Source organism: Podarcis cretensis (genome assembly GCF_951804945.1).
Source record: "Podarcis cretensis genome assembly, chromosome: 1".
Classification (NCBI taxonomy): Eukaryota; Metazoa; Chordata; class Lepidosauria; order Squamata; family Lacertidae; genus Podarcis; species Podarcis cretensis.
Window position 1 is genome coordinate 88371994 of NC_137170.1, and position 113142 is coordinate 88485135.

Genomic DNA, 113142 nt, shown 5'->3' on the forward strand with positions numbered 1-113142 from the left:
AATTTCGCGATGGAAAATTATAAGACTGGGCTGGAGGAGAAAAGTGGAATGTGAATTAAAATGCAACCCCCCCCCCCCCGGGAACCCCGGGAGCGATCCGTGAGAGCGCAGGGAGAGGAGAAATAGAGGTTTTGACAGCTGTCAAAGGAGCTGTCAAAGTGGAAGAACAAAAAGAGAACTTTGTTACGAGGACTTTGCCGGTTACATTTGTTACAAATTGGATATAAATTGTTTAAAACAAGGAATAACAAGTTACTTTGACTGTTGGGTGTGATCTGGAAGGAAACTGAGTTACTATAATCCCTCTAGAGGAGCTGTGGGACACTACAAGTATTGTTGCTATGGAATTTGAATAGGACTTTTTATCTCCTGGGAAACTGCAGAAGTGGAACACTATTTTGTCTACAGAGGTTTATACACTAAAGGAGACAATAGATTTATCTATTGAAGAATGGAAGGGACTTGACGTAATGTTTTGTTCCTGAATAACAAAGCCTCTGTAGAGGAATTAGAAGCTTTTGGAATTAGAACATTTGTGCAGAAGAACAGGGGGGGGGGAAGGAGGAGAGAGATCAACAAGAACAACAAGAATAACAAGAACTGGACAAAGGTGGAAGTGGGAACATTTGGGACATCCAGATTTGAAAGATCTAAAGGAATAAAATTGGAGGTTTTACTCTTAAATACAAAGATCTGGATGGAAAAAATGGACCTTTTTGAGACAGACTCCTTCCAAGATTGGACATTCGAAATTAAAGATGACCAAAAGACGGCAAAGACTATTAAAAAGATGGTAAAGCGGACTGGTGAAGGACTATGGCTTAGATGTGGGAGCTCCAGGACGACAGTAGACATTGATGGACATTGGGAACGCAACCGGGAAAGGGGGGAGGGAAATTTGGAATCCAAAGGGTGTTAAATTACATTTTATTCTTTTCTTTATTTTTTTTATTCAAATCTGTATTGTATATTAAAGAGGGGAACTCGTGGAAGGGAACAGGTCGATTTTAGGGGATGGGAAAATATTTTTAAATTGGGTCAATGATAATAAGTCTAAAACTTGGGGTAAGAATTTGTTGAATTTATTTGAAAGAATTGGAATACAAGAGGGGGAGGGGAGGGGAAGTCCTGGAAAGATGCCAATGAAAATAAGGTTCTAAATTTGGATGTTTTTCTTTTTCTGTTATATTTGAAAATCTTTAATAAATATTATTAAAAAAAAAATTTAACTTTGTGAACAGGAAAGGAGTGCAATTTTTTTTATTCATATCCAAATGAGACTGAAAAAAGAACAAAGTGGGGTAGGATCCCTCTAAGGGTTTCATTATGCTCACAAATTCCTCAGAAATCCAACTACTCAATTAATGTGGGGCAGCTGTTAGAGTTCAGCTTCATCTTTACCAAATCTGGGTATATGTGTGATTAAACCACATGTCACAAAATGCCAATGAGCTGCCAGTTACCTCATTCAAGGGAAACAAAACCCAACTATACACGGTGGTCCTCACTGCCCAGAGAACTGGGGTGCACGTAATATTTTCTAAAGGTGTGACTAGTGAGAATCTTTACATGCACACACCCTCAGGTTGCTTATGTGTAGCAGAGGGCCGACCCAGCCATTGCGGGGGAGGAGGAGTGCTGAGGCTGCCATCTTAGGCAGCAGAAGCTCCTAAGGCAGTGCCCTGCTTGCCCAACTGTCTCCACCCCCAGCCATGGGCATAGCCGAGGGAGGACAGGAGACAGCTGTCCCCCCAATCAAGTAAGACAATAACTGACCAATCATGTTAGTTCTGCCCCCCTTAAAAACTCCTGCCTCCCTCAACAAAAATCCTGGCTAAGTTCATGGGGTCAGCGAAGAAGCAGCACCAGCACTGGTGCCAATTTCTGGCAATATCTCAACGATTTTTGAAACTGCAGAAGATGTTGCAGAGCTGCTTCTGCAACAGTGGCAGAGGTGACGGGACAGGTGGCAGGGTGGGGCAGTACTTCCTGTTTCACCTTAAGTGGCAAAACAGATCATGCCACCCCTGGCAGTGCATCTCTATACTTCTGGAAGAGGGAGACACCAAAGGTCTATTATCTCCTTGACACAGAAAGCGGGTCATGGTCAGCTAAAGAATGGTAGCCTCCTTGAGGGATTCACGACAGCTCCCTCCCTCCCTCCTATGAAAGGAGGAGAGTCCCACTTTATTAAACTAAGAAATATACAGTACCCAACAGGAAACTGTAGCCCTGGGTTATAAAGTGTGTTAGGCAAGTTATTCACTTGGAATTGAGTTGGTGATACATTTAAAAACAAAAGGGCAGAAGTACAGAAAATATGTTCATCCTCTAGCTTCCCTGGGGCATGCTACAGTAATGCAGGCCTAGTTCTTGCATGCTGCTATGGGATAGTTTCATTCCCACACGCAGTGACATTAAATGGGAAGTCTTAATGCAAGTTGTCACAAAGGTATAGAGAAGAAATCCCAAAGGTGATGCTGCAGAAACCATTTTAGACTTGTAGAAGCATGCATGGTCTCCAGATTTGTTTCCATATTTGTCTGAAACCAGACTCCTCTGATGGATTTTCAAGTATCTGTCCTTGAATAATGTTTCTGTTTAGAGATCAGCATAGAGAGGTCATCTCATTAGCTGTTGGTCTGCCATATTTATGATTCTCCAAATTCCTTTGTGGAATGTTAGGCTCTTGGCACTGTCTCCAGCTCCAGTTCTGACTCCAGCACCACTGTTTCTGGTTTCAGCAGCAGATCTGTGGTTTGCTCTTCTGAATGCCGCAATTCTTCCAGGGGGTAAGTGTTCACAATCTCCACTTTGTTGTCCCCCAAGGGACAGAGGAAACAGAAAGGAAAGCCCTTACGCCATGAAGGTGTTGGATGCTTTTGTAGGACTAGAGGCAGCTGATTTCTTTGTGCAGAGCCATTTCTGCATTGCTGCAGGGAATTCTCTCTGGCCTCTGGTTTGCTTGCTGATGAGTAGTTGAGCAGCCCACGCTCTTGCAGGGTGCCTTGATAAGAACAATGACAGGACAACTTAGAAGAACTATGTATTGTGGAATATGGATTGCAGCCATTTAGTATCTCTGTCCAACCACCATAATTCTTTATTCATTATGTACATACCACCTCTCAGCCCCCAAAAGGGTCTCCCCAACACAGTCTGCAAAATTATGTAATTTATTTAAAGTAGATTGTTTTAAACTATCAAACCAGACAGCAGTAAAACAAGGCAATAATACCAAAATGTGAGCAGGAAGGAATTAAAATATATCAAAGGTCTAATGGAACAAATGCGGCATATTTCCCAATCTAACAATTCTTATTCATGGCTGTTATTTTTTCCCCATTTGTAAATTTAATGAAAAATGAAAGGAATAAAAACATAAAATAAATAAACAATCTAAACTCTAGTGGGTGAGAGTTCCATAGTTGGGGGCATCACAATCAAGAAGGCCTTGTTCCTCTCTTTAGATAAGCATACTTTATCTGGTGAGGGAATGAAACAACGTAATGCCCCCATATATCACTAGGATGTTGTAAGAAAACAATTTTGAGACTGAAATGTTTTAGGTTGGTATGTTCCTGTGCCAAAATGCTTACAGTCACCGTAGTAACAACTGCTACTACAAATCAGGCCATGTTTAAAGAATTCCCACCATAACCGTTGCCATCCCTTAAGGTTTCCCAGGTCTAAGTGGTATCTATGGTCAACATGTCAGCAAACATGGACACTACCAATTCTTATCTGCAGTGATTATTCTATAATAATACCATACAACTAATTAAAAGACCCACTGCAGACCTTCATCTGGAGTTGAGCACTGAGAGAGGGATAACAGTAAAAGTATCAAAACGAAGTAACTGGTGACTTCCTCCTTACCGGAAACTGTGTTCTCTAAGAAAAAGGATAGGAATCCAGTTATAAAGGCAGGAACCATCAACAAAGAAAGGAGGAAGAGGTCTACAGGGACACAACCTGCAGAGAGAGCATCACAGTTATCTTAGAAATGCCATAATGTGGTACCTTGCATTCAACATCCCTAAGTCGATCCAACAGAACCTCAGATAGTTATTCATTGTAACTAGAATGGGTCAGAAATAATTTTCTGTGGCAAAAAGGCTTCCACCCAAATGCTGAAAGTGTGGGATAACCATCATGCTTAAGTCTAATTAATGCACGAAGAGATTAAATAGAGTAAGATGTCCTGCCAGGCTTAGCTCACCTTGTGAGGAAATGAGTAATCGAGCATATTGTTCACCCCCAGTCTACTAGAGAAGCTCAACATGTGAGGAGGAAAATAGGGACACTTGGAGAGTCTGACATAGTCCTTCCTCTTTATGATTCTAAGTACTTCCTACATATCATGCAAATAAAAATATTTGGCTTAAAATGAAATAACATGTAGTGTAACATTGATGTACAACAAATAAGATTATTATTATCATTTCATTAATCAGTTTTAGATAATCAATAAATAGGGGATGCAAAGAACCAAAAGGGCACACTGCACAAAGTGCAAAAATGTCCAGATAGCTTTGGAAATTTAAATGTTTGTGAAAACTTTTAAAATGCCCCCCCCCCCCCCCGATCTAGCTGCTTTTTGCAAGACAGGGACATAACTTGAGGGTCCTGTTATGGTTCTGAATTTCCTGCAGAAGGCAGTCTCAAGCTTTTCTTCTCACCACAGCTCTGATCATGCCAGCCCCTGCCCCCCTCTTGGCACCTGTAGCTGTGGCCAGGGATCCTGGTGCCGTGAAGAGCCACTTCGGAACCAGCAGACCCATGAACATAGTGAAGCCCACAATGAAGATGTTCCTGCCCGAGTCAATGTTTGTGTACTGGAAGTAAGAGACACCAGTGCCCACAGCCATGCTGTATGTCACACACAGCACTCCTCCTGAGGATAACAAGGGAGAAAGAAGCATAACAAAGTAGCTGAACTGACTTTGGAAAAGGGAAAGGGCAAAGAATGGAGAGGGACTTAAATATGAGTAACCATAAGAATAGAGCAGGAGCCTTGAATTTGCCCATAAACAGCATCACCTGGTATCTCCCCCACTCTGGTAAGATGCAGGGTTTTTTAATTGAAATTATAGCTATTATTTCTAAATTTGTACACACACACACATCATCATCAACAACAACAACATCATCATCTTATGAAAATTGCTGTCCTTTTTAGCAATGCATAACTGGTAACCTAGCCAGGAAGTGCACCCACACTATAATAATATAATAATAATTTATTATTTATACCCCGCCCATCTGGCTGGGTTTCCCCAGCCACTCTGGGCGGCTTCCAAAAGAATATTAAAATACTGTGATACATCAAACATTAAAAGCTTCCCTAAACAGGGCTGCCTTCAGATGTCTTCTAAAAGTCTGGTAGTTGTTGTTCTCTTTGACATCTGGTGGGAGGGCATTCCACAGGAAGGGCGCCACTACCGAGAAGGCCCTCTGCCTGGTTCCCTGTAACTTGGCTTCTCGCAGTGAGGGAACCGCCAGAAGGCCCTCGGTGCTGGACCTCAGTGTCCGGGTAGAACAATGGGGATGGAGACGCTCCTTCAGGTATACTGGACCGAGGCCGTTTAGGGCTTTAAAGGTCAGCACCAACACTTTGAATTGTGCTCGGAAACATACTGGGAGCCAATGTAGGTCTTTCAAGGCTGGCTCTAGGTTATAGAATTTGTTGGCTGGCAATGGCACCCTTTAGGATTATAAAATATCATTTACAAGGATAACCTTGACTGAGAACTTAAACTCATTTAAAATTACGTCACCATGGAAAGAGCATAGGACCCTCATTTATGTCTAGGGTAGCCAATGCCTTACATAGTAGTGGAAGATAATGGTTGCTCCAACATACATTATAAAGAAGGCAGCAGTGAGAGATGCCCCAAACAGGGAGGGGGTGGGCTGGCTAGGTGGCACGGAGGTATAAGGAAAGGAAAGGAAGCGTTTATTACCATGAATTGCCAGAGGGATGGTGGTAAGAATTCCCATGAGCCGAGGAGACAGTCCCAACAGTACACATGCCAATGCACTGATCCACACTGCACGGCATGAGGGAGCCTGAATGTAGGAAACAGGGCATGAGACTGGAACCTTGAAAACCCATGACCTCAGGTCTCTCCAGGCATGGAACCCCACAGAGCATTCTGCATTCTACAGGATGACTAGTGGGCAGGGTGGGGGACTGTAGTGGATGGAAGAAAACAGGAGGAAAACCTATAGATGAGAAAAGACTATTCTTCATACTGCAGTCTCTGTGGGAAGACATTCACATGGTAACATTTCCCCCTCCTATTATCTCACAGCCTGTCCTGGGTCCTCTAAGATGCTATCCTATCCCCAGGGTTGAAGTAAGAGTCAATCGTCCATCCAGTTGGCTTCTGTATGTGCAGTGGAGGCTGGTCCATTAGGACACTTGGGGCACTGCCCCACCAAACTCAATCTGCCCTTAGCCAACCCTCATCCGCCTCCTTTCTTACAACCAGCCTAGGGGGTGGCACCATCTGCCCCCTCCCCCTCCCTAGTCTGTGCCTCTTGCAGAACTCAACAGGGAGCAAGATGGAGACAAAACAATAATTACCGTATTTTTCTGTCTATAAGACGCCCCCATGTATAAGACGCCCCCTATTTTTTGACCCCAGAATTAAGAAATAAGTATTTTAAACATTCTGCCTATAAGACGACACCACCACCCCCAATTTTAAACTTAAAAAATTTGGGGGGAAATATAGTCTTATACATGGGAAAATATGGTAGTTGTCACTTCCCATCGTTGGTTCTGGTTCCACTTGCTGTAGGTCTTCCTGTCTTACTTCACCATGCATTCTGTAGGGTAGAGCTTTCCAAACTTTTCATGTTGGTGACACACTTTTTAGACATGCATCATTTTGTGACACAGTAATTCAGTTTTTCTAGGAAACCAGTGGGCAGCCCACTCCCTTTCCAGCCCCGGGAGGAGCGCAGGGAGCGTTCGCACAACACACGTACACACAGCAGCCAATACTAATGTGTTGCGACACACAGTTTGGAAATCTCTGCTGTAGTGTGTGGTACAAATGGAATTTCTCCAGATAATTAATATTGCACGTCTATAACGTTGTTCGGGTTTTATATGTTAACAACAAGGCTTGAACAACAAGACCTTTAGAAGGACTGCTGCCACTACCAGCCAGAGAAAACAATACTGGGGTAGAAGGACCAATTGCCTCTGACTCAGCATCAGACAGCTTCAGATGTTAACGGGGAAAGGCAAGACTTAAGGCAATCTCTGAAACAGGAGCTCATGTACCAATTGTTGGAGGAGAGTGATCCATGGGACATCTCAGTGCCTACTCTGAACCTGCATAAAGGAATCCATGATCTCGACCCATGCTCTTACCTGGGTCAGTCTGCCGGCACAAGCATTGGGCATGCTGGATGCAGTTCCAGATACACTGCCCAGCACAGCTGCCAGGAGGGTGCCAAGGCCCTCAGTACAGAGCCCTCTGTTGCACAAATGCTGTGGTGGGGGTGGATCCCATAAGGACTTGCTGCACAGCAGATAGCAGCCCACAGAATTCACGCTTGCGGTAACACCCATAGCAGCACCAATGCCAATGGCACGGGTACTAAGTACTGGCCAGCCCTGTGCACCTGTGGGACAAAGAGATAGAAAAGACGAGAAGTGAAGTCCAGTCATTAAACCAATGAAAGGGCAAAGTGTAGTTAAGCCATTTATTACCTGGGTAAGGCAGCTTGAGCCATGGGGACTGCAGGGTGCTATTGGTGAGGGTTAAGTGGGGTGTGGAAGGATGCAACACATCCCAAGAGGTTGGAACAGGTCTCAGCATCCCACAGACAAGCCAGATCCCAGAGAAGGGCAGCAGAATCTATAGGAATGCAAGACTGAAAGTGAGAATTTGCCTACCTGCCCCTCTTGCTGTCCCTGGATCCATCTGCATAATGCCAAAGGACACAGGATTAAGCTGTGCCATATTTCTCAGCTCACGGCTTTGGAAATATTGGAGATTTGGGGAGTGGGAGATAACAGGGGAAGGGGAAGAGGAAAGTGGAGAAGGGAGCCAAGTTTGGCTGTACCGTTAGTTCATTAATTCATACCGAAAAAAAGTGCAGGGCTGGGCTGCCCGATTTTATAGTGAGCCCTCTTGCTTGGCTCCACTGGCAAATGGGCAGTCGGCAGGAAGCCAGGTGCTGGGATAGCAAAACGCACAGCAACACAAGCCTAAAAAGAGATCATGAGTGATATTCAGCAAAGCACTGCCCTAGGAATATAGGTTGCTTGGTCCTAACACAGAGAATATGTAAATCCCAAGAGCTGCCATGAGAACAGCTCGGCTCCAAGAGATTTATCAGTTGAGTAGCTACTCCTTTCCCCAATACTAACCAGTGTTCTATTTCCATTCCCTAATGCAGGCATCCCCAAACTCGGCCCTCCAGCTGTTTTGGGACTACAACTCACATCATCCCTAGCTAACAGGGACTATGACCGGGGAGCCCAGGGTTAGAATCCCTATTCACCCATGAAGTTCACTGGGTGACCTTGGACCAGCCACCATCTTTTAGCCTAACCTACCTCACAGGGTTTTTGTGAGGAGAAAATAACCATGTACACCACCTTGAGTAGCTTGGAGAAAAAGGTGGTATATAAATGTAATAAATAAATAAAATAAATATTGTTGGGAAAACTCTGGGAATGAACAGTGTTTTCTAGGATTCTCATCCCAGCACTAATGTTAGAGCAGAAACAAATATTAAACAAATTACTCCAGAATCTCAAACATGCTACACAGCTCGAGTCACATCCGCACCAGACATTTAAAGCACATTGCTTCCCCCAGGGACTCCTGGGAACTGTGGTCTGTTAAAGGTGTTGGGAGCAGTATATCTGTGCAGTGTAAAATGCACTTCACAGGATTCTTATGGTGCTTTATGGAATGGATGTGACCTTATCCCATAAGGAGGACCTCAAGTTTTGAAACCCTATACTTTTTATCATTGGGGAATGGCTCCTGAATGGGGTGGGGAGTGAAAGGAGAAGATAGAAAAGCCACCTTTCCCCCACCCCCTTCAGCTGACATGTCTCTGGTTTGAACCTTAGGTTTTGTGGGATTTAAGACTTTTGGCTTAGATTTGAATTTGAATCTGGCAGTTTTAGTGTGAGAAAGTTGGTGACTGTCTGAATTTCAATTCCAGCCCAATATGCCTCATTCATTCCCTTCACAACCTCCTTTTGAGAGGGCATGAAGCACAGTTACTGGAGCTGGCTGGTCTTTTGAAGAGAGCTAGCAGTCAGCAATCTGAACTTACAGCAGGGCGACTCCCCAGTTTTCAGAGCAGAGAAGAGCAGCAGGTCTGTATGCTGAAAGTCCAATGACAGAAAGGCTTGGGGCCAGAACCATGGGTCCGCAGCGATGGGTAATCCACCCACAGACACCTGACATCCCCAATGCCACCTGCACCAGAGCAGAAATCAGCACTGCACCTGAAACCTGGAAGGGGAAAAACAGGCAGAACAGGGTCAAGTTACAAAACAGGGATGTGGAATTTTAGGACTGGGGGCCAGATGTGGGCCTCCAAGCATCTCTATCTGATGCTCAGGACTCTTGCCACACCACACACCATCCCTCTTCTCAGGTGACACCCCTCATTGGCCCTGCTTTACCCTTTCCTGGAGTGTTCTTGTCGGGCTGAAAAGTGGTTAGAGTGATCGACTAGGCCCAGCACCAGGGTTCGAATTCCCACTCAGTCATTAAGCTTACTGGGTGACCTTGGGCCATTTACAGTCTAACTTACCTCACAGGGGATAAAAGGGGGAGGGGAAAATGTACATTCCCTTAAGTCCCTTGGAGGAAAGTGGGCGGGCAGGTGTTAAATGTAAAAATAAACAAATTCTCACAATGCCTCTTGCTTGCCTTGATGGACAAGAGAGGGTTGTGTGAGAGTGTGTAGAAACCAGCTGCCTTACAAAGGTAAAATTTGCATTTGTTCCTCTATCCACTTTTGCCTCTGACTTCACTGACCACTAGCATGTGACCACCCCACCCATAGGGGCATGTGTCCCCCAGGTTGAAACAGGTCCCCCATCTCTGTTACTATAGGCCTCCATTACATGCTTCCTCGGGGATATTTTTTTTCATGCAGGCAAGGTGGTGTGAGAGGCACAGGCAGAGCTGGTGGGACAGCTATGGTAGGATTGGGAGACACCCCAAAGCAATTGAGAGCAGAGTCCAGCAGCATGGTGGTGAATTACTTTCCATCTTTCATGGTGGCAACAGAACATGCCATGTGCTGCCATGACTTTGGTACACCCACCAAGCTGGTATCTTATGTCCAAAGGGATCCAAGAGACCTTGTCTTCCTGGTGTCTAACCCCAACCCCACCACCACTATGCCAGCCTCTCCGTATTGGGTTTAACCAATCAAAGCTGCCAACCTCATGGAGTAACTGGTCCCAGTTTCTTGAGTTTTCACAATCTGGCCCAGCACATATGTCAGGGGCCTCAGTGCCTGAAAGGGAAGCAGGGACAGATAAATGAGTTGGGAATACAGTGAAATGAAGAACACAATGAGGAGAAGAGGAAGATCCCAGAATTCAAATTAGTGTTAAGCAGATTTCATATTTTTAAAAACTGATCTGCAGAAGTCATTGCTTCTGAATGGAATGCTGATGTGAGGGATAAGCAAGGATTCTCAAGGAATATGTAGTGGAGGAAAACAAGGATAAAGGGCTGAAACCAGTCACTGGCGTCAAACACTGACAATTGCATCCCTTTGACTACCTACTGTATACAAGGGGATGAGACTGAAAGGTGTTTTTCCCATTTAGAAAGACAGACAACTGAGGGAGAACATGGCAAAGAATTGTAAAAGAACTGGAGAGGATGTGTAGAGAAATTTATTTCACACAATACTGGTCACCAACAGACAAAAGGAAGTACTTCATGTAATATACAAGGTTCATGGCTAAATGATGTGGTGGTGGCCACACTGACATGGGGAGAGGCTTCTAAATCTGTGGAAGCATGGACTTGTAAATGACCGCTAGCCATGACAGTGAAATTAAATCTATAAGATCTGAGGCAGTACACCTTTAATTGTCAAAAAAAAAAAAAAAAGCTAATGACAAAAAAGCAACAGAGAATAGCTTGTGAGCTTTTCAAGAAGCATGTGATCAACTACTGTTGGACAGAAGGCTGGACTTGACAGCAATTGTTCTGATCCAGAAAGGCAAATTACACACCTAAGTCTGCCCAATCAAACAAGAGATGGTTGTGCTTATTTTTGGAACATAGGATTCAGCACTAAGACATGAGTATTCACTGTGCAACAAAACAGCAGCCACCAATGGCTGGTTACCATTCTTGCTGGATCCAAAACTTCTCAAAAGAGATGGCATTTGGAAACCTTGCCATCATTGCCCTGTGATTGCAGTGTCCTGTGCTGGTGGCTGAGTATTTGGAAGAGGACTGGGTACTTTTGCCTATAACTCACTATTTCCATTTGACTGGAGAATGGGAGCCACATGTTGGGTCTGTATCATGGCTGGGATAAGGAACTCAAAAGATGGAGCCTGAACCAGCGGCAACCTGCAGGGAAGACAAAGGGGAGATCCTGCTACAAGTAATGGACAAAGCCTAAGGGAAGGAGCTGCTAACTAGAAGCTGTGTAGAACTAGGCATTTTCCAGAATACTAGTCCCTGCTTAGACTTCTAGTAATAGAAGGCCACACCCAACTCCCCAACCAAGAAGGCAGCAAGGCTATGGGATTCCAATAGGTCAAGGGTTGCCTAGAGCCAGCTTACCTGGTTCCCAATCCACACTGAAAGGCTGTGGCTATGCCGCAGGCAAAAAGGTTGCATGCTAGAAGTTCATTCCAACATGGAGTACCATTCAGCATCTTGCCGGGGAGGGTGGCGATGAAGAAAAAGTGAAAGATGCAGAGAAAAGATACCTGGACCAGGAGATGCTAGGAAGGAACAACAAGTTGGTCTGAGCCATGGCCTTGTGAGCACCTTCACCCTTCCCTAGAAGATGGCACAACACACTTAAGCCCAATAGTGTGTCTCAGTCACTCCCAACGCTTCAGATGCTGGCTTTGCTGCCACTCATACATTGCCACTTTCTTTAATGAGACCCACATCAAAGTACAGTCGCTAACACCAATTTCTGCCTCATCAGCAGTTCCAAACTTCACCTAGTATCTGCAGGTCAGGATTTAAAGAAAAACAGCCCAAACCCTGGAATCACATTCCTGCATATATTGCATCAGAGATGACCACTGGTTCATCACTGCTCTTTTTTTCACAAGATGCTCCTCACTTTTTGCAATTCTCCAGTTGCAATGTTTGTCTGCATTGCAGCAAACACAACACAGAGCCTTGTGACACCCTCTTTGCGGAATATGTTTCCTCTTGGGTGTTGTGCTACACCCGCCCACTCCAAGCAACCCAACTCACCTGCAAGGCCAACAAGCAGATCAGGGGCCAGGGAGGAAATTTTGGCCCTTTACGAGCATGGGGAAGGATGCTTTTAGAAGCCCTGTTGACTTTGTTCATGATGTCTGTCTTTTTCCTTTGTGCTGGAAAGTGACCTAGCAACTGAGTATATCTCCAATTCCTCCCCTTCTTTTATTTACAGCCTTCACTAGCCATATGCATCTGAACTTCCACCTTTGACCCTTCCAGGCCACAGTTGCTCAGCCTGTTAGCTATTAACTTGGCTTGCCCAGTAACTCACCACTAGTGCTGAGAGGTAAAAGGCATGACTGAGCAGGGGTTAAACTACAGCAAGCTGGTTTTATGTGGACCACCCCTGACCTATTGGACAGTATCAGCAAGGGATAGTGCTGTGGTTGGCCATCTATAACCAAGGGGCAGTGTGCATATGATAAACATGCCTAGGCACTTGCTTATTTGCATAAAAGGGACCTATTACATGTTATTATTTCTCACAGAGACCATACTTAAAACAATTAAGAGAAAGAACTATCTGGGTGGGAAAGAGCTTAGACTAGTCAGTTTAAAGCTGGCCTGGGGACATTCTTGGGGCATCATGTGAAGGCACTGAATATTACCACCTTGCAGGTATGTTTTGTCAGCATTTGAACTTGTTTACTTAATAAAATCCTAAAAGAAAAACAAAAGATTACTTTGCTGAAACCAAGTAGGTCTGGTCAGTGTATGGATGAATGACCATCTGGGAACTGCAAGTACACTGTACTGGGTTCCACAAGAGATGAAAGTTAGAATATAAATTTAAGGGAATTGTATGGCCTTTTTAGCACAATTCTTCTTCTCTCAATGCTGGTGGCAAGAATCGGTGCTTCATCCCTCTTACAATTCAAAAGCCATTTTGGACAGCTACAAATGCCAGGATTGCTACTGTGTGTGTTTGTGTATACACACACAAGCTACGGAAACCCCTGCCCGAGTGTACCTGCATAATACCTAGCACATGCATTTCTTGCTCACACTTTACATTTTTAGATGGACGATGGAAGCATCTTAGGCATACACCTAACACTGTAATGTTTGAAGTGGCTCCAACACTCCCACTCCAAGAAGTTTTCAGTTCTCTTTGTATTATTGTTACATTTTAATCTTGGGGTTTTTTTTCAAAGAGCTCACAGTGACATACAAGGTTCTCCCCACGCACCTCTACCATTTTATCCTCAGAACAATCGTGAGGTGGGTTAGGCTGAGGGATTAGGTCACGGCTACCCACCCAGCTCCTATTTGCAGTCCTGGCTCAACCGCAAGAGCACTTCACCCCTTTCCCCAAACATTTCATACACTGTAAAACTTTTGCAAGTTGTGCTCACTGTGACTCTGCAGGTTTTTCTGTTTCCAAAGAAAGTGAAGCTAGTAGGGAACTGGCAGCACTTGGCTTGGGGTTTAATACAAAAAAGAAAAGGCAAGACAGTTGCACATCAACAGCTATATTTATTAGAAGAAATCCCATCTACAAGAAATAGTGAAAAAACTACAGCAAAAATGTGCTGGTAGGAACAGGGCGTAAGAAGTGGTCGCCATCCCTCCACCCCCTCCCAGCCCAAGAAATGGAGAGGGCAGTCAAGCACTCACAAGCAGAGATCCCCAAACACTGACCTGACCTGATGGATCATGAGCCTCCCCCTGCAAATTGGTGCCCTTTTCTTCTCAGACTTATGGCTAAGAAAACTCCAGGCTAGTCCTGCATGGCTCTTAGAAAGCACACTGTCTTCATAAAGGAAAGCAAGGTAGGCAGGCACAGGCCAAAGTAATGTTAATTGTGTGGCAATCACTTGCTGGCCTGAATGTGTAGAATTGCTGGTATTTTCCACCATGATAGGGAGTCACCACAGACGATTACTTCCAAGTGCCCCTGGCAAATTCCCACACAATAAGAGCCAAGCTAGAGGGCCATTCATGGTGCCCTATACTAGCTCTCCCAAGGTGTGTGAATTCACCCCAAGTTTTACTCAATATTGCCAGGCAAAAATAGAGTCAGGCCTTTCAGGCAGGTAAATGGCTCAGCTGTAGCAGAAGACTGGTTCCAACAGGCCCAGGCCTCGCTGATTCAGTCCTTCATCCTACCCAGCCTTACACAGCTAAGATGGGATGCATCATTCTAGAAGACTCATTGTGGCCCCTAGGCAAAGTGACCATTTTGGAGGGCAGAGAAGTCCTGCAGTCAGAAAGGGAAGTTGACATCCAGTGGGGAACAGACTGATAGGTACCTCCTTTCCCACTCTTTCCTGCCTTGTGCCCTACACTTTCCAGACACCCAAAGCATTTCCCATCAAGGTGCCCCCACCCCAGCCCCAAGCCCAAACTACATCCCCTCCCCTGCAGCCCTAGCTAGGGAACATGAAAGCCTTGACCCTCCCAAGCTCCAAGGCAGCCTGTGAGGAGCACTGCTTCAATGCCAGAGGTTCAGGCCAGTCTTTGCAGTTAGAGGACACAGGAAGAGGCCAACCCCAGCATGAGCAGCTGGTGCAGTGGGCAGAAAGTCCAAAGGGGGCCAACTGTGGAGCAGGGTGGGTGCAAACTGTGAGGTTGGCTGCCATGCAGGTGGTGGATTGACTGCAGTGTGGACAAAGCAAGGGACTGGTGGGCGCTGGTGGCTGATAAGGTAACACATTAAGGACGCTGCCCCACAGGTAGAGCGCTGTAGCCATTACACCATTGCTTCCTGGTTGCTGCCGCTGTTGCTGCTTCTCTCCTTGAATGGTTCTGTTCTCTGCTCCTGTGCACGGAGAGCTGTTAGGTAGCACTAAGCCATGATCCAGATGCTGGGCTGAAGAGGGGAGAGGCAGGTATGCAGCTAGAGCATCCCTGGTGCTGGCAAACTCAGTAGGACTGGCCCTTTTCACATGTATAGTGTGATGAACCACTGCAGTAGAAGCAAGGACAGCAGCAACACCTGTCAGGTACATCACACCTAGAATGCAAGCCAGCTGTGAAAAGAGATGACAAATGTCAATATGCAGCATGTCTTCTGCCCCACCTGGAACAATCCACCTGAGATCACGTATAGATGAACTCAAGGAGATTCCTGTGAGAGCCATTCAAAGGCCCACCCAACCCAGTGTCCCACTTTCTCACAGCAGCAACCAGATATACACTGGTAAGAACACTGCCCTGGACACTGTCCTTTTCAAAGGCAGAGGTTTGGTTTACCTCGCACATGTGTGGATAGGAGGGTACAAGTTAGCAGAAGAATATGTTTTCATCCAGATTCCATCATTTGGTGAGACCAGATTGGCTGAACCTTTTTAAAATAAAAAATAGTGGCACCCTGGGTTGTGGAATCTCAACCCTGGGAGGACTGGCACACCTGTTTGCTTTTTCTATTCAATGAATACCTTAAAAAACTTTGATTCACTGATGTGTTAGGCTAGATGAATAAATGCTGCTAGCTCTGATGCTTATCTTTGGGATTTTTATATTTAGCCATGCTATGGTTAGTTTAGTTGCTTTGTATGTCTCCAGCAGATTTTTTGTTTGACTGAGCTACTTAAAGGGCCTATATTGAAAAGCAGCCTAGAAGGGAAAGGGTAAATTTGTTATTTACTAATTATCAGCCAACAGTATAACACTGCACAGAGGCATATCCGGTCCTATCTAGTAAGTCTCAGTCTGTCCTCTCTCTCACACACACACATGCACAAACCCCATGCCCTGGCATCAAGAGTCTATTCATTTCCAGCATCACTGCACCCACATAGGACAGCTGCTCTCTGTCCCCCAGCCCCCATCCCATCCAATAAGATGGGCCTAGCTTGGCCTGCCTTACCTTTGCCACCTGCTGGTAGAAATGCCCCAGTGCCTGCTGCCACAGTGTTTGCTCCATTAAGACACACAGATCAGTGTAAGTGAACCAGCCACGCCAGATGCCCTGCCTCTCAGCCACACTGCAGGAAAGGAAATAAGGAAATAAAGTTCTTTTCTCAAGAATTTGTATCCTGGCAGCATTCTGCACCATGAACAGGAAGCATTTCCCTGGTTTTTTTTTGTCCCCCCCACCCTTATAATGTATTTTTATTAAAGATTTTCTTGATTTACAAAAGTATGTGCAATGTCTCTCTCTCGTCCCCCCCCCCATGTAACATTTTTACAAATCAGTTTCATTTGTTGAGACATTAGGAGGAAAAGGGGGAGAGAGGTGGGGGGGAGAGGATGGGTGGGGGGTCGGGTGATGATGTTTCTATTTTACTTAATATATGTAGGGTTTGGTGTCAGCATTGCTTGTGTAGGTTCTTTGCAGTTCACTTGTTTTCCTTTGGTGGTGAGAGAGGTTGGGGTTGGCTGAGGGTGTGGTTGTTCATTTGTGGTTGGCTGTGGTGGTCTTTGTTTTCATGTGTGAGTGGGGTGGGTGGGTGTTTTGGATAAGGTTAGCCATATTGATTTGTATGCTGTTGGTGGATTATTGTCATTGTCTTGTTGGGCTGTGTATGTGATAAAGGGGAGCTATACCAGGGTCAAGGTGTCTTCTTTTATTTGTCCCCATGTCAGTTTCAGTTTATTGGTTAGTTTTTCTAGTAAGGCTGTTTCCCATTCTATTTGGTACCCTTGGTCCATGCTTACTCCTGACAGGCAGCATTTCCCTGTTTAAGAACTCACACAGATGCCCATTACTGCTATCCCCTATGCTGCAAAGCCACATAAAGAAGACAGCAAGCAGGATGGTATGTTGAATAGCCCACTGCCCTGCAGCAGGGGTAGCTAAATGTGTTGTGTTCCAGAAGCTGCTCAATTCCAAACTCCCATGAGCCCCTGCCAGTGATCAGGTACTATGGGACCATTCCTGCCCTGAGGAACATTGTTAACATTAATGAAGCCAATCCAGGTATTTGAGAGGCATGCTGAAAGGGACTCTGAGGCCATGTTCAGCCTATTCATAATGGACAGCAGCAACTGCATATACCCAGAAAGAACAGAGAACCCGAAAGACTCCTTCTATGCCAGCTGCAGAAGGACAATGCCATCCTGAAAAAGCAAAAGTACTTACCATCCCTCCAGCCAGCTGAGCATTTCAAAAAGCTCCTTGGGATCTGTATAGAGGCTCCAATCCTATAGAAAGTAACAGGAATTATTAAACCAGGGAGCTAGAATTCTCTTCCTATGCACTCACTTGCAAGGTAACAAATCTTACTTGAATGATGCATGGAATACACAATTACCCTGTTGGGAGGGCAGATCCCTCTACAAGAAGATTAGGAGTGGGAAGGGTCAGAGAAGCCATTATCACCACGCTATCCACGTCTAATAGAAGAAGCTTCCCAAGCTTCCCAAGAAAAGTTGTTAGGGTAAGTTCACCCCTATGAATATTTTTTCACTCAGCCCCCCTGCCCCAATTTGGCAACATTTCTACAACAGTGACAATACTCAATGCCCACCCTGGTCAACTGACAGAAATATTCAGGCACCAGGTTAAAACCAGTATTTTCTACACAAATTGTTTTAGTGGATGCTTTTGATCTGGTGTAACTGCTTTTTTAAATAGTACTGTACTGATCGTTTCATCACTGCTCTCTCTTATTGCTTGTACTAGTAAATTTAGAATTTTTTTGGACATTTTAAAGAGTTTTATGATTTAATTGTTTAATGAATTTATTGTTGTGAACCATTCTGTAGGCTGCGAAGAAAAGCAGTATATAAATTATAACCAACATGCACTCACACCCTTCTAAACACAGTGACTGGTCTACATTCTGCTGAACTTCAGCTGAAAATTCCCCAGCAGCCCTCCCTTCCTGACATGGTAGATGTAGCAGACTTACAATGGCACTGAGGAAATTCATCTCCAGTGTGTTCATGGTCTGTACGTCTACTTTGCCTGCGGCACCCCATTCATCATTGAAGACCTCCTCCTCTTCTCCTTCGTCATATAAGTATTTGCTGGCAACCATCTGAAAGCAACAGGAGAGACACTAGGAGAGTGGCACAGGGTGAAGTTTCAAAGGAGGTGGGACAGATACCTCCGCTTTCCTACTGGAATCAGTTGCTCCATTTAAGGATGGAGGAAAACCCCATGCTCAGCTTACCAAGATTCCCAGGTAATAAGGAGAGAGGGATCTGTACAGACCATAATCTGTACAGCCAGTGTGAAGAATTCAATACCCTCAGTTTTTAACAGGTTAGACAGACAGACAGGTTAGACAGACAAGGAGCCAGCCATTCAAAAAAGGCAAATATCTGGTTTGGTGGGAGGGGGCCTATGGCGGGAAAAAGAAAAAGACAGAGGTCACGTTACGGAGAAACAGGGAAGTTACATTGAAGTTTATGGCCCAGAGGAAAGAGAAGACAACAGTTTCCATTCACACAGGACCAGCTTATTCAAAGCACTTTGTATAAATTTCCTCATGGATCCTTATAAACCATTCAGATCATGATAATATCAAATGGGAACCAGTGCCTCAGAGATTAGCAGCTTCCTTAAAAGCCACCCAATAAGTTCAGGGCCGTGGCAAAAAATTCAAATAGTATTTCATGAGCAGCATTCTTAGCAACTACATCACAGCACCTTCAAGATGGGGATCCACAGGCTCCTGTAGTTGTAGTGTAAGGAACGGAAGGCAAGCAAATGCTCTGAAGTGCTGAAGGTTCAAAATGGATATGGCAGCTGCATCGCCAAGAAAGACAGGAACCCTTTTTCCAGCATTAAAAGCGTATGTTCCTTGTGGCAGAGAACTTTGGGCCAAACAATCTCTTACTACTTAACCATTGCTTTCCCTGCTCTATACCAACCCAGGCACCCACCATAGAGATCAAGAAGAGGTCAGAGGAGGAGATCTGCTGTAGATATTCAGGATTGCGATGCCGAAGCCTCTCAATGTAAACCAGGGCCAACATCAGGGAACAGGGGGAGATGCAAGCCTCCCTAGGATGAAAGGTTAAGAGACAACCGCTCAAGCACTCCATCATAAGTTCATCTGTAAAGCAGATCACCTATACCCCAGAAACCTTTGGAGCTTGAAAATCCCACTTTAAAGAAATCAAGACTTTGCCCGTTCTTGGGGCCACTCTAATTGTACAAACAAACCATCCTTAAACATCCATATGTCATATGTACTGCAAGTTGGATACTGCACAACCCCAACATCTTTATCTGCAGTCATACTCCATACAGATTCACAAAAGATGAAACACAGCTAAGGAGGCTTGGTATTAATGAGAATGGATCAACTAAGTGCCATCAAGGTGCTGCAGGCATAGAAAATTCATGTTTGCCTTTGCAAGGGCTTTGCAAGGGCTTTGCAAGGACACAGATCCTCCCTGCAACCAGGGAAAAACCTCTTAGGCTTATATCCACCCCAGCTCATTTTTCTATGAGCTCCCACTGAAGAGGCCACAGGCTGCTTTCTAATTGTCTTCAATTAGCATTCAATTTCTTTCGTGAAGAAATTAGTACTTCATCAAAAACTCCTCCGTAGCCACTCTAGGCAACAGCCTCAAACTTCTTCCCACCTATTGCTGTTCCCATAAAGGGAGGGCGTTTCCTAACTTAAGGCTTCCCTCTACCAATCCCAACTCTTTTTTTAATAGAAAAGCTGATTTTGTACAAAGTTATTATTATGTTTATATAACTTTATATTTCAATAGTGCATATGCTGCCTTTTATGAGAATGATCCTCAAATCAGCAGGGATGCAATTGCACAAACATTGTTTAAAAAACACCTCCCCTCCCCCCCCCCCAGTCCACAGAACAGGAAACAACTCTGTATGGGCAACAAAGAAACAGAAAATCATTTCTGAGCCGTACCGGGAGACATGTGATACATATTTTTTCTGGAGCCTGCGAATCGGGCTGGGAGCAGCCTTCTGGAGCAATTCAACAGCAATATCTAGGAAGGAGAAAACAGCAGGGTTCAACTCAGTGCACAAAACCCCTTGTCCCCAAGTCATTGTCATACTCTATAGTTTAGCACCATCTCTTTTCAGCAGATAATACCTGCTTCCCTCTGTAGCCAACCTGGCAAAGAAAGGTGCTTGCAAATGGAAAACATGGGGGGGGGGGAATTGGAGTCTTACCGGGGGGGGGGTGTTCAATTTCATCTCATTTTTTAAAGCAGAAAATCATTTTTTAAAGCAAGGTTATGTCAACAAGAATATGACAGCTGGATAGAAAGACTAGACAGCTTGCCCTGGTTTCTCCCAGATCTGAACACACCTATCTGGAACTGTATAAGTATGTCCTTGATGTTATTTGTCCCTGATAGCATTGTTCATGGCCCATGTGTCTTTTGTTGCAACTTGATAAGATCAACCATATATACATTCATTCCTGCAATTCAAGGCCAACTTTAGACTTCCGCCTCTGAAATACTTGTCTCTTAGCAACCACAAGGAATCTACTGAGTCAGTCACTCAGAAGTTCATGCTGTATGTTAGTATCCATTATTCCCATCCTACCCATACATACACAAACAGATAATAAAATTACCAGCCACAGTTGCAAGATAGCTTGAGGGCAGGAGGGAAACCTCTGGTAGCTCATACTAGAGATTAAAATGGGAAGAAATCATTGTATACTACTCTGGATATCTTACTAGAAGAACAGAGTATACGTCAACGTTCATCAAATGGAGGATGGGATATTTTAAAAAGTACAAGAGGCCTACGGCAATTATAGAGGTGTTTAGGAACCAGAGGCCTATGGCAACCTGTTGCTCTTCAGTTGTTGCTGGACTACAAGTTAATAATAATAATAATAATAATAATAATTTATACCCCGCCCATCTGGCTGGGCCTCCCCAGCCACTCTGGGCGGCTTCCATAGAAACCAAAAATACAGTAAAATATCACACGTTAAAAACTTCCCTGAACCTTAAGATGTCTTCTGAATGTCAGGTAGTTGTTTATCACTTTGACATCTGCTGGAAGGGCATTCCACAGGGCGGGCGCCACTACTGAGAAGGCCCTCTGCCTGGTTCCCTGTAGCTTTGCTTCTCGCAGTGAGGGAACCACCAGAAGGCCCTCAGCGCTGGACCTCAGTGTCCGGGCAGAATGATGGGGGTGGAGGCGCTCCTTCAGGTATACTGGACCGAGGCCGTTTAGGACTTTAAAGGTCAGCACCAACACTTTGAATTGTGCTCGGAAACGTACTGGGAGCCAATGTAGGTCTTTCAAGACCGGTGTTATATGGTCTCGGCGGCCACCCCCAGTCACCAGTCTAGCTGCCGCATTCTGGATTAGTTGTAGTTTCCGAGTCACCTTCAAAGGTAGCCCCACGTAGAGTGCATTGCAGTAGTCCAAGCGGGAGATAACCAGAGCATGCACCACTCTGGCAAGACAGTCCGCAGGCAGATAGGGTCTCAGCCTACGTACCAGATGGAGCTGGTAAACACCTGCCCTGGACACAGATTTGACCTGTGCCTCCATGGACAGCTGTGAGTCCAAAATGACTCCCAGGCTGCGCTCTTGGTCCTTCAGGGGCACAGTTACCCCATTCAGGACCAGGGGATCCTCCACACCTGCCCGCCTCCTGTCCCCCAAAAACAGTACTTCTGTCTTATCAGGATTCAACCTCAATCTGTTAGCCGCCATCCATCCTCCAGTATCCCTGATCATTGTCCATGCTGGCCACCACTCCCTGCCTTTCAGGACACCTTTAAATAAAGGGCTTGTTCCTAGCTATGAAGCATTCACACATATTTGTTCTCTTTCACACGGCAGTTCTCTGGCACATGACTCAACATTCCACCACTTCAATGATCTGGAGTGTTTAATTGGACAACAATGCAGACAAATGAACAAAGCAGGAAATGAAGTAATTAACCATATTAGAGCCAGGCAGAATTATGGCAGAAGAACACATTATAGCAACCAAACTTGGTGGTGGGGAAGTGAGCAGTGCTGTTCCAGATTATGTGAAAGAGAAAAAGAGGGAAGCAAGGGGAGAAGAGAGATCTCAGCTCCGAAAAACTTCTACCACAATCAATCAGAAAGCACAGATACAGTCAAATTCTTAAGTATTTCCCCTAGCTTGTACCCAATTCAATTGAATGGTTTTTTTTACCGAGGATGGTAAGGAGGTGGTGGTGTGGAGTAGAAAGTAAGGGAGCTTTTAACCCTTATCCCCTCCCCTTAAGACCCATTTCAAAGCCAAACTCACCGGCAACTGGGCTTGAGAGGTTATCAAGGGCACTTTCTTTATCCCAGCCATAGTAAAGTCGCTTGCGTACCCGATCACTCAGCTGCTGGTGCCTGGGAAGAAACTGAGAGAAAACTGGCAAATGAGAGTGTGGTGCTGTGAACCTCCACCTTTCTCCCCAACCCAAGTGACACACAACACCTCAGTATCATAATTCAATGCATAAGGGTATAATTAGCATCTGTAGGAGAAAACAGTGTAATTATAAATATCTACCAACAAGCTTCCATTTTAGGCAGGGCAACCTAGCCATACACGCTAACCACTGAGCTGAAGCAAAAAGGCATATCGTAAGAATTCATTTAAAATCTCCAGGAGAGGCGATTCCAAAGACCGCATCCTATTTATTCCACCAGGTGCCCCCCTCTCTTTCTATTCCTACAAATCTGCACTGTTACCCCCAGATTGCTTTACCCTCAACAACTATGCTCAACAGTTATCCTTCAATACAGTATTTGTTTATTTATTCAAGTTATAGGCTAGCCAAACTCATTCCAAAAACAGAAGAAAAAAACCCTTACCAAAGTTAAAAGTCTAACCTTCATACCACCCTATCCTGCTTAAATAGCAAGAAGCTGAAAACCCCAGTTTTCCCAGTTAAAATTGCCTAACCCCCTCAATCTTCCCTTATATTTTGTTTTAAATAAAAGAACTTCTGAAATTATTTAAATGCTTTTCACATCCTTCCTTAAAGTTGTGGCCAAACTGTATAGTACCGAGTGACATTTACATCTTTATGTCAAAAAGAACACTCACTTTATAGAGTCAGAAACTCAGCAATATGGTTGGGACTTACGGGGGAAGCACCAGCAGTACCTTTGTTAAAAGGGCCACACTAAAGTGGCATGGTCCACATGCTCAGAATTACAGGCCAACTTAATGTGGAAAGGGATTTTTTAAAATTATTATTAAAAAGCAGGCTGGAAACACACCTCAGGGTGACAATACAAGCTTGGATGGTCTGGAGAGAAGTATCCCCTGACTCTGAGGCCATAGATCGTGTACATGGGAGAAAACAACAAGGAGGAAGAAGACAGCAAAGTTTTTTTCTGGACTATCACACACCCTCTTTTATTCCTGTAACAGGTTGCTCCCTCCAGACTTCTATGCTCCCAGGTCTGTGCTTGAATAGCATCTCTCAGCTCTGGGAATTTTTGTTCTTACCAGTTATTGTGGAAGATTTGCATCAACCAATACCAATTGTTATGTGCAGTGCTTTTTTTCTAACGAAAAGTTTAGGTTACTCTCTTTTTGACTCAAGAAAACCACAATTTTATAGTTCAAATCGGGAAAAATAAATACAATAAATGGAAAAAAGTCGTCCCCCCCCCCCCCCGGAATAAAGCACTGGTTATGTGGAAGCAGAGCACAGTAGGGGGAAAAGAGAATCCCATTATGGTTGCATGACTGAATGAGTGCCTGCTCTTTTCCTTTCCTTCTCCCCTTTTATCAGTGTTCCCCAGCCAAATGCAAGTTCGGTGATAAAACCTATCAACTTGCTTTCCTTTATATTTTATGTCAGCAACCAATCAACAGGCCCACGTATTGACTGAAAACACCAAACCCTATGCAGCCACACACAAAAGTACTATTTCTAACATTCTTCACCAGTTCTTTTTTGTGCTGTTGTCTCATGCCTTTTCTTTATAGCCCTCCTTAATGACATTCTTCCTTTTGTCTCCTGGTTCTGTTTTCAGGATTTCCAAACACACCTTTATTACCCCTTGATTTCTCATGCATCCCCAAACCTGCAACCCCAGAGTAAATAGAGGGAGGAAACCACAGGCCCTGAAGTCCCTTTTACAGCACTTGAGTGCTGCAAAAACCTTAATAAGTTTTGAAGTACAGTAACAAACAGAATGGATTTTCCTTCACCCTTTTAACCAAGTTAAGCAAGTCTGCATCTAACACTGCCAGGGAAGCCCGCCCAAGCATACTTTGAAGAAAGATTAGATAAAGTTGAGCAAATAAAGAATTAGCATGTTGTCATTTACTATATCAGTATGGCCCCTTTGGCATATCAACGTACACCCTTCTAGTGATCAGTCTGGACAGACACTAATAGTTCCCATACTTCTGTCATTAACAAACAGCCATAGATTGAACCACTAAGTAACAAGGGATGGGGAATCTGTGGCCCTCCAGCTGCTGGGACTACAACTACCACAATTTCTGAATATTAGCATACTGGCTGAAGCTGATGGGAGTTGCAGTCCCAACAACATCTGGAGGTAAACAATGTGCTGAATGCCAGGAAAAGACGAACCCCTTAAGATTGCCTACGCATATGCCATATCTACACTGAAGTAATAAATCCCAAGTTCCCACCGAGCCTGGGAGTAAACTGGGATGACAGCCCGCGCTTACAGAGGTGCAGCAAAGCCCAATTATGGTGCCTTGAAGCTCAAGGCAACGGAGGGAAGGAATGGCCACAGAATGGCACCCGGTGGGCGTGGCCACCCAAAGAGCAAAATACAGAAGTCCTTCGCACCCGCCGAAGGAGAATGACAGACACCTCGCTGGCGGGAGGGGAGGGGGGTCTCAATCAGCAGGCGAAGGCCGGCGTGTGCGGGGGAAGGGAGTGCGGTTCAGTCTGGTGACAACAGCTCACCGTGAACTCCTGGAAGCCGCTCAGAGAGAAAGCGCCCTCCTCGTCCAACAGGAGCTCGTTCAGATCCATCCTGCCGCGCGTGAAAAGGGGCGTCAAGCGAGGCTGCCTCCTTGCTGCTGCCCCCGTTGGTAGGTAGGCAGGTGCCCGGGTGGGAGCAAGACGCCTCCTCCGCAGATAGCACCGCAAAAGGAAGAAGAAAGGGCTCGGCGCAGCCTTCCTCTTCCTGGGGCGGGAGAGAAGAGAGGGAGGGAGGGAAGGAGGCGGGCTTTTCTGCGGCCTCCACTTCTAATAAGCCGAGCGCGAGGGAGGGCGAAAGGGTTGCCTTTAGGATGAGTCACCGCGCGTGTGGCGCCTTCATCATCCCTCCGTCCGGTCCTGCCAACTCAGGTCGCAAGCAGCCGAGATGGACGTCTCTGGCGGCAAAGGAAGCGGGACTTGGCTTTTTTCTTTTTTCTTTGCAGGGTTGGGATCCGCCTGCTGCAACCCAGCAACCCCTCAAACAGAACTGGAGGGATGGAAGTTTGACGGAAAATAGAAGTACTGGTTGTACATAGGTATACATGCGACACTCGATTTCTCATCGTTGATATACTGGCCGCGAATAAGTGAACTGACTCCGTTTCAAAGCTTTGCGTCAGTCACATTGGTAATCAAGGGATGAACACATCTATACGAATTAGTCCTGTGAGTGAGCGTGTCAAGAGGATAGATCCTGGCACATCACGATGTTATTTTTTCCTACACCTGTAATAAGAGAGTATTTCTTGTTTTTTAGGCAAGCAAGCCTTTCCAGACATGTAACTTTATTTTGGACATTTATGTTAAAACTGCTGTTTTTATCTGTATTGTGCTAAATGTTTTGTCTGTTTTCTTTTAAAGATTGCTTTTATCAGTACTTTAATATATATTTTATATTGTTTTATGTAATCTGCTTAGAGGTTTTTGTTGAAAAAGCAGGATATAAATCTTGTTAAATTGGACTCCATATGTACCAATTTGATTATTTGCGCTACAAATAACCATAAATTGAAATGGTGGGAGGAATGGAAGATAACCCTTTTGTCCATTGTGATCATTCTGACTGCATAGAACATACTGTGGCACGCTTGTGTTCCACCATCCTTCTGTCTCCAAAACAGAATCTCCTCATGGTTACCAAGTACTTCCTTTCAGTGGAAGTAAATGATATTTTGTACTGAGGCATTGCAATAGATATAGAGATGTCTCACTTTCTCTTTACATCCATCAGAAAACAACATATTATGCTAAAAATGATTCTGGCCTTGTATAGGTGAACTAATATCTACTACCACCAAGCCACTGGGTGTCTGAAATGCCATAAACTCCGATATGACCAGAGCCACATGTGTACATTACTTTTCTGAAGGCAGTTAATAGCACACTGCACAAACAGAAGTGGTGAGAGAGGGACCCCAGGATTCGCTCTTGGTTCCACTTCCCAAAGCACAAGGTTGAAGTTGATTACTATTCCCAGTTTCTTATTTCTAGTCCCTACAAAAATTCAAAACAGCAGCATGAACAGCCTCAATAAAGAACTGAAGTTTATACAATGCCTCTATAATACAAGTAACCACAGCCTGGCAGGTAACCTGGCAATAAGAATATTACACTTGTAATGATCACACCAGCAGTAGAGGAATTCGGATTTTATTTTTCCAAGAGAGTCTGTTTCTAATTTCTTCAACTGCTCTGTTAGGCTGTGTTCACAAAACAGTCCTTCAGTTTATTAGATGTACTTCAAGTCACCAGCATTCTTTGTGCTCATTCACATAAAGGAGTAATTAAAAATGACTATTACTCATATTTAAATCTAAGCACAACCACAAAGTATCCTGATTAAGCATTTGGTTTGTGATGTTGAATGTTGTCTGTTAACTCTGTTCTATCCTTTGTTTAAACCAATTCATGAACCAAGAACTTATACATTCACTGCTAATAATGAACCATATGTTGTAGATATTACTCTACATTTATTATGCTATTTTTATGATATACAAATGACATGAGAAATCTTGGTATACTTATTTATATAACATTCTTGTTTATAAAGCGCAGTAAAAAGTTATTCAAAAATAAAATAAAATATTAGTAATTTAATATGTAAGCTTTTTAGTTCTCTAGAAATTGTTCATCAGACTAGATGGTAAACAAAGCAGGGGAAAGCCGGGGGGGGGGCGGGTTTAAGTAAAGCCATGAGTGCATCATATTCCATCTTAAGCCTTTTGCAAGATACCTTGTGGCTTTGCTACCAGTCTAAATTTTCTCTCACCCACCCTGCTGTTTACCATTTTGCCTGATGAAGACTTTTGGAGAACTCAAAAGCTTGCATGCCATTTTGTGACATTTTTGTTGCCCTAATTAATATGTTGTGCTAATATAGGTTCTGGAATGTCGCAGTATTGAGAGGCATGCATTTTATTTTATTTTTAGTGAGAAATGTTTCGTCTTAGTTTCACCTCTACGCTGCAAGCTGTCAGAAGCCACTGTCACTGCCATAGTCCCCACCTGCAATATAAGGACAATGGATTGTGTTACTATTGGCACAGCAATTCTTAAAACGTTTTAAACCCTTCTTTAAACACACACAGAGAGACATTTTTTCCACACGAAATAACCTAAGTTAAAAAAGAATACGACCCGTCCCTTCTTTGTTGGTTTTTATTTTCTTTTTAGAAGGGAGCGGCGGGCATACTCCGCAGCCCACTCGTAGCTATAATTTCTCCATGGTTTCCCAATAGACGGCCTTTTCCTTTTCGCCCTGGAAGCGGAAGGTTGAAACAGCCTCAAAAGAAACCCCAGGATTTCTATTTCTGCAGGAAGCTGAATAGTAGCCGCTCTCAACTTTTCCTATCTCTATTCTTGAACAGGAGGGACTGAGCGGCTTGCGCATGCGTGTCGCATGAAAACATCCCGCTTCACGTTCCGAGGCCGATGCACGTGATCGCTGAGTCGCTCTGGCTCGGCGTCTGTATGGCTGCTGCGGCTGCTTCCGGCCGCGGCTGTCAGGAGGACTCCTCGCTCCTCCCCCGCCCCCTTCCTGATCGGTGACTGAAGAGATGGCGAGCGGCGGCGGCGGCGGCGGCAGCTCGGATGTCCCGGCGGCAGAGGCAGGGGAGCCGGTGCCGGTGCCCGGTGGCTGCGCGGCCGGAGGCGAGGAGGAAGAGGAGGAGGAGCAGGAGGTCTTGGCTCTGGCCGTCCACCTGAGGCGGCGCCTGAGGGGCTGGGAGGCGACGGTGGCCGCCGTGCAGCGGCTGCTGGTCTGGGAGAGGCCGCCGCAGAGCCTGGCCGGGGCCGCCGCGCTCGGAGCTGCTCTGTGGTGAGAGGAGGCGGAGGCCACTCGGGAGGGGGGGGCGCGCAGGATGGGGCCTCGGGTGGTAGCGCGCGCGCGGGGGGCGGTGTTGTTCACGTGCGTGGCAGCGGCGGCGGTTAGGAACCGCGCGAAGGGGGCTGAAAGTAGAGCCGGCAGGTAGATGGGGTCGTGGATGCTCCTGACGTGGTTTCAGCTGGGCGGCCGGTTCTCTCTTGGCGAGAGGAAGCAGGCCAGGCTGCAAGAGAGCCCCGGGCTTAGGGTCACCTATCCTGCTGCAAATTTAATACCACATAGAGCTGTTTTCCTACGCGTGCTTACTTGGGAGTAGACCCCTATTGAAATCCGTTGGACTTATCTCTGAGTAAACGTGGATAACCTTGTGCTACTCATAATCTTCCAATTGTCTGCAGGGAAGCTTTCTAAGGGAAAGGAGTTGCCAGTCTGATGTGAGGTGGGCAGCTTTAGGGTAGCGTTTTCTGATGTGGGTCAAGGGTAGGATTGCTCAGGAATAGCCGTTCTGTTTCATTCTGAGTGTCTGCCATGCATTATTCTGGAATAAGTGTTGATAGCCCCATGTGATTATGTTTAACGTATGTATGTAACCCTTCCCTTCTCTAAAGATCTCAGGTTTTCATATATAGGGTTTCTCTGGCTATTCTCATAGCAACCCTGTAAGGTTGGTTGAGCTTAGTAATAATCAGCTGCCCAAGTCAGTAAGCTGAAGCTTGGACCAAGGTCTCCCCAAATCAATCAAAACACACATACAAAAAGTGGAATAGGTAAGAAATTTGTAGTTGTGGAAGGGAATCTAGGGCTGTGAAGTTGAGTGGTAGTTGCAAGGGAGAGATCTGGTAAAATGTAGTTATGCAGTGGTGATGGAAAGGCCTTGCAACAGGTAAAACTACACAGTGCATGTGTAAAAGATCAAAGTTGATATGAGCAATAAAGCATTTGAGAATGGAGGATATTTGGTTGTGAATTCCCTCCATGGCCAAGGATTATCCTATTTTAAAGGAGGCACAGGTGTGCAGGGACATCCCCCACAAGTTGGAGTCATTCTGAAAAGAGCAGCACTTCTCCCAGAAGTAAGAGCAATGTGAAGGAACGCTGAGATGAATTGCTAATTGATAGTGGGTGGAATGTGCATTAAGATTGTATGACTGTCTGGATCACTACTGCAGCCCCAAAGTAATTCAGATGGGCCTTTAAATGTCATCTGACTTTTGGATTCTTGGCCTTATCTTCTGAAAGTTAAAAAAGAACTGCTAGCTACCTTTAAAACCAGCAGATCTCTGGACACCATACTTTTGCCCAATTTTGGTATCACTCTCTAGCAATCTAGAAGCTTCTGTTTGGAAACAACAACAAATCATAAAAGCAATGTAAATCCTTCTTTTGTGGTTCTTCATTAGTATGAGAAAAGTGGCAATTCTAAATATTCTTTCCTGGGACCAATTTTCTGTGCACTATGAAGGGAGGCAGATGACTTTAAAATAATTGACCCTGAAAGCTTAGTCAAAGAAACTCATAAAATCTTTGCTTCTTTGTGTAGATCTGCAAAAATTGTGAGATGACATGAGTGATTTAAAAGATAGGAAAGCATGGGAAACTTTCATTTGCTCCTACTTGGCACTAACATTACATTTTGGAGCAGTTTTCAATATCCTTTATAAACAAATCCAGAATGGTGCCTCAAGTTATAATTATCGTTGGGAGTGGAAGGATGTTGGGTCCAGACGTCTAGTGAAAAAATGATTGCACCCTCCTGTAGCAAACTTTTGCTTATCTAATTGTTAAAATTCATCCCAGATATCTGGGGGTAAAAAAGTAAGTTCAACACCCTTCCCCCGGGATTACTTGCTTATTTCAGCAATAAGAATCTACTTTACAGGGAGTCAGTACTGGGCTTAGCAGGTCAATGGTCTACTACTTTCACTGGCAGAGAAACTCTAGAGTCGCAAGTCAAAAACCTTTCCAGCCCTAGTCCCCGAGACTCTTAACTGACGATAGCAGGGGCTTAACATTGGACTTTCTACATGCCACACATGTACTCTGCCTGTGAGCTATAGAGAAGAGTATAGAACAAGCTGCATGCATGAGTCAGTAGTGGGGTTCCCTCCTTGAAATTTGTTTGTCTGAGACTACTGCTGGTCTTGTATGGATGAAATTCTGTTGCCCCTGGCCACAGTGCAGTCATGGATTTATTAAGTCCCTGGTGGACCCAAGAAGGCTTTGCTTTGAGGCATATTTTGTGGTGTCTTCTACACTTGATCTAACAAGGATTGCAGTCACAAGCTTAGGATGTGGGACTTAACATTGGTTGGGTTTAGCGTCATGTAGACTTCCCTCTTCACTCTCAAAGTATAAACAGACCTCTCCCTGATGCACGGGTGGTGCCAAGTGCGCCTCCAGGACTTGGCTTGTGATAAACACGGACTGCTACTAGCAGCTGCAGATAATTGGAGACTCGCCCAGGAGTGTTTCTACTTAGAATTTGTGCACTCACTGTGTACAACCCACATGGTTCATACTATCCCCAGCTTGGGCCTGGTAGCTTAGTAGTAACCCCTGGCAATGTGCCAGACTGGGAGTAAGCCCTACAAGCTGTGCTCTTGTTAAGCCTGCAGTGGATGAGAACTGTAGTGCTAGCACATTCCTTGCTTTCTGCCTATCCTGCCTCTGCGCACACAGCAACATTGAACAAGCCCTTGTGGTGGAATCCAGCATACAGCTGGGGGGGAAAACATCCTGTTTACTCTTGCAGACAATGAGCTGACTGTCAGCAGAGCAGATTCACAGGCTGGAGTCAAGCAGGGGTTGGTAGTACACTTCCAGAGACTGCAGTTTGTGGAGATGTTAATTTAAACTAGAAATGTTTTTTGTTATAATACTTAGTAACAATTTAAGAGAAGGGAGAAAGATCCTGCCAGAAAATATTTTCTCATTAAAAGAAGAAAAATTCTCAAACAGTAATACATACAGGGCTAGAAAGAGGAGAAAACATAACATAAAAGAAGCCAGCAGCATATTTTTAGGTACCCGCCATGCTCGGGCTAATATATTTCAAATTACTAGGCATCACCAACATCATTTTTCTAGTTGACTGGATGCCTGTAATTTTTAAACCTTCAGTTACACGAGAGTACAGGTCTCTAAACTGTACACTCATGGTCCGATGCATAGAAATCCAGTGTCTATAATAGATTTCAGTTGGAAGCTGTATGCAAGACTTTCAAGGATGTGAACTTCTGCCAGTGATAGCTCAAATAGGTAGAAAATAAAAAGGAACAGGGGTGCGCATCCCATTCCCACAATAAGCTTTGGGTGAACAGAAGAGTATATTTTGTCAGAGTCCATTAATTCATTTCTTGCCCAACACTTTCGTTCAGTGTGTTTATGTCAATAATAGTCAAAATGTAATAAAAAATTAGGAACTTGGTGTTTCCACCTCAAATTGTGGTTTGGGCCACCCCAAATCATAGATCCACACATGCAGGAGAATGTTATCTAGAGATGACAGACTCATAGACTTATATCCAATGCAAGTTTTTTAAACACAGGACACTGTCAAATGTGTTGATCTAAGCCATTGCCAATGATAGCCAAACACGCATAGAAAAGAATAAAGAACTGGGGAAGGGATTCAATAAACTTTGGTATATCACAAATCATACACCCACATCTGCAGGATGGTACCCTCTATTGGACAGCATAGAATCATGTCAGGCCCAATGCTTTTTAGAGTAGCAAGGTGCTATCAATTGCATGGGTCTACACCAATAATTGTCAAAATATGTACAACTCTACTGAGTATATGGTTTGGTGGTTCCTAAGTTCCATCTTATTTTTTTACACATTTTGGTTGTCGTTGGCATAGTTTCACACCACACAGTTTCTTGTGTCCAAGCACTGTGTTGCTAGACCAAATGCAATTTGGGTATAACCATTGTGGTGGTCCAAAGCAAGTTTGGGTTGCACAAACCTAGTTCCTTACTCTTTTCTACATTTGCTGGCTATTAATTATTTGTTATATTAGAATAATATAATTTCTAAAATTGGCTATCATTGGACTACCTAAAAAATTATAATCCGACATAAATTTTATGGATGTCATTCTTCATGAGATAGGTGCTGCAGCAGAGTGACAGACAGTCATTTTGGAAATAGCTTCTGCAGACATGTGCCAATGTGCACATGATGTCTACTGATGTTTCCTCTTTCTGAACTATCTTCTATGTCATCCAAGGGGAAATTGCTTTCAGTAATGACTTTCCTCCTGAAATTTATTACAGTGGTACCTTGGGTTACATACGCTTCAGGTTACAGACTCTGCTAACCCAGAAATATTACCTTGGGTTTAGAACTTTGCTTCAGGATGAGAACAGAAATCATGCAGCGGCGGTGCAGCAGCAGCAGGAGGCCCCATTAGCTAAAGTGGTGTTTCAGGTTAAGAACAATTTCAGGTTAATAACAGACCTCCAGAACGAATTAAGTTCTTAACCCAAAGTACCACTGTACAGGACACTGGTCTATAGTGTTGGACTTGGACCTTGAAAACTTTGAAATGTACTCTAGTATTTGGCACAATATGGCCTAGATCAGACATAGGCAAACTCGGCCCTCCAGATGTTTTGAGACTAGAATCCCCATCATTCCTGACCACTGGTCCTGTTAGCTAGGGATGATGGGAGTTGTAGTCCCAAACATCTGGAGGGCCGAGTTTGCCTGTGCCTGGCCTAGATCAAAGGCCACTGATGAGTGCCAAGGCACCTGCAAAGGCTTTAACTGATGCCCCAGATACTGAGCTTTCATAAGTAAGTAAGTAAGTAAGTCTATAGCCCTCCTAGAAAGGAAGTTATGGGGTAAAATGTGCAGGTGCTTTCTCAGCAATTTCTGTGAAATGAGTGAGTGTGAGATGGCCTCTTTTAACATGTCTTTGTCCCTGTAACTTTCCAGGCTGTTTTCCTCCACTTCGTTGCGTCCTCTATTCATCCTCAGCATGGGCTTTATTGGTGTTCTCCTGTTGGAGAGATGGAAGCCTCAATTCCTGTTGGATTTCTCAGGTAAGTGAAGTAGTGAAGGTTGTACAAGTAAAGGAAGTGGTGTAGTTCTGGAGCAGGGATAATCTTGGTTGATTCTTGCACTCTTGCAAGTTCAGTTCATTGCTTCCTGTCCTGCTGTGATTTCCTGCTGATCAAGCCTTGAACTAACACTTCCCCCCTTTTTGCTGTACTACGCTGAATAAAGAGTAGCAAGTAATGTTGTTCCCATCCCTGCCTAGGAACCAGTATTGCATCAAATCAAGTTTTGCCACAAACTGTCTGGTTCACATGGGACACCACTGAGAATTGGAGTTCTTTGGACTAAAGGCACTTGGTTAATATTTGCTGGGGGGTTTTTTTCCATCTCTTTGCTTCTTTGCTTCCGCTCATGTTGAGAATGCACATTAGAGCACCTTTCTGTTTGTTGAGGGCAATCATGTGAGAAATGCTGTTTGGCTGAAAGATTAAATGTAGCAATTTGTTTCATACAGTTAGATCTTAAGGAGTGTGGATGTAACTGCCTGCAAGTCTTAACAAATTTTGGATTAAATAGGTGGTATCATGAGTTAGAACCAGGCAACTATGTGGTGTTGGCCTACAATGTCTAATGTCTTTCCTTCACTGTCCTCAAGAAATATACCCCTGGTGAGCTCAGCATGTGGAGCACCAGTGGCTAGCCTTTTGTTGGCCCAAAGCCTGTATTTGTTCTTGACCAACCTTCCAGGGGTCCCATGAGAGCAGTGAGTCTAACCAGAAGTGAGTCACCCCACTCTCTCTTTTGCACACAGAGAAACAGCTTCCCTTCTCAATTGGAAGGGCAGATTACCAAAGGGGGCAGTGGTTTAAATCTCTCCACTCATTGAATGATTGCTCAGGGGGGGGGGGCAAATTGTATCCCCATCTTCATCTCAGTGCTGTATCTACTTTGATTTCTTCTTCTTGCCACTGCCAAATTGGTGTAGTTTTTGTAAGCCATAAAAATTTGCTTGGGGGCGAGAGCAGGTCCCCTTATGGTAGAGGCTGTGTCTTTCCACATGGTGGAATCTCTAATCAACTCTTTTTAGGACCCTTTTTAGGACACATATGAGCAACAACTTGCAGAGTCTGGTTTTCATTAATCAGTATGTATGATGTTTCACAATGTCTTCAATCCTCCATGAAAGAAGCTGATCACAAGATGTTACAGGGAGTCTATTGTCTGGATTTAATATTGAATTGACTTAATCAGCCCTGCTGTGCCCAGACATCAAACCCTAAACAAAATACTGGCAGGGAGTGGTGTAGAAAAACAGAGACCTAGGTGCCCTGTTCAAGCAGGACTTGCAAAAACATTGCAGCCCAGAAAATTGGATCACACACTCCTCTTGTGCAGTAATGTGTATCATGTCAGTTTCACATTGTGATTTTTGGAAGGTTTCCCATGTCGCAAAGCACCAGTAATATCACTCTTAGCAACGGATTTCTGCTTTAATCTTCCTGTGCTGGAGGAATTTCCTTTAGCGTAGCAGGATCAGCATCATTTTATTTTTATGTTAAATATTACTTGAGTTAAGTTAAGGCTGTTTTGTTCCAGATAACTGCTGGCAAAGAGTAGAGTTGCTGTGGGGTTACATAAGACAAAATAGTAGGCCAGCCATGGTGAGCTGAGAGTTATTTTCTTCCTACTTTTGTTAAACGACCTGGTGAGCAGAACTACTATCCAACTTGGTTTATGTCAGTTCAACTGACAAGCCACCTATCCAAGAAGCATCTAATGTTGACCCTCATAGCTGACACAGTCATCCTGATTAGATCCCAGGCGGATTCTGTTGTGATCCTTATGAATCGTATTGGAGCTGTATCATTAAATAGGAATGCAGCTTCCTCCCTGTTTGAAGGACCAAGAAGAGGAGATCTGAACATGATGAACATTTTTCATATGCAGAATACAGCCAAATTCATAGAGAGACTGTACTGAGAAATTCACTGTGGATTCAAGGTTAATAACTTGCTGTTGCAGTGGACTGAGATTTCTGTGTGATCTTTCAGGCCCATAGGACTGCTACACAAGGTGAAGCAATTGTTAAGTGAGCAGCACAATGCCAATGCCAGAGCTAACAAAGGCTGCATTAGCTTCCTTGTTGGTGCATTAGGAGGTACAAAACGGCGTGGTGTAAACAGTTGCGTTCCTGATGCCCCAGTACATGATGCCTGGATTCAGCGCTATGGCAAGCATCAGTACTGAAATAACCGGCAAGCACAGTACCCCATGTATTTGGAGCTGCTGTAAACAAACATTACAGCCAGGCTTCTGTGTTAACAATAGTAGCTTTTCACACTCCTGAAATGGGCCCAAGATTTTTCATGTAGGCAGTGGCTGCTGCAATGCCTGAGTACCCACCAGAATCTCTGCTGCCCGAGGAAGATGGTGATTGGCTCCCTCTGTTAGGGCTGATTGCCTGGAATCTGGGTCACAGACTTAACAAGATTGCTTTCCGCCGCTCCACTGCTCTATTCACCAGCTTGTCAGCTCTGTGTATGTGGCCCAGGGGAAAGCCCTGAGCTAGCCCCAAGCGCTTGTACAGTCTGTGTGCAGCTGACTGCACATTATAAATAACAGCATATCACGTCAGCTACACTAGATAGTCATATCTGATGAGCTTTGAATTCTAGCTTCAAATCTCTAATGCAAAAGAGCTTATTCACACACACCTCTACAACTAGGCTCAAACAAAGGTCACATTTTAAGGTGCTCCCTGGGTGGCTTTGTAAAGCCAGGGTTCCTTTTTTTCCTCACATAATATATTTTATTGAAATTTGGAAGAAAATACAAATATTGATGTCAGGTATCTTTTTATCAAGACTAAAGGGGAAAAACAAGATGAAGAAAAAAGAAGAAGAAAAAGGGGAGGGTGAGAAAATGAGAACTTCTGATTCTTCATCTGTCAGCTATATGTAGAAAATTATTCAACACATCCACTCCAAGATAAACACCCAACAAATCTGCTTTCAAGAAACCAATGCCAAGGTTTCTTCATACTGTGTTCCAAGGCAATCCAACTTCTACATCAAGAAAATTCCAATCCTGTGCCCAAACTCAGTTATTCGAGTAAATGTGTGGTTTATGTAACACAGGCTTCCCCAACCTCAGCCCTCCAGATGTTTTGAGACTACAATTCCCATAATCCCTGACCACTGGTCCTGCTAGCTAGGGATCAAGGGAGTTGTAGGCCAAGAACATTTGGAGGGCCGAGGTTGAAGAAGCCTGATGTAGCATATACCTTCTCAGTTTTGATTACATCTGAATCAGTTCAGGAAGTTTGTTCAAAGTGCTGACCTCTTTGATGAGTGTGGGGTGTACAGCAGAGGAAAAGCCAAATGCATGTATAGAAGTGTGATTTGAGGTGACATTGGAATGAGGACACAGATACTTTTGCACCCTGGAACTTTATGTGATCCCTGTCTCTTTCCAAAGTGTATATTTAAACACAAGAGTAAGAGAAACGCTTGTGGAAATAATAGAAGAAGCTACCTGAGATTCTCACATATCAAATTTGGTCCCAACAACCCTGCCCAGAGCACCCTCCCCACCTGTTTTTTCAGTTTGCTCAGACTTTGGTGATTGCTTATTGGCAAAATATGTTACCATTCAAACCTGTTGGCCAGAGCTATGAGAAAGTTCCTCAGCAGAGGTGGGCTGGGCTCAGTTTCAGAACTCCCCCTTCCCTAGTTGCAATTTTGTCAGTTGGAGTATGTCTTGGGACATCAAACAATGCACATCTTCTGTAGTTGTGTGTGTGCAGCTACATAGAACACGATAGCTCTGTTGGTTAGAGCATGGTGCTGATAATACCAAGGTTGCAGGTTTGTGTTATCAGTGTTGGGATACTGCCAGGGAGACAAAGGCCATCATGCCCCCACGTCAATTCCGGACAATCCATCGATCTCCCGTAGATACAGTATCAGTCAATTAGCGACACGAGCCTCAGAAATAACATGCCACATTCCAAGGCTGGTGCACGCTCTTTCAGCAGAGTTCGCACAGCGAAAGATGCACTCAGGAGAGCATTATTTACAACTTTATTCAGGGTTGGTCAGAACAAAGAAAAAAACATGACGGCCTGTTTCAATGTTCAGGCACAGAGAGAAAAGAACAAAAGCTATATACATAAACAGAAACATCCTGTGAACAGGAAATACGCAGGCTGTGACACAACAACCTGCTCCCTTCTTAAATATCCTAACAATCCTAACAATATCCTAACAATCAGCACCCTAACAATCAGCACCCTGCTCTAACCAAGTGAGCTATCATGCTCTAGGTGCTGAAGGCTAGGCTGCTGAAGGAAGTAACCTCTAGCATTTAAACTGTCACACTTCACTTACTGCTTAGCTGAATTATATATTTCTTCTTTCTCCTACAGTGCAGCCATTGGAGGAACCTAGAGGAGACAGGTAGGTTTGCTCTGTATTGTCTTCATAGTGGAGATGGTTCTTGCCACCCTTCTGCCTTGCATGCTCTCTTTAACTCAGTATTTTGATCTGTGTCATGACCTGAAAAGTGCTTCCCCAAATGGGTTTGTAGGGCTCCTTACTCATTTCCCTTCCTTAATGGGGTCAGGTTTGGTTCTGTTTTCGGTTTCTAGAAATTGGAAGAGTCGGATGGATGCCTTCTTCTCAGGATTTAATGGCATTTCAAGGCCAAGAGGAGGCGCTCAATTGTAGTCGTCACCTACTGGATGGATGTCTGTCCTGAAAATGCCACCTGAGGCTTAGGAGGCATGGGGTTCCAAGAAAGGAATGTAGGAAGGAATTAACAGTTGTGCTGTGGCAGTCATTTCATTAGCACAAGTTTTTCAGTTTCTCAGACAGAACAATCCCCCATCTCCCCCAGCCCCTGGTCTGGGAGGGTCTCCTAATCTTCCCTGTGCTGATTTCCCTGTGGGGAGGGAGTCTTATTCCACAGGCAGAGGTTCTTGTGCAAGTCCCTATTAGCAGGACTAGTTAGTTGAATCCTGCCCCTTTTGGGTGGGCTTCACCTAACCAGCCCCATTGGTGAAAGCCCTGCTCAAGAACTCTGCTTGTGGCTTTCCCTCCTCTCTTTCCCCCACCCCACAAATTGGCTCTGGGGGAGTTCGAGGAACCAATGAGGGGAGAGGCAAGCTGAATTACTTGCACATATGGAACAATTGAAAGAGGTCAACATTTGGCCATAACTTTGTTCCACAACAACTTTGATAGCTTTCTGTTAATACTGCCTGCAGGAAGTGATTCTCTGTTGCTTGTGGCAAGCGTACCTGGAAGGTCTAAAGTACTGATACATTGTTTCCATCCCCGTAGTGACAGTGAGATGGCAAGAGCGCAGCCTCACCTGTTAAGTGTCCCAGAGCTCTGTCGTTTCCTGGCAGAGAGCTGGATTACCTTCAGATTGTACCTTCAGGAGCTGCTGCAATACAAGAGGCAAAACCCTGCTAAGGTAAGCTGGGAGTCATCAGGCCCTCTCAGGAAAAATCCTAGAACATGGCTACTTTCCCCCATGGTGCCTTTGGGCCGTGGCTTGTTAACACATACATATTCAAATACATTTATTCAAATTCAAATACATATTCACAGTTGCTCCTAGCACTTAGGGCTGCTTCACACTGGATTATTTCTCTACATGGATATTGCTTCAGTTTAAGAAAGGATGTGCATACACAACAACATATGGTGTAAATGTTGTATTCCAAACAGCAATTTTAAGGGAATCTAGTATTCTTCACAATATATGTGGAAACAAAAAATGGGGAAAGGGTTTTAACCAAGTATGCCAGTACAGACAAGGTACAGTGTGTTCCAGAAACTATCCTGAGAAAAATAACTGAGGGCAGACATACCCTTAGCCTGCACATATGTGTTGATGTTGCTTTGTAGATGTCACTTCTTTGTTTCTTTTTCCTCCGCTGTCACCCAGTTCTGTTCAGTAATCCAAAATGCATAATGTGATATATTTGTGTTGCAACTCTGTTCTTGACATTTGTCTTTCATTGCAGAGGGGCATTTCTATGGGATGGCCTCATTCCTGCATTGAAATGTGAGATTGTTGCTTGCAGCAGTTGCTCCATATAAGCAGTAAATGAGCAGTTCTGGCCTTGAGCAGAATTCAGATTTTCTTGCTGTAGTGTCTGGGATTTATGAGCATAGATGGCAAGCAGCTCTCTCTATTGATTAATTAATGGCCTGTCCTTGGAGGAGAAAGCATTACCTTATATTATATAGTCAAGATCAGTTAAAGGGAAGGCAGGTAGAGAGGGAAGTAATGTATGGGCCTTATTTTGTCTCAGGATGAGGGAAGTCCTGAAATCTGTTCCAGTCACCTTTTGCCAGTGGCAAATTTCTTCCATTTCCATTGACAGCCTTAATAGTGAATCAAACACATACTCCTTTCAGAGTGTTGGGATTGGCATAGAAAAAGTCAGGCTTTTTCCTCTTGTAGTCAGCTATTTGCCCATTTGTCAGTTACTTTCAGACATGCAGCTTGCTGTTGCAGGTACTTCTGGATCCCCACCCGGCTCTGTTATAACACTACCTGGCAGCAGCACCCGGGAGAAAAAGAGTAGCCAATCGTTCTGGCATGGCAGATGCACAAAGCATGCAAAATGGCTGTGTGGGTGAATACAAGCAGTTATTAATTAAAACAAGGCTCTCTGGGATTGGAGGCGTCTCTTGAGCCATTGCAAAGGTGGCTTATTGGCTGTCCTGAGAATGCTTCCACTGTGCTAAACCTTTCTTCTCTATCTTCTTTTGCCTTGTACTTCCAGTTTTGTGCCAGAGTCTGCTCAGGATGCTTGATCTTAGCGATAGTAGGACACTATGTTCCTGGAATCATGATTTCCTACATTGTCTGTGAGTATAACTGGGCTGTTTTATCCCTTAAAATTAGACATGTGACTTAACTTAGCATATGCCCAGGAATTTTCTTTATCCAGCTCATTTAAAAGAAATTAAAAGCACATAATAGTTCCGACACCTTGTGGGGAACAGGGACACAGATTGAATTTAATGAGGCGCAGCTGATGGAGGGCTGGACACTGAGTAATCTTTGGAAAATTTGCTGCTTCTTTGTCTCTGAGAATATATGCTTCTAACACTTTCTGGACTGTCTCCAGTGCTCAGTATCTTGCTGTGGCCGCTGGTGGTGTACCATGAACTTATCCAGAGGATGTACACACGCTTGGAGCCCATTCTGATGAAACTGGACTACAGCATGAAGGTGGATACCTTGCATCTTAAACACGAAAAGAAAAGTAAGACAACAGCTCCACAGTACCTGAAATGCATAGCTTTTGATGATAGGATGCAGGATGTAAGTCCCAGCAAGTAAAAATTAGAAACTGGGCTGGCTAGCTAGGAGCATTCAGTCCAGTGGGGTGAGGTCCAAAATCACTGGAGATGGCTGGATTTTAATTTGCATTATTGTCCAGTACAGTGGTACCTTGGGTTACAGACCCTTCAGGTTACAGACTCCGCTAACCCAGAAATAGTACCTCGGGTTAAGAACTTTGCTTCAGGATGAGGACCGAAATTGTGTGGTGGCGGCACGGCAGCAGCAGGAGGCACCATTAGCTAAAGTGGTATCGTGGGTTAAGAACAGTTTCAGATTAAGAACAGACCTCCAGAACGAATTAAGTTCTTAACCCGAGATATCACCGTACTGTGAGGAAGCACTGTCTGTATGAAGCTTCTGATAAAATATTCCCCTGGTCCTCTTCTTATAGGACTAGTTTGACTGATGTCCCATTAAGCATTTTGTATATGTTTTCTAACAGAGCGTCAAGGAAAGAGTGAGCCCGAAGCTGGCAATGAGCTGATGGCAGAGACTGAAAGTGAGAGTGAGGCGGAGCTGTCTGGGTATTCTCCAGTGGTAAGAGCATGGGAAGGGATACATGTTGGTGTTGAGCTTCATTCCCAATAATTCATTTCTTTCAAGTGATGTGAGTTTGCCTGCAGGGTTGGAAGGTCTGAGATCTTGTACATGTTCCCTTCATAAAGGCTACTGTATTCAAGCTGATTTAGGAACTTGCAGGTTTTGGAGGGCCTTCTTCCCCCACCCTCACCCCTTTGGGCCTTATCTTATCTTCTCAACACTATTATCACCAACTGCTCTTTTTTGTCATTGTTACCACCTATGTGCTTGCTGGGCAAAGAGCCAGTGAACAAGCAGGTATTGGCATCTGTTGCCCCTCCTCACTTTCCCAGTGGTCTTGACCACAGCAAAAGGCAGGTGAACAAGGAGATTGCAATGATGAAGAGGCGGAGAAGGTCCAGTGGTGGCTCGTCAGTGGTCCCACTCCTGAAGTGTGGCCCCTTAGCAGATCCATCCTGACCCTTGATGCCTGTCCTGGAAACGTGGCATGATACTTCAGATTCAGGGGGACAGAGAGGAGTGGTCAGGTTGGCATTGTTGGGGGCATCTCTCTCCAAATGCTCCCTCCAACTTCTGACTCTCCAACCTTTCTTTTCAGAGCCAAAATCACTCTATCTCTCAGGGTTTAGGTGGAAGAGTTAGTCTTGGAGGATAGCTCTTCCTCATTATTGCCATCACTAATTAGATATATAACCAACCTGGTATGTTGGATCTGGGTTCAAATTCCTGTTTGGTCAGAGTGGGTCAAGTGGGTTAACTGTTTAAGACACAACAGCATGTCCAATTTTAAATCCGGAAAATAAGATGGCAGAATCCCAAGTCACTGATTCCTCTACAGTTAATCTTACAACTAATTTTTGTAATTGGAATATCCATCTTTTTGATAATCCATGCATTGTTTCCATTCAGTAAAAGGTTAATATTTTTAGTGCATCCCTCTTTGAAATCCAAGTTAATATTGGCTCAGACTCTGACGGCAGAGATTCTAGGCTAACAGGTGGCACCTAGTGGCTCCACTGTAAGGTGTAGATTTTTAGCCACAAGAACAAAAAATGTCCTCACGCTCCTCCTTTTTGCAGGTGGATGTGAAGAAGACAGCTCTGGCGTTGTCAATTACAGACTCTGAGCTCTCTGATGAGGAGGCCTCTATCCTGGAGAGTGGAGGCTTCACTGTCTCCAGAGCTACCACACCACAGCTGACCGACCTGTCTGAAGGTGCCATTTTCTTACTCCCCAAACCCAAATGCTGCATATTATTTGGGGCCGCTGTGTGGTAGAGTACAAGTTGTGTGTTCCCTTCTAGAGTGTTCAGAGATCAAAACTAGGATATGAAGGGTAGTTGTAGGGCTTAGAATTCATGAGAATGATGAACTTTGGGTTGAAAAGGACCAAAATTAAATCTGATTCCTGATTTCCAGACTTTGAGTGGCCCCTGAATACAGCTGTCTTCACCAGGAAACATGGATGTACTTGTTTACTATATTTTTACATGTTACCGTGCAGAGTCCAGTGTCTTTATTATATCTTGATTGATGATAGACATCCAGGACTGTTCTGTAACTTGCAGGCCATTGGGAGAATGCAAGTAGCTCCCTTACTATGGTTACTGGTGCCACACACAAACAGCCCCAAGTTCTTCTGCAGCATTGTGAAGTCTTCAGGGATTAGCTGTCCACTCTAGGCTCTCCTTGCCTGAGCTTTGATCCCCCTATACTCTTCTCCCCCACCTAAGATGAACAGCTGACATTACCAAGGCAACATATTTCACTGAGGATTGCAGTCCTTGAGGCTGTAAGCCAAAAAGACTCACTTCTTCGACCAATCCATTTCCTTGTCACCCTAGCCTTGCCTTACATCAGGAGTGGTAAACCTTTTAAGACCAAGGACAGCATTTCCTCTCTGCCAGTGATTGGTGGACTGAGCAGAAAATGTAAATTTTGCCTCTGTATAGTAGGCTACTTTCTAAGCACGCTTGCACACCCATTTCTCTCCTCCATTCAGGCCAGCAAGAGGCAGTATCAGAATTCAGTGACACATCCCAGCCAGGCAAAAACACTCAAGGAAGGGTACAAACCAGGCTGGTAAAAGGTGTGGCTTTGGCAGAGAAGGGTGTGGTGAAGTAGAAAGTGTAGCCTTACCAAATCCTGAGGGCCAGATGGAGAGGCTTAGAAGGCTGCATCTGGCCCCCGAACCTGAACTTCCTTTCCCCTGAACATAACTTTTATTCATTTGCAAGCCTCCTACCCCCACACCACACACAACAGTGTAAATTGCAAATCAGAAAGGACGGTATTTTAATGCAGAAATTAGCACACTTGTACTATATAGGTGTTGTAGTAGCTAGTGGTAATGTGGTATCATTACTGCTAAATCTCTGTGTATGTGAAAATCCAAAGTATTGGATCTTGTTCCATAATAGCTCATTTACACACTTAGAAGTAGCAGTTGCAGCCAATTCCACTGCAGTAGCATGCAGAGCTTTTCCTGAGGCTTTACCAATGAGGAAGAACCTGGTGGAGTAACTTCAGGGAGCCCCAGCCTGCAATGCTAAGTATGATTGTGTTTGTTTGTATAGTGCCTTAGAGTGCTTTGAAGCACATCAGCTTTATTATCATGTTATCCTAGCTGACTTGTATGATAGGTCAGGGTTGTTGCCATGGTACATGTTAGCACCAATGACGTGGGGAAATGTCATGTAACCCTGGAAACACAATTTAGGTAGCTAAGTTGGAGCTTGAGAGCCAGGACCTTCACGGTAGATTTATTTTAAATGCTACCTTTTCCTTGCACAAGGCCAGCTAGACAGGCAGGGTTGAGTAGTTCAGTGTATGGGTGAGTTGGTGGAGAGGTTTGGATTTGTTAAGCACTGAGAAATGTTCTGGGACAAGCCAGGCCTGTACAGAAGGGGCAGGCTCCATTTCAGCTGGGACGGAACCAGACTGTATATGCTTAAAAGGTGGCAGAGCAGCTATTCAGCTGTTTGCTGGGAGAAAGCCACTTGAAGCTGAGGAGCATCTTATTTGGGGCAAACCATCCAGGGGAATCCAGGAAATTTCAGGGTGGTTAGTTTAATGTCTCTTCTGGGAAAACTGGTGGCAAGCATAATTAAAGATTGGAATACCAAGCATATAGAAGGACAAGCTTTGCTGAGTCAGAATCAGTGTGGCTTCTGCAAGGGTAAGTCCTGTGTTTTAGAATGTCAGCAAGCACATAGAAAGAAAGAAGTGATCCAATTGACATAGTGTACTTAAACTTTCAAAAAGCCATTGACTATGGAGTCCCTTGCCCAAGACACCTGATTAAGTTTAGCAGCTGTGAAATAAGAGGACATGCTGTTATAGATCAGGACTGGTTAAGAAACAGCAGAGAGTAGAAATTAATGAAGGGTTTTCCCAATGCAGTGGTGTCCAAACTTTTTTCAAAGAGGGCCAGATTTGATGTAGTGAAGGGCCATGAGGGCCAATCAAAGGGCCAACCAAAGTTTTTAAGCTTTTTTCAGGATTAAAGTTGTGGAGGTTTTTTTTAGGATTTTACCCCAGGAAATAAACAGCCACAGGGGCCGGATTAAACCTACGAGCACGGCCGAATTAGGCCCCCCAAATGGACTTTGGACATGCCTGCAATAGAGGGATGTAGGAAGTGGGGTCCACCAAGGTTTGGTGTTGGTACCAGTGCTTTTTAAACTTGTTCATAAATGATCTAGAGTTGGGAGTGAACAATAAGGTAGCCAAGTTTGCTGCTGATACTAAATTGTTTGGGGTGGTTAAAACAGAAAGGAATTGCGATGGGCTTCAAAAGGAGAAGTAGACATTAAAATGGGAAATGCAATTAAATGTAAGCAATGTAAGATTATGCATGGTGTAGAGAAAGAGAGGTGTTTCTCATAATACAAAAATCTGAGGACATGTAATGAAGCTGCATGTTAGAAGATTCAGAACAACAAGAGGAGGTTCACATAGCACATACCGTAATTTAAACTATGGAATTAGTTCCAACAAGACGTAGTAATGGCCACCAATGTGGATGGATTTCAAAGACAAATTTCTGCATGATAAAGCTATCAATGGCTGCTGGCCACAATGGCTTTGTTCACCATCCACTAGTGTGTCTGAATTCCAGTTGCTGGGAGTTCCAAGTGGGAAGAGTGCTGTTTCGCTCATATCCTGCTTGTGGATTTCTCATAGGCATATGAGAACAGGATGCAGGACTAGATGGGGCTTAGGTCTGATTCAGCAAGGCTGTTCTTATGTTTTTATTGCCCCCATATTGTAGTGCAGGGGGCAGGAGTGAGAATGAGATAGTGGTGGTATATCTAAAGCACCTAATGAGTACATGGCAAAAGTGAGATTCAAACCAAGGAATTCCTGATTTGTACACACTCTTCATAGCCACTATGATACGCAGCTTTCATACATCAGCATTAACGTGCATGATACTGCATACATTTACCAACTCAGATTTGTTCTGGTGAGATGATTGAACAAGAAAGAAAAGCAGTAGCAAGATCATAGTGGGGTTGTTGACTTTTAATCAGGGAGTACAACTATAGAACAGCAGTAACTGACCTGTTAATGAGAGAATAGGAAAGAACATTTCTGTGCAAGGTCAGGATAAGATGATAAGGAGGCACACAAAGGCAAGTACAGTAAGTGTATTCAGAAAACAGACTGGCAGCTGAGCTTGGAATGGCAATTGATGATTGAGAACAGGGAATTCTGGGGTGTTTGAGGAGGCCATGTTCATACTCCCAATATGCTTTTCAGATCTGGACCAGCAGAGCCTTCCCAGTGAGCCAGAAGAGTCCTTCTCCAAGGACTTGGCAGAGTTTCCTTCTGTGGAAGAGTTTCATTCCAGAGACTTGGGACCACCCAGTGAGGATGACAACTTTGCAGTGCCTGCCCACACTGCCCACCAACTGGACTCGGCTGAGAAAGACGGTGTGACGGCAGCAGCCATGAGTTCAGACACATCCATCCTGTGCCTGGCCTCACCCCTGCACTTTGTAAATACGCACTTCAACGGGAACGGGCAGGCAGTGGCAGGAGGAGCCCTGGAGCCCCAACCTGTCACTGCCCAAGGCCTGGGGCTGCACATCGATTCACTGAGCCAAGAGATTGTCACCACCGCTATCAGTACAGTAGTGCAGAACACCCTGTCGGCCCTGCTCCGCTCCTCTGAGGACAACGAGGGGCCTTCTCTCTCTGAGTTCCTGCCCACTGAGCCCGAGGAGAGACTGAGCTTCCAGGCCCAGCTGTCTGAGAGTGCGGAGGTGGGGGCAGCCTCTCTGCCTGGGGAGGAAGAGGAGGAGGAAGCTGATGATTTTGAGCTGCTTGATCAGAGGGAGCTGGAGCAGATGGATGCAGAGCTTGGCCTTTCTGGAGAGACAGAGGCTCCAGCGACACCGGCTCTCCCTCCTGAAGAAGAATCCTTGCCCAGCTCCTAGGTCCCACTGCTCCCCTGTATTTCTGCAGCTGCAAGGGAAGGACAAGTGAACACACAGCAGAGTTTGGTCACTGCTGACTGGGGACGGCAAAACATCCACATTCACAGTGTTATGTCTGGAATAGTGAGTCCTCTTCCTAGTGTTGGCCTTCCCAGAAGAGTGTTGCGTCTTGCCCACGCTTCCTAGTGGTGATGCAATCTTTTTGGTCTGCTGCTGCAATTTGTCTGTCTTTGTCTATTCGTTTTGTTTTTTTGCACGCCGCATCCTCAGCTAGATATCCCCGCTGCTCGCACCCACTGTTCATGCCCCCCCCAGTAGGAAGGAAAGCAGTTTTATTGGATGAAGGGGGGTGCCAGGGGGTCTTCATTGTAAATATTTTTATGAAAACTTTGGTTTGTTTAGTTGGGAAGAGGGATTGGTGGTATGGAGAAAACGGGTTGAGGTGGATTTTCCCCCTTGAGTTAGAAATTTGGGGGTGGAGGGGAAGTAGGGCTTCAAAGGAGACATTGTGTGGAGTATATTTGCTGTCAGGACAAGATGAGGGGGCACAATTGAGCTTTGTTTCCCACCTTGTACAAGAATAGCAGCTGCTTTTGCACTTCCGAGCACTAGCCCTTTCCCTTACTTTCACCCTACAACCCAATTTCCTTTATTCAGTTGTGTGAATATGACACCTGATTTGGGCTCCAGGAAGTGGGTAGTCTGGTCCTGTAGATTCTCAACTCCAAGGCCAGGCTGCCTGCAGGCTCTTTAATCCACTTGGGAAAACACAAGCAATTTGCAGTGACTTGAAAGCTTCCTCTTCCACTGCTGCACTTTAAAAGCAAAATCCCCTTATATCTACTTCTTGTCACCTTTCTCTAAGGCCTGGCTGAGCCAGCTCTGGCCTATGATGCACCCTGGCCAGAGCACAATCTTCTGCTGCCCTCAGCCTTGCCTTAGGGAAAAGAGCAGAGCAGCTTGAAAAGGAATGATGCGTGTGGGACATTGGGAAAAACATTCTCCAACTCCAAGCTCTCTAGGCTTATCTCCACTCTACTCCCACTCTCAAATCACTTTTGAAACCTCAGGGGTTTCACTCTTTATAGTCTTTTGCTAATTGGAGTAGTGTGCCCATTTATGTTCTCAGGAGAAAGGAGGGACTAAATAGGAGTGGAGGATTGTTTGGGTTTTTTTCTCCAAAGGTGGTTACTGCCCCTGATACCTATTGCTGCTTGCACAGGTTTGCAGAATATTAATTCTAGGATCTGATGGCTGAGTCTTTCAAATATTGATTTTAAGTTGCAATGATAAAGTGGGTTTTTAATTAAATGGAAACAGAGATGCCCCCTATTGGGTGTGTATCTTTGTTAAGAGGCATCAGTCTGTCTTCAGGAATAGCGTTCTTGGCTGAGTGGATACTGCTTGCTCCCAGTAATGGATCTCATTTTTTGCCTCTTTTCCAATGATTGCTGGAGAAGCTGGGTGGGTTGGGGAGTGTCATGAATTGGCCATTTTCTTGCTGTTGAAAATTTTCAAGCTGGGCACTTCCAGGCGATTCCTGACGCTTTCACATTCTCACAAGTGACTGCAGCTTTGCAGATGCAGGCCCTGAAGCTGTGATAGCTTGCCCTGCAGGCCTCAGCATTTTAAACTGCACTTCTGAGAGTTTATGACCAAGGTGAAGGTGCTGCCTCTCAGCAAGAGGGGCCACCAATCAATTCCAAGCACATTTGCGAGACCCCAGTTCTTGCCTTTTGCACCCTTCAAGTTTCATCACTTGCTGAGTCAGTCACTGGCCCAATCTTTGTATCGAGGATGGCTGCCTGTCTCAGGTTCCTTCAGTCAAATGATCTTGTTCTCCAGAGTTGGTTTCCTTTCTGACCTGTGTTGCCTGCCCCATCCCATCCCAGCCCCAGTCAAATGTTGAGGGGAGGATGCCTGTTAATACAGCTTCCTCCTAATGTCTGCACTTTGGAAATGGGCAGCCACATAGCACTGAGTGTTGAGCTTGCTCGCCTTTGTGTTGTGTCCTGAGCACAAATTTTGCTACCCCTACCACCAGCCAGAAGCCCTAGCTTTCCCATTCTGGTGCAGGAGGCATGTTATATGTTTGTGTTTTTCTCTGAAGCTCTAAGCTGTCTTCCTCTCCTTTGGTGGCAACAGCGCCATAATGCTCCATGATAGGGGCCTTCTGAGGAAGGGCTGGGAGGCTGCTGATGTCACCCAGGAAAGGCAGAGGGCTTTGAACTGTGTAGCGGTGTTTATTCTATGGCTAAATATTTAAAACAAACTGTAGTCTTTTTAATAAAAAAGGTTCAAAGATGTGAATTTTGGGTTAAAAATTCTAACTCTTCATCTTATCCAATCACTCAGAAACCCCGCCTTTCTCAATTTCTCTGGTATCCCTAATGCACTGGGATCTGGCAGCCATTTTAAGCCTATGTCCAGATGGTTATTACCCTAGTTATGGTCTTTCCTGATAGTATTCAGTATTCCATTGCACATGCATTGCAGCTCCACTAAGACGCCATTGTTCGCTCAAATTCGGGAAGTTATGTCCAGTGTTCAGTAACTGCTGTAGGTGAGCAGCTGGCACAACCTTGAACTGAAGGCAAGATGGCATTAATGCTACACGAGCCATCATATCCTTTAGTATCTTCTCAGTTCCAGTTCTCACAACCACCCAAAGTTGTAGTAAGCATGTGCCTTGTACTATGTCAGGATCCAGGTGGGAATACACACAATTGCATGCTGTACCATACAGTTTTGTTTGTTGTTGAAAACTAGTGCATTTGGAGTGAAGAATAGAACTTTGCTCTTCATGCTAATGGACACGACAGCTTGAGGTGGTTTCTTAATGCTGCTGTTCCCCTTTATTGCTTCTCATTTAACAGCTACCCTAAGGTAACTGAGAAGTCTGTAAAGCCTATTAACAGCAGGTGTCATTTGAGGTTGGATAGCTGAGTAAATTAAAGGAATAGAGATACAGCTATAACTCTCCTAACTCATCTAACCTAAGTTTTTCCATGCAATGTGGAAACCGTTGTCAGTTCAGCTTCCTTTTCTGCTAGATTCTCAAAGCAAGATGATTAATCCAGTTTAGCTGCTTTTGATTCTATGTCCCCGGAGTTCAGCCCCCATGCACAGCAAAGATGGACTTTCCAAACAAATGGTGCTAAGCTTGCAAAATTAGTTTACTACAGGTGCATTGGGTTCTTCAGCATATATGGTTTTCAGCCCATGGACTGCATTCCCTTCAGGCAGGCTTCCAAGGACCACAGTGCTGGTGATTGTAAATTTTAACTTTGAACTGTAGGTTCTTTCTATCCTACATCCAGGCAAGCAAAGGGCATTATCACAATGCTAGGACACATTTCAGCCAGGCAAAAACACTCAAGCGGGGCTGCTAAGAAGAGTCCTAAGGATTAGATAGTGAGGCTTGGTGGACTGCATTTCGGGCCCGAGCCTGAGTTTTCTTATCTCAGACACACTGCGTGATACAGTAGCTCTCACAAAAGCCTGCTTTTATTTGAGTGTAAGATTATGGCTCACATATCCACATTTATGCAGAAGTAAGCCCTACAATGTTCAGCATAGCTTGTTTACAGCTGAATGTGTTTAGAATTGCAACCTTACTTTTTTCATTTGTACATTCCCCCACTAATTTCCAACACAAATATGGAAGATAATTTTTCATGTTCAATTTTGTAACAAATGTTTCAAGTTAGGTAGATTATGTGGCAAAATGTTCATATATTTTCTGCATCTAAGTGTGTTTTTGGCTTAGGGTGTAATTCAGTGTAGCACTTAGTGGTGTAGGTATGCATGAAATGAGGTCCCCAATCCTCTAGCACAAATTTTAGGGGAAGAGGGAGTCCTGTTGCATGAATGGATGCCATTCTGCACCCACAACTTATTTTTTAAGACCTTTGGGTGGGATTCAACTCTCTTCCACCAATTGCCTCTAGGCTACATCCATATGGAGGAACATGTGAGAAAACAAACCAGGTTTTATTACAAAAGCACACTATTAAATATAAAAAAAAACAAGAGACCAACTGGGTCAGGGTCCTAGTCAAAGAAATACTGAAACAAATAATGCATGCAATCCATTACAGTTGATCAGAGGCTCCAGGGGGGATACTATAACTCCTATCAAAAACTGAAAATGCTTCCTGCCTTCTGACCCACAACTTAACCTGCAAAAGTCAAAGCAAAAGAGGTACTACTTTATTCTGGCCAGCGATGCCACTGTTCTCTTTTCTGCTTTTAAGTAGCGATGCTTGGTGACTTGTGGCTGTCCACTCTTATTCTTCAAGGGGAAAGGAAGAAATTCTCAGAAAAAAAGAAAAAACAACTTCATGAAAGACCAGTATCCCAAGGCACTTAATGTAGAGTGCACTGAGCTAAGGTTTTTGCTACACATGAGCTACACGTCTTGTTTAGGTAGGAGAACACAGCAGCTTGGCTTTTTCCGTGGATGGTTCATAGCAAGAAAATGGTGAATGGATCTGAACAGCCGACTGTGGCACCTCTGTTCAGATGATGTAAAACAGAGTTCTACTTCCAACTATTTCCAACTTCAGCTAGAAAGACTAGCACGCTCTTGACATTTTGGCATATCGAAGGCCACTCCAAGACAGTAGCTGCAATCATATTTCAGCTCCATGGTTCTCAAAACCTGGTGTTTGGAAGGAAGAGCACATTGGAACCCTCTTGAATTCTCAGGCACTGTGTGCAGGCTGCAGGAGGTGGATCAATTTCTTACAATGCCTTGATGATGAGGGCCGTGGGCTGCTGTAGGCACTAGTCTGAGGTTTGTTACATGAAAGTGCTTCCAACTTTTCACTTGCTCCGAGTGACACCAGCACCTGGAAAGGAGATTGGGACAGATATATGTTGTGCCCTGGCATAGCCTATTGTGCTAAGCTATGTAGGGCATTAGCACAATTACTTAGAGAGGGCCTGTGTTTTTAATCCTGCCTCCAACATCACTTCCGCATTATCAGGACACTGTGTTGGGATTTCCATCTACTGCAAGTAATGCACAGCTGATTGAGGAATATGTTATGTTGGGGATGGGACTGAAAACAAGGCCCCCTTTTGAGTAATTATGGTAACTCCCTCAATGTGAATAACACAGCAATAGGATTCTATAGAGAGCGTGTATCTTCAATGTCTGGTACTGAGAAAGATGTCATTCTGACAGAGCTGTTCAATAGTGGAACGAACAGACTCCCATGAGAGGTGTTGGACTCTCCTTCCTTGGAAGTTGTTAAACGGAGGTTGGATGGCCACTTGTCACATATGATCTAGTTGAGATTCCTGCATTGTAGGGAGTTGGGCTAGATGACCCTCAGGAACCCTTCCGACTTTACAATTCTATGATTCTTGGGGAGCACAGTCATGTTTTCATAGAAAGGGGACTAGCAACTTAGGGTTGTATTCAGTGTACTGTCAGTGCAAGGCCTTTTGGCTGTGCAAAGTAACTCCCCTTCCTCCCTGCAAACCCTCTAAATCTGTTAAGGGGCTTCCACAGCCATCCAAAGCAAATTTGGGGAAGGTGTGAGGTGCACAAGAATCAAGGAAAGTTCCATTGCACAAATGCCAATCCTTGCACTAACAGAGCAAGTGCATTGGATACCACCCTTACACATAAAAAGTGATGATTGTAACTAGGTAAAGGAAGAATGAGATCTACTGTTGGATGACCTAATATAAGCTCAGGGACACTTGGAACCAACAGAAAGTTATCATGGAAAAAACATCTATTCCTTGAGAATCCAGTGGTGTGATAGTTTGGAGCTCACTTATGTGCAACTGTTTTTGAAAGAATGGAACAGGTTGAGTTATATTGATAACTGCTAATTAAGATGACAAAGCAAGTCAGCTATCACACACTGACTGTTTGTAAAGTGCTTCTCTCATAGAAAGGAAGGGTCAAGAGAATATGGCAGCTAATAGCAGCAATGAACTCTCAAGCCCCCCACCAACAAGAACCTACCAATGTCATTTTCCTTTTTTGCCCCAATGTACAAACCTCAATTCTTGACCAGCAAGCAAAGCTTCATTATCCTCAACAACCACGGCAGGTAACCTTGCAATAAGGCTTCCGTTATGCATTGTCAGGAATTAACTGAAGCACAATAAATCTGACTGCTGGTTTATTAGGGCCTGCCCTCAGCTCGCCAAGTCTTTTCCCTCCACAGTTGCTGAACTAATACCTGGTGGATCCTGGGCTGCTGGCCAATAGATCGAAGAGCAATGAGTGCTGCCTCTTGCACAGCTGGTTGCGAATCATGGCAGGCCACATCCAATAGACGACCAGGTACCCTGCTCTGGATCAGCAAATCTTCCAGTTCCACCGACTGGCGGCCCAAGTTGCCCAGTGCTGAAGCCGCATTACAGCGGGTCTTGGCTTGCGGATCACTCAGGAGCTGAACAACCCAAGGGACTGCTTTGCTGAGGGCTGGAGTAAGAGGGCCAGCCTGGTAGGCTGCATTGCCAACAGCAAAGCTGGCTGAGCGTCGCACATGTTCGTCCTCATCCGAAAGGCATTCCAGCAGATGTTCCAGCAGCCCAATCTGGTCCTGCAGAACCTGAGGAAACCCCTGTCTGTGGCGCAGCAAGTTCCCCAAAAGGCTGCAAGTTTTGGCACGAACTGGGCATTCTTGGTGGCACAGCAGGTGGCTCAGTGGTTGGGAAGCAGAGTCTGAACCACATAGGAGTCTCTGTAGGAAAGGCAAGTGAGCTGGACTGGCCCGAGCTATGTGGGTGAGCAGAGAGAGCAAGTCTGCAGTAAGGGCTACTTGGTCTGATAGCAAAATGGCAGACAAGAAGGCAACAGCATGCTTTGAGGCAGCCACCCCCACCACCTGCTCAATGACTCCCTCGTCGCTCAGCACCAAGTGGCACAGGAGACTCAATGGCAACTCTGTCTCTGAGAAGGGAAGGTGGTGAATGCAGGCCTACAAAGAAAGCAAAAGCAGAATAGTGTCTCAAAGTGTGCATACCAGTATGAAGTTGGCACCAACAAAGTTCTGTTTGTGCAAAGACTTCTGCTTATGCTATGGAACTTACTTTCCTCACCCTAGCCACAAAATCTATTTGTAGTCTTTCCACAAACTGGACAACTTTGTTGGAGATAACTCTGAACCTTTATCATTTTAAAAATGTTTCCCATAAAGGGTAAAAATTCCCTTATGTCTTTATGAGACTGGCATTTCCATCCCTTCCCCAGCCTACAACCCCCTTCAAAAAAGGCATTTGGTGCCTTGTTTTATGAAAAGCAGTTTTTTGAGTGCATCCACATAAGCACAACCACCATGAATCAGGATAAAAGGCATTGCTTTGTGTGGAGCAGAGCAACTGGTCTGGCTAAGGCAGAGTCTGCATCTAGTGCTTAGACGACCAACATGAGAAAAGGTTTACCTGGAGTAACCGTGCAGGGATTTCAGAGTCCCTTAGACCTGTTGTAATAAGCTCTAAAGTTTCAGGGTCCATGTCCAGAGCAAAGGGGAAACAGAACAGCTGGCAAATTTGGAGCACAACAGCTGATACCAGCTCTGGGTCACCATCCTCTTGCATCTGCCTGGAAGAGGGAAGAAAGCTGTCAAAGTGAGGTGTTAACTTCCAGCTGTAAGTATATTTGGGCTGCAATAGTAAGCTCCAGACTCCGGTCTGAAACCCTGGAGAGCCTCTTATCTGTCAAGTGTAGACAATAAATGAAAATGAGGTAGACTAATAGTCTAACTTGGTATAAGACAACATTCTATATTCCATCTGCCCTGCCCTGGCCTTCAACCATTACATGCTGGTTTTAAGGGATGTCTTGAACAAAAAGTTAATTGCTCTGAGCCAAATCACTGTTTTTTATAAAAGAAGCAAATATGCTCTTTTATAGCTATGTTACACCAAGCGGGACACGGGTGGTGCTGTGGTCTAAACCACTGAGCCTAGGGCTTGCTGATCAGAAGGCCGGTGGTTCGAATCCCCGCAATGAGGTGAGCTCCCATTGCTTGGTCCCAGCTCCTGCCAACCTAACAGTTCGAAAGCACATCAAAGTGCAAGTAGATACATAGGTACCACTCCGGCGGGAAGGTAAACAGTGTTTCCATGTGCTGCTCTGGTTTTGCCAGAAGCGGCTTAGTCATGCTGGCCACATGACCCAGAAAAACTGTTGGCTCCCTCGGCCACTAAAGTGAGATGAGCGCCGCAACCCCAGAGTCATTTGCGACTGAACTTAACTGTCAGGGATCCTTTATCTTTTTTGTGTTATACCAAAGCAGAAATAGGCTTAATGTGCACACCTTATTTTGACTGTAATTTTTGGAATTAGGAATCAAATACATTGGTGAAGTTTGGAAAAGGGCAAGGAATAAAGGTTTACATAGGGATGCTGTAATAAGAAGCTGAAACTGAGGAGAGTTTGGGAGATATGCAGAGCACAACTAGTGCCTCTTTCTAATCTAATCTAATCTAATCTAATCTAATCTAATCTAATCCAATGGCCGGCTCAATAAAAACCTTTATGGACAAGTATAATCCTAAAAACTTCATCTTTAATATAAAAACAAAGGTTGTTAGAAAGCCAGATTCAGCTGCATGTATCTGGAACATTCCTGAGATTGAACATAGGGACACAGAAGGTTGCATATCATCCACTTCTGCGTCTTGGGGCAGCTTTCTTGCTGAAAATGGAAGTTGGTAAGAAGGGGAGGAGCTAGACCAAAATCAGGGTTGGGGGAGACTGTATTGCTGTGCTGTGTTTGGGTAAATGACAAGTATGTTTCTATGCAGCAGCCCCCTGCCCTTGTCCCACTCTAGCAGCATTTAGTTTACTTCCTTCTATAGCTCAGCCTCGGATTTATCACTCACGTTTGTGCCAAGTAAGTCAGGAAGTCAGGTTCAAGCAGCTTGCTCAGGGTTGCCATCATGACCCCATTGGGCTGGCCCAGGTGGAGAAGGCACTGGTGAGGCTCTCGTGTGAAGATGAAGAGGGCTAAGCTCAGGAAGAGCAAGGTTCCTACAGCAGGGAAAGTACGAGTGAGAAGCCCCTTAGCCACCTATTCAATGTCCCCTTGCCTTTCCCAATCGGAGAGGTGACTGCCAGAACCAGGCCTGGCACCATGGAAAGACTGTGAGAATCCTTATATACAGCCTCACCAAGACGAACCTCCTCAGCTCTGTCTTCTGACACGTAAATAGCAAGAGGAGACGCCCAAGAGGCAATTTGGGGTGGTTCTTACTAAAGGAAAGCCACTTTGTACCTTGTGGTGAGATGAGGTTCCAGTATGGCTCTGGTGCCTGCTGGCCAGCTCTCGGGGTGTCTCCTTCCATCACTGGCTCCTGAGAAGTCAAGTGGAGCACCATGGCAAAGCGATGCCACACGATGCCCCAGAGTTCGGAGGTAGCAAACTCCCGCACTACTCCTGCATCTCCCTGACAGAAGAGGAACAAGCCCCAAAGCAGTGAGATGGGAGCCTAAACACCCTATTCTGCATTGCAGCTCAGGGATTTGGCTCATCAGAGACACCTTAATTCCGTGGATGCTCCCTCTGTAGCCTGACAGACCTAAACCCTTTCTGACTGGACCTCTCTTCCCACCTGTATCTAAAAAGCAGGAAGCTGGGCGTCCACTAAGAGGAATTGCTGCACATAACTCAGCTGATATGCCCAGAAAGGGCAGAGACTTAACTGCCCTCCCCATTTTGCTAGGGAATTTAAGGTCTTCATCGCCACCAACTGTAACATATATTTTCAAAGATGGAACGGGGCCAGTCCTGCAGAATCCTAAGACTCTGCTTTTATTACATTTTAGCTATCATAATATATTTTAATTGGGTGGAAGCAAACTTCTAGTCCATAAGAGGGGGAAAACAATGTGGTAATATGCAGGTGGCTATAGGTGAGAATTTGGCTGGAGTTTCTTCACGCACACAAATATACATACACAGCAAATTGTATATATAGTGCAATGTCCTCATCAGTATTTTTTTAAACTTTCAAATTCTATAGAAAGAACTGAGCCACCTAGCCAGAAAATATGCTTGGAAATTATCATATCTGTATAACTATGTTAGCAAACTGAGTTGTTTAGGTCCAGTTCTAGACTGTGCTGTCTTTCTCTATCTCAGTGTTAGCCAACCTGGTGCCCTCCAGATGTTTGGAACTCCACCTCCCATCAGCCCCAGTTAAGTGTAGATTAGAAGATGGTTGGGGTGATGGCAATTGTGGCCCAAAACATTGAGGATGCCAGGTTGGGGAAAGCTGCTCCGTCCTTTGACCCAAAGTGGCCCTTCCAGTTGTGGATAGGGCAACCTCCAAGGAAGTCCATGAACAGACAGGACAGCACCTGGATGAGAGCCAGTTCCCTACTGCCAAGAGCTGAGGGGCTACACATGGCCTTGGCAGAATTAAGCAAGCCATTTCTTACCCTACCCCATTCTGCTTCACCTAACAGTAAATACTTTCCCTAATACCTCCTGGATCATTTGTGTACATCCTCTTGAGCAGCCTTTGCCAACTAGGTGCCCCCAGATGTTAGACCATAACTGTCTGTTGGACCACATGCTGGCTGGGGCTGATGGGAGCTACAATCTAGCAACATCTGGAGGTCACCAGGTTGGCCAGTGCTGCTCTAGAGAATGCAAGGAAGCTGCTTGGTGGGGCATGAAGTCATACCTGGCTTAATAGCTGCAGCATCAAGAGCAGGAGCCCATCATAGAAGCCAGCTCCCATGGGAGGTGGCAGGCAGAGCTGAAAGACACCAAGAGAAAGGACTAGACCTGAGACAGTGACCTCAAAGTCAACCACTATATGGCATGACAAGCATGACACAGCCAGTGGCCTATGTGTCCTGATTTGCCCCTGTCTGTCTGGAGCTGATTTCTTACCTCCGCAGGTTCTGTGAATACAGTAGCTATAATGGCCATGGCTTCCTCTTGCCTGATCATCACAGCAGCACCATTTTGAATGAAGTGTGTCAGCAGCAATCCTGCAGCACTCTGCATAAGACAGAGAGACCTCTCTGTGTGCAGGAATGGCCAGAATGCCTTCTTTACTTGAACTGGATGCAAATCTAGTTATTAGACTCCCCGCAGGAATGGCAATGCTGCTTTCTCCTTCATAGTCTACAGAAGTCCAACTCCGATACCTCTGGTATGACAGGGTAACAGGCAGACCATTTCTTTGCAGTCCAGAAGTATCTAGTACACATTTGTGGGAACAGTGGGATACCTCTTTTTCACAGCTTGTGAAGCTCTGTCTACAATACCTCCAACTGTGTGAGGGAAGATAACTGTTTGGTCCTTTCCTTGACCTTAGTGAGAATCCATCACTCGCCATTGGGTGCAGTGTGGAAGAGTTTCTCGTGAGTACAAACCTACAGCTGGGGCTACTGACAATCAGATTACACATATGGGGTAAAAGAATCTATATAGACAGTTCTAAACTCTACCCCGGAGTAGAGATTACTCACTAGAACAGAGGTAGCTGTTGCATGGTTGAAAAGGGCCACGGCTTCCTTCAGCACTATTTCAGACCTAAACCACAATCAAAGAAATAGCAGCATTAGAAGGATGAAGCAACAAATGCCAAGGCCCTCATCTTTAAAGCTAGCAATACTTGCCAGACACTTAAGTGTGTGCCTGGAAAAGGAACGGCAGCCAAAAACTAAGGCTGGGGCTGCACTGTGGCTCAAAAAATGTGGTTATGTCATGTAGCAGATTCAGTGGAATCCTAAAAACCAGTAATTTCATTTTCTAAACATCAAGAAAACTTCTTGGCAGCATTGTTGCTCACTGCTGGGTAGTTTCTGCTTCAGACTAAGAAACCATCAGTTCGACACAGCTTACAGTCACCAGAAGTCTAGTCCTTAACAGATGCCAGCTCTCTCCTTATGTATACTCTGTGTAAATAGCTGGGAGGCTATTGCTACTGGGCCCCACTCTGGGCAAGTTGCTCCTGAGTTTAGGGCAGCTACATCAAACATTAAAAGAGTGAAGTGGGAGGGATGTATCTGCTTACAGAGCACAGTGAAGCACCATTGCACATCTTCCTGCAAAACATCTCTTGGACTGGCACGTTTTGCGATGGGGCATATCCCTCAAAACCAGGGTTGTGTTGGACATTTCCGGAGAACTGCAGATCAGTTTCCCTTTTTTGTCAAGTGCCTCCCTATTTTAGCACTGACTCTCCTTACTTCTTGCCAATGCACTTCTTGTCAATCCACACCACTTAAGTTAAGTCCCTGCGAGCCTTTTCCCTTGTTCCCAAGCAGTCAAGGCAAGAATATGAACGGTGCCAAAGCAACAATACTTACTGAGGTGGGAGGATCTGTAGCTGGAGGAGCAGGAGGGAGAAGAGTCTCAATGAGGCTTCAGCTGCCTGTACTTGTGCCACTTCAGTCAGTGGGACCTTTCAAAGAGACAAGGCTCAGTCCTGAAACACTGGCCCCACAAACCATCACCTTTCCATCCCATATCCACTCCTAAGAGAAGCTATCCAATGTTCCTCTCACAATGTTTTGCTCTAAAACCATGCTCATCTCAGTGCCCCTCCCCTGCCCATGCCAATCATGTTGGAACGCCTTTCCTGTTTCCACACCATCCTTTCCCTGATGCAGTTTCCAGTTCCTTGCTCATTAACTCTCAAACCCCAGCATCTCCGGTTAAAAAAGGATCAGGGAGTAGGTTGACGAGAAAGACCCCCTGATCGAGATCAGGGAAAGACACTTCCAGTCAGAGTGGACAATATCAGATGGAAAAATAGTTTGACCTGGTAAGAGGCAGCTTCCTTTCTCCCCCACCCCACCTTCTTAGGGCTGAGACTTTGCATGTGCTCATGATGAGGCAGTTCTCTTTGCAGTTTCAGAATAAAAAAAAATACCTTGCCTTGCAGGGCACAAATCAGGGAACTCAGTCTTTCTGGAGTTGCTAAGCGATGGCACAAAGTCAGACTGACATGGCAACAGGCATACAAGACCTGGGTGATGGAAATGCAAAGCAAGGTCAGACCACCGAGGCATCATCACTTTTTTCCCAAGTGAGGGGGGAAAAGGGAATGGATCAAGGCATGTTGCCTCCAAGGATAAGATGCCCTGGGCACCAATTCCCCGACTCCCAGAGAAGCAAAAGGAACATGGGGAGACGCGTTACCTTCATCCCATTGAGAGAAGAGGCAGAGCGCTCAATTCCTGAGAGAAGACTTGGCAGCAGGTCATTCTCTTTCTCAATGAGCTTCTGGGCTACTTGCTGAGAGATCTGCAATGGAAATCCCTTGCCTTCAGTGCTAACACCATTATCAGTTTCCACCACTTGAGGGAGCTATATAGCCAACCTCTCAGAAACATAAATGCCAATAAAACTCCCACCTGCTTTTTGGCCTTATGACATCTGCTGTGCCCTCCTGGGATGCCGCAGGATGCAGCTAAGGCTGCAGTAGAGGCACTCCACTCTTGCACTGCCTTTGCTTCTTTGGGGAACACTGGTGGGGGTTGGGGAGCAAACAGAATACACCAAGTAATGTTAAATACACCAACTGGAAGTGGAACAGAAATGCCACTTATAGTGACGACATCTATTATTGTCTACTTTTATTTGTCACTTTTTTGCTCAAAGTGGACCCAACGCAACTTACAAGAATAATACAAATATTAAAACTAAAACAGAATAAAAACCTAAAAATGCATCCTCTATATAAAAGGGAGGTCTACTACATCCATCCTACCTTTAAACCATCAAATTAAGAGTGAAAAGCCTGGGTAAAAGAAACATTTTTGCCTGGTGCATAAAAATAGAGATGACTCTAGGCTTGCCTCTCTGGGCAGAGCATTCCATAATTAGGCAGCCACCACTGAAAAGGCCTGTTCTCATAGAATTGTAGAGTTGGAAGGGACCCCAAGGTTCATCTAGTCCAACCCCCTGCAATACAGGAATATCAACTAAAGCATCCATGACAGATGACCATCCAACCTCTGCTTAAAAACCTCAAAGGAAGGAGAGTCCACAACCTCCCAAGAGAGACCACTCCACTGTTGAACAGCTCCTACTGTCGGAAAGTTCTTTCAGATGTTTAGTCTGGAATCAGGAGCCATTTTGCATTATCCCAAAATGCAGTCAGATGGGCACATTCTCCACAGCATTTGTTACCTTCCTGAGCTGGCTGCTTACAGCTAGCCCCGCGGCAGAGCATTTCCAGAAGGCGGTGATGCTCCTCAAACAAGCTGGTGTAAAAGGGAATGGAGATGGATGGGCAGGCACAATCCATGCTCTCACACAAGTGGGTGAAGCACTGTAAGGATAAGAGACAAGGGATGCTGTTGCAGTGAGGATAGTATAGGTCTGGGAGTTGTGGGGAGCCTAGAGCAAGAGTGGGGAGACTTTTTCAACCTGAGGCCCGCATTCCCTTCTGGGCAACCTTCCAGAAGCCATATGCTATGCTGTATGTAGCCAAAGACAAAAGAGGGCATAGAAATGAATGTACTACAAATATGTTATATATTTTGGGATGTAGGAACAATAGCTGCTCCTCATCTTTGAAAAAGTCAAACTCTGGGTTGGAACCGATTTCTGTCCCAAGCCTTAAAACACACAGGTTCCAGGGGTAGGCAGGGAGAAGTGAACATTAAATTGAGAAGAAAACTGAATTAAATTTAATATAGTTTCCCTTAAATTAAATTTAATGAAATTAAATTGAGCATTGAACATTAAAAGGATGCTGAAGGGAGAAGGAGAGAGACTGAGACAAGATGGAGATGAGTAGACCAGGAGATAGGAGGCTTCAAAGGGACCCTTACCATCAGGCTTTGTTCTCGCAGCTTGCTCTCTTGGTCTGTGGGCTGAACCAGCAGTGCAGGTAAGAGAGCAAGGAAGCGACTGGCAGAACTGTGGAATGCCTGCAAACTAGAGAAGTATCTGTGTTTATAGGTTTGACATAGAAGCTTAGCCTTGAAACATGGCAGTGAGCTCAACACAGGCACTCAGATTCCCTTTTTCTTTGGCCAGTACTGTATAATTGTGTAATGCTCAGAACCTGTATGATGGCAGGTAACAAGGGACATTATATGCCATTTCCAGTTCTCAGACTAAATACTGGCACAAGGCATCAGAGTGTGGAATGAAACTGCTTCTTTTTGGTATTTACTGTATTCATGCACACTGTGCTTTAATTTTGCCTACTCCTATACTGCCGACAACATAGAATAATTCACCTTCATATTTCATCTGCCATGAAAGTGTCTTACCTTTGCTTCTTTCCACTCTGCTGTCGGTTGAAATCACTGGCAAAGTAGGCTGACAGGACAGTGATTAAGTCTATCAGTAGGGTGATATACCAGGGCTGCTGTGGGATAGAGAGAGAGGTATGTGTTCTTGGGGCTGGATTCCAACTGGTTGGGTGCCCCATAGAAAGAACCAGTAATCAAGAATTACCGGAATCATCTGCCAAGGTAAGAAGAATGGGAGGAGGAGGAGGAAACTAACAGAGTTCTGAGTAAAGTGGGCTGAATTCTGTGCCAAATTTAACCTTTGTACAGATGCACAGAATCTGTAGAGGAAAGACTGTTTTCCATTACAGTGTAAACTCCATGCGGCACAAAATTTGGAATCAAAGAATGAGGCTTTTAAATAATCTCACCAATAAATGTTTTTAGTTCCCAGAGTTATCCACATATATGTTAAAGATGCTGGTATCAGCTGTGGTAAGGTCAGACACCCTGGAGGTTTCAAGCAATCAGGTGATAAAGTTACTCAGCCAAGCCCTCGGTTCCTAGTCCCTTGTCCGCCATTCATACCTCCTCTTCTTCCGAGCTGCTTATGATTCTTGTCAAAATATCCCAGATTCTGCAGAACACTCTAACAGTGCTTTTAACCTTGTTAAATACTTTTACATAATGAACCTTCTTTTTTTAAAAAAATCCAAATACTATATGCTTAGTTTGGATTATAGTCCAATAAGAAAAAGGTCCAAATAACAGCCTGCTATACACCTAGATGCTTTAACTCTTCAAAATGCAAGTACCCGACATGGTGTCCTCCAGATAATGTGGTCATCATCCCTGACCATTGACCATGCTGGGAGGGAGGGAGTTGTAGTCCAAAGCATCTGGAGGGCACCACGTTGTCTACCCCCTGTTTTGGCGAATGCCTCTTCTCTACCTGCTTGATGTTGATACTCTCCAGGATACTTCCCGCTAGCTCCACAAGGAAGTGGGATAATCCTGTGTCACTGCAGAAGTTGTACAACAGCTCCGTGTCACAGCGGGTACCTAACAAGTTGCCAATAACATGGAGGGCAGGGCGAAGATGGGAAGCTCCCTCCAGCATTCCCTCCAGCACCTGTATAAGGAAAAGGGGTAAATGTACATAGGACATACAACTCTTCCCCATACAGGGCAAGAGTCATGGCAGAAACAGAGACCTTCCCCACACCAATGCCTAAAGTGCTCTAGAAACACCATACAAACTACTGATTCCACAGTCACTCTGTCTTCAACAGCATCACAGCACACTCTTGGCATCCCAAAATTCATCCATGAGATGTTGCTCCCAACTAAAGAGTTAATGACATGCCCAGCTTCCTTTCTAGGATCCACACATTTTTATAAGACCTCTATACCCTGTCAGGGACGCGGGTGGCGCTGTGGGTAAAACCTCAGTGCCTAGGACTTGCTGATCGCAAGGTCGGCGGTTCGAATCCCCGTGGCGGGGTGAGCTCCCGTCGTTTGGTCCCAGCTCCTGCCCACCTAGCAGTTCAAAAGCACCCCTAAGTGCAAGTAGATAAATAGGTACCGCTTTATAGCGGGAAGGTAAACGGCGTTTCTGTGTGCGGCACTGGTGCTGGCTCGCCAGTTGCAGCTTCGTCACGCTGGCCACGTGACCCGGAAGTGTCTCTGGACAGTGCTGGCTCCCGGCCTCTTGAGCGAGATGAGCGTGCAACCCTAGAGTCGGACACGACTGGCCCGTACGGGCAGGGGTACCTTTACCTTATACCCTGTCAATTCTTAAGAGTCTCCATCTTTCCAAGCTGTCCCTAGTCTCTATGTATGTGGCTCATCATGTACTAGCTGAAAGGCCAAAACTACCAAAGGAATTCAACAAGGAAAGAGTGTTTCCACCAGTTTCTTTCCTCTTCTCTCTGTAGGAAATCTCGCTTAGCTTCTGAAGGACATACCCAGCATACAGCAAACATAACGTGTGTGTGTGTGTGTGTGTGTGTGTGTGTGTGTGTGTGTGTTTTTAGCCCTTCCCTACAACTCACCTGCCGACCAGAATCCTTGAGTCGGGCATGGATGCGCTGCACAAAAGCAGGGTCTCCCAGAAGGCTCAGTGGGGCACTCAGCTGCACATGGGAAGGATCTGTGGCATCTATCAAGTGCTGCCACTCCTCATCGCTATCCAACTCCTAAGAGGCAAGAGTAAGTCAGTGAGGACCACCACCATCAGAAAGCCAAGAAAGTACTTCCTTGCAACTATGCAAATGACTGTGGTACCTGGCCATGCACTCACCTCAGTCTCCAGATCCACAGTGTCAATGCTGCGTCTGCCTCGTGCTTCTGCTCTGCCACTTTCTGGCCTCAGCTCTGGGAATTCCCGCTCGTAATCCTGTGTGATCCGATTCTCTCTGTCCATGAAGAAGAGGGATGAGAGGCTGAAGGCGGGCTACACAACAATGAAATGTTCTCACCCCAGCTTTGGTTTTCTCTTGTAAAGGACCCCTGGACAGTTAAGTCCAGTCAAAGGTGACTATGAAGTGCAGCACTCATCTCGCTTTCAGGCCGAGGGAGCTGGTGTTTGTCCACAAACAGCTTTCCAGGTCATGTGGCAACGGGACACCGTGAAGAGTGCCAGAGAGAACAGAAATGCCATTTACCTTCCTACCACAGTGATACCTATTTATCTACTCACAATGGTATGCTTTTGAACTTCTAGGCTGGCAGAATCTGGGACATATATATGTCAGCTAATTTAGTTGATTCCAGTGTTGTCTTGGTCATTTGGTATTACTTAGAGCAACAGTATCTCTATCTGAAAGTCCTGCAAGCTGGAACTTACATTTCTATGTATAACTTTGTCCAGAGCTGTTTTGCTGAGCCTATTACTTCTACAGCAGTAAAAGATCTGGACCTTACTCTGATTCTGTGTGGTGTCTGGTACTGCCAGCTTTAGATCCACACTTCCCTTGCACGTGTATCATATACCACATTCTCAACAAAATAAACGCATTTCAACTCCTTCTTCTCACCGAGGTGTGGGGGAAGATTCCTTTTGCTCCCACTCCATTCCCTTTCCTCCAAGGCTAGGGTGCCTTTGTTCTCCAGTGCCAGGAGCTGCCCGATTCGCTTCTCTGGGATCTGTCTGAGCAAGGCAGGCTTTGCGTGTGTGGCTCTGGACCCCCTTGGGGGTTTCTTCCTTAAACAAAACCCTGGATTTCCCCATCTCCTGTAAGAAGTCAAGCAACACAGGATGATTCTAATGGACTGCACCCCACCATACCGTAAGTCGCCTTGCCAGCAATGGTACTACCCGCCTCTCACCTTTCTCCGAGCCTCCTGGGCCATCTTCTGCCGTGCTTTCCTCAAGATCTTTGACTGGCCACTGTGAGGGGCCAGCGAGTGTGTCTGCTGCTCTTTCAGGGCCTGCAGTTCAGGAGGTAGTTTGCTGGTGAAAGGGTTGGTAATGCCTTGATCCGCTGTGTCATCAATCACTGCAAAAGAGAAGGTCCATGTCGGTGACTGGGCTTGCTTGAATTGGGCTCTGTAAGGAAAGGCAGATGCAGGAGCCAGATGGGGGGAAATTGCAAGTAAGCATGGCAGCTGGTACTCACCAGTGACCCGCCCTGCAATGAAGGGGTGATAGAGTAGCTCTGGCCAGGACAGGCGCTGCCGAGGGTCTTTCATCAACAGGCCTTGCAAGAAGCTCTACACAGTAATGAGAGATGGTCACTTGCACGTCCTCACACTACTTATAGTCTATAACCCCAGCTGCTAATTTTACAAGGAAAACCTTGGAGTCAATGAAATTCCTTGGTCGCTGTGGGAAGAGTCTATTCAATCCATGCATACAAAAAGCACATTTTCCAGAATGTTCCCATTTTTTTCATTTTTAAGTTTCTAGCTCTGAAGATTACTGAAAAAAGTCTTGCAAACATGGCTGCATATTCTGTCTTAAGAAAGAAACCTGGTGGCCCCAATACCACCTAAACATGTTTGCACACAGAACTACATTCTTTGGTACAAGGTAGCAATGTGGTGTCCTTCAGACATTGTAGACAACATTACCCTAACCACTGGCCAAACTGGCTGTGGCTGATGCAGTCAAAATCATTGGGGGGGGGGCATCCCTGCCTTAGCAAGTACACTCTTATCCCAGTCTAATCCCCACAGGCAGTGGGGTAGGATAAGGATTGGAGAATGCACTTAAAATCTGTATTTCTACCTTTCAGACATACACAACAACAGTGTGAAAGAGGCCAAGTGGCATGAGTGAACAAAATCTAAGGCGTTCAAGCTTCCAAGGAGAGAACAAACTCAAACCACAGATACATACAGTGTAATGCCAGAGATACAGATAGCTGAATTTGAGTCATGGGAAACCCAAAAGTATAAGCTTCTAGAGCAAAATATATCTCTTATGGCCCTTAGCAGGGCAATCTACCTTACAGGGCTCTTGTGTGTGGATAAAATGAGACTAAAGAAGCAATGCATCTAAACCTGCCCTGAGATCATTGGATGGAGTTGGGAAGGCATTTAAGTACAGTTACCTTGAAGTTGGGGCTTATATTTTTTGGCCACTTGATGGGGTCCTTGATGATCAAGCTCACCAACTGGAAGATGCTGTTGGTGTAGAAGGGTGGTGTCCCCACACACAGCTCATACAGAATGCATCCCACTGACCAGAGGTCAGCTGTGTGGTCGTAGGGTTTCTCTTCCACTAGCTCAGGCGCCATATACAGTGGAGTGCCTTTTATAGATGTCAGCACCATGGTGTGAATACTCATTGCACGGGCAAACCTTCCCAGGAAAGAAAGAAGACAACTGAGACCTTTCAGTAATGAGACCAGAGATTGGTTGGGGAGATCAGTTCTTAACGTACCTACCCAAAGTCACAGAGCTTGATCACTCCTCCTTTCCCAAGAAGGATGTTTTGGGGTTTCATGTCACGGTGCAAGATTCGGTGGGAATGCAGATAATAGAGCGCCGAGACCAACTGAGAGGCAATATCTTGCACCTGAAAGAAAATGACAACCCTGATACTTTGCAAAGCCCATTTAATCCTGTAGGGATGCTCCACATCTCCAGCATAAAACTTCCATTCCTTTTTGTTATCTTCACCGATGCCCCTCAATTGTGAATCACAAGTCCTTCCCCAACACACAGAAATCTACTTGTATTATCCTAAGACACTTAGATCTATTTTTATCCTTGCGGGCAGCAGAGAGCAAGCATTTCCACTCTTCTATGTACCCTTCAGGTATTTGAAGACTGCAATCATGTCCATCTGCTGCTAGACTTCTCTTCTCCCGATTCAACGCTAGTTCAAAACACATATGTTCACTCAGGCATCACTTGAAGTGTGACTCCAGATATTCTTATTTATTTAGAATAAGGGCTGTAACTCAGTGGTAGAGCTTTGCATACAGAAGGTCCCAGGTTCAATCCTCAGCATCTCTAGATAGGGGTGGCAATGTCCCTTGTCTAAAACACTGGAGAGTCATTGCCAGTCAAAGCAGACGTAACTGTGCTAGATGGACTAATGGTTTGACTCAAGGCAGCTTCCTATCTTCTTATTACTAATCATGGTGAATTTTATACTGAGTTTGTAATGTTTTATGGTTTATTGTGTTTTTATATTGTACCATACACCACTTTTGATATTCCAGTTTGAGCAATATATAAACTGGTTAAAAACTTAATAAACAAAAAGACGTACAGTACCAACTTCCTTAAACCTTTCCTTGATTTAATCTGTTCTAATATCATCCCTGGTATCAAATTCAGAGGGATGGGTCTCTAGTTTCTCAGATCATCTTTTTAAAGATTGGGACTGTCTTGTAAGCACCTCAGTCACTATTCCAGGAGATGTAACAGGTTCATGTCAAAGTACACAGCTGGAGGGTTTATGGCCTAGCAGAGACTGACACCTACCCAGACTCCAGCTACTCTCCCATTCCTGGAGTCATTCATCACACTGAATCCCCACTTACTCTTCGCGTCATAGTTACCTGCTCCTCAGGCAAGTTCCCATCATCCTCAAGGATCTGAAAAAGCTCCCCTTCAGCATAATCTGTCACTACTACAACCTAAAGGAGATAAACAAGACCAGAATGCCAATGAGAACATTTTCAAAGGTGGGACACTTGTGAGTAGGGAATGACAGTATGACTAAGCTCTCTGTACTGTTTGAAGCCAACAGGAAACCACCATCAAAAGAAGAGTGTGCAGCAGCTACCAACACATTTTTATTTGATGAAGGTCCCTATGAAGAGCTCCAAACTCTAAGTGTGTTGGGACATTCTTTGGATAATGTCATTCTGCTGATAGGTCTTGGCAGGCTAATTACCTGATGCAGCCTCATGAACCAATAGGCTTGATGTGGCAATCCACACTTCTACAGACAAGATGTGTAATTTAGATAGCTGTTACCAAAATGGCTAAATTTTAGTTCACTCCTCCTAGGTACTCATTGGGACATCTGGAGAACACCATATAACCTAAACTTCATCAAACAAAATGTAGCCGTTTTCAGGCCTTTCTGCTTCTTGGGGGACTTTCCACAAAGCCAGGAAGACACCATTTTCTTCTTCACCTCCCACACTTAAAAAGGACTCCCAGCAAGTCCTTTACCTCTTTATCAGTCTCAAAACTGTCAAGCATCTGGACAATGTTGGGATGATGAAGCCCCCTCATGATCTCAATCTCTCGCTGCAAATTCTTCAGCTCTTTCTGTGAGCGACCCACTTTAGGGATAAACTTCAAGGCCACCACCTGCCAAAAAATAATTATTATTTTAAAAGGCTGGAAATGTGTCATACACTACTTTCCCCTCTGTCCCTGAAAAACTCATTGTGAAACAATGACCACTGCAGGCTCAGGAGCAGACTTCTTATATAGCAATCTTTGGAAACAAATCTCCCTAAATTAACTCTCTTGCCTGTTGATGAGGTCCATCCCCGTTCCCTTGTGCACTCTGCCCTGTTCCCTTGTGCTCTTACCTGTGCACTGTATTTGCGACGCCCCTTGTACACTCTTCCAAAAGAGCCTTCGCCAATCATCTCCAAGACATGATACTTCTCCATGATGGGAATGTGGGGAGGGGTGGGTATTAATCTGAAAGGGCAGAGACAAGAGATTAAGCTAATCACAAATAGTAAATGAAAAATGTAAGCACAATGGCAAAGCATGTCAATTCACAATACCATTTTGCAAAGTTATCATTATTATTTATTATATTTGTATACCTCCCTTCATCTGAAGATCCCAAGGCTGTTCACAACAGAAAAATGCAAAATAAGCATACAAATCATGCATGTGTGGTCAAAACCAAGAATCAAAAAGAAAAAAGGGAGCGAAGCAGTCAGAAAAGGTTGGGGAAAGGGAAATAGACTCTGGCAAAGCCAATATTACATACATATCAGGCAAACAGCTCCAAAGAGGGGTCCCAGATCTCAGAATAGTTGTGCTTTTTGCACCTCCAGGCAAAATGCATGAGATGCATGACAAGAAATCTCTCCAACCAAGGAGCTATTGGAGGAGATATCAAGTCCTTGCAATGCTGTAAAACCATTTGCTTAGCCACCAATAAAGCATGCAAGTTCCAGGACATTAGGATATAACAGAGCCATCCATGACCATCCAAATATTTCAGCGACAGTCTCATAACAAAATTAATTTGAGCAAGCACCTTCACCGAAAAAGAAGCCAATGCAAGGCATGTTTTTAATGCTTCCCAAGAAAAAAGTTAAGGCACCCCTGGTCCAAAGTGCCCATCAGGAGTCCATCAACACACACAGTCTTTTTAGCCATATTCTTGCCTGCACAACTCTCCGAATCCCTTTTGCTATACTGTATAAAGTCCTCACCCGGCCACGGCGTCTTGAAGAGCCTCCTAAGGCGACGATCCTACGCCCACTTACTTAGGAGTAAGCTCCGCAAAAGTGAAATGGGGCAGAGAAATGCACACAAGGTCGGGCTGTGCGCTGCAGCCCGACACCGGCTCCTTCGCCTCAGCCTCCTCCAGAGGAAGGACAGAAGCACCCACGTCCCACCCGCCCCGTCTGACAAAGCCTTTGCAGCGCTGAGCCCCGGCGGGGGCCGTTGGAACCCGGCGGCTCGAGAGTAGGGCGGGGCGGGGCGGGCGGAGGCTGGTTATCAGCGCAGGCCCCGCGCAACGGCGTCTCCCGGCTGTTGCCTAGCAACCCTCAGCGCCGGAAGAGAACCCGGCAAGAATTCCAAAGCGGTTGAGTTTCCGGGCCTGTCAAGATGGCGGCGACCGGCGACAGCGAGGAGCAGGAGGAGTTGGCTGCGGATTGGTAAGGGAGCGGTTCGGCCTTGTGTGTCCTCCTTTCTCTCTCAGCGGAAGGCAGATGAGCAAATGCCTGGCGTATCCCCCCCCCCTTTCCTCCTCTGTTTTCTGTAGCCCAGGCCATCTCTTCACGAAGGAATTTTCTGGTTTCTTCGTTCGTCTTGTTCTTATGTAATGTTCGACATGTACGATGTGGTTCGTCATCTTCCTGGGTCTCGTCACAACCCCCGCTATTTCTGAGGGTAGGGGGCTAAGAGAGAAAGGCAGCGCCCAGTAGCCGAACAAGCAGCGATATGAATCTTATATCCAAGCCAAGTGCAAAATCCATTCCCTGGGCCAATCCTGTTCCTCCTCGCCCTTTGGTCTTCTAGCAGGGTTTTTTTTTTGTTTGTTTGTTTTTACAAACTCCTTATGAAAAACCGTAGATAGAGAAATAAATACCTTCTCTTTACCGCACAGTTACCTGGCTAGAAGCATATGCCAACTGAGATCTCTTCTCAGTCAGCTGCTGTTATGCCACTGGTTCCTTATGGATATTATGAAAAAATACTCCATGCAACAATCTCACTCTCGGTTAGTATTACAGCTGTGTTTCTGCCCTTTGCAGTATGGAGCTGTGTCGTTTTTCAGCCACAGAATCAAAACAGAAAGAAAGTGACAGCCTTTCTCAAGCATGGTAAACTACCCACTGTTGTGGGAATTGTGTGTAAGGTAAAATTCTGAGAAGTAGCCAGAGAGAAATGTTTTTGTGGTTTTCATTATCACTGGCAGCAGCAAAGGTCTGCTAGTTTAGACTCTGTGCCCCTTCACAAGTGCCTATCCTCTTAAGTGTTTTAGTGGCATTTTTAAAATTCAGGTTGTTATGTTGGATTGCCACAAGATGTCAGCATTTACAAATGGGTTGCATGACCCCCAAAACTTAAATTAATGTAGGCGTCTAATGTGATGTATGTGTTATTTGTTCTTCTTGAACACTGATTTGCCTGCCATGGTGATACTCTAAAGCAGTTTTGCCCTGGTGGGCTAGATCTTTATCTCTCCCACCCCAATGGGCCAATTTTGAGAAGTGTGTGGGACCACCTACCTGTCAATCATTTGGTGACATATTGATATCAGGTGATTGACAGATGGACTGTTCCAACCTACTGTCATTGTTGGCCCTGGGGGAGAATTGAACTCCCTATGCATTAGCTCATGCAAGAGTTGTGTGTGTCTCTATGTGTTTCTGTCCTGCTCTGTACATACTGGGAGGTGCCAGTCCAGTTCCAGCAGGAAGAGGCTGATGTGCTTGATCTGAGCTGAATTGAACTTCCTGAGCATCAGCTAATGCATAGGAGTTCAATCCTGATTTCTATCTGCCCCACACATAACATCATACATGATGGACTGGAGAAACCTGAGGAAATTAGCCTTATGTATCATATTAATATATTTTTTTTCTTACTCAGGGCTCTGCCTTCAGAAGTGGAAGTCTTGGAGTCCATCTACTTGGATGAGCTACATGTGTCTAAAGGAAATGGAAGGTAATTGCAACATTGTCAGATCCTTTGCTGGTTCTTTGTTTTATGGTATTGATCACTCCTGTGATCTTGCATATGTCATTGTGGAACTTGATTCCTGGTTTAGAAGACTGTACCCTGTTTTTGGATTAGACTACAGTGTCCTGCACAAACTCGGAATGAATTGCAACCCCTGATTCATGTTTGTTAATTTCCCAAAATATTAGTCACTTCTTTTTTCCCCCTCCTTGTATTTGATACTACCATTCTGAAATAGTTACCTTTGTAAGAATATGGGGTGGGAAGAATGAAAGGTCTGCATTATGCCTGCTTCAATCTCCTTTCAGCCTGAGAAAGGAAGGAATAACAACCCACCTGCATTATCTCTCCTGTTCCATCTTCCTTTCATTTGACACCAGACTCTCACTTGAGCCTCTCTTCAACCCTAGGTCTGTGCCGTGGGAAATATCTATCACCCTTCATCCAGCAACTGCAGAGGACCAGGAGTCTCAGTATGTCTGCTTAACCTTGGTGCTATCCGTGCCTCTTCAGGTAAAGCCTTGTATGTCCTGAGTGACTATTTTGCTATGTAGCACTTTAGCATGGCTGTACTACTCATTTTGACTTGGCTGTGTTTCTTATTAGTATCCAAATGAAGTGCCAAAGATAGCCATCCAGAATCCTCGAGGGCTGTCAGATGAGCAAATCCAAAAGTAAGTGTATTATGCAAACTCTTTCCAGTTCAGTGCAAGAAGTAAGGTTTTCTTTGTTTCAGTCTGTCACACTTTTAATGGAAAGTGTGGGGAGGTGGGAGCTTCTTTATATTGTGTTCCACCTGCCCAATGATCTTATGTGGAATATGTATTATGCAGCTGTTCTCTTAATTTAGAGCTGTGCTATGAAGGCTGTTGCTATGTTACTAACATTGGGAGCATGGGGAATGAGGTTACAAACAAGACTGGAAGTTCTAATCATGTAATCAACATGTTTGGGTACATATAAATTATGGTGTTTGTGTGTAAAATTGGCATTGGGGGAATACATGTTAAAGGAGATCTTTCCCTTAAAAGTTATTGATAGGTGGACAAAATTAAGAGATGAGAGGCAATGCATCTTGGTACATTACTGTATCAGAAATGCAGCGTCTTCATCCAAAACAAAGTCCCAGCTTCTGTTGCTCTTTACACGTGGCTTACTAGAAACTGCTTTCCCTTCCATGCTTTCCCTTCCCCTAGAAGGGCTTCAAGCTGCTTTTTCAATTGCAGTCTGGTACCACTTCCTTCTAATTTGTACTGAAGTAGCTACTATGTCAGATGAGATACTGGGTGAGAGGCTGGAGCCCATCCTGTATTGCTGTTGAGATTGCTATTGCAAGTGGCTGATTTAGCCACTCCAGTTCTTGCCATCTCACTTCCCTGGACATCTATTCTAGCCTTTCTCCTTACCCTGCCCCCTTTTTTGCCTCCATTTTAGGATTTCCCAGACACTACAATGTACTGCTGAGGCCCAGCTGGGTACAGCTATGTTATATGAGCTAATAGAGGTAAGAGAACAGAAAGGGGAGGCAGGCTGTCCAGACCTATGGCTTGGGCTGTTGCGCCTTTATTGTGTGAAATGACAAACTGACCCTCTCTGTCTTCACAGAAGGGAAAGGAAATCCTTACAGACAACAACATCCCTCATGGGCAGTGTGTGATTTGCCTGTATGGCTTTCAGGTAAGGGCATGCTGGATTGGCATCTTGTTTTCATTTGTGGTAAGCCATAGGGAATAAAAGCACTAATATAAGGAGGTGGAAGAATGAGGTGAAGCTGGGACTCACTCAGAAAGGAAGGAAGAGGGAATGGGAACTTGTTGGGATGTCTCTAGATCCCTTCCTTAGTGCTGTGTTGCATTCTGTTCTGCAAAAGTGTGTGCATGTCTCCCCACAGTGGGAAGGGGAGTAACAGTGGGAATGGGGTGCAAAAAGCCCCTGTTAATGTGATTGTTTGAATCTGAGCCAGCATCCACAAATATTACATATGAATTGAAATTGGATTGAATGGGAATTATTATTTCAATGTATCCTGAAAACGCACAGTGTAGCTGATTTGTATTAATAGGAATCTGTGCCTTCCCCTGTGCAGGAAAATGAAGCTTTCACTAAGACGCCATGCTACCACTACTTTCACTCACGTTGCCTTGCCAGTTATACAGAGCATATGGAGGAAGAGATCCGTGCAGAGAGGAAAGAAAGAGTACAGCCTTTGGCACCTCTGCCCAAAGAGGTAATAGCTCCTTGCATGCACCCCACAGCTGCTTCTAGAACTTCACCAACTTTTTCCTCCAGGAATGGCTTCTGAATCTGGATCAACATTTCCAGTTCATTTTGGTTATTAGTTATAGCGTTGAGAGCTGTGGACAGGATTTTCCCAGATAAATGTTGAAATGGTTTTCCATGGTTCAGTGCTGTGCATACTTTCGCATTTGCAAGTTATTTTGTCTACAGAGAACAAAATGTTAAGTGATGTGTAAAGTCTGGGAATCTAGTTAAAGACCAGAGGAGATGGTCAACATATCTTCCTTTGCTTCAAATACTAAAGAACTGGGGTTCTGTAGATAAAAGCAATCTTCGCAGCTGTAATGCAAGTGACCAAAAAGTAAACTCACATTATATCTCATTGAACACCTGTGTTGGTGTGCTTATTGGTGGAAAAGATTGTGAATGGACTTCAACATACACAAAAAAGCTTTGCCAAGAAACAAAAGTTATCTTCCTCCACTCCCAAACAATAGAACAGTTCTGAGGGCAGGGTTGCTAGTGGTGAGTCTTCACTCTGGCCCAGGAGCATCTTATAAAAGAGAGCGCTTTACTGATGGATGTTTATAGAATGAAGTTAACTAAGTTCCCAGGAGGCTTGGATGATGAGCTCAGAATCCAGGCTGCCCCGTGATCCTTGTAGTCAAACTGCACAGCACTCTTCTGCCAATAACACTGTTGTTGAGTGCTAGAGCTCCCCAGGATGAGTAGCAGTTTATCAGGAAAATATTACTCTCTTAAGACACACTGGCGGAGTATGAGAACAGTAGCTGTATATCCCATGACTAGGTCTAACCAAGGCTGAATTTTGTTGTTATTACCTTGTGTACAGGAATTTGAAGTGCAGTGCCCTGTGTGCAGGGAGCCTCTGGTTTATGATCTTGCAACATTGCAAGCAGCACCACCTCCACAGCAGCCAATGGTAAGGAAACTTTCAAAACAGACCTTTCACATGGACTTGCTGCTCTTTAAAAGATGCACCAGGCAGGCAGCCTCTTGCTTCACTATTCTCTCTCACTTATTGGACCTGTTGGGCAACCCCATTTCTCCAAATGAGGTCTGTTAAGTGTTATTTCCAAATAATCATATACCTGGTGCTCTGTATGTCTGCAGGTGGCTATGAGTTCTAACATTCTTGCCAATTTTTACTTCTACACCAGGGAGAGGAAATTATTTTCAGCCAGGGAGCTGTCTTCCTTTCTATTCAACCTTCCAGGGGCCACATAGGAATTTTATTGTTTGTATAGCAGGCTAGTTTCACACCCCTTCTTCATTTAGGCAAAAAGTATTAACAGAGTGAAACAACAGATATAGTCAACCCGTGTCTTTGCTTCCCCGTTACACAATAGGTAGTACATTTAGTTGTGTTTAGAAATACCAGCTTAGGTTCTAACTAAGAATCCTCTGGGAGGAGCATGCTGTGACTGGAGTTTTACTAATGAGATGCTCTTGTCTGTGTAAGGAGGTGGGAGGCTGCATTTCCCCCCCCCCCAGTCTTTCTCTCTGCCTGCCCCCCGGCAGCCCCTTTGCCCATCAGATCTGGAGGGTTGAGAGACCCAGAAGGCTCTGTTTGGGCCAGTCATCTAATTACATGCCTCTCTTTCCTCAGGAGGTGTACCAACCTGACACACAGACACTGCAGCACAGAGAACAACTGCGCCTGATCTATCAGAAGCAGCAGGAGAAAGGAGGCATCATTGACCCTGAAGCAGAAAGAAATCGCTACTTCATCAGCCTGCAAAAGGTTAGTGCAGGCAGCAGGAGTACTAAGAGGATAATGGTCATAGGGAAAGAATGAAACAATGGAGGTAGTAATTTTTACTTGCTGAGACATCCTGTCTTGTAGCACAAGAGAGAGCTTTGTTATTTGCATCCTAGGCAATTCTTTTAAAGTGCTGATGACACTTGTTGCTGGCAAGTTTGCAAGTTACTATAGGTAAAGATTTAAGCAGCAAAGGCTGGGGAAGACAGATGGGGCGACATCGATATATTAATTCCTGTGGGATCTTTGCCACTCAGACTGAGAATCAAGCCTGCTGGGTTTATGCATTTTCTGCCCTTCATTTTGGTTTCTATCCTTTTTAGCCCCCAGATACCACTGAACATGAACAAGTAGCCATCTCAGAAAATGTTCTGGATACTGACAAGGAACTGAGGCCATCAGTAGGCTCAGAACATACCCAAGGAACTGCAGAGGCTGCTGTTCCAGTGAGGAATGAACCTGAAAAACCAGAGAGACCACCTGTCCCTTTGCATTTCCATAGCAAGAGAGAGAGGACTCGAGAGGAGAAACCATCTATACAAGGCCCTGGCTGGCAGCTGCGCTACAAGTCACTGGAGACACCAGCAGAAACTCATTGTCTTCTCACTGTTGAGGGAAAATCCAGAACCTTCAGTAGAAGACCCAACTGGAGAAAGGAGAGGGGACAGCGAAGCTGTGGGAGGTACAATCAAGACTTCTCAAAATCTTGCAGCAGAGACCAAGTGTCTTCACTGGTGGAGAAAAAAGAGCTGCGCACCAGAGGAATCTCACCAACCAAAGAGGGAATGTATTTGAGAGAGGAGAAAAATGTTGTGGGGAAATGGACGCAGGAGCAGAAAAGTCAAGCCCATGACAGTGAGGAAGTAAACTTGGAGGTTAGCCATAATGAGCTCAGGGGGTCGGCCAAGTGGCAGGGTCGCCGTGGGATGCAGGATTGTAGGCAGTGGGAAAAGCCCAAGGGCAGAGAACATGCATCTTATATTAAAGTGCCAAGAGGCCGAGGACGCACCCCATTGAACTCAAGGAGAGAGCTGCAGAGCCAAGAGACTGAGGATGGCTCCTAGCAGGCAGGAGTTGAGGCTTGAGGGGCTTTTTCTAGGAACAAACACTGGTGATTTTGTTGTGCTGTCAACCATTGGCCTTGATTGTACGGAAAAGCAGATCTGTCTTGAAATTCTCCTCTTGGCCATGGGTGGTTTATGTCTTGCAGAGTAGGGGTATATTGTCCTCAGAAATCAGAATTACTGTCTGTGGACTGTAGTAAATAACTGAATAATAAATGGTAGCCAAATGCTATTGCCCATGGGTAAACTGTAGGATCTTACAGTGAATCAGCGCTGTGTAGAGGACTGTTTGAGGCTGAATCACTGAACTAAAAGCCAAGCTTGAAAAATAACTATTAAGTAACCCTGTTCTAGGGACGCAGGTGGCGCTGTGGGTTAAAGCCTCAGCGCCTAGGGCTTGCCGATCGAAAGGTCAGCGGTTCGAATCCCTGCGGCGGGGTGCGCTCCCACTGCTCGGTCCCAGCGCCTGCCAACCTAGCAGTTCGAAAGCACCTCCGGGTGCAAGTAGATAAATAGGGACCGCTTACCAGCGGGAAGGTAAACGGCGTTTCCTTTACCTTTACCTAACCCTGTTCTAAAATAGGTGCTAAAAATAGAAGGACCATAAGGGAGTACAGGTCTCCTTGTTTACTGTCCAGAACTATGGAGAGGACTTGCCATTAACAGTGTCACTATTTTTAGACATGCCTTATTGATGGTATTGGCATATGTGAAAAGAGTGGACTTGAATCAACATTGACTTGGCGGCTGTTGACCACAGAGGGTTCCTTAAGCCCCCCAGCTGTGGCCAAACTGAATGTTGGAGTCTCCCACTGCCTCATTGTAATTGGCTAATGTTCAGTAGTGATTGACCTTGAACTGCAAACATCAAACATGCCTATTCTAAAGGGCCTTTAAATTATAATAAGTCCAACTCCTTACTCACCCAGTAGTTGGATTTGGAGCTAGTATTGGCAACAAAGGCTTCAGCTCCAGGTACACCAAGGCTCTTGTCTTTGCCTGTTTTCACAAATGTGATATCCTGCAATGGTTTACTAACTGTAATCCTGTCCAGAGTTCACGTGACTTATGTTTTGGGTCTTATCATCTTTGATTCGAGCCAAATTTGGTTTTGTTGGGGTGAGAAGTCTCTCATGCTCAACTGGCTTTCCCTTCCTAACCTTATGGCTTTGTGTATGTGCATTCACCCACACACCATTCAAGAACAGCTCTACTCTCCATTTGGGAGGGTAATACCAATGTACCTACCTATTTTTAGGCTACACAGTCCCTGTCATCTCCCTCAGCAAAATGCAGCCTTGTCTTCATGGGTATTTCTGCTCAGAGGAGGAATCTGTAGTAATATGGAGTACATGTGGCCACTATGCAAACATTTTGAACAGACTTTCCTCCACTTGTATTTCTATTTTGTCACATATTTATGGCCTTCCTCCCCCCACAACAAATTTTACCCTAGGCTGTGTGAAAGTTCCCAAGCTGCTTAAATTCCTTATATGTCTGCAAAATGTCCCCCCACCCCTCCCCAAGTGAAGCTTTGCCAGACTTCATAATTTTCTTTTTCTGCTTAGCCATAGTAACATTGTAGATGTGTGACAACTTTACAGAGCACAGTGGCCAAAATGACCTTACAATAGAAGTGTGACTGATTTTAAACCAGTTCATGCTAGAGGCTAAAGGATGTCATTACTTATTTGCATGCATGCACATATACCAGTTTGAGCAGTTCTGCCTATTAAAAGGATTGATGTGAGATTGATTTACCTCCCTGCACTGTGGTGAGGTGGAATTTGTGGTGATGTGATGCAAAACAGGAGTATTAAAAGCAATTTGAGTAAACCAATCTATGATTCTCTTTCGTGGATAAAGAACATAGCTGCTGTGCTGCATGTGATGAGACCATTCAACATTAGAAACCATCTAAAAAGAGGCAGGGAGGTAATAATCTATGACCCATGTAGTTTAGCTAAAATGAGGAACCTTTTGATTATAAATGAAAAACAATCGGGTTCTAATCTGGACATCTTTCTGTTGGATTCACATTTTCTTTTTCTTTTCTTTTCTTTTGTAAACTATTCTTCTAAGGAGAAAGGCTGCTTCATTTTGCACCACTTGAAACTTCTGAACAATAATGAATGGTAGCCTACATAGAATATAAAACATGGGTAACACAGTATCTAGATCCTGATTGGCTTTTCTGGACAAGGTTATAATACCGACATAGGTCCAAGTCCAGGAATACCTAAAAGCTATACATCTTAGGGACTTGGGTCATAAAAACTGACCCAAAGGGGCTAATTGGTGAGCAAAGTGCATATAGCTCCTGTAAGTGTGCATTAGGTAAAAAAGAAAAAAAAAAGAAGGTAAGAGCTGGATGACAGGCTACTTTATTAGAGTACACAAACTGATCATTTGAGCTTGGATGGATTATTTCAGATTACCTGTTAAAGTGAGCAGTCTTCCTGATTTGCTTGAACCAAACGTGCAGATATACAATGTCTGACTTTGCCCTATTGAGCAGCCATCTTGATCTGAAGGGAGGTTATACAATGATGAACACTCATCCTGATGTGTGGAGGTTATATATATTTCCATCTATATATATTTCCATTTTTATACCACACATTTTCATGCAGTTCCCAAATTGCAAAGAGTCTGGTTTTTAAAAGTGGATTTTGTTGCAGCAAAGCACTTATTCCACTTGAATTGTATAGACTTATTTTTCTGATATGCAACTGAATCCCTTCGAAATGTGTAATGGGAGGGTGCCATGCGAGAGGTATGGCAGAAGAGAGAGATGAACGTGCTCAAAACTGGAACAGGAGCCAAACATTAGACAAGTAGGAAGGGATGAGGCTGGGAAATAAAGGGACAAGAGGAGCAAAGGAGTGAGGGTACCATGTTGTGGGACTGAAGGTGAACAAAATACTGTTTGCCCCATTTGCTCTCTAGGACTGTTGAGATCCTTAAAAAATATCCATCATTATTAATAAGTGTTTGATTATAGGGCATACACAGCGTACTCATGGAGGAAACAGCTGCTGCTTTTTTTTTCCATTCTGACATTCTTGGTGAATGGCTGTGCCTTCTTTGAGTAGGTCTCAAGGCTTCTGGATCTGTGCTGTTGATCACATCCTCTGCTTGACACTTTCCCCTTCTACTGTTTTGCTGTCTCCTGATAGTTCTGCCTTCCTTTTTACCAACTGCTCTCGATCCTTTGAGGACTCTCGCCCTCATTTCATAAACCCACCCCATTTTCTTCCATCATGTCCACATCCAGCAATTTCTTTTATAAAATCTCTGAAGTGCAGGATCCGTTTCTTCCTGAACCTTCCTAGTCTTTCCCATGCTTTCGCCTATTTGTCTGTGATATACTGTCCCACCCTGGGTTAAAACTAATACCTCAAGTATCTTCTCTCTCCACCCCCCCCCCCAATGTATGAAAGAACAATTCCCCCTTTCCATGTTTTGCTGTTGTAACATTGGCAAGAAGAGCAAGTGCTGTTTCACACCTGGGTGTTGCTATAAATAGAAGTGGAACCACCTGCCTCAAGGAGAACACTCAATGGCACTAACAGTACGTCCTAACCCAGCCTGCATGGAGAACCTCATTGTAACCATTAACTCAGATCAAACAGACTTGGGAATCGTTAGAGATCTGGCAGTGCTGTTTACGGCATACGTAGCTTACTGCGCGCGCACACATATATATGTGGTTGTTTGTTGTTGTTTAGTCGTGTCTGACTCTTCGTGACCCCATGGACCAGAGCACGCCAGGCACTCCTGTCTTCCACTGCCTAAACTCGACACAAGTATTTCCAAGGTGGGAAGAGTGAGTGTGTACATTGATGTTTGGGTGATGGGCACCATTTTGAATGAAAATAGTGAACCAAGACATTATTTTGGTGTTACTTTGCCCATTTTTGGCACAGGTTCAGTCATCTGTCGAGATCATAACGAAACATTGCACAAGGGTTCCCAAGATGGGGGCAGCAATCTTTGGCAATGTTTGGATGCTGGATGCCAAGCCTGTGCAGAGCTTGTCTGAGACCCATGGCAGAAGTCCCCTGCTGACTGGGAGGAATGGGGTACGTATTATTGGCATGACAGTCCAGCAAACCCCTGCCCCGTCCCCCAGCTGGCTTAGCCCTCTGAGGCCCGGGGCAGGTATGCCTGGCTCCCCCCACTCTACAAAGGCTTCCTGGTCACTATCTTGAATCATGATGGCAGACCAAAACATGACTTTGGCATGACTTCACCCAATTTTTGGTGTGACATGTCTAAACTCACAAATTACACTATCTGTTTAAAAATAACAACAACAACAGGTTCCTAAAAATTCCCAGGCAGTGCCAGGCACCCCCTGCTAATAAAAGTGGGGGAACCATCTTAGTGATATTTTATATTAAATCCTGATGGGATTCTGATGCTGATGTGCTGGGGATGCTGTGAAAATTATTCCGTGCATGAATGGGGAACTCTTACCTGTGATTCCTGCATAGCAGGGGTGGAATAAATGAGCTTTGGAATCCCTTCCAAGTCTACAATTCTACGATCCCACAATAAACACCCATCTGGAAGCACCCCAAAAGCCCAAGACGTACGAGAAAACAAATGATTATTTCCCTTTGGCTTTGACACATCAAACAGGGTTTTAAATGCAATAATTCCTACTTGGAAATAATTTATACAGTGGTATAAAGAGGCATGACATGGGTCTGGAGATTCTTGCATTTCATTCAATATTGTGAAACAATGTTTTTGTTCAGGAATCACATGAGACGCAACCAGAACTTAGTACTACAGTGAGTTACTTAAGCTGCATATATACCTTTAAAGCATATTCTGCTTCTGGGCACTGTCCTTTACTCCTTGCAGAGTTACGATTCCCAGCAACCCTTAAAAAACTGCAGTATCTAGAATTCTTTGACGGAAAGAATGTGCTTTGAATATAAAAGTGTAGTGGATATACTCCAGTGGGAAGGGAAGGGCAGGAGAGTAGAGTGTGAAGGGATCGTGGTTTAGCACCAGCAAGAGTAGATCGAAAGGAGTGGATTGAGGCTGTAGGAGAGCAATCAGCTCATAGGCCAAACAAACTACAGTGGTACCTCAGGTTAAGTATTTAATTCGTTCCGGAGGGCCATTCTTAACCTGAAACACCACTTTAGCTAAGGGAGCCTCCCGCTGCCGCCGCGCCGCTGGAGCAAGGTTTCTGTTCTCATCCTGAAGCAAAGTTCTTAACCTGAAGCACTATTTCTGGGTTAACGGAGTCTGTAACCTGAAGTGTATGTAACCTGAAGCGTATGTAACCCAAGGTACCATTGTAGAAGCTTTATTCTTTCAAATGGTAACTACCTAGACTCAGTACAATCTGTTGGAAGAGACTTTGCCCAAAAAACACAATGTAGAAGGCTCAGTCTAGAGCTGAATGGGGAGCATTTGCTGGCTAAAGGATGTGGTGGGGAGGTTGCTGTTCTCAGGAAACTATCCTGACCTTAGTTGACTATCAGGTTATGAGAAAGGGCTAAATCAAGCGATGAAGCATCCCATTTGCCTTTCTGCATCCATCATCCCAGGTTGCTGCAGATCAGATCATCTTCCACAATGGACCAATAGCAAGTGATGACGAAAACAATAAATGTATCTGCAGCATAGAGCTCCCCGACACTACTTTTCCTTCACATCTGATATTTATCCTGGAAAACGCTTATAAGAACCTGAGTACTATTTATGAAGAAGAAGCGAGCAAGGTAAGGGGGCACACTTCGGCACATAGACAGCATACCAAATATTTATTCCCTGCCTTGAATCACTAATGCTGTCTAGTTCTGACTGTTTCCAGCAGCTGAACAATATAACACAACACAATCAGTGACTACAGTATCTATCATATGAGCACTGATCCAGAGCATATTTTCTACAGCGTTTATATTTGCTTACATGTAAGATTGGCTTGTTAAGAAATTGAACTGCATCCCTCTCATATTATTTCTTACAAGTCTGGCTGATGAAGAATTGATCAAGATTGGCTGATGAAGCATTGAACGAAACAGATTGGTTATCCGGAAACTCTGTTCTGGAGATATTTGGTGACTTTTGAATTATTCTACCGCGGCTGGTGAAGAAGATTTAGAGACTTTGGTTGTAATTTCTGATCATTTGTATTAGTCTATAAATAGTGTTTAGTGCCATTGTTATTGGCCATCATGCTGTGTTATATTGTTCAGCTTGTCTATATTGCAACACAGGGGTCTGTTTACGGATTACTGTTCCCAGCAGCTGGCAACACTACACAGGGGAATGGTACTGGTGGGGTGTGTGTGTGTGTGACAGAATGTGGCTCACAGATCTTTCAAGGCATGTTAAGAAGAAGAAGAAGAAGAAGAAGAAGAAGAAGAAGAGGAGGAGGAGGAGGAGTTTGGATTTGATATCCCGCCTTTCACTCCCTTTAAGGAGTCTCAAAGCGGCTAACATTCTCCTTTCCCTTCCTCCCCCACAACAAACACTCTGTGAGGTGAGTGGGGCTGAGAGACTTCAAAGAAGTGTGACTAGCCCAAGGTCACCCAGCAGCTGCATGTGGAGGAGCGGAGATGTGAACCCGGTTCCCCAGATTACGAGACTACCGCTCTTAACTACTACACCACACTGGCTCTCTTAACCCTTCCTCCAAAGCACTGTTACTGGATAGCCCTGGTAAAATAGTCCACCACCACCCACTATAAACTAAATTTGTCAGTCACAGAAGTGCTCCGAGTTCTCCCATCTCCACACCCCAATGTTTGTGAAAGTGCAAAGTTGAAGTCTACTCATTGTCTGGATACACCTTCAAAACTGAGTGATAAAAGAATGGTTGTTCCAGAGAAAAGGACAAGCATGGAAGCAACAATTGTAATGAAATGGTTGTTCATGATTTGTGGAAAGATGTTTTCAGTATCCTGCTAAGTGTGTGTCCTGCAAATTTCTCTAGGCTATGAAACTCCAGACAGACTTGGCATCATTTAATGGTACCTTGGAGAAATTAACTGCAACAGTGTGTCAGGTTGAGATGGAAGGTATCAAGGATGAAGAAACTTATCAAGACCTCCTAGAAAAAATTAATCATACGAAGCGATGGGCTCGGGATCTGACTAATGCTCTAAGTGCAACTGATGCGGGCATTACATCTTTAACCGAACAGGTAGGTACAAAATGTCTGGGAGCACAGCAGTTTGAATTGTGCTTGCACATTGTACTGAATACACCAAGAGTGGTGCTCCTGTTTGAGAGGATTCAAACCTGCTTTAGAAAGGGCATTTGCGGGACTGTTTGGGGCTCTTCAAGGAAACTTTAAAAATATTTCTGTGCAATGCTGAGTCCTCCATGGCAAGAGAGCTGCTTCAGGGAGCAGGAAAACATGGGATGAGAATTTTGCCTATTTTAATGCTTACCACTAGCATAAAGTCTCAAAAGAGGTTATTCCTTCCTTACCTCTCCTCGTTATTTTTTTAAAAAAACCAGACACTTTCAACATTCCATGGCTCATGGACCTAATTAAGAATGTTGTGAGCAAAGGCAAAAACCTCTGCTCCAAGGCATGTAAGATGGAGCCAAGCATCATTTTCATCAGGGATTTGGGGACTGGTAGTCCTACTAACTTAGTAGCACTAAGCCCATCCCTGAGCCAAAGGATGCACTGCCAAGGCTCTTTGAGAACCTGCTGCCACAACCACTATCCTCTTTCCTGGCCTCAAAGGTGATTTCTTAGCAATTGAGGACAGGGATGTGAGGAGGGAGGCTGTGCAGAACACAAGTGCCTTCAAGCCTTTTGCAAGTGCTTGCACTGACTTCTTGCAGAAAGCTTAAGCTCACAAAAGTGCAATCCTTTGGAATTCAAACAGTGAGATATTCATGCATCCCTAGACGTAATGACTAGATGCACCTAAGTTCTGTTCAAATGTTCTTCAAAAGTGGGTGAGAATAGCACATGGAGGGGAGGGGAGGGGAGTTGGGGCCATGCACTCACATCTCCATCCACAGCATCCCCACTGCCCCTCCTCTGACATACACACATTGAACGAGGAGGTCTGGGAAGGGGACCTCAGTGGCTGAGCATATCATAGATCCCCCCTGCAATTGGAAAACCAGTACTAGCAGGTTTCCTGATCTCAAGGAGGATTCTAAGGGCATTCCCTTAGGCAACATCCACACCATACATTTGAAGCACATGGCTTCCCCCAGAGAATCCTAGGAAATGTGTTTTGTGAAAGGTGCTGGGAACTGTAGCTCTGGGAGGTGTAAACTACAGTTCCCAGGACACTAACTGCCCAATTTCTGGTTGAAGCCTTGATGGGCTGAGATATAATGGCTCAGGCAGGCCTTAAGATATCCTGGACCCAAGTTGTTCAGGGTTTTGAATTTTTCTGAAAACTGCAGGTTCTTTTCACACATAGTACATCTTTATTGTAAGATGCTTAGCTGGGGGGTAGGATTTGAGAAATAAAGGCATACCCCCTTAGCACTTCTGAGATATTTCCCAGCCATTCAGAAGTCTTGGAGAAGATTCAGCTATTAAGAACAATCAGTCAATGTCTCTGGGTCATAGAATTATAGAGTTGGAAGGGACCGCAAAAGTCATTTAGTCCAACTTCCTGCAATGCAGGATCTTTTTGCCCAATGTGGGGCTTGAACTCATGTCCCAGAGATTAAGAGTCTCATGCTCAATCCATACAATAACAAGAGAAGTAATTGGTTACATCATCATCTCTCTCTCTCTCTCTCTCTCTCTCTCTGTGTGTGTGTGTGTGTGTTTGTGCATGCTTTAGCCTCTCTCATTCAATCACTCATGAAGCTGTCAAACACATCTACTACCACAACACACAGGGAGACGCTGCAGTAGAAAATTGCTTGGGGCTGTTCAATTAAACATGTGCTAATATGTTTCAGGTCTCCAATGTCTCCAGTATTGTGTGGGAACTAGAAAAGTTTGACGAGAACAATGTGTTGTTGACACATAGGGAAATAGCCACGCTCAAGAAACAACTGGCTGATTGCGAAGACTCTGTTACAAATCCCAATTCTGGCCTCTCTCCCTCTGGAAAAGGGACTCCAGAGTTTGGTGAGTCCTACCGTGTGATTGTGGGCTGGAACTTCTCCTTACATTGGTTTGTCTATAAGCTACATTATCATCACCATCATTATGATCACCATTATCACCGTCACCAGAATTAATATTTGTTGCTTTTTTCATAAAAGTGACTGAAAGCAGCTTGCGCTGTAAAAACCACCATTAAAAACAAATATAAGAAAAAGAATAACATCACGGCATAAAATGCTCATTGTATATAAAAGAGCAGATCCAAGTCAATCTGCCCCACTAAAAATGTGAGTGGAAGAAGACACCACAAACATAGTTAAGTACTCTCCCAAATGAAGGGCCAAAAGCCTAGGAGAATAAAAAAAAATGTTTTTGCCTGGGACCTAAAAGCAGATAACGCAACCAGGCATGCCTCCCTAGGGAAAGCACTCTACAAACGGGGAGCCACCACTGAGAAGGCTTGCTTCAGTCTGGTCACCCCACAAACTTAACCCAGCTTCTTCTCACAACTAGCACATCCTCAGCGAGCTATTTGAGGCACCACCTGACCCAGGAAAATTTTGCCGTCGTTTTAGCTTTGAGCTCTTTCACTAGATCAGTTCTCAGCCTGTACCTGTAGAATTCAGGGTAAAAGGAATTTCCTAATAATTACTGGATTACCTCCCACTTAATAGTTCTTTATATTATAAAGAGGCCTGCAGAGCCCTTCTGGTGCCACAGGGTCCCCCCGCCATTTGACATTAGACTTGAAAGAAGCATTCTGTTGCACTTACTAATAGAATGTAGCATGTGCTTGTGCTTAGTGCTCACAGCAGTTCTCAGGTTTGCCAATGATCCCAAAAGGGATGATGACCACCTGCTTTAGTGAGAATTTTGGAAGGCAAACATGTAATGAACAGCTGATCAATGACAGTACAGAGGAGGAATTGGGAAGCATTATGCAGAGAAAACACAGCAGGGCAGAGGAGTCTGGGTTGGGGGCCTGACCCGTTTTCTAAATGCAGTGGGATAAAACTTGGCAGAGCTTTTGAAACAAGCAGAATGCCTAACATGGTCACAGAAAACAAAGATGATTTAGTTACTTATCTTGTAAAATTTATGCACCTCTTGATTGTTAAAAAAACACAAAAAAAACCTCAGAGCAGAGAAAAACTTGTCAAGAGGAGCCACAAACAAAAGTAATTCCCTTTCTATTCCCTGGCAGGTAACTGCAACAACAAGGTGTTGATAAACGTTAGCAAGCCACTTATAGTGAAAGTCAACTGGTGAGGTTTAAGCTACAAATTCGGAGCTTGGGGAAAGGACTTTGCTGTTGGAAACAAGAATCCTGACGCATACTGGGTTGCCCCGCTCAACACAGACGAGCGTTTGTTGGAAACCTACCGCATCTACAACTCCTATTCCGACCTGCTGCTCTACAAAAACCAAATACAGAAAAGCCTTTCTCAATTTGTTGGGTTCACCTGGAACTACACTAACTGTGGGCAGGGAAGCGGAACTATTTTGTACAACGGCAGCTTCTATTACAACTGCTACAACTCCAGGAACCTGTGCAGGCTGGATGTGCAGGCTGGATGTGTTCAACAACTGGTACTCTTATAGCGGAATCAATTGGCAGGACTTTTGATTTCTCCGGGGATGAGAATGGACTGTGGCTCATTTACTCCACGGAAAAAAACAAGGGGAAAATAATGATTGGGCAGCTGGATCCCAATACTCTGACAATAGTCAAGTCATGGCAAACCTCACTGTACAAGCCTAAGGCAACCGGCACCTTCATGATCTGTGGGGTGATGTATGCCTTGATGCGGGTGACTGAACACAACGAGAAGATCTTTTACAAATATGACACTAACACAGCCACAGAAGGCTCTATGGACATCATCCTGGAAAAGCTCACAGGCACACCGCAAAGCATAAGCTACAACCCCAATGACCACAAGCTATACATGTACAATGATGGCTACCTGGTCACTTATGATGTGATATTCCGACGCGTCCCCCTGTTCCAAAAGAGGAGCGTGATCAGTGTGAAAGAGCCAGATACTTTTGCGATGGTCGGTAAAAACCACTTCAGCTCACAAGACTTTGCCATAGCTTGAAGGAGAAACAAGGCCAGGCACGCACAACATTTACATATTGGCAAATACATATTTTAAATGGTAAAAGTCTTGATTGTAAGGCCAGCAGACAGATTCTATCTTTAAAGGGTATAATTAAACAAGCCCTTTTCTTCACAGTGCAGTCAAGTGTCTACCTGTGTGAAGAGAACATGTCACAGGGTTGGCTGCTCTCACCATTGAACCTCCACTGCCTTTCCCTCGCACCAAATGATTCTGGCAGTAACAGGATTAGGGCTTTGGTGTGGAATCTGCTATAGATCATGCCACTGAGTAACTAGGAGTTCATAAACAGCAGACATACACCCTGAAATCACCTTGTGTGTGTTGTGTTTGTGTGTGTCTGTCCCCTCCGGCTAGTTATGACACCTTTTGGGCCTCTCCTCAGATGTTAACATTTGCCATCTGGAGGACATAAGTTCCACAACACCTGAGCTTCACATTTATTCATTTTCAAGAGTTGCATTGTAGGAGTTATGTTGGGTTGCTCTTTATTTTCTTTACAAAAAGGTGGCCTCACTGAGGTGGACATGTGGATGGCATCATCCTCATGATTATCTCATCCCGCCTAAACAAATCCATGCATGCAAACAACCCTTTTCCTGGGGAAGCCATATGCAAAGCGGTCTCAGGGTTTGTTCAACGTCAGGATATAAGAGCTTGCACATTCTTAAGGGCTGCGTCCGGATCCGCCTTGTATAGCATGAAGTGGCCTTGGACTTGTGCGGCACTGATCCGATCAGAGGCAGACACGGCCTGTTTGGCAAACTCCTCAGCCGCAGCTGCTGGCTGGTCTGGGTAGAACCTCTGGAACATGCGCCCGAGCTGCCACTCTGAGCAGTACCCCACGTACTGCTTCAGGTCCACCCGGCCGGGCCGAACTAGTGCTGGATCGAGCCTGCAGGGAAAGAGGAGAAGACAAATGAGGCTCAGCAAATGCTCAGGTGGGAAATATGGTTCTCTATGCTCCTCTCACTTGGGGTATCATCTCCTTGTTCTCTCTCCAACCCCAAGAAGATACAGGGCTAGGGGAATCTGCTCTCCCCTTTATTTTTTGAGCTACTCTCTAAAAGAATATAAAGTAACAGTGCCTTGTAATTTAACTACACCCACGTCTTGCTGCACTCACCCATCATGCTCCTCTTTCTCCATACCTGCCAAGTTACCCATCCCCTCCTACAATCTCAGAGGAGCCTGCATGGAACCAGGAACAGTAAACAAGGACAGAACCAGATCTTCAGCTTCTGTGTTAAATGCTGCAAACCAGCATGACCAAAGGAGGCAGAAGTCCATATGTATATATACCCCAGACCATTCCCTAGCAAGCATGACCCCAGCGTTACCCAAAGCCTTACCAGCCAGTTTTAACTGGCTGACCCTGTCTGCTGAGCATTTGCTCTTCTACCCTGCACATGACTCCTTCAGCACCAGGCTTACATGGCTGGCAGAGTCCTGTGCTTGTGGGAGAGGATGTGTCACAGGTCTTGGAGACTACAAGAGCCCCAAGATAAGATTCTCTTCCGTCTTCTCCTATAGTATCATCTTCTGGAACAGGAAGTGTGTCTTCATTCCTGCTGCCTTCCTCCTTTTTATACTTACCAGCTTTTTATAGTTACCAGCTGGTCCCCAGAAAGGCAGACTTTGCCTCATAAAGACAGCACTTCCAAACTGCCCTCCTCTGTTACTCACTGCAATCTTCTTCTTGACTGAGTTACAAGGAAGCTCATGGAGTTGCCTTGTGTGAGCTAGGGATGGACAGATCAGTTTATTTGGGGTCCATGTCCAAAGTGTTACAGGTGTTAAGTCTGCTCTGTTGCTTTTCCACTTTAAAATCTGTATTTTTTTAATTTAAAAAATCCATACAAAAATTCGTATTTAAAAATGCAATTTATTATAAATGCATATTTAAATAGTATTTATCACAGGGTATGCATCTCTAAATGCATTTCCTCCTAAAAAAATAATCTTAATGCATTTTTGGAACCAAGGACTGTATTGCAAAATTTGGAGGAGTGGGGAAGCTGAAGGATAATTGTGAATTCGTTTGGGAGATACAAATTTGGCTAGCTTGCTTGAAAATGCAGACAAAACAAAACTCTCCTCCACCCCTAGCTTGTCTTCAGCTCAAAAACACCAATGGAGACATCTTAGGCACTGTGTTACTTGAGGAATCCTTGGTCCCACCAAGGGAAGTGAACCCTTTGGATTGAAGTGGCCTACCACCAAAGGGACTCCATTTGCAGGCTTCCTCCCAGCCACTGAGCGGTGAAGTAGGCTGATTTGCTGGAATACTGGTCCTTCCTGTGTGTGTGTGTGTGTGTGTGTAGCTGTTTCCCTGGCAAAACAACAGTCCTGCTCCTGTCTGCGTTTGGGCTACCGAGGGATTCAAAAACCTGCCTCAGGGGATACCTAACTTCTCCTCGTGGCATGCTTTGGCACCGAATGTGAGAGGGTTGAGTGGAATGGGTTGGGCGAGGTTATCATGGTGTTAGTGTCCTCACCACATGCCGGCTGGTGGTTTCAATGCGTCACCAGTGTGGGACTTCATGTTGTAAGGGGAAGGTGATGAAGGAAATTCTCTATGGGACTGTCAGTTGTTGCTACATCGTCTCCTTCCCCTCCCCCTTTCCCCTTCCTACTTCTGTTACAACAGTTTTGATTTAGCTGCTAGAGGAATGTAGAATCCTAAACCACTGTAGACTCCAGCTTATCAGCCACTACCTTCCTTGGGTGCCATTAAATGATCATTCCCAAGCAAAAGGTTATCTTCTGCAGCTAACAACCTCTCTATCTGCCCCCATTTTCTGTGCAGTGCTTCTGACCTGTCCACATAATTGGTGGTCATGAATACGATCCTTGCTTCGGAGGAAGCCACACCATCCAATGCGTTGAGAAGGCCACTGAAAGTCAGGCGTCCCATGCCTTGGTATGCGCTGGGGTCTGGAGGGAAACACAGCGGCACAGAGACAGCTCAGAGGGAGACACTATAGGTACAGTTGCGACCAAGGGCTGCCCAAATTCTTTCTAGGTTTATAGCCTTCCAGGGGAAGGGCAACAATCCCACTGTTGTGGTCTTATGTTACAGTAGTACCAGCTTTATGCTCCCTGCCTGATGTGCAGTGGTTTGCGAAATGTTCCTGACACACTGCTGTCCAAATAGATACATGAAGGGGTCAGAGAAAATCATGCCACCTGTTGGCAAAATGCAAGTCGATAGAAAGCAGGACAATAAACAGTCAGGATCCTATGTCAAAAGAAGGCTGGCAAAAAGAAGTGCCTCTAGGATCTCTGCTGGCGAATCTCTTCCACAATGCAAAAGATGTAAACCTGTCCCGAAGCGCCTGTCTTGTTTCAAGTCTCTCTTTGTATATGGATAACTGATTTGGAATAGGTGTCACATTAAAGCCTGCAGATAACTATTTATCATTATATTTATTCAATCTATTGGTAGCTTGCTACATAAAAAGTATCGAAGTAACTCACAAAGTTTTAAAGACATAAAGCAAAAAAAAACAACAACACTCAATAAGAAAAGAGAGCAATACGTTGCAATTAAAAAGAAACTGTACAAAAATCCAGAGAACAGACACAGTAAAGCAGCAGGGGGGGAAACTTGGCAACAAAGCATATCATCCAGCAAATCATCACCATCTGTCAAATACCTGAGTTAAGTTTTTAAAGGTAAAGGTACCCCTGCCCGTACAGGCCAGTCGTGACCGACTCTAGGGTTGCGCGCTCATCTCACTCTATAGGCCGGGAGCCGGCGCCGTCCAAAGACACTTCCAGGTCACGTGGCCAGTGTGACGAAGCTGCACTGGCGAGCCAGCACCAGTGCCGCACACGGAAACGCCGTTTACCTTCCCACTATAAAGTGGTACCTATTTATCTACTTGCACTTAGGGGTGCTTTCGAACTGCTAGGTGGGTAGGAGCTGGGACCGAACGATGGGAGCTCATTCCACCGCGGGGATTCGAACCGCCAACCTTACGATCAGCAAGTCCTAGGCACTGAAGTTTTACCCACAGCGCCACCCGCGTCCCGAGTTAAGTTTTTACCTGGTGCCAAAAGAATTTTAATGATGGCCCCAGGAGGACCCCACTGTGAAGAGCATTCCACAAGGGGGGAGCCCTGACTGGAACACCCTCTTCCTTTTCACCACACTCCAGACCTCCCTCATAGTGGGCATTAGTAGGAGGATAAAAAATCGAAGGGTCTGGGTAGGTTTGTAAGGGAAGACATTTTCCAAAAGACATTGGTGTCCTGAGTCATTGACCCCTCTTTGTCAGCACCAGGTCACCAACCCGAATCCCATTGCAAAGTGCAGCTTGGAGGAAGGAGCTACTATTCAGCTCTCATTCCCCCCACTCTGAATAATCAATTAGCTTGGGAAAGTTGCTGCGGTGCAGCACTTAATCAGGATGCCTCCACAGAGTTACAACACAGGGGTGATGAACGCTTGGTCCCAGCTCAGTCAGAGGCAGCAGAAAAGGGCAGCCTGGAACAAAAGAGTGGGGAGGCACCATCTGCCTGTCACTCACTTTCGGCAGCAAGATCCCGGCTGATGAAAGCAGCGTCCACGTCCTCCAGGAGGATGATGCTCTGTTGAGGAGCTACGCTCAGGAGGTGGTTAAGACGATCGTCAGAGAGGCTGCGGTCACTCAGGCTCAGGAGACAGATGCTGTACTGAAGTTCTCCAGCAAGGGCTGTGCTGTGATAGACAAAGGACAATGTTTCCACTGAAGAAAATTATGACAACACCTTGTGCAAAGGTGTAAGCTGTAGGGAGTGATTCCTGACCAGGAGCTACACAAGGTGCCCAGGGAGGTACCCTCAGAGACTGTATCCATGGTCAACAACTTTGAGAAAAGGGGGGTTTTGGGGGGGAAGGAAAGCTGAGGACATGGTACTCACATGAAACTGCTCTTTCCACAACCTGGGGGCCCGTACAGCAGGTATCCTCTCCGATAGGGGATTCCTACAGACAAAGAGGCTAGTCAAAAGGCAGAAAACTCAGCCTATTCCAACTTCTTATGAAATCTGAGCTACCATCATCACACCCGAGAATAAGAATGAGCTGATCGATGATTCCTTGAGCTCACTCCATAGTGGCCAATTCCAGCTGCTGATAAAGAAATATATTGCACAGGGCTCTGACAGAGTACCCAATTTCCTGCCACCCTAAAGGTTTAGGGCACCCTGAACAAAAGCACTACTTTAACCAACTTGGCAAACAGTTGATACAAAATATTGTGGCAAATGCCAGAAACTTAGTGAACGTTTGGTTTATCAGTACTTGGCTGTGCAGAGACTAGCCAGGACAGTCTCTTTCGTAGAAAGTAAGGGATAGTTCCTAATTCTCAAGGATTGGGACTATGCAGGGGCTGTTGTAGAGACTGCAATGAGGTACGAAGAGGCTTCCCGCTGCACTCATAAGAAGAGAGAGGCATCATCACAGTTGGGAGTCCAAAGCAGGAAGAAGGCGCAGACAGTTTGGAAATGACAGGGATGCAGAAGGCAGCAGAGATGCCTTTGTGCGCAATAGCAGAGGGCATTGAGAATGATAATCTGGGCTAAATAATGGGATATGCTGGCTCCGTAAGTGGCATCCCACCTGCCTTAATTTAGCTCATAAAGGAAAAGCTCAGGTTGTGAGGGTATCTGAATGTCACTCCCTGAAAAGTAAACTCACCTCGATCAATGTACCACTTGGGGTTACCAGTGAACTCTTTCACATCCTGCACAATTCTCTCAGACACTCCTTTCTCAAGCACTACAGAGGTGAGCGGACGCCGACGTCGTGGGAAACCAAATGGCCGCCATTCAGCCCCCATGGCTGTGTACATCACTGTCTTTCCTTCTTGCTGCCTCAAAGCCAATTCTTTGGCTGCAGAGAAAGGAACAAAGCTGAGGAAAGGGAGCTAACTGGTTAGAGAGCCAGTGTGGTGTAGTGGTTAAGAGTCTCGTAACCTGGGGAACCGGGTTCATGTCTCTACTCCTCCACATGCAGCTGCTGGGTGACCTTGGGCCAGTCATACTTCTTTGAAGTCTCTCAGCCCCAGTCACCTCACAGAGTGTTTGTTGTGGAGGAGGAAGGGAAAGGAGAATGTTAGCCGCTTTGAGACTCCTTCGGGTAGTGATAAAGCGGGATATCAAATCCAAACTCTTCTAACATCTGGATACAGATGGGAAGGAGGTAGAGGGAAATCGCCTGTCTGCTAAATATAACAAAGAAGCAAGGAAGCATCACCTAAGAGAATGTGTCTATTTGGAGGATAGCCCCAGCTCTCGGTAGGGGTACTTAAGGAACTGGAGTTCTGTGAACTCTGATGCAGAGTGATATAATTTGTACCTCCTGGAATCAGGTGCAGAACAGAACATAACTAGCCATCAGACTTTGGCCTTCTCTAAATTTTGAAATACAGTTTTCAGTTCAAAAAATGCCCAAAGGCATGCAAAATGCATAATTTGGAATAAAATACATTTAAAAATCCATACAATGAGCTACAATCATAGCTACTTCATAAAAATATATTTAGGTATGTATTTAAACATGATTTTTTGCATATTTGTTTTTTTAAAATTGCAGATTAATGCAGAAACAGGATGGAATGGACTTACTAAAGAACACATGTAAAACAAACCTGGGCCCAGAAATAGACTGATCTATTCATCCCTAGTGCCAACATCATCATTAAATGTATTATCCACCCTTGCCAGCAGGCACCACTACAACCAAGGAGAGCTATTGTACCTTCCTGCAGGATGTTGAAGAAAACTTCTCGGTTGCTACCGATTGCTGTGAAGGTGACAGATTCCCAGGGGGTGCCCGTATGCAGGTCAATCATTTGTTTCTCCCGGTTCCGTTCAATGCGGATCCACTTCCTTTTATACCTGGAAGCAGAGCAGGGAACATGTGAACAGGAACTGGTGTTGGGGAGACAACTGGATGAGCAAGCGTGCAATATTCATGACCACCACTTCCTTATTAGCCTTGCAATACTTCTGCCCATCCCAAAGACGTTCCATGGCCTCACTTACCAAATGAAATGGTTCCCAGGGCTGGGGATAAAGTCAAACTTGGTACTGATACGGCCACTCTCATGCTGCAGGTATGAGGTCTCCACGCTCAGGTGCTGGGTGTGCTTTGCATGGTGAGAGATCCAGCTCAGCAGCCAGTGGTAACTCTTGTCCTTGCTTGGCACCTCTAGGGTGATCATACAATGCCGCCTGAAAGCCACCAAGCCAAGCTGTGCCCCTTTACGGGCCAGGGCCAAGGCTGTACCTACACCCACCAGGCCAAAGCCTGCTCCGAAGTATGGATTGTCCTTCAGGGCCGAGACAAAGTCAGAAAAGGGCATTGTTGTGGGTGGGGAAATAACTCCAGTGCTAAAGAGCCATTCCTAGCAGCATTTCTTCTAAACACCACAACAACACATGGAGAGGAAGAGAAAACAACAACAAATTAATTATGATGATATGGGTGGCAAGTATATTGGTCATCTAATTACTTCTTCCAGAAGACAAGCTTTATTGACAAATTCTCTTTAACCTGGGTGTGAGGAGCTTTGACCCTCCAGATGTTGCTGAACTACAACTCCTTCCCTGGCCATTGGCTATGCTTGCCGGGGCTGATGAGAGTTGGAGTTCAGCAACATCTGGAGAGCCAAAGTCTCACCACACTTGCTTTAGCCTCTTCCATGCTACCTTATTTTAGCAAAATAAATACCCTGGCAGATCCCTCCCCACTGGAAAACCAGAATACAAGTAATTATGCATACATACTCACAAATTCAGCTTCCCTCTCTATAGTAGTTTGAAAGATTGCAAAGCAAGGCTGCCGCCATTTTGGCTTGTGTAAAGAAAACTGGATATTCCCTAGCTTGCTTTTGTCGGCGTAATCTGGAAAAATTGGTGAAATTGCACTCTGTGCTTGGGCCGTGTCTTAAGCAGCCCATTCCCCATGCTGTTAAGTTAGCACACCGGCTTCACTGGGTGGCTTAAAATAGTCGAAGGCTAAATGCCTGGAGCGTCACTCATTCATCTTCTCTTTCTCTAATGTGTGTATGTGCAGAGATAGGTATAAAGCCAAGGCTGCAGCAGCATTGGCAGGAGTATGAGGTATTCACTGAGAAGAGGTTTTGCCCAGTGCAAGGTACCAGCAGAGAAGCTGAAGGTTACATGCTGTGTGGTCCCTATAGCATGCTGAGCTCGTTAGGATTCTTGCTCCGTGCTTGCAGTCATGGGATTGTTTTATGTTACATGACGGTGTATGTTTTCATTCCACAGTGTGGGAAGTGGCGGAGACGGAGCTAGTATGGTAAAGTTTTACTTCTAATTAGTTAAACCTTGGTTGTCGAACATAATCCATTCTGGAAGACCGTTCAACTTCTGAAATGTTCAATAACCAAGGTGTGGCTTCCGATTGGTTGCAAGAGCTTCTTGCACTCAAGTGGAAGCTGTGTCAGACGTTTGGGTTCCAAAAAAAGTTCGAAAACCGAAACATTTACTTTCAGGTTTTCAGCATTTGGAAGCCAAAGCATATGGTAACGGAGGTGTTTGGGAACCAAGATTTGACTGTATAGTAGAATAGTTCGTGATGTACCAGCATCTCTTAAAAGTTTATGTAGCTAGGGTGTTTATGCTTATCTTAAACACAATAAACACTTTATACTTTGAATTGAACTGAATGGGGAAGGAGTCTTCTTAACCAGGAATTCTATCTGCTTTCTCCACATCATGCATAATTTTATATAACATGTTCCCCTTTACCTGTTTTTTCCTGAACTAACGTCCCCACCCCCACCCCTACCATTGTAGCTCTTTATCATAGGGAAGTTGCTCAATTTGGACTGCCCTTTTCTAGCTCAAATGCTTAGGCATGCCCAATGAAGTTTTTGATTTCTTGAGCAGACCCCGTCCCCATGCCACCACAATCAAATTTTGAAAGGTCACTCAAAAGTAGCTTGTTGTGTGGCCCAGAAAGCTAGAGAAACATAACTCGGCAACTAGTTACTCCGCCAAATACATGAGGGCCGAATAGTAAATCAATCATGTTTTGCAGCTCATATTCACTTTGAATTTCTTCTGTTTGAGTTAGCATTTTGTCTGCTCTGTGGAGCTTGCTGTTTATTCCCAATAGCATTTGTGGAAAGTAGAAACTGAACTGATGCTCTCTGAAAAATTTCATTACTTGTGTGTGTGTGTTTTTTGGAAAGTCAGCCACAGCCCAAATGTTGGTTGCTGCTCTGGAAACATCTGCCTACCACGACCAGAGATAGGAAAATTTATAATACTTTTCTCCACACTTTTAAAAGGGGTGCGATGCTGAGGAGGAAACCTCTCTATGGGGTTAAGTCCCATTGAGTCCAATGGAACTGACTCCCGCCTGAAATGATGCAGGGTCTCAGGCTCAATTTCCTGTCTCGAAAGGAGAATCGTCTGAACCCGCCGCCCTTTTCTCTTGCAGCACTTAATCGCCCCCATAGCATCAAGAAGGTCCTTTCCTTCGTGCCCCCTTCCACACGCCCGGCATAAAGGAACAACACCCGCAGAGTGGAACACGCTCTCCACGCATTAAAGACCTCACCTCCGGGTAGCGCCTCTCTTGCCTTGCTTTTCTCTATGGTTCTTTGACCGGAAACAATTCTTTTCTCTACTCTATCGTCCCCCTAGATATAGAGATATGAAAAGAGTTGCATTAAACTTATACTGTAAATGTATAAACTTATAAATGTATATTAGCATAAATATCCTTTGATGATGATTCTCTACAAATGCATAATGACAGTCGTTTTGACATCTTCGGGGTGAATCCTCTATCTTGCCTTAGGAACAAGAATTCGATCCTAAATCAGAAATTACGATAAGGGTAGTGTGCAACTCTCACCTTTTTCTATCTCTACGATAACCCCCAGCTTCAGAAGGCGGAAGTTGGACCGAAGTCGGCATTTCCTGTGCTTATATGTGACAGCAGAGCGGACGCGTTTTCCGGCACTCTATGGTCCCTGAGGGAGCGTTACGTGTCTATATTTTTTCCTTCGCGGTCACGCCAACCCAACCATTTGCCTGCCTGCCTGGGTTCTGGACTTGCGAGGTGAAGATTAATCCCTTTAAAGCGGTTACGGCAACCCCTGGAAGTCGCTCTTGAAAGCTTCCCTTTATGGTGCCGCCTCTGGTCCCGGAACGTCAGTCAGCAGTTACCATAGAGTTGCGGGGTGGGAGCGGGCTCTGGGCGGCACAAAGCGGGGAGGGGGGATGAGTCTCGTTCTTCCTGGGGGGGGGGGAGAGAAGTGAAAGGAAAAGCTTTTGTTTTGTTTTAAGTGGAATGGGGCTGTGGGGCTCCTCGTCGGCCTAGGAAGGCGGTGGACAAGCAAACCAAAGAGGGAAAGGGAAGGAGGTGCCCGGTGGTGAGTTGACTTGGGTGGGCCCTCCAAGACTCTCACGGCATAGCTGTCAACTTTTCCCTTTTCTTGCGAGGAATCCTATTCGGAATAAGGGAATTTCCCTTAAAAAAAGAAAAACGTCGACAGCTATGTCTCACAGGGGTGCAAGGAAGGCAAAAGGTGCTCCCAGAGACTCATTGGCCCCCTAATGCTGTTGTATGTGTGCTTTGTAATGGGGTTGGGGCGGGCGGGTCATGGCCTGAAAAGGAAGGGGCCCCCACAGGGCTAAGCTGAGCCCTGGAGTTGGTTACTGGCCATTCTGCCTCAGGCATCCTCGTTCATCCTTTCCCTTAAAATATCCGTATTTCTCTCTCTCTTTCTCTTTCCTTGCACTTCAGAGAGCAGTAAAGATGGCCCACGCCTGGCACTGGGAGCCTGAACGGCTGCAGAAGAAGCCCACCAGGAGGAGGAGAGGAAACCGGGTGTGTAAGTTCAGCCTCATTGTTTTAAAGCCTGCTTCACCACCCAGTCAGGTGGCTAGATTCCTACAGGGCTGCTTTACCCCAGCTAGTTGGGATCACTTGCCAGCTGCTATCCAAAAACATGCAGGAGAGGGGATATGGTAAGATGTGTATAAAACGATGCATGGTGTAGAGAAGGCAAACAGAACCATGTTTTTCTCCTTCTCTCCTAATATTGGAGCTTGGGGTCATCTAACAGAGCTGAAGGATAGGAGATTCAGGATATATAGAAGGAAGGACTTCTTTATACAGTGTGTAATTAAGGTATGAAACTCACTGCCACAATATGTAGTGGGAGCCAGTAGCTTGTGTTACTTTAAAAAGGGAGCTAGACAAATTCACAGACAATAAGGCTATTAGTGGCTTCTAGGTGTGATGGCTATATTCTGCCTCTAGGTTCAGGGATATCATGTTTCTAAATACCGTTTACAGGGGAACAACAGTGGGCGAAAGTTTGGCAGAAGCTGACAGGACTTTTAATTCTAAATGGGCAGTGCCCTTCATTTTTTCTGGAAGTTTTGTTAATCATAGAAATAACTATATCATCAAGCATACATGGCACTTGCATATCTAGCACGCTGTTACTTATGTTAATTTGGTCTGGAATCTTTCCTCTAAACAGTCTTGGGCATGATTATCTGAAGATGCATGCCAAAATGATTAGGTAACATATTTGTGAGTTTTACTGTGTGCCAGTAGGCAGTTCTGTGTGCTGTTCTTACAGGAAGCAAATTCAAACCCCCAAAATGTATGTCCCAGTGTGAGTCTAATCCTGGAAATTAGCTTTTCATCCAGTTACAACTGCCCATCTCTGAGCCAGGTTTATCTGGAATGAATGCAGTGGAGTTCAGCTGTATATGAAACTATTATCAAGGTGTTTAGACTCCAAGATTTGAAGAAAGAAATCTGGAGAGAGTGTTCCTATAGATTAAAGTACTGGGCTTTACACAGGAAGAATTAACATACCTTTACCAGCTAGAGTGAAAAAGAACAGCTTGGTATTATATATATAATCTAGTACAGGAAGAAGTCTGCAGGATTGTAGTGTTGGGCTCTGCTGTGTTGCTAAAGCAGAACATTCTGCATATTGGTTCTGGGATGTAATATGTTTTGCAGTAATGGAGATGCTTTTAACTGAGCTAATAGAAGACAGTAGACTGTGCTGGCCAGTGGAAGTAGACTGGCAAAACCTCTTCAGGCTGTGAGGGTAGGCTGCAAATAACCCAATAAATTGCTATCTTATCTAATGGTAGAGCAAGCCCCATTATGTTTTGACAGCCTAGATGCAGTGATAAAGACTATCAAAGTGTTTTCAGCTTTAAATTCTTCAGCAGTTTGCCTTAAGCCTCCATACAGTTGGTTTTAGTCTATTCCAGACTTGATTGTAAAAACCACTGACATAGCTGCATAAACTTTCATCTTTCCTCTGTGCTTCTCTTCTCCAGGAAAGTAAATCTGTGAATGTCCTGAATTTTCCCATCCTGAACCAAATACTGTCCTGTTGAGCTTTCTGCTTAAGCAGACATAGTTGCCAACTCCAATAGCTGCCTAATACTAACAAAGCTAACAGTTAATATTGGGCATTACAAAACCACCCCATACTCATTTAATTTGAAAAACTTAATCCTTGGTTGCTTCTCTTCAGGAAAGCAATGGTACCATTTTCTTGCTATGTTTTTAACAGGAGCTGTACTCCACTTTATGTCATGGTGCAAGGCTACACTGAGGAGTGAATGACAATGAGCACGGGAGCAGTTACAACGGAACCTGTGGGAGGAGACAAGATGAACGCACTATGCCAGGAGCTCTTGCTACCCGGCTCAACAGATGCAGGAAATGAGAACAACCATAGCATCTCCAGTGAGAACTTAGTGGTGGGACAAAGCTTGCTTTTAACAGAGGCTTCTGTGGTAGGAACAGAAACTGCTGGTGTTGAAATATTTGTAGAAGCCGTGACTAGCAGCATGTCCCTCAGCAATCCTGGCAGCACTACAGGTATGTTGTGCCCTGATGGGTCTTCATAACCATGTAAGAATGAACCACTTTGTCACTGTCATCTTTTAGTGTGAGTGGTTTCTGTCATGTAGCATTTGTATTCTAAAGGAACATCAGAAAGAAGCCTTAGGATCTTAGGTCTGGTACAAAAGGCCAAGAGACCTGTGAAAGAGTAGTCTGGCTTTTCTGCACCTGATACTGTATTCTGCAATTGTAAGTTGCTTTGATACATTTTAAGTAGTCAGCAGCAAATAAATGCAAGAAAAATGAAGGTAAAGTTTGTACATCTGTTATCTGGGAGAAGGGATATCTGCCACATTCTGTTATCTGCTCTAGGAATTGGAGAGAATGGAGATTGTGTTCTGATTGGGGTTCCTGGGTCCTTGTTATTATCAATTGTCCAGCAAATCACCAAGATAAGCTATGACTGTGGCTAGATTTGCTTGAGGTACTGTGAGCAGCTGAGATGGAAAAGGTGCAAGGTGTATTTGCCTAATAGGAGGAGGCAGGGATTTATTTTCACTGTATCTGATGGGATATTGCTGAGCTTGCAATAGGCATGAAGCTTACTGTGGATCTGTTTGCTGCACCTTCATAAGGCTGCTTATGGGAGCTACCGTTCAATGTCATGGTGATAAATATTGGACTAATGCCATGGAATATAAGGACCAGAGGCCTTACTATGTTCTTTGAGGTCTACAGTTTTGCCTGCAGTGCCTCTGCCATACTCAGTACAAATGACTGAACTATCTTTAGGACTAAGAAGCTAATGTCTTTATTAGGGCAAAGGGGCTGATACTGTGTGCCTCAACATCATCCTCTGCCCCCGTCTCTTTTAACAGTGCTGAGGAGCATGAGGGGTATAGAATATGGGAGATGGGAGAGTGCAGTGCGGTGCCTTGGAGGACATCAAGAGCATAGGATTTGCAGGGTACCATATTTACAGCAAAGTAGGGTAGGATGTTTAATGAAGGAGAAGACACCACTTACAGGGATGTTTAGGTGGTGGCATGCGGGAAGGGGGCTTAGGTGTTAAAGATTTGGAAGCTTACAAGGGAGTGATTGGCATCAGTGATCTTGCAAAGGAATTTGAGAGGCAAGATTCATATAGGTGGTACACACTGAGACAGGATAGTAAGGGACACGTTTGAAAATTAAGCAGTGGTCCTACCATTGCCCTCCTTCAAATCAAACTGGTGATCTTTTCCTGTGAAAATGTTTGGGTGTGGTTCTAAACACCTGAAGAATGGAGAGTCCCCGCCCCCCGCTCCAACCCATTTGAATTGAATCCTGTGTTCTGATAACAGTTCTTATAGGTGACTCTCCACCTATATGCTGATGGCTGTGACAGAGCTTTGGAGAATCCTTGCCTGTAAGCTGACACAGTTTTTAGTAATTTTTGCCTTGGACGAGATTTGAACTGAGGCATGAGGTAGGTGTGTGTGGATTTTTTTCTACCTTATTTTCAGCTGTTTTTTTTAAATATCTCCTTACAGAGGTCTTGGTTAAAGTTGTGGAGCTCTATTTCTGCGAACGGTGTGGGCAGAGCTTCTCTGACCCTGGCCTGCTTTCCCAGCATCAGTGCATTGAGCTTCCCAGAGGACAACTTGCAAGCATCCCTCAGCTCCAAGAGCTACCACTGGGCCTTACAAGCCAGAGCCTGGCTGTCTCTGGAGAGCAGTCGACAGTCTATGAGGCACAAGCGCAGGGCTTGCTGGATAGAAGCAGGCAGGACCCTGAATTCTGTACCGATCCCCTCTTGTGCCCTGTTTGTCAGGTGGAGTTTGCCTTGCCCACTGAGCTGAAGGAGCATTTCAGGGACCACCAAAAACCTACGGGTCCCCAAGTGTGCTTTGAAGAAGGCTGTCATTTCAGCTCGGAGGATCGCAAGCAACTCCGGGGGCACCTGCGGCACGTCCACCAGGTGTGCCCAGTCACCTGCACCTACCGTGGCTGCTCGCTCTTATTCCGAAGCCGAGAGGACATGGACCTTCACCGCAGAAGCCACTTCCCGTTTCACTGTAGGCACTGTGACTTCATCAGCGGCAACACCAAGCAGTTTGGGCAGCACCGACACAGCCATCTGCAGGAGGCCACACAGCAGGATGTGGAGGCAGCGCTGGAGACGGGAGCAGTCGCTGAGAGCACTGAGCACAGCTTCACTGCCATAGTGGGGAAGCGGCTCACCCATCACCTGCTTCTAACATCAGGTACTTGGGGCTGAGGTAGAGACTAGGGTGGGCAGAAGGGGGAATGCTTGGGAGCGATGCCAGCCACCTACTTCTTAAAAACCCCACTGGATCCTAGGGGTCTTTTAACTCACTTTTGTGACAGCTTCCACTTCACTTAGAGACAATGCCATAGGCAGAGGTAAAGGGGTGAAGCTCCATTAGTCAGCTGGCTTTGTGGAATGACATTGTTTGTGGATGTGGAAAATTATAGCATGAAAAGATGGTGGTAGATTCTGAATGGTGAACCATGGCAGGGAAAGGGATTTGAAATGGTGGGAAAGTTGGGGGAATGCAGTAGCTGAGAGCAGCTCTCCCTTTGAAAATGCCCAAAGTTTAATCCTCCTCTCTGTCAAACCATGAAGGTCTTACTTCCACTTTTTATGTGTCTTAATTTTAACCCTCTTTTCTAGTTCCTGTTCTACTTCCCTTTGCCTGGTTCTCAATATGCATTTATTTGCATGTTATCATTTGCTCATCTCAAGCCTTTTCTCTATAAAAAAATGGAGTCCCTGGTTTATATTTCATTTTCTTTCCAAGGAAGGGAAGAACCACTAAGCAAGGCTGAGAATTGCTTGGAAGTTCAGAGTGGTTGGGATGTGACTGAAATGGAGCCTGGCCTGGGGGCACATGTTGGTAGCAGTCATGTGCCTCCTGAGGACTCAGGACCCAAGGAAGACACAGGGGATGAATTTCAGGAGGAGGAGGTGGTGGTGGTGGAGAAGGAGAGCTTTGAGAAGAAAGCATCTTCTAAAAGAACAAAGGCTCAGCTGATCAAAGGTAGAGACTTGCATTAATTTGCGAGCAGTACAGTTTCTGGCATTTCTTAGAAAAGCTTTGCCAAACAGCAAATGCACTGGCATATTACAGCATGCCCTATATTTGAAGAGGGTCTCCCTGCCTGAACTGGTTGTTTTCTTTCTTGAGTTCGGAGGCAAACTACTTCACACATTAGTTCCCACTTCTGCTTGGAAATCTATTTGTGATGCTTTCTTTTCTTTGGAATGGGGTGGAGCATTGAATGCAATGGCTATTCTCCAGTGGGTGCTAACTGATTCCCAATTATCCCTAAATCTCCTGAGCTACTAGAAGCTCTTAAGCATAGGGTGGGGTTTTTAGATAAATTTTATATCTGTAAAAAAAACCCTCTATTGTTATAGGCCATTGCAATAATTTTTTATTGTAGGGTAGAGAGAACATGGGAAGAGATTGCAGTTCGGAGCAACTGTTATTGCTAGAGATGAGAGGCAGGCAAAATAGACTTCTGGAGTATGACCAAAGGCCTTTTTATTCATTCCTCTGCACTTAAGGCATGCTTCTCTCATTGCAGAAGGTGCGGTTGAGGACTCCAAATACCTGTTCAAGACCCACATGTGTCCGGAGTGCAAGCGTTGCTTCAAGAAGCGGACTCACCTGGTGGAACACCTTCACCTCCACTTCCCTGACCCCAGGCTGCAGTGCCCAAACTGCCAGAAGTTCTTCACCAGCAAGAGCAAGCTGAAGATCCATATGATGCGTGAGAACGGGGAGAAGGCCCACCGCTGCCCGCTGTGCCACTACAGCTCTGTAGAGAAGAATGCCCTCAACAGGCACATGGCCAGCATGCATGAGGACATCTCCAACTTCTACTCGGACGTCTACTCCTGTCCTGTGTGCAAGGAGACGTTCAAGCTTAGCCATGCCCTCAAGGAGCACCTGAAGACCCACAAGGCAGAGCCCAAGCAGCTGAGCTGCTTCCAGGCCGACTGCAGCTACTGCACCGAGGACCGCAAGGACTTCCTGCGGCATGTCAGGGAGGCGCACTACATCAAAGCGGTGGAGTGCAAGTACTATGCCTGCTCCCTGCTCTTCCCCACCGCGGAGGTCATGGAAGCGCATCGCAAGACGCACTACGCCTTCCACTGCCAGCAGTGCGACTTCATCTGCTCCAACAAGCACGTCTTCCGCAAGCATAAGAAGCAAGGCCACCCGGGGAGCGAGCAGCTCCAGTGCAGCTTCTGCCCCTTTGCCACATTCAACTCTGTGGAATTCCACGACCACGTGGGCAAGATGCACGCCAGTGAGAAGATCCACAAGTGCACCGAGTGCAACTTCGCCACGGCACACAAGAGGGTCCTCATCCGCCACATGCTGCTCCACACAGGCAAGTTTGCTTCCCTGCATGGAGACTCCTAGGGAAGCTCTGGAACGTGTCAGCTTAGGTTAGACTTGTTCTTCCTGTACAAAATCCTGGCCTTCTGGGGCCAGGTTCTGCCCCACACCTCTTGTTGAAAGACCTAGATTCTGTACTGGAAAGGGACTGAGATTCTTTAGTAAAATTTAGGCATATTTGCCAGATTTCTGAACTTTAGTCTGATAACAGAATTTCAGTTCTGGTTATAGAGTTCAACAGTCTTCAGTAGAAAGTTAGATTCCCTGACTAGACTTTTGTTGGAGTTTGCAATTTTTGGCAGCCCATTCCCTATTTTAGTTGCCATTTCCCACCAGCCTTTCCTTTTCCCAGCTAGCAGCCTTGGATGCAGCTAGATGAAGGCGCTTAGAGCACTGTTGCATTTACCTGCCCCCCCCAACCTCCCAGCAAGCCCCTCCAGATCAGGAAGGTCTGCCAAGCAAAGGGCAGAAACGCGGAGAAGGACTTTCCAGTTTGTGGCCCTGCATGGCGAAGGCACTTGCAGTGCCATGGTGATGCAGCGGCCAAGCAGCCCTAGCTTTCCTCCCCGCTTTGGAGTGAGAAAGAGGCAGGGATTGCTGCTTAGCCAATGGGATCATTGCCACTCACCTCTACACTTGCACTGTGGGAAGGCATGCTTGTTGCTTGTTAACGCTTACTTGAGGGCAGTGCCACACATGGTTAAAACCTGGGCGGCATCCATATGCAGTGACAGTAAAGCAATATGCTGTGGGAAGGAAGCGCTACCATTTATTTTGGGTTTTTTTGTGGGGCAGGGCAAAGTAGGGCCTCATTTTAAATTGAAAATCTGCTGCTCTCAAGGGGCACTGCAGGCAGGACTGTCAATCTACAGCTTCCAGTTTGCTCTGTGACTTTAGGAGAGAAGCCTCACAAATGCCAGCTGTGCGACTTCACTTGCCGAGACGTGAGCTACCTTTCCAAGCATATGCTGACCCACTCTGATGACAAGAACTACATGTGCACCGAGTGTGGCTATGTGACAAAGTGGAAGCACTACCTGAATGTTCACATGCGGAAGCACACGGGAGATCTGAGGTACTGAGAGACCCCCTTCCCCTTCCCCTGGCTTGTTTCCTGTATCAGGAAGTAATCCGTATGCAGAGCTGAGGCTTTTCTCCTTCCACGGTCTTGACCCACTCTTGTTTTGTGTGCAACCAGGTATCAGTGTAACCAGTGTTCCTACCGCTGCCACCGGGCCGACCAGCTGAGCAGCCACAAGCTGCGCCACCAGGGCAAGTCCTTGATCTGCGAGGTGTGTGGCTTTGCTTGCAAGCGCAAGTATGAGCTGCAGAAGCACATGCAGGCGAAACACTCCCAGAACTACCAGTCTCCCATCTTCCAGTGTCAGTACTGCAGCTACCAGACCAAATACAAGCAAGCCCTGCTCAACCACGAGAACTGCAAGCACACCAAGCAGAGGGAGTTCCGTTGTGCCCTTTGCCCTTACCGCACCTTCAGCAATACCAGCCTTTTCTTCCACAAGCGCAAGGTCCACGGCTATGTGCCCGGTGACAAGGGCTGGCAGGAGAACTATGCCAGCAAGGAGCTGGAGGTCACCTCGACAGAGGTGCTGCTCAGTTACAACCTGGCCATGACCCTCCATGCTGAGCCCAGCCCCTCCCTCCCCAGGAGGCATGACAAAACCAAGGCCCTTATTTCAGAGGTCCAGGAGGAGGATGGCCCCCAGGAGACTTTCATCATGTCTCTCTTTGGGAGTGAAGGCAATGCTGAGACTGGGAGAGAGGAAGTGGTGGGAGAGCAAGACCATAGTAAGACAGATGCAGCCCCTTCAGAGGAACTCTCAACCAAAGCCTTTCCAAAGGGCTCAGGGGAATCGGGCAGTATTGGGAAGCCCCTTCCGACTTGCACACTGCATCTGGAGACCCTGTGCAGCTCTGATCCAGAGCAGCTGGTTGAGGAGATGCCCGCAGCAATGCCAGACAGTGGGGTGGCCCAGAATTGTAAGGAGGTGGAATCGGCCTATGAAGCATTAGGTTCCAAGGACTCCCTCCTCCTGGAGGACAGCGAATCTGCTCTTGACGACATCCCTGAATTTGAGGAGGAGGCAGAGGTCCATGAGGATAGAGAGATGGAGCTGGAGAAAGGTGCTGGGTCAAGGACTGTTGAAGAGAACAAAAAAGATGCTCAGCAGGATCTGGGGGACAGAAAGGGTGATGGGCGGGACTCTGAACTTCAGCAGGCACCACCCAGCCCTGAGCAGGGATTGGGGTGCAAAGAACCCAGTATACAGGAAGCTTGGCCAAAGGGGTCAAAGCAAGATTCTCTTCGACCTGTTACTGGCCACGAGACTCTCCTTGCCCCAGAAGATATGCTTCCTCCCTCTGAAGAAGGCTCCGATTCAGAATCTGTGCTGAAAGCTCTAAGGAGGCAGGACAAGGAGCAAGCGGAAACCCTGGTCCTGGAAGGCAGGGTGCAGATGTTGGTGGTTCAGTCCGAGAGCCGCGTCTTCAAGTGCGAAAAATGCTCTTACATCACCAGGAAGGAGAAATCAATGCTGGTGCACTGCAAAGCTGGCTGTCAGGGCAGGAAATGCCCCTTGGTGTGCCAGGAGTGCGGGGCCATTTTCAAGCAGCAGAGAGGCCTGAATACTCACCTCCTTAAGAAATGTCCGGCCCTTGTGAAGAAGACTGTCGGGAAAGCAGCCTGCTTAGACCAGCCTGCTGCAGTACAGCCCAATGGCAAGAGCCTAGAAATAGCGGAGGCTAAGAAGAATGGGACAGGAGCCCCGGACGAGGAGGTGAGCAAGCTTCAAAAGGCTTCCTGGGATGCAGAACCGAGGCCTGTGAATGCTGAGTCTACAGCCGCTGTCCTTCCCAACACACAGCCCTTGGCCATCAGCTTGCAAGAGAAGCCATCTCAGGATTTCCCTGAAACCATGGTAGAAGAACAGTTGCCAGGAGCTACCGCTGACACAGCTAGCTATCCCTTGGAGAAATACTATGTGGAGCAGAGCAAGTTCCACTGCAAAGCCTGTTCTTTTGCCTGTTCGCGGGTGTCCACCATCCGCTCCCACGTAGAGGACGGCTGCCGTGGCTCAGAGCAGTTCTGCTGCCCGTTGTGCTCTAAGCCATTCCGTTCCAAGAGGGCCGTTAAGATCCACCAGTTGGAGGGGCACGTTGAAGCTCATCCCACCCGGCTGCTAGAAAGAACCAAGCGCACGGCGGACTCAGAGGGCGGAGATCAGCAAGCAAATGGACAAATCATCTGTAAGGAGATGGGTCGGGCCAATGAGCCAGTGGGAGCAAGCTCTCCCCGCCCTGTGGCCACACACAAGAAGCGGCACTTCTCCTGCCCCTCCTGCCCCTTCACGTGCCACCAGGAGCGTGCCCTGAAGACCCACAAGAAGCGCGGCTGCCTGAAGCTGGGTGAGTTCCGCTGCACGCTGTGCCCCTTCACTTCCAAGGCTGCGGCAGCTCTCCGACTGCACCGCAAACTCCACCGCAAGTACTACAGCAACCGGCCGCAGCTGACCTGCCGCCAGTGCGACTTCACCTGTAAGCAGGTGCGCTGCCTGCGCCAGCACGTGCGCATCAAGCACGAGGGCGAGAAGCCCCACAAGTGCCCTTACTGCGAGTTCAGCACCACCCGGCGCTACCGGCTGGATGCGCACCAGTCCTTGCACACGGGCGTGGGCCGCATTGCCTGCCCCACCTGCGGCCAGACTTTCGGCACCAACTCCAAGCTGCGCATCCACCGCCTGCGGGTCCACGAGAAGAAGCCCACCCACTTCTGCCCGCTCTGCGACTACAGCGGCTACATCCAGAACGACATCACCCGCCACGTCAACAGCTGCCACCAGGGGGAGCTGAACTTTGCCTGCGCCCACTGCCAAGCCCGCTTCAGCTCGGAGACGGCCCTCAAGCAGCATGCCCTGCGCCAGCACGAGGAGAAGGTCTCCTACGCCTGCCCTCGCTGCGCCTTCGTCTGCCACAGCGAGGCCACCCTCAAGTGCCATGTCCAGAAGCAGCACCCGCACCTGGAGTGCCCCACCTGCAAGGCCACGCTGGCCACCCGCGAGGAGCTGGAGGAGCACAAGAAGCTGCACTTCAGCCACCGCTGCGACATCTGCAGCTACGCGGCCAAGGAGCGGCAGCAGCTGGTGAGCCACTACTTGGAGGCCCATGAGCCCCCCGCAGCCAGCGAGAGGCCGCTCAGGTGCTCCTTCTGCGACTTCGGCTGCTGCCACCAGCTGGTCCTGGACCACCACGTGAAGGGCCACGGTGGCACCCGTATCTACAAGTGCTCCGACTGCGAGTACGCCACCAAGAACAAGCAGAAGATCACGTGGCACATCCGCATCCACACCGGGGAGAAGCCTTACAAGTGCCACCTGTGCCAGTACGCCTGCGCTGATCCTTCGCGCCTCAAGGTGAGAGCCGTCCATGCTCAGGATGATGGTTAAGAATGCTTGCCTTGCCTGATTTGTCCACTCCCTGCCCAATATGTACCTACCTGTTTTCCCTCTCGGAGGGACTTAACTTTAGCTTCATTTGTTCTGGTTTTAACTTCCTGTTATAAGATTTAATTGCCACCAGTGGAGACAAAACCTATCCAGTAAGATCGCCTTTCAGTGACAGACCATATGAAACATCTGTTGCTATCTGGGGGTTTTTCCAGCCCAGCTAGACTGGCTGCTTCCAGTCTGTGATTCTGGTCTCTTCCTCCTCTCTTGAAATCTTACAACTCTCTCTTATGCTTCAGCCAGTCTTGCCCCTCTCCTGCATGCATTTTGAAAGGTGGAAATGAAAAACAAAAACAAAACACAAAACTAAGGAGTACCTCAGATGCAGTGTGTTAAGTCTGGCCTTTGTTATTGTGACTTTTCAGTGCCTTACTGTCCGTAGTATTCCCTCTCTGTCCTCATGCAAGAGGTCTATCATCCAGGTTGCCTGCTAGGACCACTGATCCACTGGGTGAATTATTTTTTTCTTTATTCAGTTTATATCCTGCCCTTCCTCCCAAAGGAGCCCAGGGTACCTGTAAAACATTTGCCTCACTGTTTAGTCTTCCTGGGTTCATATAATAATGTTCCAATCAAGTAACTGGATTAAACCACTTGTGAGGTTGGTGTCCCACATGTGTGACCCCCCTCCCATTTGTCTCCCTCTCTCTGCCCAGTATCACATGCGCATACACAAGGAGGAGAGGAAGTACCTTTGCCCGGAATGTGGCTACAAGTGCAAGTGGGTGAATCAACTGAAGTACCACATGACAAAGCATACAGGCAAGTGCTTCACTAGAATATGGAGGTCTTGGGAACTCAGGAGCTAGAAAGGGCATCCTCTGTCCCTCTTGGGGGATAAAGCCTTGCAGGGCCATGTGTTTTGTTCACATGATGTGAAGAGCAGAGCCTCTTGTAGCCTTCCAAAAGCTGTATGCAGAGACAAACAGTTGGCATGGTCCAGATTTGATAGAGATTTCTTTCATCACAATTGGACTTATGAGAGTAGGCATGGTGATCTGTAGATTCTTGAAGAAATGTGGCAGCAGTCTGTTCTATGAAGAACTAGACAGAATATTGTCCCTTGTGAGATGATGCTGGTCCACCAGTGCATCTATTTTGGGTGGGGATATCAGAGTAAAGAACTGACTGTAGCTTTTGGAAGTGTTGGTACGCATCAATTTTTGAAATACGTATCTCACCGCAGGCATGCCTTACATGCTAACAAGTTTAGCCCTTACCACTTTCATGCCTGTGCCTGGGAGCAATTGTTGGACCCTTGCAGGCTGAATGGCACTCTTGCTTTCATTGTTCCATCTCCAATCCTTCTGGTTAATAATGCACTGAATGCCACACTGATGAAACTTGGGCCGTGCTTAGAGCATACCCATTGAAATCAACAGGCTTAAGTTAGCCATGTCCATTGATTTAATAGGTCTGCTCTGAGTCTGATACAACCGCTTATTTCCATTTGAGAGCATTTCTGCCTGGTAGCATTTGGGTTGCTGAAAGTGTTTTCATTAGAATTTGGGGTATTTTTGTAGCCATAGTTCACAGCCAACATATGAGGCTGCAGTACTGGGTGGAGATTTGGGGACACTCCTTTCGCCAGGGCATGCACCTTCCTGCAGAACATGGATGAGCGGCAATGTTGAGCACTGTTGAGGTGGAAGATACATGGGCTGTGGCTTGGTTTTGATGGTCTGGCATCTCTCACCTGCTTCCAGTGTGTTGCTCTGTGCTTTCTACACAGGGATCAAGCCATATCAGTGTGACGAGTGCGAGTACTGCACCAACCGTGCCGATGCCCTGCGCATCCACAAGGAGACGCGCCACCGCGAGGCCCGCTCTTTCATCTGTGAGCAGTGTGGGAAGGCCTTTAAGACTCGCTTCCTCCTCAAGACGCACCTGAAGAAGCACAGCGAGGAAAAGCCGTATGTCTGCAACGTCTGCTACCGGGGTTTCCGGTGGGCAGCCGGCTTGCGGCATCACTATCTCACGCACACCAACGAGCACCCTTTCTTCTGCCGCTACTGCAGCTACAAAGCCAAGCAGAAGTTCCAAGTGATCAAGCATCTGCAGAGGCACCACCCTGAGCAGGGCGGGACAGAGGGGGATCTCAGCAAAGGGGTGGGCAAGGACCCTAGTACACTTCCTGTCCACCTGCATGATGCTCAGCTGGAGATCCCCCCCTCCAAGCACCCAGAGGTGATCGAGGCCCAGGTGTCACCGCATGGCTAAGTCAAAGCTGGGGGGAAATGGACTTTGCACATTGAGACGACACTTTGCTGTGGTTTCCATGAACTGGAAGTGGGTGGAAGCCCTCAGCCTGGAAGCACACAATGTGCCCATCCAAGCTGTTTCAAGCCTGCTAGGGCAAACACTGGCCTCTCTAGGTCAGGCGTATGCCATTGTGTATGTTTTATAGTCATATCTGTACATGGGATGTAAAATATGTGACTGTATAAAAGGGATCTCCAGCTTTCTTTGCAATTTTGATGGTGTTGAATTCTTTGCTTTGCCCAATAGGGCAGTCAAGGTGAAGGGTGAGTGCTGGGAGAAACAATACTTTATAGAAGTTGGGAGGGAGGATTGAGCCTGGCTTCTGAAGAAGGGTCTTGGTACGAGAATAGTTACTCATAAGGTCCCATGTTTTCTAATAAGTCTGCACTATTGGGAAATGGTCTTCCCTGCTGAAAGTTGCATCCAAGCACCTCAGGACAGAGCTTTGTGATGCACAAAGTACATTTTTGTGCTACCACCCTTCTGCCTGATGCATTTAAAAATGAAGTTACTTCTTTCATGTCCACCTGGATTTAACCATCCAGGAGTCCTTTACCTTTACCGTTTTTTGCCCCAGACATTTGTGTTACTGTGGAATGATGTTCATTTTAATCGGACAGTGCTAATTTGCAAGAGCTGCTTTCTGCTTGCGGGAATTTCAAAATTAGCATGGAAGGTCTTGTACATACTTCTTGCCAGTGGCTTTAGTGGGAGAGGCTTGGCATTTTCTTCCTTTCTTCTAGGGAGTGCAGGGACACATGTCAATCTTACTTGGAAGTAATCAGTTTGTTCCAGCTTGCAAA

General features: G+C 45.5%; 7 protein-coding genes and 1 pseudogene across 20 annotated transcripts; 4 read left to right on the forward strand and 4 right to left on the reverse strand.

Annotated features, from left to right (window-relative positions):
* Nucleotides 1-1251: 1251 nt before the first annotated feature.
* On the reverse strand, nt 1252-13803 carry SLC23A3 (solute carrier family 23 member 3). Of its 2 annotated transcripts, XM_079969010.1 has the most exons (12): nt 12468-13803; nt 11814-11977; nt 11503-11597; nt 10445-10518; nt 9319-9500; nt 8110-8233; nt 7733-7880; nt 7391-7644; nt 5967-6072; nt 4724-4897; nt 3880-3975; nt 1252-3007 (listed from the first exon to the last, which is right to left on the reverse strand). In XM_079969010.1, the coding sequence occupies exons 1-12, from the start codon at nt 12564-12566 to the stop codon at nt 2682-2684; spliced, it is 1842 nt and encodes a 613-aa protein (XP_079825136.1). In that variant the 5' UTR covers nt 12567-13803; the 3' UTR covers nt 1252-2681. The 2 variants fall into 2 exon arrangements, with proteins under 2 accessions (XP_079825136.1, XP_079825137.1); XM_079969011.1 differs by lacking the exon at nt 11814-11977 and having other exon boundaries at nt 12468-12542.
* A 129-nt stretch (nt 13804-13932) lies between these two features.
* Nucleotides 13933-25478, reverse strand: CNPPD1 (cyclin Pas1/PHO80 domain containing 1). The gene is made up of 8 exons (XM_079969120.1): nt 25260-25478; nt 22610-22712; nt 20258-20339; nt 19254-19374; nt 18275-18403; nt 17503-17564; nt 16288-16405; nt 13933-15448 (listed from the first exon to the last, which is right to left on the reverse strand). Exons 1-8 carry the CDS (start codon nt 25326-25328, stop codon nt 14846-14848), a joined length of 1287 nt encoding a protein of 428 aa, XP_079825246.1. The 5' UTR covers nt 25329-25478; the 3' UTR covers nt 13933-14845.
* A 2717-nt stretch (nt 25479-28195) lies between these two features.
* Nucleotides 28196-49270, forward strand: RETREG2 (reticulophagy regulator family member 2). 2 transcript variants are annotated; one of them, XM_079969080.1, is made up of 9 exons: nt 28196-28596; nt 33547-33653; nt 38036-38066; nt 38952-39087; nt 40412-40496; nt 40760-40897; nt 41420-41514; nt 42597-42732; nt 46281-49270. In XM_079969080.1, the coding sequence occupies exons 1-9, from the start codon at nt 28337-28339 to the stop codon at nt 46958-46960; spliced, it is 1668 nt and encodes a 555-aa protein (XP_079825206.1). In that variant the 5' UTR covers nt 28196-28336; the 3' UTR covers nt 46961-49270. The 2 variants fall into 2 exon arrangements, with proteins under 2 accessions (XP_079825206.1, XP_079825207.1); XM_079969081.1 differs by lacking the exon at nt 28196-28596 and adding an exon at nt 29377-29675.
* A 1664-nt stretch (nt 49271-50934) lies between these two features.
* Nucleotides 50935-70265, reverse strand: STK36 (serine/threonine kinase 36). 2 transcript variants are annotated; one of them, XM_079968577.1, is made up of 27 exons: nt 70076-70265; nt 69155-69269; nt 68787-68927; nt 68165-68242; nt 67040-67170; nt 66704-66953; nt 65768-65861; nt 65478-65647; nt 65186-65382; nt 64450-64564; nt 64202-64345; nt 63100-63279; nt 62187-62284; nt 61740-61845; nt 61093-61234; nt 60315-60427; nt 60100-60204; nt 59831-59926; nt 59265-59359; nt 58422-58485; nt 57838-57948; nt 57626-57700; nt 56212-56383; nt 55820-55967; nt 54374-54533; nt 53167-53910; nt 50935-51813 (listed from the first exon to the last, which is right to left on the reverse strand). In XM_079968577.1, the coding sequence occupies exons 2-27, from the start codon at nt 69236-69238 to the stop codon at nt 51667-51669; spliced, it is 3960 nt and encodes a 1319-aa protein (XP_079824703.1). In that variant the 5' UTR covers nt 69239-69269; nt 70076-70265; the 3' UTR covers nt 50935-51666. The 2 variants fall into 2 exon arrangements, with proteins under 2 accessions (XP_079824703.1, XP_079824702.1); XM_079968576.1 differs by having other exon boundaries at nt 70022-70265.
* A 96-nt stretch (nt 70266-70361) lies between these two features.
* On the forward strand, nt 70362-77322 carry RNF25 (ring finger protein 25). Of its 2 annotated transcripts, none has more exons than XM_079969104.1 (10): nt 70362-70471; nt 71913-71987; nt 72413-72515; nt 72609-72676; nt 73437-73506; nt 73608-73679; nt 74089-74229; nt 75094-75183; nt 75871-76005; nt 76347-77322. In XM_079969104.1, exons 1-10 carry the CDS (start codon nt 70422-70424, stop codon nt 77085-77087), a joined length of 1545 nt encoding a protein of 514 aa, XP_079825230.1. In that variant the 5' UTR covers nt 70362-70421; the 3' UTR covers nt 77088-77322. The 2 variants fall into 2 exon arrangements, with proteins under 2 accessions (XP_079825230.1, XP_079825231.1); XM_079969105.1 differs by lacking the exon at nt 70362-70471 and adding an exon at nt 70911-71037.
* Nucleotides 77323-77652: 330 nt separating this feature from the next.
* LOC307211947 (olfactomedin-like) lies at nt 77653-88562 on the forward strand (annotated as a pseudogene). Its single transcript, XR_013843872.1, has 4 exons — nt 77653-81172; nt 84052-84261; nt 86007-86178; nt 87362-88562. The product of XR_013843872.1 is annotated as an olfactomedin-like (transcript).
* Nucleotides 88563-88742: 180 nt separating this feature from the next.
* Nucleotides 88743-98271, reverse strand: BCS1L (BCS1 homolog, ubiquinol-cytochrome c reductase complex chaperone). Of its 3 annotated transcripts, none has more exons than XM_079969124.1 (8): nt 98164-98271; nt 95316-95692; nt 95029-95168; nt 93967-94161; nt 93189-93252; nt 92816-92985; nt 91100-91217; nt 88743-89175 (listed from the first exon to the last, which is right to left on the reverse strand). In XM_079969124.1, the coding sequence occupies exons 2-8, from the start codon at nt 95633-95635 to the stop codon at nt 88923-88925; spliced, it is 1260 nt and encodes a 419-aa protein (XP_079825250.1). In that variant the 5' UTR covers nt 95636-95692; nt 98164-98271; the 3' UTR covers nt 88743-88922. The 3 variants fall into 3 exon arrangements, with proteins under 3 accessions (XP_079825250.1, XP_079825249.1, XP_079825248.1); XM_079969123.1 differs by lacking the exon at nt 98164-98271 and adding an exon at nt 97864-97951; XM_079969122.1 differs by lacking the exon at nt 98164-98271 and having other exon boundaries at nt 95316-96045.
* Nucleotides 98236-112549, forward strand: ZNF142 (zinc finger protein 142). 7 transcript variants are annotated; one of them, XM_079968199.1, is made up of 10 exons: nt 98236-98370; nt 99058-99145; nt 100865-101175; nt 102672-103385; nt 103944-104183; nt 104734-105546; nt 106452-106629; nt 106753-109984; nt 110734-110839; nt 111810-112549. In XM_079968199.1, exons 3-10 carry the CDS (start codon nt 100914-100916, stop codon nt 112295-112297), a joined length of 6033 nt encoding a protein of 2010 aa, XP_079824325.1. In that variant the 5' UTR covers nt 98236-98370; nt 99058-99145; nt 100865-100913; the 3' UTR covers nt 112298-112549. The 7 variants fall into 7 exon arrangements, with proteins under 7 accessions (XP_079824325.1, XP_079824324.1, XP_079824330.1 ...); XM_079968198.1 differs by having other exon boundaries at nt 99058-99141; XM_079968203.1 differs by lacking the exon at nt 98236-98370 and adding an exon at nt 98406-98461.
* The last annotated feature ends 593 nt before the right edge of the window (nt 112550-113142 follow it).

What these genes read in the sequence shown, in the direction of transcription:
- SLC23A3 (XM_079969010.1), bottom strand. Translation starts at nt 12,566, where the DNA reads ATGAACAAAGTCAACAGGGCTTCTAAAAGCATCCTTCCCCATGCTCGT. An exon ending in GTGCCGGCAGACTGACCCAG is followed by an intron (nt 6,073 to 7,390) that starts GTAAGAGCATGG and finishes TCCTACATTCAG; the next exon opens with GCTCCCTCATGCCGTGCAGT. An exon ending in CTTAGAGAACACAGTTTCCG is followed by an intron (nt 3,008 to 3,879) that starts GTAAGGAGGAAG and finishes GTTCTTATCAAG; the next exon opens with GCACCCTGCAAGAGCGTGGG.
- CNPPD1 (XM_079969120.1), bottom strand. Translation starts at nt 25,328, where the DNA reads ATGGATCTGAACGAGCTCCTGTTGGACGAGGAGGGCGCTTTCTCTCTG. An exon ending in GCGGCTTCCAGGAGTTCACG is followed by an intron (nt 22,713 to 25,259) that starts GTGAGCTGTTGT and finishes GTTTTCTCTCAG; the next exon opens with TTTCTTCCCAGGCACCAGCA. An exon ending in CCTCTCAAGCCCAGTTGCCG is followed by an intron (nt 20,340 to 22,609) that starts GTGAGTTTGGCT and finishes TCTCCTTCCTAG; the next exon opens with ATATTGCTGTTGAATTGCTC.
- RETREG2 (XM_079969080.1), top strand. Translation starts at nt 28,337, where the DNA reads ATGGCGAGCGGCGGCGGCGGCGGCGGCAGCTCGGATGTCCCGGCGGCA. An exon ending in ATTCCTGTTGGATTTCTCAG is followed by an intron (nt 33,654 to 38,035) that starts GTAAGTGAAGTA and finishes TTTCTCCTACAG; the next exon opens with TGCAGCCATTGGAGGAACCT. An exon ending in AGAGGCAAAACCCTGCTAAG is followed by an intron (nt 39,088 to 40,411) that starts GTAAGCTGGGAG and finishes TTGTACTTCCAG; the next exon opens with TTTTGTGCCAGAGTCTGCTC.
- STK36 (XM_079968577.1), bottom strand. Translation starts at nt 69,238, where the DNA reads ATGGAGAAGTATCATGTCTTGGAGATGATTGGCGAAGGCTCTTTTGGA. An exon ending in CTACAGATCCTCCCACCTCA is followed by an intron (nt 58,486 to 59,264) that starts GTAAGTATTGTT and finishes ATTGTGGTTTAG; the next exon opens with GTCTGAAATAGTGCTGAAGG. An exon ending in CAACAGCTACCTCTGTTCTA is followed by an intron (nt 57,949 to 58,421) that starts GTGAGTAATCTC and finishes TGTCTTATGCAG; the next exon opens with AGTGCTGCAGGATTGCTGCT.
- RNF25 (XM_079969104.1), top strand. Translation starts at nt 70,422, where the DNA reads ATGGCGGCGACCGGCGACAGCGAGGAGCAGGAGGAGTTGGCTGCGGAT. An exon ending in TGTTATATGAGCTAATAGAG is followed by an intron (nt 73,507 to 73,607) that starts GTAAGAGAACAG and finishes CTGTCTTCACAG; the next exon opens with AAGGGAAAGGAAATCCTTAC. An exon ending in TGGCACCTCTGCCCAAAGAG is followed by an intron (nt 74,230 to 75,093) that starts GTAATAGCTCCT and finishes CCTTGTGTACAG; the next exon opens with GAATTTGAAGTGCAGTGCCC.
- BCS1L (XM_079969124.1), bottom strand. Translation starts at nt 95,635, where the DNA reads ATGCCCTTTTCTGACTTTGTCTCGGCCCTGAAGGACAATCCATACTTC. An exon ending in CCTGGGAACCATTTCATTTG is followed by an intron (nt 95,169 to 95,315) that starts GTAAGTGAGGCC and finishes CTCTGCTTCCAG; the next exon opens with GTATAAAAGGAAGTGGATCC. An exon ending in TGTGGAAAGAGCAGTTTCAT is followed by an intron (nt 92,986 to 93,188) that starts GTGAGTACCATG and finishes TGTCTATCACAG; the next exon opens with CACAGCCCTTGCTGGAGAAC.
- ZNF142 (XM_079968199.1), top strand. Translation starts at nt 100,914, where the DNA reads ATGACAATGAGCACGGGAGCAGTTACAACGGAACCTGTGGGAGGAGAC. An exon ending in CCACATGCTGCTCCACACAG is followed by an intron (nt 105,547 to 106,451) that starts GCAAGTTTGCTT and finishes CTGTGACTTTAG; the next exon opens with GAGAGAAGCCTCACAAATGC. An exon ending in CCACATGACAAAGCATACAG is followed by an intron (nt 110,840 to 111,809) that starts GCAAGTGCTTCA and finishes CTTTCTACACAG; the next exon opens with GGATCAAGCCATATCAGTGT.